At 37.5% G+C, this 121,896-nt stretch overlaps 1 long non-coding RNA gene across 1 annotated transcript; it reads right to left on the reverse strand.

Annotated features, from left to right (window-relative positions):
- Positions 1 to 15,539: 15,539 nt before the first annotated feature.
- On the reverse strand, positions 15,540 to 121,476 carry LOC309870524. Its single transcript, XR_014314643.1, has 3 exons — positions 121,392 to 121,476; positions 95,917 to 96,053; positions 15,540 to 16,131 (listed from the first exon to the last, which is right to left on the reverse strand). It is a non-coding gene; the product is annotated as an uncharacterized lncRNA (long non-coding RNA).
- Between the last annotated feature and the right edge of the window lie 420 nt (positions 121,477 to 121,896).

Here is a 121,896-nt window from a genome sequence, read left to right on the forward strand (position 1 = left end):
AATTCTGAAATGAAACCTAATAATACAAAGAGAAAGCAGCCATCAGTGTGACTAAGCATCCATTCTGTGGGCCTGCTTCATCGGTGGTTGTGTTTCTCAATCAGTTATAGTGTTAAATATCACCCAACAGATTAGAATTGAACGGAACAGTTCCAGTTGACTTAAAATTAGTCATGATAACGGGGAGAAAGGAGCTTCTGGACAGATCCCAAGCTTCATTTATCTGCAGGTTCTGAATTTTTGAACCTAAACTTAATACGAACCAAAAAGGTTTTGAAAAAAGGATAAATATAGTTTTCACCATTTCTTAAATTACCTTATTACTCTTGTACTATAAATACAGAGAAATGACAAAAGCTAGATTGCAGGAGTTGGGAAGAGAAGAAGAGTAGGGGAAGCATATCTGAGTATCTGTGAATTAACCAAAGACATGACTTTTTTCCGTTTAATACTTGTGTCAGCCCATGTAAGCCAGCTTTGTCAATATAACAAACACAGCCACAGTCTCAGTGGCTTAAAACAATGAAAAACTGTTCTCGTGTCCATGTCCTCTCTAAGTTTGCCAAGGTTTCTGCTCTATGTATTCCCCATGATGAAACGTCTAGAACATTGCTCGTAATTAAGGCAGAGAGAAAAGATAAGGCAGCAGATCACACAGGTAACATAGAACACGTTTGCCTGTATTTTACTGGCCAAAGCAGATATATGGCCATGCTTAACTTCAAAAGAGCAGAAGTATGCCATCCAACCATGTACGTGAGAAGTATGCAATCGAGCCTGTCTGTAAGAAGAAAACCAGAAATATTTGGCTGACAGAAATAGTGAATACTGCATTGCTCACAAAAACTTATTTGAGTACTGAAACTAAGCCTCGGGCAGGTTAAATAACTCCTCAATGACACTTGTTAGTGGCAAAGCCAGTTTTGAAATCCAGGCATTTCTGACTCCAGGAGACAAAGAGATGGGAATTGGGAAACGAATAGGATGAATTTTTGATTAACTCAATAATACGAAACCCTTGCTGCTGGAAATTGTCTTGTCTTTGGAAAAGCACCATCAGCATCATCTGGGAATTTATTAGAAATGCACAATATCAGACCCATCCAAGGTGGTGAACCCGAATTTACCTTCTAACAAGGACTCTTGATGATTCAGATGTACGTGAAAGTTTGAGAAGCACTGTCCTAAACTTCATCCTGTCTTTGCACATACATTAGGTTGCACTAGAAATAATGGATGGCTATTAACTGCTCTAAGCCTACATTTACTCATTTAAGAATTATAATACCTTCCCTCAAATTTCCCACCACCATCCCCCACTCATTTCTGGGACTTCTGTGCAAGAATGTAATAAATATACTTGTCGTCCCTCAACTCTAACACATCTCTCTCTCCTTTTCCTGCTGTGATCTCCAGACATACTGTGACGTTTCTTTCCTGCCTCTGGTAACCCTTAGGATAACAGATACATCCTATTATCTGAGCCAGAATTGGGAAGAATGTGCCTCTATGGAAATCGTGCTGAAGCGTGAGAGCGAGGTTCTTGTCTTACAGTGTCAGAGAATGAATCTCTCAGACAAAGGAGAGCGAGTAGCGATAAGAGTTTTATGAAATGAGGATACAGAAAAAGCTCTCAGGAGTGAGAGGGGTCCTGACGGGCTTTCCACTGAGGGCTTTTAAGGCTCATCTTTTATAGAAAGCTAACCAGGAAACTTAAATGTTTTTAATATCTCTATTGGTAGCACCATCGAGTAAGGACTAGTGATAACACCTTCAGTGGCTTACTTCCTTTTTAGGATCTGGTAATTCTTGGTTGGTCACAAGTAGCTGTCATAACAAGACCCCACCTTTGTCACCTAGGACAGGAGGGTCTGAGTTGTTTCCTTATTTCTAGTTTTCTTTCATCTCCACATTTTTGAATTTTTGTGAGCCTGATTGCTTAGGTAGCATCCCATCTACCCCCCACCCCCCAAAACACACATCTAGCCCGGCCTGTCCCTTACTCAATGTCACAACTGACTATCTGGTCCTCTAAGCAGCATTGTTTATGCCCAGAATCAAACATATTGATTCACATACACAGCTCCTGCAGCTTTCCATTGGAACAACACATTTCAAATGTCTCAGGGACAGTCTAGAGACCAAGTGTAGTCAACGGTGATTGGGATGACAGGCATCTCTTTCTTTCATCTCTATTGTTCTTACAGCTTTTTTTTTTTTTTCCTAAAAAAATCAACCCCCAGAGAACTATGTGCTGCATATTTATTTCAGCCAAAAAAAAAAAAAAAAACAACCACCACCACCAACAAAAAACTCTCTTGCATATTACTAATTCATATAAATAATACGTGGGGTAAAGGACACTTCAGCCCAGCAGAAATTATCTTTTATAATTAACATATTATGTCTAGGCTATCAGATAGAAAGTGATCATTTGGAATAAATCTACAGACCCTCGTATTTTGACAAGTGGCATAGCTTCATACTACTTTCTGTTCAAAAAATTACCATAGAGAATATTATCTTCAAGTGTCCTGACATCTTTCTGTTGTGAAAAACAAGACCACAAGTCCAAAACAGAATTGCTTCTACTAAGCTCTATGCAACCAAATGGAGGCTTAACCAACTAGTTTCAGCTGAGAAATGGAATCTTAAACCAGCTGATCAGGAATCTCCTGATCGGTACTAGTTAGGGAAACTGCCTGAGAGATCCCTGCCATCCTCTAAAAAAGAGTCACCGAGTAACCAATCTCCTTTTGCCCAGTATAACTCCCTCGTTTTTCCTCCCTTTGCCTAGAAAATGCTTTCATTTTGTAAAGCCACCTTGACCTTCCTTTCTCTCTGCTAGATTGGATGCTGCTTGTTTTGAACTGATTTTTGCCCAAACCCTTAAAAATGTTAGTGTGCCTCAGTTTATCTTTTAATACCATTACACATAAGAAGAAATTAATTTTTATAAGAAAGTCTACAACTCAAAAAGAAAGAATGAAAAAGAAAAGCACACACAATAAATATATATCAACAGGACAGTGAACTACATGAAATATAAGCCAGCTTGAGTTTTCCGAGACAGGACTATCCTTCATTTTAGAAACAAATCCCTCCTGCCCTAAACTGTGGTTAAGATGTCCTCCTAAATATAACATCTCCCAAAGCAGAGGGCCAAGCATTAGCCCATGGGATAGGAGCAACTTTCAGGTCACATACTTAAAAGGAGCTACTTAGCTCCACTCACTTGTTTCCACTTTCCCAAGCCTAGGAAGTAGCAACCATTGGAGTGGTCGCCTGGATCCAGGGATGGAATTTATCCTCACGATGGAGAAGCAACTCTTCCCAATCTGATTATTTACCATCTTAGAATTTTATGCAAAAGAAACATTAATCTTCCATCATGTTGTCACTGTTATTTGATCTCTCAAAGTACTTGGATTAATATTCCAATATGAGACTTAAGATAATTTTTTTTTTCAAAAAAAAAAAAAAAACTTTCAAGGGGTACCTGGGTGGCTCAGTGGGTTAAAGCCTCTGCCTTCAGCCCCAGTCATGATCCCAGAGTCTTAGGATCCAGCCCTGCAATGGGCTCTCTGCTCGGCAGGGAGCCTGCTTCCTCCTCTCTCTCAGCCTGCCTCTCTGTCTCCTTGTGATCTGTGTCTGTCAAATAAATAAATAAAAACTTAAAATAAAAAATAATTTTCAGGATGCCTGGGTGACTCAGTGGGTTGAGCATCTGCCTTCGGCTTGGGTCATGATCCCGGGGTCCTGGAATCCAACCCCGTATCTGCTCCCTGCTCAGCAGAAAGCCTGCTTCTCCTTCTCCCTCTGCCACTCTGCCTACTTGTGCTCTCAATCGCTCTGTCAAATAAATAAATTTAAAATCTTTAAAAAAATGTTTTTCAACAAAATCCAACCTCTTAGAGAATATCCATGTAACTGAAGGTCTTGCTTTGACTGCTTGAATGAGAACTTTTTAAAAACAGCAGAATTATTACAAAAGAACAGAAGGAAAAGACATCTGTATTTAACTTTAGAAAAGTAAATAATCTCTACTTTTTAAAGCAAATTTGGAAGAGTTTAAAATTTTCATAGGCATAAATTCAAATTTATTTGCCAAATACTTATGCAGGAAGTAAAGAAGCTTTTTCCAAGTCTGTATATTTTATTTATGCTTTTATTTAACTAAATGTACATGTGAGCCTTTAAATCTCCTCTTTCTGGATTTTTCTTATTTCTGTAAGTGAGGTCCTCATTTTCCCCAGCTCTAAGCCATGTTCTAGCCTTCATTTCCCTCTCTTCCTTCCTCTTTATTGGTCTCCTCTTCCTTTGTTTGGAGAGCTTCCCATATGAATTTCTTCTCTTTCACTTTACCGCTCTATCGAAATCCTTATTCACTTCTTCCAGAATTTTAAGTGACCATTACTCCAGATGCTTCCAACCCCTTGTCCTTCCTCTTCTTCTAGTTCAGAATGCACTGGGTCATGTTTTTAAAATCTTCATTGTGTGAATCATCCCCTTCGTCAAATAGCTTAAAGGATAACCATGTCAAACTTCCTAAATGTTCTATTACTAAAATCTTATGTTCTCTTTCTTCCCTAATAGTAGTCATAAGATCCTTCTTTTCAGCTTCATCCAAAGATAGTTACTCTTCATTTCCTGAATACAAAACATGAAGTCACACCTCCATTTGCTCAGTCCATACTCTGCCTAAAAAGCCTCCGTATGCAAAACCTCCCCAAGGCCTCTTCTTCCTCCAAAACTCCTATCCTGACTCTGCTCTTCCCTAAGATTGTCAACTGTCCTAAGGACCTCTCTTCTTCTGAATTCATGAGTTCTTAGGATCTGATTCATCCACCTGGACCTTCTACACTCTCTCATACCTCGCAGGCTAGCAGCAAACAATAATCAGTTACAATAAACATCCAACGTACTGTGCAGGGGGCAGTATGCTTAGTGGTGGGAATTCAAAGAAACAAGAGATATGATACCTGCTGCCTTTCAGAGACTTACAGACAATTTGGAAAGACCTATCACCAAATTTGTTTCTTTGTTTAAAAGAAACAAATCACAAATCAAGATTATAGAGAGCCTTTAGAATTCAGAAGTAAGGTTGTGAACACATTTAAGATTATGGCTTTCACCCCAGCCCTTGAGATTTTATCATTTCATTTGTTATTCTTCTCCCAAAACTCAATTAGTTTTTAAACTATTCCAAAAATTAATATTTAAAGCTCTTTGAAGTCATAAAACATAAAAGGCTGAAACATATATAACCATTATGTTGGGCAAACATCTCTCTCCCACTGTCAATTCAAAAGTACCTTTTTGGAAAAAGAGTATTCTAATGTGCCTTGTGTGAAAAGTGGCATGATTCCATGCCTTCCCATTCATCTTTAGGTAATTAAAAAAAATTACAACATCACTTTGTCATAAAACGTCTCAAATTCATTAATAAAAACATCCAATGCCACATGTAATTAACACTGTGAACCTGAATTCTAAGAACTAAGGTTTCTGAATCTGCTCCACTCAGAACAGAGCGGAAGTAGTAGAATGGGCAACATCTTGCTTACTCTCAGAAGGAGGGCTCACACTCTTTTGGTGTGGTGGTCTCTGTGCTGACTTGCCTACTCTTTGCTATGATCCTCTGAATTCCTTGGAAATCTCACTTATTACACTCTTGTATATGAAGTTCCCTTGACCCACACAAATACACTATATTTTGTGCTTGCTTACTCTCTCTTCAGCTTCTAGAAATCAGTTCTGTACTTCTGGCTTCTCTGCTGGGTCCAGGTCTCCAACTAGGAATGTGGCTTCCTTGCCCATGTTCTACTTCTGGGCATGGGGGAAACCATCTTTTGCTCAGACAAATGAGAGTGCAGGCTAATCTCAGCCTAAGCAGACTGATGGCCCATCTCTTACCCTCTAGATTTCCCAGGCTTGTGTGAGGCACTGGTCAATTTGCCTCAATTCAGGATACCAAGCTCTTCTAGTTAGGGCTGTCAGATTTAACAAATTAAAGTACAAATGTTCTATTAAATTTGAATTTTAGATCTCAACAGATATTTTTGGTATAAGTATATCCCATACAATATATATTTTTTAAATATTTTATTTATTTATTTGTCAGAGAGAGAGACAGTGAGCACAGGCAGACAGAGTGGCAGGCAGAGTCAGAGGGAGAAGCAGGCTCCCCGCGGAGCAAGGGGACCGATGTGGGACTCGATCCCAGGACGCTGGGATCATGACCTGAGCCAAAGGCAGCCGCTTAACCAACTGAGCCACCCAGGCGTCCCTATCCCAAGCAATATTTTAGACCTACTTTTTACTAAAGGGTTATTTATTGTTTATCTGCAATTGCGATTCAATTTTACCTGGGGAATCCTGTATTTTATCTGGATGCTCTCACCTGGTAGCCCTGCTGATGTCATTCTCTTTGACCTAAGGTGACAAGGGGACTCCACCAACTCTCTACTTGGAGAGGAGTCAAAGGAATCTCTCAGTTTCCCTTACACAAAAAAAATTCTCTACCAATCTCTACTCTTTGAAGTATTTTAAATAATCAACTTTAAAGACGATAACCTTTCTTAAAATTTCCTTTGAAAAATTTCATCTTGATTTGGTGGTGGTGCAAAGATAAAAGGAATCTCATGCATTGCTGATAAAAATATTAATTGTTACAACCATGTTTGTTAATAACTGACAAAATCTATTAAAACAAAAATTACATACATACTTTGGTGATCCCTTTCCTAAGAATCATCATATCAATATAAAATGACACTAGCATAAAATATTTTATAACAAGGATATCCTAGCAGTATCAGTTCAAAGGAACTAAAAAGAAAAAAATCAGTAAAAATTTAAGTCACCATCAATAGAGGAATAACTGAATAATTTATGATACAAACCTCACTCTGAAATACTAAAGAGAATAAATTAGACCTATTTCAATTGATTTGGAGAGATTTCCATAAAGTATAGTTAAGTGGGGAAAAGTCTAAATTCATGAAAAAGTACATGTTTCTGAAAAATAATGACTCACTGAAATAGAAATGTCTATAATTTTTCCTATAACAGGATAATGGAGAGAAATATAGAAGAATACATATAATTATGTTTATGGCACAGGCCATGGGGAATAAATATGTAAAGGTTGGGGAGTCTAGTAGAAGATGAGATTTTAGAAAATAGGTGGAACAAAAAGCCTATGAAAAATGTGCTTTCATATACATATGTAGTTAGATACATATATATAAAATGTGCATATATATTGTATATACACAAATAGCATTTAACTTAAAAAACTAAAAATAATAGTTATCATCATTTGTTTGCTAAAAACAAGATCTTTGCCAGTGTAAAAATTCAACTTTCAAAAGCTCTTTTACAAAGTATTGATCCTTTCCATTAAACTAGACCTAGAGCTGGCCTTTATTATTGATTTTAGCATACAACCTTTACCCCTAAGGCTTCAGGTTAAGTTTGTATAAGTAAATTGTTCAATCATTAAAATAGTTTAAATACCACAGATAGTAGCTTTATGAGCATACGGTAACCAAAAAAGTAATTTTACTGTAAGTCTTAAAGGGCAAAGTAGCTGATTTTCAGAGAAACAATAGTGAATGGAGAAAATCAAAACTATCCAACAGGAACTCGCTCAGTTTGCTTTTAAAAAACACAAAACTTACAGACCTATTCAAGCAGGTATAATATCCTTTCCCTCTTTGGATTAGAAGAAATACCACTTTTTTTTTTTAAATACAGCCTTTAATTTGTGCTTTAAGATCTATTCACTTTTCTATTCTGAGGATGCTTATATTATTAATTATTGCTTCTAATTCCTATTTATAAGACCGGTTGCTCTCAACCAGATCCCTCTTTCTAATATAAAATTGCACAGTCATCCTTCGACTCCGTGTTTGCCTCCAGCTTATCACGTACTCTTATAGAAAAATTGTTCATAGTTTCATCTCTACTTCAGCTCATCACTCCTGAATCCACTCCAGACCAGCTTTCTCTCTTTTTTCTATAATGAAAACTCACTGATATTACCACTGACCCTCATGTCACAGAATTCAATGGATAGTTTTCTATTCTCATCCTATCTGATGTTTCCACAGCATTTCTATTGTCTCTGATACTTTCTTTTTCGCTTCTTGGCTGATGTATCACCATTTCTTGGTTTTCTAACTATATTTCTGTTTTCCTTTTAAGCAGATTTACGTCCATTTTTCTAATCCTGACTATTTTAATGTTGCAATTTCTCAAGGCCCAGATATCTTCTCTTGACTTTAAATAATTAGATCCATGTCCTTCATAACCATCTCCGTGCTGATGACCTCCATGTTTCCATCTTTGTTGTTCCAGTTTAGACCCTTCCTTTGGGCCATCCCGTACATCCAGCTGCCTACTCAGCAGTTTTACTTGGATGTCAGAAATATTTCAAACTCTTCATATCTGTGATTGAACACATTATGTTCCTTCAAAATCTCGACACTCTCCTACTCTTACGGTACAGCATCTTATCTTCTGGAAGCATAAACCAGAAGCCTAGGAATCATTCTTATTACCTCCTTTCTCTCATCCCCCCATTCTTAACTGATCATTAAATCCTTTAAATTGATCATCCAAATGTATTTCAAATCTACAATTACCGCCATCTCTTTTTCAATTAACCATTGTCCAAGCTACTCTCTTCTTTTTCATAGACAATATTTGTAATAAATTAGAATAAATAAATTATTATTATTATTATTTAGCCCACTGACTGCTTTTGCTTTATCTATATTAGTTCTCCAAACTAAGCAGTAACTGTCCTAATAAGAAATCTGATCATGTAACTTTCTTCTTAAAACTCTTCAATGACTTTGAATTTTTCTTAGGAAAAATTCTAAGGTCCTTTATATTGCCGGTAAGCCCTGTATGATCTGACTTTTGTCATTGTATTTAGTCTTACCCTTTCCCAGGTAAATATTTTTAAATCTCACAATCTAAGTGAACTTTTTGTAGCTTTTTTTTTTAAAATCTCTTATGGCATTATATTTCCTTTCCAGTACTTATCTCATTTTTTAACTAAATATTTATTCATGAATTAACCTTTCATTTATAGCCTTCATTAGAACAGAGAGAATTTTTATTTTCTCACTCTTGCATTTCTTGCTTGAAGCCCTGAACAAGGCACACAAGAACCACAAAAATTGGTTATTAGATAAATGAAAAGAAATGGACACAGGATAGTGTTTGAGAGAAAAACTTCCAGAATCAGAAAACCCTGCATTTCAAATCTGATTTTTCCCTTACTAGTTGTATGATCCTGGGCAGTTTATTTCTTTCCTAGTTTCTTCATCCTTACTAAAGAGATAATAATTCTTACCTCATATGGTTATTAAAAAAATCAATAGCTAGCATGAAGTAAGTACACTGAGCTTGCATTGAGCTAATTGCTTTTACATGCATTATCTCACATAAAATTAATAGCATAAGGTAGGTGTTAATATTATTCTTGTTTCAGGTGTAAGGAAACAAAAAATTAGAGGAGTAAGTAATTTTCCCAAAGTCATGTAGGCAGTATATGGAAGAGTTATGAGTAAAAGTTAGGTCTATTTGACACCAAAGTCCATGTTTTAGAACTTATTGCTTTAGTCCATTCTTCTCCTCCTACTGATCCAATGTGTGGTTCCACCAAGATTATATACACACTGCTCACCACCATGTCTAGCACATGGTAAATTCTCCAGCAAAAACACATCCTTGGGGGCACCTGGGTGGCTCAGTGGGTTAAGCCGCTGCCTTCGGCTCAGGTCATGATCTCAGAGTCCTGGGATCGAGTCCCGCATCAGGCTCTCTGCTCAGCAGGGAGCCTTCCTGCTTCCTCCTCTCTCTCTCTCTGCCTGCCTCTATGCCTACTTGTGATCTCTCTCTGTCAAATAAATAAATAAAATCTTTAAAAAAAAAACACATCCTTGGTTTTCTCACTGTTATTATTGCTACCACTGCTACTATTATTATTATTAGCACAGATTCTGAGACGTAGGAAGTGAAAACGATAGATTTTCATTACCCTAAAGGACAAATTTATATCATCTTAAGTCTCCAGTCAATTCCATCTGCTACAGAACTGGTGGCTTGCTTCTAAGAAGATAAAACTTTCTTCCCAGTCTTCAAGATCCCTCCAAATTTTTTCATGTCTAAGAAACCTGTCCAATACCTCTAAAAAAAAAGAAATTCACCCTCCTCTGACCTCAGTACAATTTGAACTTGCATCAGTGATAGGATTTCAATCAGGCCATCCAGCATAATTTCTCTTCAGTATTATTCATCTTCTCAGTTTAGAACCACCATGGCCCTCCAACAGCATTAAAATGTTGCTCAACTCCAGCATTTTACTACTCTGTATTCCCTAAGCACGCAATCAAATGCTTTGCACACCATTAGTGAGGAAACAAGTATTTGTTAACTGATTGATTGAAAAGAGACAGAAAACATCATAATTGAAAAACATTCTTTATGTCCTCTTCAGAGACCAAAATGTCAATGTTCAGATGTGAGTAAATCATGAGAGGGACGTTTTAAGTTCAAAGAAAGTTCACTCAGAGCAATAGTTTCTTCAAAGGCTTCATACCAGCTAGGCTAATTTCTCACTAAGCCTACTGATTTCCACAGAGACACTGTCATAGCTTACAGAGATATTTCTGTATTTTTAAATTTATAAAATTTAATAACATGACCCTTCATAAAGATTTAGTGACTGATTTTCCAAGGGCTATTGACATTATTTATAACTGTTCCAATTGTAATTATAGCTGGCACACTAACATAATCAAAAGGGTGATTGTAAACCAGTGAGTTAGGAAAATAAAAATATCATAGAAGTAATACATATCCTTCTTATACACTGAAGAATAATTCTGGCATACTTGACACTTTAATAGATAAGCATTAAGTTTTTCTAATTGCCATTAGAAAATAAGTAAATATACACACACATTGCTATCAATAAGCTTGTTCATTATACCTCTTAACCTACATATATTTCATTCTTTTTGTTCCTATTTGTGCCCACTGACCTTTTTCACTGCAAGAAAATTAACAGCTTAGCAGTATTCCTATGTACATATTTATCCTAAGAGCTGATAAGCTTATTTTTGTACTTTTGAGGTTTACTTAAAATCTTAAAATCAATATCAGGCTCCCAGATTTCCTTACGATAGTGATTTAGGGGTAGAAGCTGGTTGGAAAGAGGAAGGGAAGACAGAAAAGGCCTGGAAATTGTTTTGGAACTGCACTTACATGACAAATATACTGATTTGTTTAGACAAAATGATTTCTTGGATTGTTTTTTGAGGAACTGATGGAAAATATAATTGGGAAAGACTATGCTCCCCTCCTCCAGCCCTCGTATTCCACCTAATGTTTCTGGTGACAAACCAGAAACACGCTGGCTGTAGAATTGACAGAGAACATTCATGTGTTTCAATCTCTCAAATCAGTTAAAAAAATAAAAATAGAAATGTTCACTTTCTACTAAACCTGATTTAACAAACCTTTCTTCTAGATTTTATTTGTCCTTAAAGAATAGGCAAAAACATGTTTATTTTGAACAATGTATATAAAATTTCTGGAGTCCTGAATTTTAGATAAAGAGCTTTCTTGCTTACTTTTTTCCAATATATCAATGTATTCTCCAGTCATCCTGCAAACAAGTACTCGGGAGGGATAAATACCTCTTTTCTGCAAGGATATCTTTTAGAAGGTCAGACAAAACTGGAAGTTTAGAAATTCATGTTTGAGTTTTATTTTTCTCTGTTCTCATGAAAGCAAGGTTTGTCCAGAAATATTTTCAATACATTGCTTAATTAAGAAAACTGTGAGATAAGGAAATTTGTAGAACCTCAAAGAAACTAATACTAATGACATAGTTAAAACACATATTTCAAGAGTACAAAAATGTTATGTAATAGAAAATGTACAATCAGACCCAAGTCATGATGAAGCCATAATGTTTTGAACATATTTGATTGCAGACAACATTGTCACTTTGATTTGTAAATTACGTTGGCAAATACCTTGTTGATCTTTATCAGTTTCCAAATGAAAGAAATAACATCCAAAGAGGCCAAGTTGCTTGTCCAAGATAAACTAGTCAGATATTAACTTATTCATCATTAAAATAAAAACTTCTTAATACATTTCTCATTGCCTAATTCAACAACCATTTTCTCAATTAAACTTGTGATTCTTTAGTGATATTATAGAGAAACATTAAATATTCAAGTTTTAAAAAGAAGTCAATGTTTTACCTATATTAAATACATTTCATTTAATGACTTACACAGAAATTTAAGCTATTACAGGTGTTAGACAACCTACTAGCAATTTCTGAGGTGTGTGTACATTTTCTTAACTTCTGTTTAACTTTTAGAGCACAACCTGTAGGGAAAAATGGGAAACTATCTTAGGCAATAATGTAAAAACTAAATAGAATTTATAAAGAATACTCTCTATATTATAAAAGAACATAGGTTTATAACATCTACTAAAGTGTATTTTCTTCTAACTTCTAACAGAAATTTATCTAGAGGTATTCTATAGCATTTAGAGAATAAGGTGGGGGTAATTTTCAGCTTCCAATAAAAAGATAGATCACAAAGCCCTCTTCCCATCCAAAATAATCTTTATTGATATGAAATATCTGAAAATTCTGGTTAATAAGACACCTACATGGCTTAGTCAGTTACATATCTGACTCTTGATTTCAGCTCAGGTCAAGATCTCAGGGTCTTGAGATCAACCACCACACAGGGCTCCATACTGTGCTTAAAGCCTGCTTAAGAGTCTCTCTTTCCCTTTCACTTCACCCTCCCTCTTAAAAAAGAAAAAAAAAAATAAATATATATATATATATATATGCTTAGAACTAATATCCCTTAAAATACACAACTAAATTTGTGAGAAAGAAAAAAAAAATGTAAGAAAGTGAAGGGAATCTCCAGGGACCAACCACCAAAGAAGCAACAGAAAACTAAGGTGACGAATGTGAAAACAAATTACAGTAAGCCGTTCTGGAATGAAGAAAGGACTTCGTATTTGAGTTGGGGGGAAGCAAAAAATAAAGAAGGAAAGAATGAAAAGAGAGAAGGAAGGAAGGAAAGAAGGGGGAAGGAAGGAGAGAAGGGAGGGAGGGAAGACACAAGAATGAGGCAATGATGGCGGGTGCACAGATCATTTAAAGGGTGACGGCATGGAGAATGGCAAGATGACTCCTTCAGACTGGATAGTCTAGGTCTCTCTCTCTCTCTCTACATGTTGACATTTGCTGAAACATTAACAACACGAAAGGACATAACTACATAAAGACCAGGCTGAAGAACATTTCAGGCAGGAGAAATAGTAACAGTATCATTATCTATGATATTCATTCAGTCATTAAAGAGATCATGGAAGATTAACCCCAAAAATGATCAAAATAAAATTTCAGTTTAAAATAATGTCTCAAACATCAAAATATATTTAGGAGGATGCATTTCTTAGAGAAAGAGGGGCATGCAGAAACAGAAAGATAATTGAGAGAATAGACAAACACTGCTTTAAGTGGGATTATATCAAACTAAAAAGCTCTTCACAGAAAAAAAAATAAAATAAAAACAACCAACAAAGCGAAAAAGTGACCTTCTGAATGGGAGAAAATATTTGCAAACAATATGTCATATAAGAGGCTAACATCCAAAATATACAAGGAACTTATACAAGTCAATAACAACAACAACAAATTCTGATTCAAAAATGAGCATAGAGCTTTGGAGCAAACATTTAGAAACTTATAATAAATATTTTTCTAAAGAAGATATCCAAATGGCTAACAGGTACATGAAAATGTGCTCAACATCACTAATCATAAGGGAAACACAAATTAAAACCACAATGGGATGTCCCCTCTCACCTGTCAGAATGGCTATCTTCAAGTAGACTAGAGATAACAAATATTGGCAATGATGTGGAAAAAAAGGAACCCTGTACACCGTTGGTAGGATTGTAGTGTGCAGAAAACACTATGGAGGTTACTAAAAAAAATTAAAAATAGAACTACCATATGATCCAGCAAATCTCACTTCTGTGTATATAACCAAAGGAAGTATAAAGAGGATCTCAGAGAGATATCTGTACTCTTGTGTTTATCGTGGCATTATTCACATTGTTAAGATATAGAAACAACATAAATGTCCATCATTGGGTGAATGGATAAAGATGTGTGATTTTTTTATACAATGGACTATTATTCAGCCATGAGAAACAAGGAAATCACGCTATTTGCAATAGCATGGATAGACCTTGAGGGCATTATGCTAAGTGAGATAATTCAGACAGAGACGGACAGATACTACTTTAACATCACTTATATGTGACATCTAAAAAAGCTGATTCCTAGAAACAGACAGTAGATGGTAGTTACCAGGCATCATGGCTGGGGGAGGGGAAGAGAATTGAGGATATGGTTTTTAGGGCAGAAACTTACAACTAGTAGATAAATTCTGGAGCTCTAATGCACAGCAGAGAGATTATGGTCAGCCATACTATATTATAAACTTCAAAGTTGCTTAAAGGCTAGACCGTAATTGTTCTTACCACAAAAGAGAAATGATAATTATGTGACTTGGCAGCAGTATAAGCTAATGCTAAGGTGGTAAGCGTGTTTCAGTATATAAAGGTAGCAAATCAGCACGTTCTACCTCTTAAATTACATGGCCTCGATTTCAAAAATCTGGGATGGAATTATAGGTAATGCTTATGTTATTTTTGTTTATTTGTACTTATTAAATTTTGATGATAAACCTATTATTTTGAAATAAGAAACAATTTAACATTAAACAACACCATTATTATTATTGAAAGACTATCATAATCAGTATTCTGTATTACATTTATCCATTCTCCCAGTCAAAGCACCATGGCCTTCATTTCAAAATGACAAACTGCTCTTTGGCCACCTTCTTGATTTGAGGTAAATGGACTAATTTAAAATGTCAGGAATGAGGGAAATGGATATGCTCTAATCTCATCTATCTGTTAGCAGCTATCTGCTATGTGTTCCTGACTCCCATACTAAGCTTTCCAGAAACTGATCTCACTGCAAAATTAGCATCAGTGACTCAGAACAGGATGAGGCTGGAGTTTGCCACCAGCTGGCTCCCGGTCATGTGGTACGCCATTCCTCAAAGCTCGCAAATGACGGTCATTTAGGATTTGCTTCAGATGTCCTAATAGACACTTTTACTTTCAGAATCAAACTAATCTATAATTACTGGGGGGGCGTGGACTCAGGCTGATTTATACTCCAGCACTAGGTAAAGAAATCAGTCTTTATTTCCCTCAGAGGGACTACAGCTGGTGAGCAACCCTTCTTTCTCTCTAGTCCAAGAGACACATTGACCCAGTTGGGTACCCAGCCTGGCCTCTCTCACACCCCGTAATGCACTCACAAATTATGTTTACAGAAGGCTGACAAAATTGCAGAGTCACAGCTACAACAACATGGAGAACTTTATTTTTCTAGATAAAGGAGATTATTTTCTCCTGGTGAAATTACTCAGAACCACAGTTCATTGCTGTTCCGTGGGCTTAACCCATGCTTACAACATGAACAAGTCAGGGAAATAGGAAATCTAACAACCTGCACACTCCTTACAAAAATGTTATTGTTCTCTTCATTATTAACAAAAGTCTGGTTTTGTTCTCTTGAAGCTTTCCTGCATGATCCTATACTCAGTCCTATTTTTATGAATATTACAACATTCCTGTTGCCTTAATAGAGACTCCAGACTGACACCCTTACTTTCCTGAGGATGGCAAAAACAGATCCTCACAGATATATTTCCTCGTCCTGGGTATACATGGAGATTACATTTCCCAACCACCTTTGCATTTAGGTTTGGGTCAAGATGCCAGTGAAACATGAATGGACATTAGGTATAGCTTTTCCTCATTGGGTTCATCAGATCTCCAGGAGTAATCAGCTCCCTCTTTCTCTTCAGGAAACGAAGACAGAATTGGTCCAGATTCACCGTACGATAGATGTTTATATCCCAGTCTCTGCAGAGAAGAAATCTGCCTAGGAGAGACTCCTGATGTACTTCAGACCTAAACAAAATAAGAAATAAAGTTTTATGATTAATGTACAGGCTACTGATATTTGGGGGTAGTTTGGGATACAGTGTATTAGGACAGTTTCGTTAACTGTCCTAATACACTGAGTCTCAGTTTCCTCATCCAAATTCTGGGCATAGTTACACATATTGCAGAGTTCTGAGAAATCCTTAAGACAGTGCATTAGGTATAAAAAAATACCTGGAATGGTGTGTTACCCTCATTCATGACGTCAAGGAGCCTGTTCTTTGGGGACTACTGTACTGTTGGGCCTGGTAAGACTGGCTTCACCCCTGCAGCTCACAGACCCTATAGGTCCTCCATCCTTCACAACAGTCACACTAACCAAGCTATCTATCTATCCTTTGGTCTTTTTGCTCAAGACACTTCACTTTTAGATAACGGCTCCATTAGAAACTATTACTTAGGAGCTGTTAAAATTAGTTTAAAAGGTAAGTTTACCCACAGGGTATTTGCATCTTAATGAATGGTGCTTAATGAATGAATGGCCTTTAAGACAAAAAAGAATGAAGTTCTAACTGTGTAATTAGAAAGAAACCAGTAACCCATGGGTACAAGGGTAATTGTGACAATTATGTTAAGTACTAAATATGCATTTAGTCTCTGAACTAAACACTTTTTAATTTATTATCACAGTTCATTGTCATAGTACGCCTATGAGATAGGCACAATTAAAGCCCATTTTCTAAGTGAAGAGACTGGTGTTGACTGCGGTTAAGTGACATGCCCAAGGTCATGTAAGTGGAGAAAGGAGAGCAAAAGCCCTGATCAGAGAGACGGGCAAAGTCTACACCCTGACTTTCTTTACCATGCCGCTTTCTGAGATTTGGGGTTGGTTACACAGTGAGCATTTGATAAATGTCAATTTTCTTTCTTTCTTTCATTCTTTCTTTCTTTCTTTCTTTTTCTTTCTTTCGAAAGATTTTATTTATTTATTTGACAAAGAGACAAAGATCACAAGTAGGCAGAGAGGCAGGCAGAGAGAGAGAGGGGAAGCAGCAGGCTCCCTGCTGAGCAGAGAGCCTTACCTTAGGCGAGGTTGGGGAGGGGGTCTGGATCCTGGGACTCTGGGATCACAACCTGAGTGGAAGGCAGAGGCTTTAACCCACTGAGCTATCCAGGGGCCCCTTCTTATTCTTTCTTAATACTGTCTTCTAATCATTGGGTATGAAACCCTCAGTTTTGCTTTCTGACATGGACGGTACTTTGCCGGACAAGTTGTATTTAGACCAGGTCCCTTGGAGATACAGAACCTCAAACACTCCTGTATAAGACACATGAACATTATTTTTAACCAGAGGTACATAAAAACATAATACCTGTGAAGTTTTAAAAAATAATTGCCCAGACACTATTGTTGGAAAAAATATAATTAAAAACAAATTCTTCTAACCCAGAAAGACTCTCTACAAACATAGTAGAGAAAGAAAACAAGTTTGTTGTTGAATAAACTGTAAGCCAGAATATAATGGGCATCTCAGGCAATCCTCTAAGGAAATGCAGAGAGAAAAGAAGTATCACCCTTTTATAGAGCTGAGCAGCTACAACTCATTACATGTGGGTTCTCAAAAAAAAAAAAAAAAATAACTAGTCCTCAAAAAAGGGGACTTGACAGCACTCTTTGTCACACATAGTTCATCCTAAATTTACCTGGCAATTGAAGTGACTATCTTTGTTAGTTAATTGGCTTTATGCAAAGGAAAAACGTATTTCTCCTACCTTTATGACAGGAGGTAATTTTATAACTTGGAGCAAGAAGCCCAAGGGAGTTGCATTTCTACCCTCCCATAGAGACCGGGAGATGGGGACATTATCCTCCTTGGTGTTTACATTTCAAAGGGATGGTTCACAAGTCCTTGAGAAAGACAGTCCTGGGTTGTAAAACTGGCAAAAGTCTTACTTAGCTATTTAAAGGATTTACATATATTTCAAAAATAGCGTAAGAATTAATAACAAGTTTTCTAAAGTAAATGCTCTAAGAAAAAAGAGTTGAAGGAAATCTCTTCCCTTATTTGCAACACGGAGAATTCAGCCTCTTTTTTTTTTTTTTTAAGATTTTATTTATTTATTTGACAGAGAGAGATCACAAGTAGGCAGAGAGGCAGGCACAGAGAGAGAGAGAGAGAGCGCGAGAGAGGAAGAAGCAGGCTTCCCATCGAGCAGAGAGCCTGACGTGGGGCTCAATCCCAGGACCCTGGGATCTGACCTGAGCCAAAGGCAGAGGCTTTAACCCACTGAGCCACCCAGGCGCACCAAGCCTCTTATTTTTAACTTGGATTTGTCCCTACACCATTCCCTGTGAAATGGTTGATCTGTTCTGAGTTGGAACCTAGGACCCTACATCCTACTGAAAACAGCATCTGAGATCAGAACTAGGCAAATCCGTCTCTCGCTGTTCCACGATTCCCCAAGACTCCTGTGAACAGACACATGATAATCACTCATTGACTAAAACAGCGCGTGTTCTATAGTAGGAATTGGAGGAACTGAGTCACTGAATAGTTTGAGTGAATAGAATACAAACTCAGAATTTAATACCATCAAATTGAAATCATTCTGAGAACACTGGCACGGGACATCCGAGTTAAGGAGAGACTCTCAAGTACATAATCAAGATTTATCTGATTTTAAGAAATAGAAATCCAACACTAATTATTTGTGGGGTCCAGGAAAGGCTTAAAACAATAAGACTTATTTAAACAAGTAAAACACAACAGCTGCCCGGATTCATACTCTCTTCTCTAGCCTCTGTGTCATCCTTTCTTATTACGGAGGCTTATTTCCCTCCTGAGGGATAGAGGGGCAGAACTCTCACCCATACACAGGAAAAATCAAGACCAAGGCTAAGTTCTGGCTGATTTGACAAGTAAAGATAGAATGAGCCACTTTTTGATTCTTGACACTTACATGGAAAGTGAAAAAAAAGAGTAAGCCAAAGGTGCAGCTCCCCAGGAGTTCTGTATCACAAACCAAAAAGCAGGACCCTAAAACAAAGGGGACCAAATGACCTCAGCATGAGTGGTGGGATACCCCGTCCCCAAGAATCCAATTCTCAATTGGAGTTAAGTGTTTTTTACATTCTGCTGCTGTGTTACTGGGGCCGGGGCAGTGAAGGGAGGCAGAAAGTCCCATGCCTCAGCAGAACCCAGGAGGAGATGAGAAATGTCTCATGACAGCCTTCCAGGAGTAAGAAAAGGAGGAGGGAGATCACCTCATAGCAACTCCTTACAAGCCTCTCATCCTTCCCTACCCTGGGAGGATCATAAGGCATTCCGCCAAGCTCAGGTTAGATGTAGGTCAAGCATTTATTTTCCTGTGTAGTCTGCATGAATATGTAAAGGTCATTAGGGCACCACGGTGCAGCCATCGCCCAGCAATAACCACTAATAACTCTCGTTTTGATAAAAATCTTGCACACACTCTCATTGGAGGGAAACTAATTTAAAGACACATTTTCTTAATCTATGTTTTAAAGAAAAATCCCAGGAAAGGGACTCATTGATCCAATGTAAATTAAATGCCCACATTTAGATTAATCAAGAGCCTTGTACTGTTGGAGATAGTCTCCATAATCTAAACGGAACTAGGGGGGAAAGTGCGTGTGTGTGTGTGTGTGTGTGTGTGTGTGTGTGTGTGTAAAAACCTATTTGGAATCCCCAAGTGCCCACTGAGAGGATATTCTGGTCATCAGCACAGTAGAGGGTAGAAAAATCCTAGACAGCAGGCAATTCAGAAATACAGTATTAAGTTCAACAAATAGGGAATGGTATTTTCTTATTGTCTCAGAGTTTCACTGAGACCCCATAAATGAGAACCACTGGTGATCAATAATTTACCCATCATCTTTCCAGACACATCTTCACAGAACTTGCAAAGAGGTGGTCAAATCCAGTCCTGTGATTCCAACTAATGCTATCTTCAATGTATACAAGAGTTCCTAAAACATTTGCTGAAATGAAATAGACAAAGTAAATCCTTTAAAAAGAATTATTAGTTTTAAAAAGAGATATAGGCTTTCCCTCCCTTCCCTTGTTTCCCCAGATAAGGAGCCAAGAGGTACCCACAAACACCATCACAGAGATAAGATTTGACAATCGGTAAGAAAGGCTGTGATTTCACTTTCTAGCTGGGTGATTATGGACCTTTTGAACCTCATGGGCTCTCCCAGTGCTGAGACAGAGTGTGAGAGAAGAGTCTAACTTGAGTCTCCTGAAGTTTGGGCGCTAAAGAGACTATATTCTGGTTTTCATCCAGAGAGGTATGAGGATGGAAGGCTGGATGAAGAAGGTGCCATGGAAGCAGCCTGCATTTCCACTGCCGGCTGGGCAAGTGTGAGTGTGTCCCAGAGTAGATAGACAGAACCCATTGGAGAGGACTGTGTACTATGGTGAAGAAGCCAGAGGAAGAGGGCAAGAGCGAGAATGTGGTAAGAGGTTGAGGCATCATCTAGAGAACAAAATGAGGACTCTTCCATTAAGAGATTTCCGAAGAAATGGAAAATATCCTGGGACAGAACAAGCTTGATATTCCAAGAACACAGGATGTGAATTGCTAATACCCGGGATCCAGTGATTTGAAACCTTTTTGATCATTACCTATGGTTGAAATACACTTGACACGACAGTTTGGCGTGCGCACACACACACACACACACATACACACTCTTGTGCCCCCCCCCCCCAATTCATAACGGAAAGCCCTAACCCCCAGTGCAGTTGTATGTGGAAGCAGGGGCCTTTGGGAAGTAATTAGAGCTAGATGAGATCCTGACAGTGGGGCTGTTGCTGTCGTTAGTAGCCTTCTAAGAAGAGGAACTGGCTCCGTGGGTGCATGCTTATCTGCGCATGCGTGTGGGTGTGTGTACCCCAAGGAAAGGCACTTTGAGGTGGCTGGCTGCGAAGCAGGAAACATGATCACAGTCATTGACTTTGCAGTCACCTTGATCATGGACCTCCTGGCCTCCAGTCCTGTAAGAAATACATGTCTGTTGTTTAAGCCACCCCATCTATGGTATTCCGTCTTAGCCGTCCCACGGATTAAAAAAGCATTTATAAAGACCTTAAGTATTTGTCAGGTGTTTTCATAGTCATTACGTCACTTAATCTTTAAAACAGATAGACATAAGGTAGTTATAGAGAGGATTTTGATATTTTCATCTTGAGTGTTTCAGTCATCTTCTGACCTTGATGTTAACTAGTAGAGGTATCTGTGGGGAGAACTCAGGAGGAAAGGAAAAAGGACAACACAAATGCCTAGGATTCAGGGCTCAAAGAGGATCTTTTTTAATGCAGCTGTGCAAGGAAGGGTCACTGAGGAAAGAGTCTGAGGAGGAGCTCCTGCATGGGAAGGCAAGGAACTAGAGGGAAAATGTAATTTTGAGAGTATTGCTGGGGGTTATGTGTTTTCATCATGGAGTTCAGAAACTGTAATGGACCTGAGTGCCTGCGATGTTGCTTTTGCTTGCATGAGGAAACTTCACCAGGAAAAATGACAGAGGACTGGAATTTGAATTCAGACTAACTCTCAAGCTCATGCTACCTCACTTATTTCAGTTTGTAGGTACTACTGGGTATCTTCAGAGTTGTGTCTGAAATTTACCTATCAAAGGACAAAGCAGTATTTTCAGATGATTAAATAAAAAAGAGAATTTGGAATAGAGGATTGACTGAGAAGGAGCAGTGCTCTGGATGGGAATAAATAGCGAGGTACATGTCATAAGTCATTCCCACCACCTGTGACAATAACAAGGGAACACTATAGAAAAGCTGTTCACTATCTCATATTAAAAAGCCCAGACAAATAAATAAATAAATAAATAGTTCAGTGATATAAACAGACATGAATACAGATCACTGACAATCCATAAATTGAAATAAGTATTCTAATTTCTGGAAAGAATAGAGGTCTACTTTATACAATTGTGAAGCTTCTAAACTTGGCTACTTAAAACTGTATTACACAAATTCATTTGAATACCCTGAAGAATTCTGGTTAGCTTTTTTGGTAACATTCTCTGCCATGGAAATTATCAGTGAGCTTGATAGTATAAACTATAGTAACAGGCAAACTGTTCTTAATAAGAAGTCGCAGTATTGTAGTGTTTGTTCAGATCTACTTAAGAAATTAGTAAGTGGCCTAGAGCTCTAAAGGTTTTTTCTTAAGAGTCCTTCATCCTCAGGTAATTTTTTTTTTAATTGTTCATGTCACTATGACTAAGAAATAGAGCTCTTAACCACACAGAGATTTTGTACATCTTGTAATTGGTTTCACCTTTTCTCAGAAAAGAAAACCTCAAAGCACTTCCATGTATGTAATCTATACCACCACAATAGAATACTGAAATGAGAAACAGGAGGTGATCTCTTCAAATGTCTCTGGAACAATCTGGGAGTGCTAACGGAAAGAGAAAGAATATGTATGAGTAACATAAAAGCTTCTATACTGAGTTAAAACTCAGTAGACTCACTCTGATGCTGGGAAGGGCTCCTATACCATTTCTGATAAAAGAAAAAGATGTAAGAGAAGTTAGGCTGATGCCTTCAAAACTGTCATTTCACAATCTGTTATAATTTCATCTGTGGCTAAGCTTCACTCTGTAGCAAGATAGCAAGACTAGAAATTTAACATTTGTGGAAATACAAGCTGAGTTAATATTGGCATGTATAGGGATGCCAGGGTGTTTCAGTTCGTTGAGCCTTGGACTTATGATTTCAGTTCAAGTCAAGATCTCTGGGTGGTGAGACCCAGCCCTGAAGATGGCTCTGCACTCAACACAGAGTCTGCGTGTCCCTCTGCTCCTCCTTCCCTACCCTTCCCCACCTTAAATAAATAAATAAATAAATAAATAAATACAATCTTTAAAATGTTGGCATGTAATACTCATTACAAAAACTTAAAACATTAATTAATCTGATAAAATCCCAACAAAGAAGCTGTGATTTTTAGGCCTGTGGGCAGATAAAGAGAAGGAAAATCACTAACATTTTTGTTGCTATACAGCAATCATCCTTTATTTGTCATTTCTTCTTTAATCGGGCTTCTCCCAGCCTTCCATTACAAAGAGAATACATGAAGTTATTTCAACACTGTTTCTCATAAAATAAACTAAGGCAACCAAAGTTTTCTCTGTGACAATAAGAAGACTTCAGATATTTCATATCAAAAGATAAAACAGTATAAGACATTGTTTTATTTTTATGTTATTCTCTCAACTTTTGACTAATTTGATTATGTTTTAGGAAAATAATTACTTGAAGTATCTTGAAAATTTATTAACATTGTGTTTCTTACTGTTTACTCCTTTTCATCATTACATTTTTGTGGGGATGTCTGGGAAACACAAGATACAAAGAAAAAAATATGTATCTTCTGCAAAATAATAACAATAATAAACCAAGCTGAGAAATTCTAGATGTAAAAGAAACTTGAGAGACTGGTCTAATTGCCTCATTTGACAAATGAAGAAACTAAGGTTCAAAGGCTGTCAAAAGCTGGCTTACCTCACTTGTCCAAGATGGTTACAAATTACACATTGATTTCAGTGGGCTGTCAGCTATTTCATATTGCCTTTCTTTAGGGACAGATCCTTTTAAAAGCATTTTTTTTTTCCTTTAGTCATTTAATTTATCTCATGAAGAATAAAGTCTTTGTGGGTTAAATTATAGCAGATAACTATCCTTCCAACTTGATTGAAAATTAAAGTCAGCTATCCAAATCAAGACCAAACACTGTTTTATTAATAGTTGCTTGTCATATCTGACCTTCTAAAACGACAGAAGATTTTTGGTGTTCCAAATAAATATAAAAAATTCATAAAAGTGTTTTTGTACGTAGCTTATTACCTATAAAGGTATAGCCTTTTAAGACATCCTTTAGTATAAAATATGTATAACTGTCTTATAGATTATTAATAGGCTTCCAGAATGTTTAGCACACTAGAAGTGTTAAAAAAACAAATTGGAATTTTGATCCCAAGTTTTGTTTCAAATGTGTTATTTGAGTTGTGGGAGAATTTTCTTAAATCATTCATTTCTAAATGTTGATTTGCAAATATACCCATGCTTACCTCAATAGTACTCTCAAAATAAATCAGCCAAAATTATCTCATACCAAAGGGGAAAAAAATAAATGCCTTTGTAATCACGAGAACAGTCTTAACTTAGTTCAGTGATTCAGGTCAATGATGTTAAATATGTCAGGATTAGTTAGATTATAGTATAATACAAATACAATAACACATCTCTGTACATGAATTCAAGTTTATCTACTGGACATTTTTTTCTGTCAAAAAAAGAAGAATGCAACTATGGCATTCATGGCCTAGATAAAAAGGTGAAGGTATTAGATCAGTCCCTTGGTGACTAGATAAAATATTATTTAGAAAAAAAATTCTAAGAATATAAAAGCAAATATATATCTGGAAGTGGCCAGTCAGAACTTGTTCAAAAACCTTCAAGATGAGTCACAGAAAGAAGTTTTCATAGAATCCTTTTTTGTGTGTGCAGTAATTCCATCCATTTGACAAATATTTAATGAACACATACTTTGTGCCAAGCACTCTTCCTGGTGTTGAGAACACAACAATGAGCAAAATTCCGTTAGAAGGAAACAGAGATGTTGTATGTCAGATGGTGAGAAGTGCTGAGGAGGAAAAAATCAAAGTAAGGAGAAGAGTTTGGGACCTGGAAAAGGTGCTAGTCTAGATATATTTGAGTAAAGGGAACAGCAAGTGCAAAGGCCCTGACAGGGAATGAGCTTGACCCTACTGGCAGAACATCAGGAGGACAGTGTGGCTGGAACAAGGTGAGTGTGAGTAAAAAAGACCATGGCATTGATGAGCTAGGGGCGGATAACTCTGACAGATTATGGAGGGCCTGAAACTACTCTAAACACTCTGGATTTTATTCTGTGTTAGCTGGAAGGCATGGAGGGAGGGGCGGTTAAGGCCAAAAGTGATGTAAATCTGACACATATTTTAAGAGATGGACCAGGCTACTGTGTGGAGAAGAATCTGCAGTCTAGCCAGGAAGGCAGCCTGGTTAGAAAGCTAATACAGTAATCCAAGCAAGCGGGGATGCTGCTGGGTCGCAAGGGGAGCAGTGGTGGGATGTGAGGTAGTGGGAATCCGAGGTATTTGAAAAGAAAATAAACAGGTTTCGCTACTGGTATCAATTTGCTATGTGGAAAACACCATAATGGCCTCCCAAGGTGTGTATGTCTAACCCCAATAACCTGTGAATATATTAAGTTACACGGCAAAGAGAAATTATGGTTGCAGCGAGCTGAGCTGACCTTAATATAGGGAGATTACCTTGGACTATCTGGGTGGGCACAATGTAATCAAAAAAGTTCCTTAGAACTGAAAAAGGAGGATGTGGGGGCACCTGGGCGGTTCAGTGGGTTAAAGCCTCTGCCTGTGGCTCTGGTTGTGATCTCAGGTCCTGGGATGGAGCCCCACATCAGGCTCTCTGCTCAGCGGGGAGCCTGCTTCCCCCCACTCCCCCCACCCCTGCCTGCCTCTCTGCCTACTTATGATCTCTTTCTGTGGAATAAATAAATAAAATCTTAAAAAAAAAAGAAAAAGGAGGATGTGAAGACAGTATGGCTATGACATCTGCCATCCCATTGATCACCAGGATTGAGTCAGCTGATCTGACTGGCTAGACAGGTGTCCTCTTCCTCCCTCACCACTCCATGGGCGTCCCTCCCAAAGCTGAGCTCTTAGTCAAAGCGGTCAATGGTCCCTTGAGAGTGTAGCTGTAGTTTCCTGTTAGAACCTTCAAAACAAGAAAGAAAGGAAGAAAGGAAGAAAGAAAGAAAGAAAAGAAGAGAAGCAAAGGAAGGAGGGAGGGAGGAAGAAATGGAAGAGGAAAACAGAAGAGTAGGTCAGAGGAAGGTGTGAGTACTGAAGCAGGGCACAGAGAGATGCAACTTGGCTAGCTTTCAAGATGGAGGAACTGGGCCAGACGCCAAGGTAAGGGCACTCTCTAGAAGCAGGAAAGGACAAAGAAACAAGATTTTCTTCAAGAGCCTCCAGAAAGAAACACAAGGTCTGCACCTTGATGGATCTACAACCAGTGAGATCCACACCAGACTTCAGACCGACAAGATAACAAATTTGTGTTGTTTAAGCAGTTTGTCATGATATGTTACAACAGCAATAAAAAATTTAACCCAGATTAGTACGGGGTATAACAGAAAGAGAAGAGTAAAGATTCACTAGAGGCTTAATACAATTTGAATTTTATAATGTATTGGCTCAGAGAGTGCTGATTTATCATTTGCATAGCTAAATATGCTTTTGTATCTTTTGACAATCTAAGTATACAAATGAAGTCTTTCTGATTCAAATGTTGGTAAAGATCAGTGACCTGATCACCTTTCCTCCTTTTTTTGTTTTCTGAATACAAACACAAACTTTTATTAAATTTGATAATTTAACGTAAAGCTCTGTGAAGTGGGATCAAAAAGCACTAAAAATATTTTTTAAATGAATGTGCCAGTACTTAAAAACAAGGAATGTCTTTCCAGATTGTCAGCTTGCAAGGTTAAGCCCTGATAGCATTTGGTGTCATATCAACACAGGATCGAATTTCTTTCCTTAGCATTTTGCCTCCTGAGCCTGTTTACAAATCTTGCAAGCAAAGCATACTATGAATTTACAAAATCATCTATTTTTTCCCCTGAAAATAAGCTAGCAAAATATATTGCTCAGTTAACTTTATTTTTTATTTATATCCTCTCTATCGTGTAAAAACCAGTTGAGGCCAGATCACTCACTTTCTTCATTCATTCAACAGATATTTATATTTTTAAATTTGGTTCCCTGGACCTATAAGAAAATCACTTTTGTCTGAGAGATCATAACACTTGCTGTGTTATTGCCTTAGCAATAAGTTCCAAGGCAACCAATCAACCGGGGAAGACAGGTTTTAGCCCAATTCTTGGGACCCAAACGAACAAAGATATGATAGCTGTTGCTCCTCGAGATTTGGGCATATGTCAGAGACATTGAGAGATGAGGTGGGATCAAACTCCTGGAAAAACCAATAAGAATAAGATCAAAGACAGACATGAGGCTCAAGTGAGAGATGCAGTTTTCACTGACGCTTTGATCCTAGGGGCAGGAATTGGTGAAATAGAATGAATCCATCCAAAGTAAGGAAAGCCTCAGTCCTAAGGACTTATAATGGGAACCATGGTGGCGCTAAACTTAGTGACCAGCTGAGCATGGGGGTTTATGTCTCACACCCTTGACCCACTATGTTGTTGGCAGCTGAAGGAACAAGGGAAGATAAGCGTCACAGAAGGTGGATGGCTCTCGGATTTCAGGTGCAGGACAATGACTTCGCCCAAAGCCAACCAGACTGGGTAGAGGGAGTTAAGGAAAGGCAGAGATGGATCTTACTGATTCTGCGGTTGACTCAGAAATTGTGTGCACCTGGGCCTCCATGGAACTGTGTGGGAAAGAGGGAGGGTATAAAAACATAAGAAAAGTCAAAATAGAAAAACGTTGGTTGGGCCCAAGGGGTGGAGCTAGAGGAAGCTTAATTCTAAAAGATAAAAGGAGTAAGAGAGCTCAAGGGGAAAGCATGAATTTCCAAAAACTCCCTATTTTTCCCCTCTGTGAAAAACTGAAACCCTTACCCTCTGTCTCACTCCAGGAGGAGCTTGTTTTATTGGGGGTCTGCCCATAGTCTCTCTTCTCCCTTGTTTGTACTTCCCCTTTCCCGGGCTTAGACCAGGAGTTCACTTTCTAAACTCGCTAAATGAATCTCCTGATATTTTTTACAAAGGAATGTGCAGCCTCACAATGATTTAAAAGATTGTCTCTTTCAGATGTACATCAGGCCTTCCCTTGGGGAGCTCTAACTTTCATTAGAACTGGTCACATCAAAAAGTGGAGCTTATCTAAAATAATTAAGAAATCCAGAATATCTTAAGCAATTCATCTATCTGTAGGTACCGATGCTGCAAACTTCTTGCAATCACTGCCTTTCTCAGCACCCAGTTCAAATAGGTAATGTTGCTGCCTCCCAGGATGGAGGCTTGGATAAGGACACAGGCACTTGCCTGAGACACAGAATTTAAGAGGGTGCCAAATAATTCAGCAAGGAAGATAAATAATACCAAATATTTGTCAAAATCTAAATGAATACCCAAATTATAATGAGCAAAATATCAAATTGGTGAGCAAAATATCATTGATTTAAATAAAAACAGAGTAGGTACTTTAATCCTTTTTTGTTTCTCTGGTAGCAAAGAAAACAGGGAATTTAGTTTATTGAATATTCTATATATAAATGTGAGCATTAACTGTTAAATTTTGCTTCCAATGAAGCTGTCAAATCAGTTGCTAATTAATAAGCCACTGAACGCCTGATCATCTTGATTTCATTTAACTTTCACTTTTACTTATCATTTATCTATATAAAAACATTTTCAATATTCATATGGAATGTTTCATCACCAAGTTTTTTTTTTTAATTTTATTTCTTTATTTGATGGAGAGAGAGAGAGAGAGAGCATTGGTAGGCAGAGCAGCAGGCAGAGAGAGAGGGGGAAGCAGGCTCCCTGCTGAGCAGAGAACCTGATGTGGGGCTTGATCCCAGGACTCTGGGATCATTACCTGCTTTGAAGGCAGAGGCTTTAACCCACTGAGCCACCGAGGTGCCCCTCATCACCAAGTTTCTATATGTATGCTTCTCAAGGTACACTGGATATAAGCACTGTTATGAAATCTTTAAGAATGCTCCAGAAGTAAAAACAGATGTTATTCATCAATGCGAATGATATGTAACTCAGCCGTTAGACATTCACCATTTCCATGTAATCTGTCTGTGTCTACAGGAACTTAAACTTGATCCCAAACCAGCCATAACACCAGCTTTCTGAGGAAAGCCAAACACAAAGCATGTGGCTTACAGAATACTGGAGGGATTGTAGGCTGGGTCGCTGTGCACCCCCATGACCTTTCACACTCATCTCACACTCATCAGCCTTGCCTTGGATGCCCAGCCTTTCCCATGAGCTCTGGGCACCACATCACATCTCTCCCTTGGCTTTTTCTGCTGGGGTAGGAAACACAGCTCCTCTCTTCCTTGTCCTGCCTTCCTCCAAAGGAAAGCCCAGTGCCAGCATGAGTTGCCTTCTGCTCCATAGATGACAGATAAAGTGTCTCTTTAACAAACAGATCACTTTTCTCAGGGATTTTCACGTCTGCTGTTACAAAGATTAAAGTTTCATAATAGTGCTACATATTCCTTAAAAAGTTTACTTCCACCATATTCCTTATAGCGAAATCCTCTCACCCCTAGGAGATATGAATGTACAAAAACTACTTAGGATTCCTAGACCTGCCCCACTTCTCTGTGTTTAGGGAGCCTGCAATTGTGTTCAAAGGAAGTCTTGCTGGCTTCTATATGCACGAAAGGTTTTCCTCTCTCCACCTGGGACTCATTGCCCAACCTCTTTGCCTCTATTACTTCCCCAAGGGGAGCTTCTGTCTTCATTGCTTCTTACCTAGAAAGCACTGTGGGCAATGAGGAAAGAAACCACATCTGCAGCTTGGGTCCTTTGCCCTACTTCCTCTCTTCTCAGGACAAAGGTTCATTCCTATATATACATGCTGCCCATTCCAGCATCTTACTTCAGGAGTTCCGTATTCTAAAAAGCCATCGCTTACTCTTCACCACTGTGTAGTGCTTCTCTTCCACGTACTAGAATTGTTCGTCGCTCCAACCCATCTCTCGGTTTCCAATATTCAGGACCAAACCAGTAGATCAGAGCTCTCTTTACGGATGCACTCCCTCCCAACGGTCCCAGTCTCGTGTCAACCCCCTCTTTCCTACTTAATGGTATTCTAAGAACTCGTTTTTGTTCTCCCTGAATCTATGCTCAACTTCAGCGTGGGGCCCCTGGGAGCTAAGAAGGATTTGCAATGACTCCATTTGTGCTAGTAGTTAGCCCACCAGTTGTACTAACCGGGAGTCCAACTAGATGCCCTTGGTATCTTTGGAGGAACTTCCCGGCCGGAGGTGGATGCGATGTGGCCCCCAGTCCCTGGGAGTCTGCCCTGTGTGATTAGACTCAGCGTCGTCGTGGCCCCATGGGCATCAGCTTTTTCCGTCTGGAGGGTGCCTTCCATTGCAGTCCCATCCAGCCTGTCCATTCCTGCTGTCATCATCATTGTTTCTTCAGGAGTGTTGACGGTCCTCTTTCCTTTCTCTAATGTAATTAGAGAAGTGAGCAGTGAGAAACTAGCACTAGTGAGAACTAGCTGTGAGAAATTGAGGGACTTTGTGGTCTGTCCGGGAGCCTGCAGCCCTCTTCATTGTAAATAGCCGCTTCAACCCCTCGCACTAACCGGACACAAGTTTTGACCCTGTGCTCATCAGCGCAACTTTGCAAAAGTCCCTCAAGCCTTGACATAGGTGTTAAGGTACATTCAAGGATATGCGTCTACAAACTTGACATATACGTCTCCACATCTACCTGTAATACTGAGTAACTTTTTGACTGATGTCAGACATTCTACTACAGAAATGGAGGCATTTGTAGGTTTTGAAAGCATGTGTAATTCTTATGTCAGACTCTACACATTTTCTATTAATCTCGGTTGCATCTATACTTCAGAAGCTTCGCACCCCACCAATATTTCAATGACGTGTTCCAGCCACAATTCAAAAATCGTCTTCTCAAGTTCTTGGCATTGGACTCCCTCACCTCCCCACCTCTACCCAGGTCTCCCAAGCCTGGGCCGCATAAGCTCTCAACCAAGGCCTCAAACATTGGACCTAATGCGGTTTTCAATAGCAGTCCAGTACAGCTAATAAAGTCAGTTGGGTCCCTTAATTAGCTCAAGCATGTGTGTGATACATCCCTTTCTTTCTTCCTTCACACATTCCAGTTTTCTAAAAAATGATGTCAAGGTTGGTTTAAACACAAATGTACAGCTGGATATTTCATCAAGGAGTTTCTTTGATCTATTCTAATAAGCTCACAAAACACTGGGCCTGTGAGTCTCCAAGTGAAACACTCAATATCCAGTCATACCTTGTGCCAAAGGTTTTTCTGCTGCATCCCTCTGCCTTTCTGTTTCTTTACCAAAGAGCAGCCTCTCTCCTAGTACATCAATCTCCACTCCCTGCACCATTAGCTATGAGGAGCAGGCAGTGGGGGCTCTATTAAGAGTGACGTTTTAATCTGATAGGCATCTAGATGCCCTCTGTAGATAAAGCATCTCAGAAAATTCTCTAAGGCCCAGGTGTCAGATACCCCTAAACAATACAGGTTATCTGGTCCTTCCCCAAACCAACTCTGACTTAAAATATAGCTAGTTCTTCAGTTTCCAGAGAATATCCAATCACATCACATATATTGAGGGGATTTTTTTTTAGCTGTACAAGCTTTGTGGGGACACATCATTTATCTTAATTTCATTCCTCAGCTCCATTCAGTAAACCTCTTCTGTAACCTAAATCCCACCCACGTGAGGATGCTGAGCAGGCAGTTTGCAACATATGCCTGGAATTCAGGGAGCTTGTTTAAACTGGAGATAAACATCTGGAGTTTTGAGAGTTTATAGAGTAGAGAAAATGTTGAAGCCTGAGCTCTGGAGCATTCCAAATTTTAGAAGTCAGGGAGGTAAGGAGGAACCGACAAAAGCAACAAGGAAGGAGCAGTCACTAAGAAGAAACCAAAAGCATGTAAAAGCCAAGGAAAGAAAATAATTAAAGGTTACTATGCCAAAATGGTGATAAGCCAAGCAGAGTGAAGAAGGAGAATTAACCTTTGTGTTTGACAATAGGGTTGTATGTTCCTGGTTATCTTGACAAGAACAACTGCAATAGAGAAGGGCAAGGCCTGGTTGAGATAAGTTCAGGAGAAAATGAGAGGAGAAAGGTTGGAAACAGTGAATACAGACAATAAGTTTGAGGAGTTTTGCCAGAAAGAGAAGCAGAGATTGAAGCCACCAGAGTAAGTAGGATTAATATAAATTTTTCATTGAGAAAAAAATAACATTATCATATGCTGATAGGAAGAAAATAAAAAGGTACAGGAAAGAGAACGGGAAGATTTCTAGAAGGATGATCTTCAGAAGGTAAGAGAGCATAGGTGAGTGCACCAATATAAAAGCTGACCTTTACTAGAAGCAGAGATGGCATGCACAGTAATACAAAAAAAAAGGCCTCTAGTTCCATTCATGTCATTGCCAATGGCAAGATTTCATTTTTTGATGACTGCATAATATTCCAATGTGTGTATATACCCCACATCTTCTTTATCCATTCATCTGTCCATGGACATCTGGGCCCTTTCCATAGTTTGTCTGCTGTCTGTTTGTTCATCTTATTTAAAACATAAGAAATCAATTAAAAATAGATTTTTGGCCATCAAGTTCTCAAAGTATCAAGAAAAACCAAAGACACCATGTTCTAACATAAGACTGATGGTTACACATTTTGCCATTATACTTCAGTGAATATTAAAATAAGGTAGAAAAATTGCTATGCTAAATAGGAAGCCAAACATGATAGTGTTAATACTGAAGGACATCTACTCAACCAAGATGTATAGGAAGGGAAAAATAACTCTTGGGAAATTAAAACATATTTTGCTTTTGTATAGTTAAGCAGCACATAGATTATTGGATTACCAATATCAGTTATTCCCTGCAAGTGTGATGAAAAGACTGATCATCCCTACACATGGCCACATGTCCCTTACTACAGATGTCAGACGTGTCAATGGAATATGAACAGGTGAAGTTTATTGCAGAAATTTTAGGAATCCTTGCTAGGTGTGGCATCTTTTCCTTTTGCTCTGTCACAAGGACGATATTTCCCCAACAGGGGCTTATTCTTCAGTCTGGATCTCAGAAGGAAGATGACATGTAGAATAAAGTCCAAGATAACCCACAACAGACACATAAATGAGAAATAAGCCTTTTTTGCCTTAAGCCAGAAAGCTTTGTGGTTGTTTATTACAGCATGACCTCGTGCACACTAATACAAAGCATTCAAACAGTGTGCATACATATGGGATTTAGACAAGAGATTTTCAGTAATTGAAGGAAAATCCACGTAAGGATCAAAAAAAGAGACACATATAGAAGAGCTGGTACTGTGTATGTTATATATGATCATAGATTATTGCACATTGGAGATAAAATTAAATCCATATTAATAATCAAAAATAAAAATTTATTTTCCTCTGCCCCCCAGCTACTCTTAATCCTCTTGATCTTCATGCACAGATTCCTTCTAGACATTTCCAAGTAATACCTTTGGGACATATCAAGGGAGATGCAAGATTAGTCTTGTTGGTTATCTTGCAGCAACTACCACTTCCCTCTTTTCTGGATCAGCTTGCTGCACAGATGTCTTCTATGTCTGCCAACATAAGAAAGATTATTTCCATAGCTAGTGCACACCAGAGGCCCTGGCATTGCCGTCAGTATCTCCTGGAGTTTGTGCTGAGGCTTCTGATGCCAGATAGCTAGGGAGCTGACGTCTGCAAAACAGCATGGTCTACGTCCCTGCTAAAGTGTCGATTGTTAACTAAACTTCTATCACCAATTCTCTTGAGCCCTTATTCTGTCTTGTCCCTCAGAAATTTTAGTAAACAGCTCATTTTCTTGATCACCCTTTTCCCCCACCTTCCCTTCTGTCTTTCTCTCTGTTTCCTTCTTTTGCTTTGATTTGTGATACTGGACCAGATGACTTTTTTCACTAACTTTATTCTCAAAGTGGTCCCTTCTCTCCATTGCCTTTAAACCTAATATCTTCAACTTCACAATAGAGCACATTCTCTCCCGGGTGAGTCCACAGTGCCCGGTATTCCTAGATCCCTGTCCCATCAACCCTCCAGCGGAAGATGCCTGGAAATGCAATCAGTTGGTGTGTGTTGAAGGCCCATTCTATACTGGGCATGATACTAGGTACTGTATATACTAGGTGCTGTATTGTAGATGCAATGATGAACGAGAACAGAGCCTTGGTCCTTCAGAAGCTTAAAATCTGTGGGAAAAACTGAAATATAAATAAGAAAATTGTTGTAAGACTGCCTCTGGCATGCTATAGGAGGCCAATGAGGGTAAATAGACTAGTATCAGTGATCAGGGAAGAATTTCCTGGGGAAAAGCATGTCTAATTTCAAACCCAAGGCATGAGAGGAATTATACCATCAGGTGGCAAGAAGAAAAGGGAGGCAGAGAGAACGATATTTGCAAAGGCTTAGAATTGAAAGAGAGATCAGTCTGGAGAACTGAAAGTCAGACAACACAGATGGCTTCCTGAACAGCATAAGTGTTGTGAGGGCGGGAGGGTCTCACTGCATCCCCCACACTTAGTAGTTACCTGAGACACAGTAACTACTCAGTAAGAATGAATGACCTCAGATTGTGAGAATCAGAAAGACTGATGAGGTATATGCTAGAAAGTCAAGTAGGAGCAAGATCATGATGGTGTTTGTGAGGTAGCTTAAGTATTTTAGATCAGGGAACAATCAATAGCCATGGAAAGATGAGTGTGAAGAAGGATGTGATTGTTTCTGCATTCCACTGCAGTGTTACAATGGTTTAGACTGTTGCCTGAGAATTAAGACAGAGGTTCTACTTAGAAGGTCTCTGCAGTCATCAGCTCAATCTTGTAATAACTAATATTCATTTTATGTTTATTGTGAGCTGAACCCTATTCTTAATATTTTACTTGCATTATTTCATTTAATCTTGTCAAAAACCCAATGAGGTAGATAACATTATTTCACATCTCTTACAGATGTGAAAATCTTTTTCTGAACCACAGAAAAGTTAAGCAACCTGCTCAAGGTCACATGGCTGGGAAAAAGGCAAGAAGCAAAACCAAGATTCGAAACCACTTAGTCTCTTTCTAGATCCTATACTCTTAATCTCTTCCTTATATTCTACATCACAAGAAAGATGATAGTGAGTTATTTGAAAAAGGGTAAAAAAACATTACATTGGAGGAAAGTTTTATGGAAAAAGGGAAGTTAAGGGGGGAAAATTGACAAGATTGGGAATAGGGTTAGATGTGTGCTATGTGGATAAGAAATATAAAATCCTGGATGGCATCCGAGTCTCTACATTGGGCAAATGAGCAAGTACAAAAGAAAGATTTTGAGGGTGGGAATAAAATACTGTAAGACACATTTTACTGTAAATGCTTGTGACATATCAAGTGGAGAGGTTGAACAAGTAGTTGTAACTATTGGTGTGGATGGCCGTGCAGAGTGGAGATTTAAATGTGAGTCTTCACTAGAGAATGATTAAAGCCAGGTAGGGCACACTCATTCAAAGACTGGAGTGAGAGAAGAGGACCAAGAATGGAATCCTGATGTATGTGAAAATTAAAGAGACATCGAAAGGGAATGTCTTATTAATAAAATAATAGTAAAAATAAGAGTCAATCCAGGACAGCGTGATGGCATAGAAGCCAGAGGAATCAAGTGTTTCAAGAATGAGGAAGTGGAGATTTGGAAACAAAGACCTGGTTGCCCCAAACAGAAGTTGCAGGAAGTCACAGAATGGCAGGAACACTTAAATGGCAGGTCTGATGAATTGCCAGAGGCTCAGGGTGGACTAATATGAGACTAAAATATTTGGAGCCACAGCCTTTAGAGATCTGAAAACTTTTGAGGGCTTTTCCTCTGGGAACCCACTAACTTGTCATAGTCAGGATCCTAAAAAGATCCCCTTGAGGCTCTGGCACCAGGAAGGGAAAAGTAGCTATGTAAAGCATCTTGGTTTTTCTCCATCACAAAGATTCACTCTCCAAGGGAAGGACTACTGGCTCAACTTAGGAAGTGGAATCCTCCACGTGTTACCCTTCACTAGCCTTCCTATCTCGGGGTGGAAAAGCACATAGTCAGGAAGGACATGGCTTCACCAAAATAGACTGAAAATGTGACCTCCAGGGAAATAAGTAAGAGGTGGGGAGAGGGGGTTGGGGGGAGGCTAATCACTGGAAGAGGGACAGAAACTCTAGTGAAGAGTATGACCGAGATAGCCTCAACAGTCCCCTCAACTGGACAAAACATTACACAAGCTTCTTCCTGATTCTAGACTTCTAACTTCCTTTTTTTGTTCGTTTGTTTTTTAATTGTTAAATTCTTACCCTGTCCCTTTGAGTTTGCAATTTTTTTTTTTTTTTAAAACCTTTTGCCAGGACTTTCTCAAGGATCTGGGAACCAACTCGTTACAATGTAATGATCGTAGAAGTGTCCCTATCTCAGTTTCTGTGGGAAGTTAGGAGCCTAGTTTTGATGTTCCAAGTTGTATAATCACCTCCTGTCGTGGAGATAGGAGAAAGTTTACTTTTCCCTTGGGTAAAGCCAACTGGAAAGCAGATTGCCTAACAACCACTTGCCCTCTCTCTTTTAAAAGTTCTCCTATTTTTTGCAGGTTGGAACTGAGTATCTAGGGTTGGTCTTTGCTCTCTTTCCTATTCTTGGCAATAGTATCAAAATAAAATCAATTTCTCTCTCTTTTTATAAGATTTTATTTATTTATTTGACAGAGAAAGACACAGTGAGAGAAGGAACACAAACAGGGGGAGTAGGAGAGGGAGAAGCAGGCTTCCCACCTAGCAGGGGGCCCCATGCAGGTCTCCGTCCCAGGACCCTCGTGTCATGACCTGAGCTGAAGGCAGATGCTTAACGACTGAGGCACCCAGGCGTCCCCAATCAATTTCTCTTTTTAAACAAACAAACAAAAGAATGCCAAGCTGCTGACAGTATCAAATACTGAGGAGATGTCAGTTAAAATTCTGAATCTCTCCAGTAGAATTTAACAGCAAGGAGGTGACTTACGACTGTGAAAAGAAGAAAATTTGGGGATTGAACGTTCCTGACAGTGAGAAAATTCAGCCTAGACTGGATGCTCCAAGAAGTTGGGCTTTTAAAAGTGCAGTTTAAAAACAGAGGAATTGGACTTAAATAACGTTTCTGTATCAAGCAGAGGGAATCAACTTTAGGTAACTGAAAAACAAAATGGAAACTTTTAAAAAGACTGAAGTGTCTCAGCCTTATCCAGGACAGAAATGTTGCAAGACCTCTACAGGATGGAGTAGGCAGCCTCCAAACACTTCCCCCTGATCCTTGCCTCCCAGTGTTCATGCCCTTTTTAATCCTATCCCTTTGAGTGTAGGCTAGACCTAGTGACTCATTTCTAATGAATAAAATATGACAAAAGTGACAAAATGTCATTCCCAATATTAGGTTACAAAAATACTGTGACTCCTGTCTTGATCACCCTCTCTCCCTCTCTTTCTCTCCCTCCCAGCTTTTGCTCTGGGGGATATGAGTAGCTCTAAGTTTGAAGTATGGAGGTCAATGACTTGTTTCCTTAGTTTTACAGATCAGTGGATAAAAGGAACTCTATTCAAGGAACTATACTTAAGAAACTATCTGAGGGGGTGCCTGGGTGGCTCACTGGGTTAGGCCCCTGCCTTCGGCTCAGGTCAAGATCTCAGGGTCCTGGGATCAAGCCCCGCATCAGGCTCTCTGCTTAGTGGGGAGCCTGCTTCCCTCCTCTCTCTCTGCCTGCCTCTCTGCCTACTTGTGATCTCTGTCTGTTAAATAAAATCTTAAAAAAAAAAAAAAAAAAAAGAAAGAAAAAAACTATCTGAGGATCCTCATTTGCGACTGAACCTGATTTATATAAGGTGCTTCTGCGCTTTGAGTGTTATAATAAAATGAGACTTTGGGGGACCTTAGGAGAGGTTGAGTATCTTTTGACTATGGTAAGGACATGAATCATTGGGGGCTCAACGGTAGGCTCTAGTGAGTAGCCGCTGAAATAGACTTCATTGATCTTCACTTCCTGGTGTTTATACCCTTGAGTAATCCCCTCTTCACAAATGTGAGCTGAGATATAAATTTCAAGATTAAGTAACAAAGAACTGTGACTTATGCCTGGCTCCCCCCATTTCTCTCTCTCCTTCCAAACCCTAACTCTGGGAAAGCAGCATTGAAGAAAACAAGTGGCCTCATAGCCGGTCCATGTGGCAAGGAATTAGATCCCAGGCCACATCCAGAGAGAGCCGTGGGCCTGTGAATAACCATAGCAGTGACCTGGAAAGTAGATCTTCCAACAGTCAAGTCTTGAGATGACTGTAATCACAGCCCACACCTCGATTGCTATTTTGTGAGAGATCCACAGGCAACAAGGTAAGTCGTGGTTTTGTTTCGGGTTTTTTTTTTTCCCCCAGGTAAGTCTTATTTGGATTCCAAATACATAAAAACTATATGATCGTAAATGTTTATTTTATCAAGTTGCTGTGTTTGAGAGTAATTTATTAGACTCTAATAGGAAATTAATATAAAGAAAACACAACCAGGGAGCATAACTCTATCTAAGCATCTTCTTCATTTCTATTAGCTACTTCTCTGTACTTCTCTGTGTCCGTCATGGTAGAAAACATGGATGCCCTTGGGGTCTAGATTCCTGGGGAATTAACTGGCCATTCTTCAGTCAGTTGTCTTCTCAGATAATATGAAATATGGTCAAAGGGACAGAATGTCACTGTCACCTCCACAGCTGCCATTGCTCATGGATGGGGGAGAGGGGTGGCACCTAAGGTAGGTCCTGAAAATCTGAGCACACACAGCCTGAGCATAGACACTGAAAGAGATTTCATTTTGAGTTTCTTAAAGGCATGTTTTTACAATTGACATGACAAACATCTCCAAATATACATTATGTTGAAATTTCAATATTTCCCCAACCTAACAATTTCTATCATGAATTTTAAGTCATGTTGGATCATTCAACTATGTGGTTTTTTAATTGCTTTTCACACGCCTGAGGAAACTCTTTCTTGAAGTCAGAAATTATTGCCACTTTCAAAAATATTTAATACAAAAGAATACCAATCACTCCTGATCTGTATTTCAGAGCCAAATACTCCTTAGGTGGTTTAGATGGAAATAATAATAGCATTAAGGAGGAAAAATGGCCTTATCCACCCCCACAGATAAGAGATTTGAACTCATCACTTTGAATACTTCAAGATAATACTTAAGAACTATCATGCTTATTAAAATATTTATTTATAATTATTTTAACAACATGTAAGAGCAATGAAAAAGCTGCTAGAAAATTAAATCAAAATGTGATCAGGCTTAAAAGGATAAAAACTGTGCAATAGGCTAATTTTAAAATTAATCCCATTAAAGTATTAAAAAGCACAGGATACTAAATATAACCAAAATAATTAAAAACATAGAAAGATGGGTGGTGGCAGAAAAGGGAAAGATTTGGTTGAGGTATAACTTTGTTGCATCTAAAAAATTTGTGATGTGGTACAGTAAGAACACAGTTGCAGTAAAATTTAAATCTGTGGTTAAAAGAATGAAAATAAAATAAAGGATTTCTGAAAGCACCTGGGTGGTTCAGTGGGTTAAAGCCTCTGCCTTCGGCTCAGGTCATGATCTTAGGGTCCTGGGATCGAGCCCCGCATCAGGCTCTTTGCTCAACTGGGAGGCTGCTTCCCTCTCTCTCTCTGCTTGCCTCTGCCTACTTGTGATCTCTGTCAAATAAATAAAATCTTAACAAAAAAAAAAAAAAAAGAAAGAAAAAGAAAGGAAAAAGCGGTTTAAAAGACCAAGGGGACGATAACAACATTAAAAATGTTAAAAAATGGTTTTTAAACTTTGAAATTTGTTATTCATTCATGTGTTATACATTTATTTACTCATTTATTCGTCAGGTACGTATTCATTAAGACCTATTTTATGCCAGATCTTTTGACAAATTCTGAACAAGACAGATGCTTGACCTCTTGGAGTATCTTGAACATTTTTTTTCTTAAAACAAATATCTATGTTACGAAAATAGGAGAGCCCAAAGTAAAGAAGGAAAATGAAAATCTAGGCGATATATTTTGCAAATGTTGAAACACATCTGGAAGTCAAGAGTACTTTCTTTTTCTATTGCCTCATCATTGATGGCAAGATTTCCAGCACACAGTAGATTAGGGAGTGTGAATGCCATGACTATCATTGAGTTATTTTTAAGAATTAAGTATGCAGGAAGTTCTGCAGCTTATATTTAGGTACCTTGGGGAGGCTCTAGTGTTTGATAACCTAATTGAGCTGAGTCCTGTTTAAAGAGAGCCAACAAAGCACAATATGCAAGTTCACATTCACAAACAGACTTTTAACCCCATCTCACTTAAAATGTTTCCTATTTGTTTTTAGCATGAAAGTGGCCTGACTTTTTTTAACAGAGGTACACGCATGCATGCACACATGCATGCACACGTTCATGTGCACACACACACACAGAGGAAACCAAAAAAGGAATTGAATTGTTAGCTTTTTGTGTGTGATGTTATGCTACTCTGTTTCCTTCCTACGTGGGGTCCAAATCTGAATACTTTCAAAGACCGATAAGAACAGAAAAGGTGTCCATTTTTCTTATATGAGTTAAACAAGCAATGGAGAAGCAAAAATGCAAGCCATAAATAAGACATCCCAGTCACTGACACTAAAACTAAATGTAGGTTATCAGTCTAAAGAGCTTTGTCACTCACTTCTTCCTTCATATATTCCATGATTAGTTATTGGTCACAGTCTATATCAGACATTAGAGGTATGGGAAGGTAGTAATGCCAAGACAAAACCCTTGTCCTCGTAGAATATAGAGTCTCATGGAGGAGACACACTCATGCATGCCTGTGTGTGCCCACACACACAAGCACAGACTAGTCTATGGTTCAATTAGTGCTAACTACTTTGAAAACAAAACAAGGTAAGGGGATAGGTAGTGATGGGGACGTGGTGGTGGCAATTATCACAGAGAGGTTATAATAGAAAGCATCTCTGAGGAAATAGTCTTTGAAGAGAATCCACAAGATGAGAAAAAGACCATACAAAGATTGATATGGAGAAGAGAAGGGAGTTGGGGGAAATTGGAAGGGGAGGTGAACCATGAGAGACTGTGGACTCTGAAAAACAATCTGAGGGGTTTGAAGGGGCTGGGGGGGGGGTGGGAGGTCGGGGTACCAGGTGGTGGGTATTAGAGAGGGCACGGATTGCATGGAGCACTGGGTATGGTGCAAAAATAATGAATACTGTTATGCTGAAAAAAATAAATAAATAAATGTAAAAAAAAAAAAGATTGAGGAAAGAAAATTCTAGAAAGAGAGAGCAGCCAGAGCACAAACTGTAACCAAAAACAGAAACAAACAAACAAACAAACAAAAAAGGCTTGACCTGGTCATAGAATTGCAGGAAAGGTGGAGGTGTATAGGACAGGGATAAAGGAACGTATAACACCATATACACAAATGTAACACAGTTATTACTGTAGATTTTGTAGGCCATTGGGAGAGTTTCAGATTTTAATGTCAGTGAGATGAAAAGCCATTGAGCATGACATGGTCACCTTCATTATCATCTTCTGGCAATGTTTTAAATTCAGCTTTCCTGAAACTGAGCTCATTATTTTCCCCATCCCATCCCCCTGAAAGCTTTTATACCTCCTAATGCCTCTGTGACATTTAAAAATCAAAATCCTGTCCTCATGCACTTATAAAATAGTATGGTTACTGTTGATTCCTTCTTCTTCCTTACCTCCCCCCACCCTATGTGTAAGGAGAGCTAAAATAGACATATGAGTCCCTAGAGTCCAGTCCTTACTCTGTAGCCTACTTGTCGAATGACATTTAGCAGGTCATTCAACCTTTCTGCTTTCTCAGCTGAAGACAGAAGTAATAGATGGTTGTTGTCAGGATTATTATTTACAATGTGCCACTTTCCTCATGAACAATCAATTTACAGATAAAGAAACTGAGAAACAGGTTGGCAAATTCATTTGCCTTAAATTAAACATCTAGTATGGGATGGGTTGGAGGTTGAAGGCAATTTTCTCACTGCAGTGGTGAGGCATTTGATATGTCTGTTATCCTTCAAAATGAAGTTGGGTATGAGAGTACACTTTGAAATAAACATCAAAGTATTATATTCTTATCCATTACTTGATATACTTGATAGCTCTAACTCATTCAGTATTTATTCTAACATTCTAACAAGAGACTTGTTCCAGTTAGGGATGGAGTAGAGGTTGTATGTATATACCGGCATGCATGTAAGTGTTAAGGATAGTGTGTTTTTTGTGCTAAAGTTCACTTGGGTCCTAGCATATCCCTGGCCAGGATACTGGTCCAAATCTTCATTGCCACGAGGAGCATTAAAGTTGGAGTAACCTTAGGAATTAACATTTCACATCTGTTAGTTCCCACTTGTTGGAACCACACTGCACATGCTCACTGTTTGTGCCCATTCCTTTTACTTTTCCACTCTTGTTTTTTCCTCTCCATTCTGGCTTATTTTTTAAATCTCTCCCCTAGTTTTCTTATTCAGTCATTCACAATACTGACTTAGCAGATTCCTCTGCATAATTTTATTTTAAATAATATAAGTCATATTTTATTTGTCTTTTTAAGTTTTTCCTTAGTTCTCTGAAGTCTCATTGTTTCTTACTTTTCCCAAACTTTCATTTCTTCTTTCCTTCAATCCACTGAGAGTGTGAGCCACCTATTATCTTCCTCGACGGTGCCATCTCAAATTATACCCTGTCACTCTTTTTCTCCTTATTCTGTTTTATTTTTTCTTCTTAGCACTTATCTCTGCCAAACTTCCTCTATTATTTATTATCTAATTTTCCTATTCGAATTTAGTAGGATTCTTTGTCTGTGTCTGTTCACTGCTCTCATACCAATCACTGTGGCTTGCCTGTTACACATGAGGTGCCCAATCCATTTTTGTTGAATTGAATGAATTTAAAGTTTTAAAGATTTCCAGAGGTACATGCTCTTCTAATGTGAGCTTTGCATATTTCTTTTGCGAGTTATATGGCTTTCCTTCTTTGTTGTAAGTTTTTAATAGATTCTATGTTGGGGTGAATTTATCTTCATTTACATATCTCTGAATGTGGGGCAAATTTATAAACATCTGCTCCTACTCAAAATAGAGTCAATATGTTCCATTTACTTCCATGGCCTATTCTATCTGAATATCATCTGCCTCTTCCCCTTCAACTCTGAGTTGGAGTCCTGGCTCCTAAGGTTTCACCTGTTCTGTAACTTGAAGGAGGAGCAGAGAAAGCAAAGACAGCTGGCAGCCATAGTTAGGGAATTTTACATCTGCATTTTCCCCTCTGTGTTTCTTAAAATTCTGCCCAAGTGTCCTGCTTTGCCTGTTGAGCTGTGAGCATATGTTATCCAATTAAAGTAACTTATAAATATGATTCCTGTCTTGGGACAAACATCATTTCAGTGATAAGTTCATTTTGAAAGATGTGAATTCTTTTATTTTTTTAAGATTTTATTTTTTATTCATTTGTGAGAGAGAGAGAGAGCGAGAGCATGCACAAGCAAGGGGAACAGGGGAAGGAGAAGCAGTCTCCCCGTTGAGCAGGGAGATAGACATGGGGCTTGATCCAGGATCCTGGGATCATGACCTGATCTCAAGGCAGACACTGAACTAACTGAGCCATCCAGGAGTTCTTGATTCTTTTAATTTAGTATGGATGTGCAGCTTTGCCCTGGCAGTTTGTTGCTATTGGTCTTTAGTCTTAAAAATGACTTTAGGAAGTTCTTTATCATTCTCCTGCTTTGTGCCCTTGTGGTGGGTTGGATGGTGGCCCCAGAATGGTAAGTCCATGAACCTAAGAATGTCAGCTTATTTGGAAGGAAGATGTTTGCATAAGTAACTTAAGTTTAAGAATCTTGAGATGAAATCATCCTTGAGATGCAATTATCCAGATGGAACCTAAATCCAATGACAAATGTCTTGATAAGGGACACACAAAGAGAGGGAAGAAAAAGGTCATGTGAGGAAAGAGGCAAAGATTGGACTTTAGACAACTACAATTGCTGAACACCAGTATCTACAAGAGGCAAGGAAAGATTGTTCTGTAGGGCTCTCAGAGGGAGCAGAACTCTACCAGCTAATACCTTGTTTTCAGATTTCTTGCCTCCAGAAACTGTGACAGACTAACTTTCTGTTGGTCTTAAGCCATCCAATTTGTGGTAATTTGTTGTGGCAGACTTTGATGCTAGTTATCATCCTTCCAGGTAAGGGGGCAATTCTCTCTTTGATTTGAATGAACACTGTCATTATTAGAGAGTGAAAGCAGAAGGAAAACCAATGGAAACTTCTGGTCACATTTCTTTTGAAGTCCTTGCATTGAAATGTCAGCATGACATTAATATGCCCTCAGGAAAGCAGTTTCCAAAGTATTCCCTACTTTCCCTTATCTACCATGCCCTACTACCAGCTCATCCTTCATTCAGTTGCTGAAACAACACAGTGCTCTTTTGAAAAATGTATTCTATATGTTGTCTGTGTAGGCAATCGTGTTTATGGAAAGGTCCATAATATGTCCTGGATTTCACCTTTATTTTGTTGCAAATTATAGTCTATTTAGCAGGAAGCAGAAGGAAAAAAATTCTTTAATTTTGCGGTTAAAGAATTTTCCCATTTTAAAATCTTCACTTGTGTTTAGGAAGGAAAAGAGTTATAAACCTACACTTACATTCATGTCTTTTTTTTACAATACTTTATTTTGCTCTTGCAATCTAAGAAGATAGTTGATATATTGTCAGTCTTGGTCAGCATTTATATGTGTGTGTGTGTGTGTGTGTGTACATGTGTTATTAGACATAAACATAAGTACCATAAACAAATTCTTGATCTTATAAAGTTCCTGTGCAGCTAACATAGCAATTCTAATAGCATATACTTGAACATTAGTGGTTCACTGCTTATTAGACATGCTTATCACCAGAGTTCCTTCCTGCCTCCCATGCATTCATGGTGAGTATCTCAGACTCTTCAACATTCCACAGAACTAATGTTTTGTGGAATGTTGGGGGTGATACCACCGGCTGCATATGCTAGCTACATCACATGACAACCCATTGATTACCTCCAAAATACATATTCCATGGAACTTTAGATTACAATTCCTGTCAGAGGAGAGATATCTAAAAAATGTAACATAACTCCAAGCATGGGATCTTATCAAATATTTCTTTAACCTCTCAAATGCCATAATCCAAAATACATACCAGTAGCATACATCATGAATTCTCTAAAGCAATGCAAATGAATGGAAAGGCTATGGGGAGTGTTTTTCAAAATGCCCACCTGAAACTTGAGATAAAGCCTAGTCTGATCTACTTTAACCTCCTCATCAGTGACCTGGAAAAGGGTGGGAGCCAACAGCACATTAATTAAATCACAGCTGTTGCTTAATTGAAAGGTGTAACACCTGCCAGCTGCGGACAGAGACTTTGAGGTTAAAAACAGGAGTATAGAAAATATACATACCCAGGCTGGAGAACAATTTAAAAACAAGATCCCATGGTTTGAAGATACTTGAGATGGTGTTCATAGTTCAGTAATTCTCAGGTTGAAGATGGGAGTACAGGATATGATAATACTATTATCCATTCTAAGTATCCCGCAATCCAGTGTAGGAAAGAGGCACATAGAAGGACATCACACAGCACACAGAGATGCGAGTAGCTCTTTAAAAGACATGCAAATCTCTATTTAGAATAAATATAGACAGCCACATTTTAAGAAGTAGGAAGAAGAGATAACTGAAAAAAATGACTTGTAAAAATAAAAACATATGTATAACCTCATAATTAAGTCAAATTTGCAAAAACAAACAAACAAACAAACAACAACCTTGCAAGGGTGAGATCACATGAACTTTAAAAATACTCTCAATTTACAGGTGAACAATATGACACCATGAAAGTTTAAGGTAGTAGTTCAGGCTCCTAAAGCAAAAATCTAAGAACCAGAAATGATGTTTGTCTCCTCACTACTCATTTCTGTACTGGATCCCTGCACCATTGCCACATCCAACCTAAATACAGCATCGGGGGTGTGAAAATATTCTTATCCTAATAATGGGAATTCCTGGTAAGGAAACTTTAGTAGTAAGTTAAAATTCCCCAACTGTTTGGAGGAATAAAGGAAGCAGAGAGAGGACCAATGTCAGATGAATTCAGGAACAGTTGGTTGTAGTATCATTTCTTCTCTGTAGAACATTTAGTGATGATTTCTAATCTGACTTGTGAATAGCAGCAAAGAACATCATACTAAGAATCAGAAGAATTTTCTTTAGAATCTTGAACATTTATTTTAGTATTGTGATATTCAGCTTCAAAATTTTAAAATTAAATCCCAATAAAATTAATTAATATTATTGACAATCAATTAATTAATATATTTACATGTTTATATTATACATTATTGTATATTGTGTATTATGCATTAATGTATACATATACATTATACATTATTATATATTATGCATTATTATATTAATATAATTAATTAATATAAAATTAAAATTAATCAAAATGATCGACAATTTTATAATTGTCAATTAAGGTTGATACCTGTATTGACCATTTAATAAGTTAGGTTAGGATCAGATTAAAAAGCTACAGGAAGGATTCTGTAAGAGAGAAAACTCATGTAGATTAAGATATAATTTGCCTGAGTCCTGACTTCATTACATGCTTTAACTTTCTAAGCAGGGTCCATTTAACTAAGGCCATGCCATTGCTGTAGCTTGTTCAAAAAGTCTGTCCAATGAAAGGATGGATAGTCAGGAGAAGTAAATTAAAACAAAGCTAAAGAGAGAGCTCCTCTGAGGAACCTGGGTGGTTCAGTACATTAAAGATCGGACTCTTGGTTTGGCTCAGGTCATGATCTCAGTGTTGTGAGACTGAGCCCTGCATCAGACTCTGCACTGAGCACGGAGCCTGCTTAAGATTCTCTCTTTTCTTCTCCCTCTGCTACTCCACACTCCCTCATGAGAGAGAGAGGGAGATGGCTTCGCTGGAGTGAAAGTTTCCTGCATATAACATCACTCCGAAGATAGTAGGTTGATATTCTGTGTGTATAATCTGTAAGAATACTAAAGATTTCTAACTTCATGGATTAAAACTGTCCCAGAGAAGTCAGCCCAAACTGAAAAGTCTAGGTTCTAGTAAGATGTAGAGAAAATGGCTAAATTTTAGAATCCAAATGATCTGTGTGTGTGTACCCTAGCTTCACTGTTCAAGGGCAGTGTGACTTGGGAAAGTCACCAAGCTCTAGCTGTTTCCCTTATAAAAGGAATGAGAATATTATCAATATCAAAAAGTTGTTGTAAGGATTAGACGAATCCATGCACATTTTCCAATACAGTGCTGCACCTACATCATAATTACTTTTTTACTTTATAAAGCAGCTATGAGAAATTTCCTCCCAGCTATGGAAACACTCTTATGGACTGCATACAGGTCAACTTCGAGAGATTTATTTCAAACCCTAAGATTGAACTGAGCTGTCAACACTAATGAAAATAAAGACAATGGGCATTGAATGTACCTAGTTATAATTCTACAAGTGATACATGATCGTACTGTGAGAAAATCTTGCCCTCACAAAATGACAATATGTTAGATGATTTCATAAGTCCTTTTTCATTTTTAATTTCTCTGGCTGTGACTTTTTTTCTAAGTAAGTCAGTTAAACCTATGTTGAGGTAGCTAGGGAAAAGCCTGTTCAACTACCCTTTGCTGTGCTATTAGTTCCATTAAAACCAACTTATTAAATATGGGCAGGTCAGGTCCAAGGAACAAAAAGAATTAGAAAAAATGTGTCAGATCTTTTGAGCCACGAAATAATCACAGCCAAGATTTTCCCAAAGCTAACCATTCGTTTGCACCCTAGCACTTATGAATCATTATGTTATTGTTTTTCTCTTAATGTCTGCTATGCATCAGTGGTCATAATGGATGGAGATTGATGGAGAATTGAGACTTAGCAGCAACTTAGCAATTAAAATGCTCAACCGGTCTTTGTTCTAGTGTTCCCTGGTGGATATGGCCCTGTTCATTAGTCTGCATGTTGATTATAGCCGGTGTGTGCTATTGATCTGTGTTTCCCAGCCCTATGATTGTAGGAGTATTAAGTTGCCATAGGCATCTATAACAACTCATACCTCTGAATTTAATGTTGCTGACAATTACGCAATGAAAAAATTACAGTCAGCTTTTGTGCTGACTTGAGGATATCTAAGAAAAATTTCAAAACCTATCTACCTCAAATTAGTTTAATAAGATAAATTGAAAGGCTATTTTGCTTCGTATCATTGATGTGGTTCTAAAATTGTCTGGCTACTAAAAACATATTTTCTCATTGACTTACTTTATAAATTTCAGCTAGGGTTTGTTTTTATATTCAATTATTGGTGACTCCATTACATTAGTTCTAAATTTCTCTCTTCTGTTCCCAACCTTTTCCTCTCTGTCAAGTAGTTAATGATGTGTAAACCAGCACTTAGGTGTGCTGAGAGAGCATGTTATTTCAAAGAATGTGATCATGAGTCTTTTTATGAAATAGCTTTTAGAAATGTGGACAATTATCCTGAAATATATATATATATATATATATATATATATATATATATATATATATATATTTATATTAGCTTTCTTAAAGCAGAATATATCAAAATAATTGTGATATAAAATATGAGAATGTTTTAATTGATACCAGATGAAATCTTAGTTTAGATCACAGTGATTGAGAATGATTTTGTAAGACTTTTATTTAGTAAACTTTACTTAACCTTACAGGTATTAAACATGAATATATGAAACACTGCTAAACTCATCAGCAGGACCTATAAATACTTTCACTTAGATGTTTACTTTAATCACTGAGGCATTTTAACAATGTAGTTAATTTCTTGGGGTCCTGTTTTAAGACCAGTACTAACACCTAAAAACTCTTAAGCATTGACCTTGCCTGGGGATTTAACATGGCCTGTAAATATGTAGGTCTGTTAGAAGGAAGAGAGAGAGGAGACAATATTTAATTCATTTGTCAAAATAAGGATAATTGTAGATTGAAGTAAAAATTATGAATCTGCATTAATGTGAATCCTATGCCTATATAAATTAGGATACTGAAATTTAGCTCTTTGCTAGAATTTGGGTATTATTGTCAAGTTTCATTACCTTGTCTGCCTCTACAAAAGTGAAAATAAATGATAGATTAAAATGTTTTTAAAATACTAAAAATGGAAGCCAGAAGAAACAGACTAAATGACCATTCAAGAAGCAGTGGTATCTTTGGACTCTTGCAAGTGAACTACTGTTAACACAACAGCTTATCCTAGTAATTTTAAAAGTCATTCTGACAAAGACCAGGCCCTATAACAAACTGTTTTATTGTGTGTAAGGTCACTTTATAAAGTTTTTAAAGTTTATAAACTTTATAAAGTTTAGGCAGCACAAATCATATTTTATTACTTTAGGCTTAGAAAAGACCTTTTCCCTGGTCTAATTCACCCCATTGAGTCACTTTCTATGTTTCCAAAAGATGTCGTTAGCTTGAATACGCTCTTTATAGAGTTATTTTTTGTTAGGTTTTAAATGACATCATGGTGTATATTAAATTCTAGATGATCATTTTACCCTGGCATTATCTGAAGTCCACAGACTTCTGTTGTACCTCCCAGTGAAGTTCACTAGAGATATGGTAGAAGCCAGGCTTACAGGTTACAGAGCCCCAACTGCTTCCAGGAGGTCTAAATTGAAAGACATCCCAAAGCCTCACTTTTCACCAAAGACAAAAAAAAAAAAAAAAAAAAAAATCACTGACTTGTGTGACACTGCTGGAAACCCTCCTTTCCCATTGTCACACTTGTCATTTTTTTTTTGTTGTTGTTGTTACAAAATTTTCTCATTTGAAGGCTCTTGCTAAAATTGGAATGTATTCCCTTAGGCAGAGAAATAGATGAACTCTCTCCCATCTATTAGCCAAGGAAGAGGAAAGGGAATATGCAAAAGTCAAGACTATTCTCCTTTGACTGGAAGGAAGTAGAGCAAGAGACTGGTAAGATTCAGGGAATTGCAGGATCCAGGTATGAAGAAGTGAGCAAGAGGGAGAATGAAGACCTAAGGAACTCTGAGGTCAAGAGGAACAAGAACTGGAAAACATAAGTTGCTGTCCTACCAGAGCATTTTCATTATTTGTAATTTTTCAGGTCCTTTCAAAGCTGTGCTACCCCTTATTTTCAATTTTTCACTGAGTAATCAAAATGCAGAAACCCTAATTATCACTTGGAGCAATGGAAACTTTATTCCTGATTTTGTTTACTCAGTTTTAGATTACGGTGCTGACACGGGCTTCATCTTTTCACGTTAGTGATAGTGTTAAATCTCAGCTTGTCTACTGCAGAGTTACTTTAATTTGAGAATTTGGGCAAATGCACTAGGATTTAAAACTTAATAAAAGCCTCCTTTTTGCCTACAAACCAATACTGATGTTAATGATGTTTTCAACCCTGATATCAACCAAATAAATGCTTTATTATTTCCTGTCACTCCCCCTCCACCTAGAATTTGACTTAAGTTTTATTTTTCCTGAAAATAAAATTATTGTTTTTACTTACATAAATTTGATTTAAATTTATTATTTTTCTGTGAAATGTTAACTTCCTCTGTTTAATACAAATTTCCTTTTCATTCTTAGGTACCAGTAAGAAGCAGGTAAGTATAAGTCAAAGATATTGTCCAACCATACTGCTTTCTCAAAATAAATCGCTTTGTGTACAATAATTTAATATAAAAACTATAAATTGTAAGAGCATTTCTTATCTGTGAACCAGGGAGTCCATTCCAGCACTCATCTATTTCCGGTTTACCCTCACCCCTAACCCACTCTCTAGAGTACAAGTGAAAGCCAGACTTGCAAGACATTTGTTGAAATTCCCATCAGCTAAAAAGAATCAGAACCTCTGCTAGTCATTTTCCATCCCAAATCCCTATAGTACCTTCCATCATAATGTCCTGGTAATCAGAAGCAAGAGTTACCTACTCCTCAGCCTCTGAAATCCAAAACTCACTGACGTAATTTCCCCTGCCAAAAAGATGTTACAATAACAATTATCCCAGGATCTCCTTGGCAACAGTAATTGTCCCCAGAACCTTTGTTCTTTTCAGTATTCTTCTCGAGGTCCTGACACATTTTGTAGCATCCAAACTGTCCTCTTGGGTGTCCAATCTCTTAGCATAGTATTACATGTAGAATTATCTAATTATCCTGTCTCATCTTTCTGGATACTGTAAAGATCATAGCTTATGAATCCTTAGCAATTTTTGGTGTGTGCTAATTAATAAATATGACTCACACTGTATCTAATGTTAACTTCAGCAGGGAGAAAATATGAACAAAGTTTAATAGGGAATGACAACATGGACCATTATGCCCCACACGTGTTTTCCCCACTTTATATTGTATATCATAAATTCCACAGAGCTCTTTAATTCTTATGAACCTGACTCTGCATGTACAAGTTGTAGCTGTGCAATGTAGCTTTTCTTTTCAGTGATTGATCATGAGCCTTAAAGCAGAATCATGAAATGTATGGGGAAATAGAATCTGAGTTATGTAGCTGCAAGTAAGTACTCAGATAATGCAATTCATACAATATACACAAGAGAACTAATATAGCTAAAAGATACAAATCAGATCTCAGGCATTCTGTATAGGATAAATATATTCATTGAAGACACATTTTTCAAAAAGCATTAGAAAAAGATCTGGTCTCTTAGCAGATGGATCCAGAGAGAAAGAGATAATGTGTGTTGACACATAGAGGAAGGGATCTAGGAAAAGGAAAGATGGAATAGACTTATGATATTATTTACCATGCCATCGGCAAAGAAAAATAAATAGAAATCAGATCTCTGAAGCAGACCAGATAAGACATACAAGGCAAGAATTTGAACACATTGGAGAGGCTTAGCAAAGCATAAGTGGTCAGGAGAGGAGGGCAAGGATACTCTTCACAACAGAAAAGAGAGTGATTAAAATCAAAGAGGCAAAACGTTATAATTGCCAGGATGAAATTTATCCTAATGTTGAACAAATGGTTTTAACTGTAGGACAAAAAGAAGAAATAGTTAACAGGATTCTACAATTATCTGGATGAAAATAGAAGGTAATAACAACCCAAAAGTTGTATTCTGAAGAGATTAAAAAATAGTAAGATTTCAGTAGTGAAAAATATTTGTCAGGAAAATATCATAAGGCCTATAGGTAATAATACTGTGTGTGTGTGTGTGTGTGTGTGTGTGTGTGTGTGTGTGTGTGTATAAGCTTCCTATAACGTTAAATCTTATGTTGAGTGCTCTTATTACTAATAATAAGAAGAGATAGAGGGCTTGAGGAAACTTTTGGACACGATGGGTATTTTTATGTCATGGATTGTGATGGTAGTTACAACAATGTATACTTCTCTCCAAACTCCTTAAGTAGTACACATTAAGTATGTACAGATTATTGTAGGTCAATCCTATCTAAACAAAATAGTTTTTAAAAAAGAGAAAAAATCAATAGTATGCAAAGGTTAAATAAAAGATACTTTATATATGGAATATATACCCTTCAGTTAGATCATTTTCAGCACCAGTGTGAATTTGACAAGGCATATCAATTAGCTATTCTGGCATAACTAACCACTGCAAAATTTAGTGGTTAAAAACAAGAAGTATTCCTGTAGCTCTAAAAGTTTTTGGGTCAGCTGATCAATTCTATTGATCTGATTAAAACCCCATGCGGCTGTCCTCAGCTGATCAATCATTTGACTGGCCCAGCAGGGCATCTGTTGGGATTATTAGTCTATGTTCCATGGGGCCTCTCACCGTCCAGCAGGCGAGGCCAAGTTTACTCATGGGTGTTAACAGTGGTACTAGAGAGAGCTGAAGTGCGCAAGATCTCATGGCCTAGGTATAGAAGATAAACCATAACTTCTGTCACATTCCATTAGCTAAAGCAAGACACAGTCTCTTCTAGATTTAAGAAGAGAGAAAATAAACTCCACCTGTATGTGAGTGGCTGCAAAAATTACATTGGAAGGGCAAAGGATAGAGGATTATGTTTTGTTTTTTTTGTTTGTTTGTTTTTAAAGATTTTATTTATTTATTTGACAGAGAGAAATCACAAGTAGGCAGAGAGGCAGGCAGAGAGAGAGAGAGAGAGAGAGAGAGAGAGAGGAGGAAGCAGGCTCTCTGCTGAGTAGAGAGTCCGATGCGGGACTCAATCCCAGGATCCTGAGATCATGACCTGAGCCGAAGGCAGCGTGGCTTAACCCACTGAGCCACCCAGGTGCCCCAGGACAGAGGATTATGTAAGTGTTAAGTCACGCTGGCCTGAAAGAGTGCTGTTCAGCGGCTGGAACTTAGTTTCTAGTGGATAGCTGAAGAGGGGGCTGAGTGAAGAAGAGATAGCAGGCAAATATGGCTTGATTTTATCCTATAAGAAATATAGTCTAGGGGCACCTGCATGGCTCATAACTCACTACATGGGTAAGCCTCTGCCTTCGGCTCGGGTCATGATCTCAGGATCCTGGGATAAAGCCCCGCATCGGGCTCTCTGCTCCACAGGGAGCCTGCTTCCCTTCCTCTCTCTCTCTGCCTGCCTCTCTGCCTACTTGTGATCTCTCTCTATCAAATAAATAAATAAAATCTAAAAAAAAAAAAAAAGAAAGAAAGAAAGAAAGAAAGAAATATAGTCTACAAGAAGATAGCAGCAGGGACAAGGCTGAGAACTAGAAGTACAGACATATTGATAGGAAGCAGTTAAAATAGTTAAGTGAGAGGGAACCAGGGTGAATCAGTCAGTTTCACACCTGACTGTTGATTTCAGCTCAGGTCATGATCTCAGGGTCATGAGATGGAGCCCCACATCAGGCTCCCCACTGTGTGTGGAACCCGCTTGGGATTCCCGCTGTCTCCCTCTGTCCTTCCCCCTCCCCCCTCTCACATGCACATGCTCTCTCTCCCTCGCACACAAAAAATAAAAATAGTTACATGAGAGAAAAACAGAGTAGCAACTAGATTGAAGAGTTATTCAGAGATAAATGATTGATAGATTGAATGAAGAGGAACGAAAGGATACCAAGGGTTTAAGCATAGACACCTGGGTTGATGGAGCACCATGCACTGAAGACCATTACAGAGTAACTGATTTCTTCTTTTTGTGTGTGAGGGGAGTAAGAGGGTCTGTTGAGAATTAGTAGAGTTTTGGCAATGTTGTTTCCATGCCTCCAATGATGCTGCATTTGAACGACAAAGGAGAAGTAGAAGTCAAACTATAAATTGACGCAAGAGTGGAAATTAAGCAGAGACATCGTGTGCAAATAACTCTTTTATGATGCTTATCTGGAAAGAAATGAAAGTTGTAGGATATAGCCAGAGGAGAATGAAAGACTGAAAAAAAAAAAAAACTGTTTGCTGTTTCAGTGTTTTCTTGCTTTTGTTTTTAAGATGGGAAGGGCTTCAGCCTTTTTATAGTTTTGGGGGAAAAGGAGAAATTAAATATACAGGCAGTGAGAGGGTTGGGGGTAGGATTGGCTTTTGAAAAAGAAGAAAAATGAGTTTTTTTAAAAGTACATTAGATGCTTTTTTTTATATGAAAGATGGGAAGTTGAGAGTTAAATGCCTGATAAGCTCTTCTCTCAACTCAGATGGTTTGGGTAAAATAACAGAAGATTTAAACAAGATATAGAATCGCTCCTTTCGGACATCTGGAGAGAGAGCAGTCTGAGGACACATAGAGACTGTGAAAAAAGGCTAAGGCTACTCCTAAAAGAAGGAAGCTAATTGACAGGAACTACCCTCAACCTTTTCATAGGTGTTACTACACTGAAATCTCCAATCGGCTCTTTCTGAGGCAGGAAATCCCATTTGACACATGGAGAGGTAAAGCCTTCTGAAGGATGCATGACCTGATCATCCTAACACAGAGGCGGAAGGACCAAGAATTTCAATCCAGCTCTATTTGGCTCCAAAGATCTTCCCAAATCATACTTCCCCTAAATTTCAGTTTTCTATGGCTTTCTCCTGGCACTTGCCTACAATTTTTGACTACCCAACTCCCCCACTGAAGAGAAAGAGCTTCTGCTCTTTCTTTTTATCACAAGTACAAGTCAAGGGTTGGTCCTTCTTGAGAAACCATTTATAAAGATAGGAGATTGCTGCAAGGACAGACACTGCTGTCCCGTTCCCCACCCACCAATGGTGGATGCCCACGCAGGCAGCAGATTTGTTGATCTGCTCTATTTAGTATAAGGATGCAGTACAGAACAGTGGTAGAGTGGCATAGACAAAGGGGTATCTACAGAAGGTAGCAGAGCTTGTAGTCAAGAGAGCTTTCATACAAGATGGTCTTGGCAAAAAAACAAAAAAACAAAAAAAAAAAAACAAAAAAAAAAACCAAAACAAAACTGAGCAGGTGATGAAGAGTGCCAGAACAGGTTAACTCAAAGTCCTCTTCCTTAATCTGGTGCCAGTGCAGCAGAGACATGTCATTCAAGGGGTCCCTAGGAATCCACCCCTCATGTCCTCCACTGGACAATAAGCATGGACACACTACAACGGATAGCAGCTAAAAAAGGATTTTAACACCATCTAGAGCTAGTAAAAAAGTGGTGGGGGGGGATTTAAAATGGGTTTTAAATCAAAGCTGTAGCCTGGACTAAATTGAACTGTGCTTTTTAGAACCTAACAGAGCAAAAGAGCTGGAAAATCTACATAAAATATTTAGTAATAGGAATAGGAGGAACAGCAAATTATGGTTAAATAAAGTGATTGTAGAAACAACTGAAACCACTTTTTATTTATACCCCCATGAAAATTAGATTCTTTGATAAATAAGTAACATGGAATCATAAAAACTTTAGTTAATAGGACCCCTGAGACTTAACATTTGACATGGTTTAGAGACAGCTTCAGCATGAAAGTCAAGACTGAGGACTCATACACCTAGAGATGGTACATGGCATGCAAAGGACAAAAATCATGATAAAATTCATAAGGGTTTTTATTTTATTTTATTTATTTATTTGACAGACAGAGATCACAAGCAGGCAAAGAGGCAGGCAGAGAGAGAGGGAGGAAGCAGGCTCCTAACTGAGCAGAGAGTCTGAACAGGGCTCAATCCCAGAACCCTGAGATCATGACCTGAGCCGAAGGCAGAGGCTTAACCCACTCACCCACCCAGGCGCCCCCATCAGGGGTTATTTATTGCATAATTTAAAACATGTTTTTACCATAAGCACCACCTTCACTCAGGGACAGCTCCTGCATCTCGTTGACTTCTCATGTTTTTGTCTTTCACCTCCGTGCCAGGGGCAACTCCAGTTTCTACTTCACTTAAAAATAAATCTTCTCCATTTCATTGATAATATCTGGGTTTCCTCATCAAAAAATATAGCTAGGGGAGGAGTCAAGATGGCGGAGAAGTAGCGGGCCGAGACTACTTCAGCTTGCCAGAGATCAGCTAGATAGCTTATCTAAAGATTGCAAACACCTGCAAATCCATCAGCAGATCGAAGAGAAGAAGAACAGCAATTCTGGAAACAGAAAAACAACCACTTTCTGAAAGGTAGGACCGGCGGAGAAGTGAATCCAAAGCAACGGGAAGATAGACCCTGGGGGGAGGGGCCGGCTCCCGGCAAGCGGCGGAGCAACTGCGCACAAAATCAGGACTTTTAAAAGTCTGTTGCGCTGAGGGACATCGCTCCAGAGGCTACCCGGGGCAAAGCCCACACGGGGTCAGCGTGGCCTCAGGTCCCGCAGGGTCACAGAAGGATCGGGGGTGTCTGAGTGTCGCAGAGCTTGCGGGTATTGGAACGGGAAAGCCGGCTACAGAGACAGAGCCGACAGTAAGCTCGCAGCTCCGGGTGACCTTGAACCAGTCGCAGGCTCGGTGAGCTCGGAGCGCGGCCGGAGGTCAGGCAGACGGGAGTAACTGAGCGCGGTTCTCTGAGCGCGCACTGAGGAGTGCAGCCCTGGGCTCTCGGCTCCTCCGGGCCGGAGACCAGGAGGCCGCCATTTGTATTCCCGTCCTCCGGAACTCTACGGAAAGCGCTCAGGGAACAAAAGCTCCTGAAAGCAAACCCAAGCGGATTACTCACCCCGGCCCCGGGTAAAAGCGGTGCAATTCTGCCTGGGGCAAAGACACTTGAGAATCACTACAACAGGCCCCTCCCCCAGAAAATCAACAAGAAATCCAGCCAAGACCAAGTTTACCTACCAAAGAGTGCAGTTTCAATACCAAGGAGAGCAGCAGAATTCTAGAGGAGGAGACAGCCAAGCACGGAACTCATGGCTTTTTCCCTGTGATTTTTTTTAGTCTTGCGGTTAATTTAAATTTTTTTCTTTTTCTTTTTTTTTTTCTTTTCTTTTGCCTTCGGGTAAAAAAAATTTTTTTTAACTGTTACCTTTTTCTTTTTTAACAATTTTTTACTAGTTTATTTAATACATATATTTTTTCTTTTTTATATTTTTCTTAGGTGTTTTCTTTTTTTTTAATTCTTTTCTTTTTTTTTTTTTCTCTTTTTTCTTTTTTTTTTATTTCTTCCTTTTCGAACCTCTTTTTATCCCCTTTCCCCCCCCCCTCACGATTTTGGATCTCTTCTAATTTGGTTAAAGCATATTTTCCTGGGGTTGTTGCCACCCTTTTAGTATTTTACTTGCCCCTTCATATACTCTTATCTGGACAAAATGACAAGACGGAAAAATTCAACACAAAAAAAAGAACAAGAGGCAGTACCGAAGGCTAGGGACCTAATCAATACAGACATTGGTAATATGTCAGATCTAGAGTTCAGAATGACAATTCTCAAGGTTCTAGCCGGGCTCGAAAAAGGCATGGAAGATATTAGAGAAACCCTCTCGAGAGATATAAAAGCCCTTTCTGGAGAAATAAAAGAACTAAAATCTAACCAAGTTGAAATAAAAAAAGCTATTAATGAGGTGCAATCAAAAATGGAGGCTCTCACTACTAGGATAAATGAGGCAGAAGAAAGAATTAGTGATATAGAAGACCAAATGACAGAGAATAAAGAAGCTGAGCAAAAGAGGGACAAACAGCTACTGGACCACGAGGGGAGAATTCGAGAGATAAGTGACACCATAAGACAAAACAACATTAGAATAATTGGGATTCCAGAAGAAGAAGAAAGAGAGAGGGGAGCAGAAGGTATACTAGAGAGAATTATTGGGGAGAATTTCCCCCATATGGCAAAGGGAACGAGCATCAAAATTCAGGAGGTTCAGAGAACGCCCCTCAAAATCAATAATAATAGGCCCACACCCTGTCACCTAATAGTAAAATTTACAAGTCTCAGTGACAAAGAGAAAATCCTGAAAGCACCCCGGGAAAAGAAGTCTGTAACATATAATGGTAAAAATATTAGATTGGCAGCTGACTTATCCACAGAGACCTGGCAGGCCAGAAAGAGCTGGCATGATATTTTCAGAGCACTAAATGAGAAAAACATGCAGCCCAGAATACTATATCCAGCTAGGCTATCATTGAAAATAGAAGGAGAGATTAAAAGCTTCCAAGACAAACAACAACTGAAAGAATTTGCAAACACCAAACCAGCTCTACAGGAAATCTTGAAAGGGGTCCTCTAAGCAAAGAGAGATCCTACAAGTGGTAGATCAGAAAGGAACAGAGACCATATATAGTAACAGCCACCTTACAGGCAATACAATGGCCCTAAATTCATATCTCTCAATAGTTACCCTGAATGTTAATGGGCTAAATGCCCCTGTCAAAAGACACAGGGTATCAGAATGGATAAAAAAACAAAACCCATCTATATGTTGCCTCCAAGAAACACATTTTAAGCCTGAAGACACCTCCAGATTTAAAGTGAGGGGGAGGAAAAGAATTTACCATGCTAATGGACATCAGAAGAAAGCAGGAGTGGCAATCCTTATATCAGATCAATTAGATTTTAAGCCAAAAACTATAATAAGAGATGAGGAAGGACACTATATCATACTCAAAGGGTCTGTCCAACAAGAAGATTTAACAATTTTAAATATCTATGCCCCCAACGTGGGAGCAGCCAACTATATAAACCAATTAATAACAAAATCAAAGAAACACATCAACAATAATACAATAATAGTAGGGGACTTTAACACTCCCCTCACTGAAATGGACAGATCATCCAAGCAAAAGATCAGCAAGGAAATAAAGGCCTTAAACGACACACTGGACCAGATGGACATCACAGATATATTCAGAACATTGCATCCCAAAGCAACAGAATACACATTCTTTTCTAGTGCACATGGAACATTCTCCAGAATAGATCACATCCTCGGTCCTAAATCAGGACTCAACCGGTATCAAAAGATTGGGATCATTCCCTACATATTTTCAGACCACAATGCTCTAAAGCTAGAACTCAACCACAAAAGGAAGTTTGGAAAGAACCAAAATACATGGAGACTAAACAGCATCCTTCTAAAGAATGAATGGGTCAACCGGGAAATTAAAGAAGAATTGAAAAAAATCATGGAAACAAATGATAATGAAAATACAACGGTTCAAAATCTGTGGGACACAACAAAGGCAGTCCTGAGAGGAAAATATATAGTGGTACAAGCCTTTCTCAAGAAACAAGAAAGGTCTCAGTTACACAATCTAACCCTACACCTAAAGGAGCTGGAAAAAGAACAAGAAAGGAACCCTAAGCCTAGCAGGAGAAGAGAAATCATAAAGATCAGAGCAGAAATCAATGAAATAGAAACCAAAAAACAATAGAACAAATCAACGAAAGTAGGAGCTGGTTCTTTGAAAGAATTAATAAAATTGATAAACCCCTGGTTCGACTTATCAAAAAGAAAAGAGAAAGGACCCAAATAAATAAAATCATGAATGAAAGAGGAGAGATCACAACTAACACCAAAGAAATACAAACTATTATAAGAACATACTATGAGCAACTCTACGGCAATAAATTTGACAATCTGGAAGAAATGGATGCATTCCTAGAAACATATAAACTACCACAACTGAACCAGGAAGAAATAGAAAGCCTGAACAGACCCATAACCAGTAAGGAGATTGAAACAGTCATTAAAAATCTCCAAACAAACAAAAGCCCAGGGCCAGACGGCTTCCCGGGGGAATTCTACCAAACATTTAAAGAAGAACTAATTCCTATTCTCCTAAAACTGTTCCAAAAAATAGAAATGGAAGGAAAACTTCCAAACTCATTTTATGAGGCCAGCATCACCTTGATCCCAAAACCAGACAAGGATCCCACCAAAAAAGAGAGCTATAGACCAATATCCTTGATGAACACAGATGCGAAAATACTCAACAAAATACTAGCCAATAGGATTAAACAGTACATTAAAAAGATTATTCACAACGACCAAGTGGGATTTATTCCAGGGCTGCAAGGTTGGTTCAACATCCGCAAATCAGTCAATGTGATACAACACATCAATAAAAGTAAGAAGAACCATATGATACTCTCAATAGATGCTGAAAAAGCATTTGACAAAGTACAGCATCCCTTCCTGATCAAAACTCTTCAAAGTGTAGGGATAGAGGGCACATACCTCAATATCATCAAAGCCATCTATGAAAAACCCACCGCAAATATCATTCTCAATGGAGAAAAACTGAAAGCTTTTCCGCTAAGGTCAGGAACACGGCAGGGATGTCCATTATCACCACTGCTATTCAACATAGTACTAGAGGTCCTAGCCTCAGCAATCAGACAACAAAAGGAAATTAAAGGCATCCAAATCGGCAAAGAAGAAGTCAAATTATCACTCTTCGCAGATGATATGATACTATATGTGGAAAACCCAAAAGACTCCACTCCAAAACTGCTAGAACTTATACAGGAATTCAGTAAAGTGTCAGGATATAAAATCAATGCACAGAAATCAGTTGCATTTCTCTACACCAACAACAAGACAGAAGAAAGGGAAATTAAGGAGTCAATCCCATTTACAATTGCACCCAAAACCATAAGATACCTAGGAATAAACCTAACCAAAGAGACACAGAATCTATACTCAGAAAACTATAAAGTACTCATGAAAGAAATTGAGGAAGACACAAAGAAATGGAAAAATGTTCCATGCTCCTGGATTGGAAGAATAAATATTGTGAAAATGTCTATGCTACCTAAAGCAATCTACACATTTAATGCAATTCCTATCAAAGTACCATCCATCTTTTTCAAAGAAATGGAACAAATAATGCTAAAATTTATATGGAACCAGAAAAGACCTCGAATAGCCAAAGGGATATTGAAAAAGAAAGCCAACGTTGGTGGCATCACAATTCCGGACCTCAAGCTCTATTACAAAGCTGTCATCATCAAGACAGCATGGTACTGGCACAAAAACAGACCCATAGATCAATGGAACAGAATAGAGAGCCCAGAAATAGACTCTCAACTCTATGGTCAACTAATCTTCGACAAAGCAGGAAAGAATGTCCAATGGAAAAAAGACAGCCTCTTCAATAAATGGTGCTGGGAAAATTGGACAGCCACATGCAGAAAAATGAAATTGGACCATTTCCTTACACCACACACAAAAATAGACTCAAAATGGATGAAAGACCTCAATGTGCGAAAGGAATCCATCAAAATCCTTGAGGAGAACACAGGCAGCAACCTCTTTGACCTCAGCTGCAGCAACATCTTCCTAGGAACAATGCAAAAGGCAAGGGAAGCAAGGGCAAAAATGAACTATTGGGATTTCATCAAGATCAAAAGCTTTTGCACAGCAAAGGAAACAGTTAACAAAATCAAAAGACAACTGACAGAATGGGAGAAGATATTTGCAAACGACATATCAGATAAAAGACTAGTGTCCAGAATCTATAAAGAACGTAGCAAACTCAACACCCAAAGAACAAATAATCCAATCAAGAAATGGGCAGAGGACATGAACAGACATTTCTGCAAAGAAGACATCCAGATGGCCAACAGACACATGAAAAAGTGCTCCATATCACTCGGCATCAGGGAAATACAAATCAAAACCACAATGAGATATCACCTCACACCAGTCAGAATGGATAAAATCAACAAGTCAGGAAATGACAGATGCTGGCGAGGATGCGGAGAAAGGGGAACCCTCCTACACTGTTGGTGGGAACGCAAGCTGGTGCAACCTCTCTGGAAAACAGCATGGAGGTTCCTCAAAATGTTGAAAATAGAACTGCCCTATGACCCAGCAATTGCACTATTGGGTATTTACCCTAAAGATACAAACGTAGTGATCCAAAGGGGCACATGCACCCGAATGTTTATAGCAGCAATGTCCACAATAGCCAAACTATGGAAAGAACCTAGATGTCCATCAACAGATGAATGGATCAAGAAGATGTGGTATATATACACAATGGAATACTATGCAGCCATCAAAAGAAATGAAATCTTGCCATTTGCAACAACATGGATGGAACTAGAGCATATCATGCTTAGTGAAATAAGTCAAGTGGAGAAAGACAACTATCATATGATCTCCCTGATATGAGGAAGTGGTGATGCAACATGGGGGCTTAAGTGGGTACAAGAAGAATAAATGAAAGAAGATGGGATTGGGAGGAAGACAAACCATAAGTGACTCTTAATCTCACAAAACAAACTGAGGGCTGCTGGGGGGAGGGGGTTTGGGAGAAGGGGGTGGGATTATGGACATTGGGGAGGGTATGTGTTTTGGTGAGTGCTGTGAAGTGTGTAAACCTGGTGATTCACAGACCTGTATCCCTGGGGATAAAAATATATGTTTATAAAAAATAAAAAATTATATTAAAAAAAAAAAAGAAATTTGGAAAAAGGAAAAAAAAAAGAGCACTGAAATGGGAATAAAGGAATCTGGGTTCTAGTTCACTACTAGCATTTTCAATATGGGCAAATCACTTAACCTCTCTGGGCCTCAACTTCAAGTATAAAAGTGTTTGACTAGATAATCTCTCTTAGGGCCTATGACTGAAAAGTTTCTTTACTTCAAAACAATCATTTTCACAGCAATAATATTATTTACTAATGGATAACCTGAGTGATGGACTTAGTTTTATAATTCTGATGTTTAAGTTCTGCCTAATTATTCATTCTGCCATCACCATTGAATAGGAACTTGAGCTTATAGGCTGGTTAGAAAAAACAGGGTGTGTTGGGGCCCAGCAAGCCAGTAAAGAGCAGGAACCAAAGTTCAGAGGTGAATATATCCACACATGTCCAATGAACATATCAAGAGACAATGAGAGGAGAAGGGTGATAAGATTATACTGGAGAAAAAAGCCATCTTGTACCTTCTCACTAACTTGTCAGTTACCTCGTGCTTTACGGAACTTGATTTCTACTTTGTTATTTTAATTATTATTTTTTTTAAGGCAGGGTCATTTCCTAGCCTATTATATTATCATAAGTGGAACTTATATATAGATTTTGGAAAAGAAATCAGTATAGAATAGCTGTTAAAAATACAGACTCTATAATCAGAGAAAGACAATTCTCATATGATCTCTCTGATATGAGGAATTTGAGAGGCAGGGCAGGGGTCGTGGGATTAGGGAAGGAAAAAATGAAAAAAAAATGATGGGGACGGGAGGGAAACAAACCATAAGAGACTCTTAATCTCACAAAATATACTAAGGGTTGCTGGGGGGTGGGGAGGTAGCGAGAGGGTGGTTGGGTTATGGACATTGGAGAGGGTATATGCTATGGTGAGTGCTGTGAAGTGTGTAAGCCTGATGATTCACAGACCTGTACCCCTGAGGCAAATAATACATTATATGTCAATAAAAATAATTCTTTTTTTTTTTTTTAATATAGCTAATTATCCTCCATTTGAAATAAACTCCTTACTCTGATTTTTCTTTCCTGGTTAGTAGTCAGTCAAGGTTAAGAGGTTGAAATGGACTGGGAGTCCTTCCATGAACTCAAGAACAACCAGGCTTACAGCCACTGTGTCTCTACTTATGTGATTCTAATTCCTTCCTGTCTGGATTATTTTTTTTTAAATGCAAGTGCTTCATAATCCATTCTCTTTATAATTAAATAAATAAAGCCTAACTGAAAGTCTGAAAATTTTAAGGAGCATCGTTCTGAATGTCAAGTCCTCTATTGTGTTCAGTGATATCTACAGCTAGATATCTGCTCTTTAGAACGATAGAGAATTCCTCAAAGGAAATCCTGATGCCGCAAAAAAGATGCCAGATAATACTGTGGTACCATGGAAACTCATAGATGTATGTTCAAATCTAGACTTTAGCACCTTCATTTCCTCAATTGTAGCAATAATTCTTATTTCAGGAAGATAGAGTGACCAAAAGAATATCAAATTTAAAGTACCTGAAATATAACAGGGGTGCCTGGCTGGCTCATTCGGTGGAGTGTATGACTCTTGATCTCAGGGTTGTGGGTTCAAGCCCCATGTTGGGTGTAGAGATTACTTAAAAATAAAGTCTTAAAATATAAATAAGTAAAGTAGTCGGAATTTAATGAATGTTCACTCTTTCTCTTAGCATTCATATAGGATGACTTGTTACATTTATTCCTATACTATTGTGATATGTTATAAACATACTTACAAATTTGGAGCCCAGTTTTACAAGTGAAATAACTTTGCTCTGTGTTTTCGAACAAAACAAGGATGGAATAGGTCTAGGAAGTCTTTCAAATTTATTTTCGTCATTAAATCTCCCTGAGATGCTTTTCTCTATCTGAGCTTCATGCCTTCACCTACCTTTGGATGCTGAGAGGCTTCCTCTTTTCCAGTCTCCTCCACCTACTACATTTTTGTACTGATGTTTATATATCTATGAAAACAGTTATACCAATCAATCATCTCTCACATCCTTTTGGATTGCAAGCATTTTTCTCCCCTTTATCACTAGTTTGGTGCAGGAGTACATGTTATATACTAACTTTCTGTTAAATAAGTGTTTAAGTAAAAAACAGTAATAGGTGGAAGAATAAATTACCTAAACTTCTTGAGTGCTTCCTGTGTATCTAATCTGTGCTAAGTACTCTGCAGAGATTATCTCATTTAAACAAAGTTCATCAGGTAAGAATAATTATTATCTCCATTTTACCTATCTGAGAACTAAAGCATAGAAAAACTAAGTAACAGAATATTGCCACATGAGTAAGATGAAATGCATGTGAGATTCAAACACAAGAAGTCTGCTCCTTGAGCCTATGCTATTATGGTATTAATGAGTATTTTCTTTCTCTTTCCACACCTTCCCTTCAAATCCTACAAGGGGACTCCCAGAACCATTTATAGAGTTAGGTGGCTTAGCAGAGGCAAAACTTATGTTAAAACATAATACATCATAGAACACATAGAACACATACATTATAGAACAATACATGGACCAAATTAGTTGCTTATTACTACTATAATGATTCACAGAATTAGAGACTTAAAACAATTTAAATTCATTACCTTACATTTATGGAGGTCGTGTATCTGAAATCCATTTCCTGGGCTAAAATCAAGGTGTCAACAGGGCTATATTCTTTCTGGACATTCTAGGGATGAATCCATTTCCTTGCATTTTCCAGCTTCTAGAGGCTACCTTTATTCCTTGGTTTGTGGCCCCTTCCTATACCTTCAAAGCCAGCAATGCAGCATCTCTCCTGTCTGGTATCTGCTTCTTGTTGCTTTGAATAGACTTTTGGTAGATGCTGCAAGTGAGGGCTTAGAAAAAAGAGAGAAATCAATAGAAGGAGCTTCTATTTTCTTAGAGAATAAATATATTACTCTAACAAGAAAGTTGGTATAAACATATATGTTAAAGGCACTGCTGGTGAGTGCTCAGAGGGAAATGAGGAATAGATTATTGCAAGTTGAAGGAAAAGACTTCCTTGCTATACAATAGCAGGAAAATTAGCTGATTTGTGGCTTTCAGTTGTGTGGAATGCAGAGCTGGAAAATAAGGAATTTGGATACTAAGCTGAGATTTCTAGAGTGTTGAAGGTGTGATCTGGTCCTTTTTGTTGCTTATTCCAAAATGCTACATGAAAGAGATGGAATAAAGATGTGTTTTTCTTTTCTCGTAAGAGAAAAAAGAGAAAGAGAGAGAATGAAGATTTGATGATGTGGGAAATTCTCAGCTTATCCAGATTGCAAAGAAGTTAACATTAGGAAATTCACTGTCACAAAGAGATGCTCTGGAGTGAAAACCAAATGTAACTGGACAGCCCTTTGCTAGCACCTCGGAAATAGCAAGAGTTCTGAGTATCAACTCACATAGAAGATTCTCTGAAATCATTAGGCATGTGACTCACTGATCTCCTTAGTCTTCTTAGCAGAAGCTAAAACAGTAGGTATAGTTTTCCAGGAGGATCCTCTTGTCTAATAGAAGGAATTCCTATGACAGATACTTGAGACTTATGAGTTTCTCGAAACGTTATACGAGCAGAAACACTGATCATTGGTACTGAAAGGAACAAAGAGAGGACAAAATGGGAGAAGGCTGCCAAACTTCTAAAAAGCTACAGGCAGGAAACAAGTTTGTAAAACTACTAACTTGTAAACACGTATCACTCTTCATTTAAAGAGTTCATCCAAGAGATGAATGTAGCCCAAATGATGAAGTCATAAGCCACAGAAGATTATGCCCAGTCCTTGTAAAATAATAAAGTCCATCTCCTGGGATTTCAAAATGGCTTGGAGCTAGTAACTATTTTTTTAATTAAAAATTATTATTATTATTAGAGCAGGTTAATTTTACCTGCTCTTAAAGAAGGTACATTTCTTTTCTTTTCTTTTCCTATCCTTACCTTTCCCTTCTTTTCTTTCCTTTTCTTTTCTTTCTCTTCTTTTTCTGAATGGAAATGTCTACAGCTATAATCATATCCTACCCAATCATTGTATTTTGGAAAAGACAACTTGTTTCATAGGTTTAAAGATAGAGAGGAATTGTACCCCAGAATGGGTTACTCCAAGCATCTCATACATACCTGATTTAGATTATGAGATTTGGGACTTCTGAGATGATGAGGCTTAGACGAGATTTTGTACCTGAGCTATTGTTGAATGTGTTGAGATTTTTGAGACCTTGGGATGGGGTGAGCCTATTTTCATGTTGGATGGATTTGAATCCTTGGAGCTCAGAGAGTGAACTCTAGTAGGCTGAATAATGACTTTTAAAGATGTCCCCATTCTAGTTCCTGGGTGTTGTGAAAATGTTACCTTATGTGATAGAAGGGTCTTTGGAGATTTGATTAAGTGAGGATCTTGAGATAGAAGGATTATCCTGGATTATCAGGGTGGGCCCAATGTGATCATAAGAATCTTAAGAGAGATGAAAGAGGATCAGAGGCCAAAGGAGGAGGTATAATAGAAAGAAGAAAAGATGCTACACTTCTGACTTTGAAGTTGGAGGAATGGGGCATGAGCCAAGGAATGCAGGCAGCCCCTAGAAGCTGGAAAAGGCAAGGAAACAGATTCTCCCATAGAGATCCCAGAAAAAATACAGGATTGCCAATGACTTCATTTTAGCCTAGTGAAACTGATTTTGGATTTTGAACCTCTAGAACTATCAGATAATAAATTTATGTTATGTTAAGCCACTAAATTTGTGATAATTTATTACAGTAGCAATTGGAAAATAAAACATGGTTTGTGAATTGTCAGTTTTATTTGTTGTTTAGTAATATAAACATGATTTTTGCCCTGAAAACCGAAATTAAAACAAAGATAAAAATGAACGTCCATCCCACATGAGCAATTGACCACACCTCAGTTAAGCCTCTTCTGCAGTCACGAATCTCTTCTATTTACATGGCACGGCATCAGAAAACAGCAGATATTATGATAAAAATACTGGATGTAAAGTACTTACTCTATCTATTAGTACTTTTTTTTTAAAGATTTTATTTATTTATTCAACAGAGAGAGATCACAAGTAGGCAGAGAGGAAGGCAGAGAGAGAGGAGGAAGCAGGCTCCCCGCTGAGCAGAGAGCCCCATGCAGGACTCGATCCCAGGACCCTGAGATCATGACCTGAGCCGAAGGCAGCGGCTTAACCCACTGAGCCACCCAGGCGCCCGCTATTAGTACTTTTGAATATATACACTCTCATTAATATATGTAGAAAAGAGTGGTTTTTAAAGAATACTTACCAGAAACTTGATAAAATCCTAGAAACTTGATAAAATCACATTTTAGTTCTAGTAGCTTCTTCATAGATTCCTTAAGTATATAATCTGTAGATAAAGGCTTTTATTTTGTCCTTTGCAAGATACATGCATTTTATCTTATTTTAATTTAAATTGTTTTGTATTATATTACTAAGAGCTCTAGTAAAAAACTGAAAAGATATAGTAAATTCAGACAACCATGACTCATTATCAATCTTAGAAAAAAAAATTATTTCAACTTTGCCATTAAATAATATACTACCTTTTTATTGGATACCTCTTACTAAATTCAGTGAGTTCTAGATATTGAATTTTGTTATATGCTTTTTCTTCATCTACCGAAATCATCTTATAATTTAATTTTTTTTATTTTAATCTGTTAATATGATGAATTGTATGACTGTTTTTCATTGAAAAAACAAACTTGCATTCCTGGATAAACTGCATGTGGTCGTGATACATTATTATTTTATATATAGGTAGGATCATATTGCTAATATTTTGTCATCTTTTGTCAAGAGTTTTTGTGTCTATGCCCATGAAAGGTACAGATCTGAAGGCTTTCTTTTAGTAATGTCTGTTTTGGCTTAATGGAATGAGTAGAAAAATGATTACTTATAATCTATTTTCTAGAACACTTTGTGTAGAATTGTTTTCTCCCGTGAATGTTTAATAGAATTCAGTAAAGCAATATGGGCCTGGAGTTTTCTTTATGAGAAGAATTTTTTCTAAAACTTCAAGTTTTTTGGTAGAAGTGGAGATAATTCTTCCTAAATAGTTTAGTATTTTTCCCCTCTAAGGAATTTACCTATTTCATATAATCTGTCAACAATATTGGCATAAAACTCTTAGTAATATCTCTTTATTATCCTTTTTAAAACTATAGATCTGTAGTGCTATCACTTCTTTCATTCCTGATACTGATAATTTTTATAGTGCCTTTTTCTTGATCAGTCTGGCGGCTAGAGTTATATCAATTTTATTCTTTTTAAAAAAACTGGCTTTTTACTTTATTAATATTCTTTATTGTTTTATGTTTTTCCATGTAATTGCTTTCTATTCTTTATCCTTACCTTGACTTTAATTTCCTCCTCTTTTTCATGGTTTGTCAAGCTGGAAACTTATCATTGATTTTCTTTCTCATTTTCTTATATAAAAGGCTATAAGCTCTGTAAGCACTGTCCCTTTCATTGTTATTTGGTCACAAAGCATTTGTTTGTCTTTTAACTTACCTGTAGGGTCATCTGGGTAGCTCAGTCAGTTTGGCAGTTAGACATCTGAATTTTGATTTCTGCTAAGGCCATGATCTCAGGGTAGTGGAGTCAAGCCCTGAGTTGAGCTCTGCACTCAGCATGAACTCTACTTGTCCTTCCTTCCTGCATCCCTCTCCCTGCTCATGCTCGCTCTCTCTTTCTCTCTCCCTCTCTAAAATAAATAAATCTTGGAAAAATAACAAAATTTACCTGTAATTTCTTTTTTGATCTATAGGTGACTAAGGAAGTGTACTAGTGATTTTCTAAATCTTTGCATTTTTTTTCTAGATATCATCCTGTTTTTTCTAGATATCATCTTGTTACAAGATTTCATCTTGTACAATTCTAATGTGGTCAGAGAACATGCTTTACATGATTCTAGTTTTTTTTAAATCTGTTGGAATTTGTTTTGTATTCCAGAATATATTGTATCTCAGTGACTGTCCCTTGTACATTTGAAAGAAATGTTTTCTTCCATTGTTAGGTGGCATGTTTATTAATGTGAGTTATATCAGTACATTTGATAATGTTGTCTGGCTTCTATAACTCCACTGACTTTTTATGTCAATTACTAAAGTTATATCCTTTTGTCACTGTGGACTTTTCCACTTCTCTTTGCATTCCAGTCAGTTATTGTTTCATGCATTTCAAAGATGTTATTAGTTGCACTTACGTTTAGGGTTGTTTTTGTTTTCTTAGTTAATTCAATCAAGATTGAGACAAAAGAAGCAGAAAATGATGAGACAGAAATGGGACTTATTTGGAAGGAGTTCTAAAATAATTTCTAGTTCAATATTCTATAAAATCATCCAAATGGAAATGTATTTTAATTGTCAGGATGCAATTCATTTAACAAATAACCCCCACCTCCGAGTTATGATTGGTGCAAAACAGGGAGCAGAGAGAGTGGCTGTGAAGTTTTTTAAGGTACCTCTCGATGCATTTCCTCCTTAGGCATGCTTCATACAGGAATTCTCCATGCATAAACTGACTTTACTCTTCATAACCATGTGTCTGGCATAGAGGAGATGGCTGGAAACAACACTTGCATAGAGAAAAGCTGTACATAAATTATCTTCTCAAATCTGAGACAGCAGAAAACACTGAAGAAAGGAATTGAGGATTTCTGGGTTAATATTTCCAACCTTTACAAATAACCCTTCTTCTTCTTCTTCTTCTTCTTCTTTTTTTTTTCCCCAGCATATATAGATCCCTCTCTGCCAAACAGTATTTTATTTATTGTTTGAAAAGCTTCAAAGGCAACCTGGCCAAATTTATTCCCAGGGGGTTGCTTCACCATCTGCTCCAGCAGTAAAACTTCATAACACTTGGTAAATATCTGTCCCATGCTATGTCTACACAGCAGCAAAAAGAAGCAAAGATTTCATGATGCTTTAATTATTTTTGGTGACCAAATAAGAGAATTTGACTTGGAATATGTTCTAATTCACACTTGTTAATTCATAATAAACGTAGTAATCAAATAATAACCAAATTTTGACTTTTAATGATGTTATGTGACCAAAATAGACTTGTGCAAGGCCTTGTCCTGAATAAAGTTTATGCAGATAGAATAATCTTATTGTATATCTATTTATCTAACACATATTTATTGAACACTCATTATGTACCAGGCAAAATTCTGGAAACTGTGGTAGAAAATTAAATTAAACTAGATGGGACTTATTTTACATTCTCACGTAAGTATAGTCTATAAGCCGATGAACATATGTCAGCATTATGTGCTAAAGGGTTAAAAATGATGATATACTTTTTGAAAGATGGTCAGGAAAAGTTCCTCTGAGGAGGTGGCATTTCAATAGGGGTATGAGTAACATAAGGGAGTAAGCAAGGCAGTTATCCAAGCAAAAAAAAAATTCATCCTAAGCAAGAAGAATAGGTGGTATAGAATCCTTGAGACAAGAGCCAAGCAAGGAGGCCAGTGTGCCTCATGGAAAGAAAGTAGTAAGAGGCAAGGACTAGGAGGTGAGCTCCAAGGTACATAAAGGTAAATGGGAGGGTCAGACTACTCAGTACCTTTTTCGCTCTATTCCAAGTGTGACAGAAAGTCACTGGAGAATTGGAGCAGAGAAGTTATTTGATCAGGCAGTTATTTGATGTTTTGAAAGGATCCCTTGGGCTGCTGAGTGGAAAAGAAAACAGACTATATGCATGTAGACACAAAAGGGGAAGCAGAGAAACCAGGTAGGGAGACACGGCAAGATTCTATGGGGAAGGGTGGTGGCCTAGGACAGGCTGTAAGTATAATAAATGAGAAGTAGTATGATTTCAGATCTTTTTTGAAGAACTTTTGTTAATGGATCAGATGTGTGATAGAAGGAAATGTCTATGTCTCCAGAGTTTTCCAGTCAGTGCTGGGTGAATGACTGGTTGGGCCAATTCCAGAACTCAGTATATCAAAAGTGACATGCTTACCTAAATAAGATGTTGATCAGGCGGTTTGTGGAATTCTGGAATTCAGGAATAGATGCCAAAGCCATAAAGACAGATTTGGGAGTCACCAGCATATAAATAGTACTTAAAACCATGAGAATGGGCAGAAAAGAGAGATCTGAGGTTGGAGCTTAGGTTTGGTCTATTTGGGGTAGCCTGGACTACTCCATCACAAAGATGAAAGAATGTCAACTGAAGTAGAATGAAAAAGAGCATATAGTCCCCTGGAAGCCTAAGAACAAACGTGTTTCAGGAGAAAGAGGAAGTGATTCGTTCTGTGCATTTGCTTCTTAATGCTTTCTCTCGTTTTATTTCAATCAAAATCAATATGAGTAAGAATGAATAAGCACATTTTATCTGTGGAAGACCTAGAAGATTAAGTTGAAGTAAAAATAGAAAATTCATGAAAAATACAGGGTTACACATCATATTTCCATGCCCTAACACCTGGAATCCACACAGAAACACCCATCTTCTTATTTATCAGGTTATCAGAGCTCATAAAATAATAGCACCTCAGATGAACAGCACACATGAATATATGTATTGGTATTAGTTGCTATGTTTAGTGACAATTACAGAATCATTATCCTTTCTTTTTCCATTTCTAGATTATCAGTGATGTGGGTAATCATCAATATATTTAGAAATGAATCATTCTCACTAAGAAACTAAAATAACTCTATTGGACTCATTTCTAACTGTGCTATTCTTAGCTGATTAAAGGGGGAAAATGTTGAACTTTTAGCTATTACTTAAAATTTTGAATATTGAGATGCCTGGGTGATTCAGTCAGTTAAGCATCTGCCTTCAGCTCGGGTCATGATCCCAGGGTCCTGGAATCAAGTCCCACATTGAGCTCCCCGCTCAGTGGGGAGTCTGCTTCTCCCTCCGCCTGCTGTACCCTCTGTTCGCTCGCTATCTTTTCCTCAATCTCTCTGAGAAATAAATAAGATCTTCTAAGAATTTTTGAGTATTATCTTCTTGCTAAAACTTAGTGTCTTAGTCTACATAGAGCACAGAGGATATTGTATTCCATTTTCTCTGATGTTAAAAGAGCCAAAACTAGTATATTCCCCTGATAAACACACTATCTATCTATCCCCACAGAAGCCAGTCTGCGCAAGTTAATTGCTTGGACCTGACAGTGCAGAGAACAGCATTAATAAATGGGGTGTACTGGGTTGTAGAAAGAACAGATGTGAGTTTTCTGCTCCACTGTACGGTGAATTAATTCTCTATCTCTCCATTTATATACTGCGGTCACCATTGAAGACCTGTGTTTAAAGACTCCATGGTAAAGCACTCTTCATATAGTTTTCACTATTTCAAAAGTCTCCAGTGACACTTAAAATTTCTCCTTTAAGTTATAGTCTTTTGTTACAGTGTTCAGAAGGGGGGACGTTAACTTGAAATGCCGCTAAAATATGATTTTTGTTTCTGGTTGCTCTAAAAAAACTCTTGCTTACAGACCTACTGCCTGGAGAAAGTAGAACTGTGTAATTACCTATAACTTTGTTCTAGTGGAAAATGTCATTGAAATATATTTTGTAATAAATTTTGCCATTTTATTTTGTATCTGACACAAAGGATACACATATATAAGCTCCTAGGAATATAACATTAGCAAAGGGTTTGGAAGATTGATCCATGAAAATAATGCACATATTTAAATAATACAGTAAAATAAAAGTGTTTTCGGGGGGGGTTGTGGGGTTTTTCTTTTCTTTTTTTTTTTTTTTTGATCATAGATTTTATTATTTGAAGCCAAATGTCATGCAAAGCTCTTGTGTATTTATTGTGTTTCTGGGCACACACCAAACTCTTGTGGGTGAAAAGCATTCTGAGAGTTGGGGATATGAGGATATGTTTCCAGCTCCCATTTTATTCTAAACATCATGCCAGGTGAGGTCCAGCTCACTCAATCATTACAATGGTGTAATGATAAGAATCTCTGCTTCTGGAGGGCCACTTCTCTGATTAAGTTTCCTTATTTGTAAATGATAGAGAACCATTGTACATTACTCATAAAGATTAAGGAAATTATGTCTGTAAAAGGACAGCTTGACACAGTCCTTACCTTGAAAACTCTCAGTTATATATAACCTATGACTCAAAAAACTGGTAACAAATGAAGAAACAAATTGCTTCCTATGTAACATGGCCCAGGTTCTGTAGACCACAAGAGGGAAATCTAGAATTTAAACCCAAGACTATCTATCTCCAAATACCTGTAATACCAAATACCTATAATATGTGTATTGACCACTTAATGGTACACGAAGCTAGGAATTTACATGCAATATTTCATTCAACTAAAAAACAAAAACTTGGGGCACCTGGGTGGCTCAGAGGGTGAAGCCTCTGCCTTCAGCTCAGGTCATGGTCTCAGGGTCCTGGAATGGAGCCCCACGTTGGGCTCTCTACTCAACAGGGAGCCTACATCCCCCTCTCTCTCTTCCTGCCTCTCTGCCTACTTGTGATCTCTCTGTGTCAAATAAATAAATAAATCTTTTTAAAATAAATAAATAAATAAATATAATAAAAGATAAAAAGCAAAAACTTGTGGCAATGGTATACTATTTCCATTTTACAGCTGAGGACCCCCAGATCAAATGTACTAAATGATATATCTAAAGCTGCCAAAGTTCATAGAAACAAGAATCAACACCGTATCAATTATAGTACAAACTCACTAGAGGAGGGACCCATGATCAGATTCTGTGACCAGCACATAATGAACACCCATTAAATGATAGTGGAATGAATGGACCTGACTCAAAAGCTGAAGCTTGTTTCTGTCTCATCCCTCTACATGCTCCAAGAAGATCTTTGCTAAAAGTCACGCTTCACTGATAGGTACTGCATATAGGACTTCAAACTGGAACCAGTTGCCAAGCCAAAATAAGTTTTCAAGGTTGCCACCATCCTGCAAGGGTCCAAGATGAATCCTCGTGTCACATTGTTTTATTTGTTAAATAGCTTGTTTTGAGAAAGGGAAAAGCCACCTAAGCAGTGTCAGAAAGACTAATATGTATAGACCCTTCATTTCCTCATCTTGCCGCTGAAAGGAACAGGACATCTCCTGGACATGAAATGGATTCTGATCCAGTAATACCAAGTAGACTAAGTTTGAACTTTCACCAGTTTGTGAAAATTATCTAGAAATGCCAACTGCCAATTACCTGGAGACTTTGAGACCTGATAAATATCGTGGCCCTCTTTATCGGGGGAAGAAAGTACCCAAAGTGTTTAAAACTATGCTGAGACATAGCTGAACATGAGTCATTCTTCTACAATATCAGCTTGGTTAATCATGGAAAATTTGGCTCCAATCCTAATAACTGTTGAACTTCCACATAATATCAGTGGGTTCAGTAAATTTAATGTACTCTACTTTGTTCATTTTATTTTAATAATCAACAAATTTAACACGATGTCAACATTATGTGAATAAAAATGTATATTTAAATATAATTCTACAGTATCATTACATAAGTTTTGGAAATTTTAACAAAAACTCCATTTAGTTTATTTTCCTTGTATATGTCATTAGATTCCACCCCCCCCTAAAAAAAACTTAGAGAGTTATTTTTAATATTTTTATTTTTATTTTATTTTTTTTTTCAAGATTTTATTTATTTATTTGACAGAGAGAAATCACAAGTAGATGGAGAGGCAGGCAGAGAGAGAGAGAGGGAAGCAGGCTCTCTGCTGAGCAGGGAGCCCGATGTGGGACTCGATCCCAGGACTCTGAGATCATGACCTGAGCCGAAGGCAGCGGCTTAACCCACTGAGCCACCCAGGCGCCCCAATATTTTTAAATCCATACCTAACTAAAATGGTCTCTGGAGTCAGATGTAACTATAGTTTAGGAAGAAGATTCTCCACACGGTTATACCCTAATACCTGGCTCTTTTATTATTCAATTCAGACTCTCACTGATCATTCACTAAATAATACTGAGGCAGAAACAAAGTTAAAATAAGACAAAATAAATTAGAACTGTAGAGATAAAATTAGCATTCCCACACTTATAAGTAGTCAGGAAAAGGCCTAATATTCTTAAAACTCAAATTGATTAATTCCAAGACAAGATGGTTGAACTAATGCTTCAGTGAAATGTACATTGGTCAAGATACGGACTTTCTGTTTAAGACATTTAATATAAAAAGGAAGCCAAGAGCAACAAATTCATTGGCAATCTTGAATTAAGGAAACTATGAAACCACATCTGCTGAGAAAGCATTTCATAAGGAAAATCCAGAGGCATTAGGAATGCTAAAGATACATAGTTAAATTTTCAGCATGTGTACTTCTGATAATCATAGTAACGAGGTTTTGCATTTGCATATAATTTTTATTTTACTCTCAATTCTCATTTCAATATGTTTTCATAAAAACTCCATTTTTGTATATGGCAACATCACTGTCACACAAGCATCATCTCTTACTCCCTATCATGAGAAACTTTGGGCCCACGAAGTCAGATACAGCAGGAGGGATGGTCATAGGATAGTGACATGGTGAAGACAGAAGCTGAACTGTGAAACAGACTTGGAGTTAAGAATCAGCTCTACCTCTTGCTGTCTGTGTGTCCTTGAGCAAATGGTTTAATTTCCCTAAGCTGTTTCCTCATCAGTAAAACGGAAATAGTAATTTCTATCTCACAGAGATGTGGTGAGTGTTTAAATGAGATCACAAATATAATGAGTTTTGCAATAGAGCCTCAGGCATAAAGACATTCAGTAATTTTAGCCAGAAATATGATTGTAACTATTATAAACTACCAAGCAGTTATTAGTAGTGGGTTCTCTGCTAACTACTTTACGTGTTCAGAAAGATGCTATAAAACATTTTAATTTCTCTGTGCAATCTCCCTTCAACCTGTGCTTAATATTAACCCAAGACTTTCCTCAATTTGGAGGCAAGAAATGAGACCACTCTTGCTTCAAGCAGGGATTATCAGTGGAAGATGTGGAGAACTAATGACCAGTTACTGCCTTTTAGGGTCTGAAAACTCCCAATCTAGGTAAAAGTTGGTTTAAAAAAAAAAAAAAACACTTCTAATGTTTTCTGGCATTCTCACCACCCCTCACAACTTTGCTTCGGCTTCTGAGATGAGGAGGAAAAAAAAAAAAAAGAATCTTGGAGAATTGGAGGAAGGTGATCAGAAGGACGAATTTCCAGTTAGAAGATAAGGAAGCACGTGGAGGTTAACGTACAACACAGGGACTACAGCCAACACTGCCCTATGATAGGAGGGTTGTGAAGGGAGTAAACCCTAGGAGTTCTCATCACAAGGAGAATTTTTTCCCCTTTTTTATTCTCTTCTTTCTTTTCTCTTAACAGTATCTCTATGGGAAGGTAGATGTTACCTGAGCTTATTATGGTAATCACTTCACAACATAGGTAAAGCAAACCATCATGCGTCTATGGTGACATACAACAATTAAATCACAATTAAACTCGGGGATGGGGGAGAATTATGGAAAATGGTGAAGAAATATAGAGCTTGGCGGCCTGGCTGCTGGTGTACCTTTAAATTTGGAAAAACAAAAGTAGAGGTATCTGAGGCCCACTTTCCAGCTGAGCTCTAAGGGGCCTACAGGTGTGCCCCGGGTCACAGTGAGGTAGCGGCCAGCTAAATGACAAGGACTGCCTGGGTTTCAGTGACAGAGAATATCTGCTGAGAACTCAGTTTCCCTCAGTCTCAGTGAAGTTGAGAAAAATCATCAAATCTTACCTGAAGCTAGAAGAATGACATAAAATTAACTGATCTTTAACTCAATAGAGGTATGCTTTCACGTATAGTATCTTGCACTGTGCGGCAGGAGAACGTTGAAACAAAGGCCGGTGGAAGTAGAAGCCAAACAATTTTGTGTCTCCTTGGATACCAGCACAGGACAGATCAAAACCAAGAAGTGGAGTTCTCTACTTACCAATAACACAGATTTTTTTTTTTTTTTATAAGCCCTGAATCTTAGAATCAACTCCAGGAATAAAGAGTAAGGAGAAACAATTCTATATTTGATTTTTAGCTCAAAATAATTGCAAAATGTCTGGGTTTCCCTAGGATGTAGTGCTTGCATTTCCTGATCCTGGATATAATTGGGGATCAAAATAGAAATTAAGTTCAGTTATGAGAAAATAAAATTACTTTCTCATACACTTGGATTTATAGTCTGTGAAAATATTGTGTGAACTACATATGCAGCTCTCACTGACTGTTCAGATTGGGTTTCATTACCATATAGAAAAGAATATATCATATCAGAGAGCTTATGTTTTTAGTCTCACATACAACCAGACCCTGTGATCACAGTTATGGTAACTGCCACCAGGTATATGGTGGGTCCTAGTTATTTGTCCAGTAGTGATGTGGTCCTCAAACATGAAGGTATAGAAGGGGCTTATTAAAAATGCCCTGTACCTCAGAAATTCCCATTCCCTAGGTCTTTGGTGGAGTGCAGGAATCTGAAGCTTTTTAAAATTTTTTTATTTTTAGAGAAAGAGAGAGAGTGCTCATAAGCAGGGGTGGGGGGCAGAGGGATAGAGAGAAGTCTCTCCACTGAGCAGGGAGTCCGATGCAGGGCTTGATTCCAGGACCCTGAGATCATGACCTGAACTGAAGGCAGATGCTTAACTGACTGAGCTACCCTGGAACTCCAGGAATCTGAAGCTTTTACATGGTGTCTAGTTTGTTTTGATCCTGGTAAAGCCATCTTAGCAACACTGGTCACAGGTAAAAAGGAAAGAGAGAGGCAGACAGAAAGACTAAAGTATATGACCAAGTACTACAATGATTACATGTACACAAAATAATTATTAGGTAGTAGTATTATAGTCACTCTTTAAGGAAAAAGATACTCACATGCAATGTTTAGGAAAATATAGTTAAGTTTAAACAATTGTATTGCCCTCTTAATTTATCTATTGATGTCCAGGCAATTACAACCATAAATCTACCATTGTGAAAGTAATACAAAAGTTATTAGAACAATTGAGGAGTGCAAGCATTACTTCAATATATAAATCCGTTGTAATAGTAATTATTTTGCAAGTAAATCACAAGAGGAAATATGAGTTGACTAAATGAGTATACAGCAACTGTTTTAAAACAAATTTAAGAAACTAACCTGCCGTTTAGTGGACAAAATAAGGCAGTTTACTGGCTGAATAGAGTATGGGCTGCTGCCTCTAGCAGCTCCCAAGAAATGAGTCATTGTGGTATTGGCCAGAAGAAAGGTGATTCAGACATTTAGCAATAAGACACCAGTAAATTATGGCATGACCCAGCCACCCTGTCCCCCTTCTCATGTCTTCTCTAATCTCTCACCTCTTGCAGGAAGAGGGGTTTTTTCAGGCTGAGTGAAGTCACAGAGACTTTTTCAGCATATTAATGGAATAATATTATCCTCTCAGTTGTTCAACATTTGCAGACTAGTGTGTGTGCGTGTGCATGTGCGTGTGCGTGTGCGTGTGTGTGTGTGTGTGTAAAAACTGCCTCCATTTACCCAATACCAGCTTTAGCACTGCAAATCTCGCAAGAAAACGGAGTCTCAGGCAAACCAGAATAGTTGGTCACCTATTTGCAAGAGAAAAGATAACTTATGCTATAAATATTATATTCAGAAGAATATGATGTGTAATATTAGGAATAATATTTGGAATAGTATTTGTGAATTGTCTTTTTTGACTTTCTGAACACAAGACTTTTCATCAATTTACTCATAGCATCCATCTACCTGGGGCATGGCCAATGAGCAGTTCTTTGGGGAGAAGTAAAAAATTGGGGGAGTGCAATAGAAGAGGTTCTTGGTGAAGAAACAGTGTGATGTTTGGCTTCATATATGTAATGCAGGGCTACTGGGACAATAGTTTTGCCATTATCAATATTATGCCTTGAAATGACTTTTTCCAGTGAGTCTCTATATTCTTGAGAGAGGAATCACAAGATTGCTTTGTTCCCATGTAGTTCACTGAAACGGAGACTCAAAGACAGAATTCAGAGTTCACCTCAAGAAATTCAAGAGAATTTCTCTTCTTGCTCTGGGGCATTGGAGAGAGAAGAAGTGGGATAAGAAGAGAGACAAGTATGAGTGTGTCTTATCTCTAGCTACCACTGAAATTGTGCCCCACAGGGTTAATGAGGTTAAAATTAGCAGAAAATTTAAAGCTTGTTTTTCAGAGAACTGTTTTTCCCTAATCAACTATTTTTTTTTTCAGACCCCACTAACAAATATACTACCTGCCTCCATAGAAGCCTGGATTTAAGGTCAACACATGTGTTACAGCCCTATAAACTAGCAAGGTTCTGCATTCCTCAGTCTAGAATGGTCTTAGAAGCCAGCCTATACCAGCTTGAGCTCAGCCATCAAGTCAATGCCTCTGCAGATGAGCTGAGAAGTACCCATCGGTTACCTCTACTTTATTATAATGTTTAAGTCTCCACCCTAGGAAGAGCACAAGCTTCATTAACATAACATAGGACACATGAATCTTTCTAGTATATCTGTGCAACCTTCAGCCCACCTTTACATGTGATGGCAAAGCTTCCTTTTCTAAATATTTACCCTAAATCCTAAATACCAAGAACCTGCTTATCCTTGATCTGAGAGTCACGACTTTGGATATTATTCTTCATGATCTCCTTATTTGCTACAAATAAAAATTACTTTTGTGCGATGACTCCACCTGGTATAGTCTCTATTTTCAACTCATCAAGGAGCCAATTCCTATTAGCCCAGTTACACCACCAAGGAGGAGGGCAGAATATCCCCTCTCTGATTACAGTTCAGGAAGAAGACTATCTCACCAAATGCCTGTAGCCATCTGAGGTGTTGATAGGTCAAGGTAACCGGTGGCACAGAGGGTTCCAGGTTGCAACATTCCCAAACCACACTTGGTTCAATATGTCTCGTGGGTGCATTGAGAGCCAATGGATCCAAAATGTATGGATTATGGATGAGGAACGTGTCCCCTCCCCTGGCCAGAGTCTGGGAGGATCTCCAGGTTAGTATGACACATACTAAATCAGGCAGATGCCCAGTCAGCAATCAGCAGAAATCAAGGTGAAAGAGTGCTACACAGGGCATTATCAGAGTCAAAATAACTATAATAGCAAATACACCAGTTACAGGCCTAAGCATCAGAGGATATTAGGGCTCCAATTACCCAGTTGCAAGCTTAGCCTGGCAGTCAGACAACACTAGATCTAATGAAAAAGGACCGTCTTCTTCCAACTCAAGGCCACGTAAGTCCCACACACCTCCACTCATACACTAGACCTCACCTGAAGGCGAGAAGCAGGGCAAGAGGGAATCTCAGAATCTGAGACACTGAAAAATGCTGTTTGAGAAAGCCTAAACTCTACCATAAGTGTCTATTTGAATAATTAGATATGGCTAAGATCCAAACTAAATTAGACATTTATTCATTTACTTTCTACTCTCCGAAGGTGGGTGTTCAGAAAGAAGTCCAAGTCATTGACTCAAAATATAAACTACTATTCTTTTATTGTTCTTGAATATCCTTGTTGTAGTGTAAGTGAATGACATTTTTAAATGTGTACATGCACTGACCCTTTTTCTTAAACATAGAATAGGCACTCTGGTATGAGAGGCTGTTAAATGTTCACCCAGCTCTCTTTTCCCTTTTCCTGGGGCAAGCAGCTGAACTATACTTATAAGGCAACTTTGTAGGTCATGTCAGTAAATTCTAGCTACACGAGTGAGTGAACTAAGAAATGTCACTGTATGGTCGGCTAATTAAAACCTTCTCTACATAACATCTTTTTCATCTCCTCCCTACTGATTAGACAGAGATCTAATCTGAATCAGGGGATGTAGCCATGGGCTGGTAGCATCCAAGTCCCTGAAGTGAAAGAAAGCGACCCATGAACCACACTGATTGGCTGAAACTGGAACTTCTCCCAACTTTCTGGGAGTTCTGTAAGCAGAAAAGTCACAGCACCTGGTATTTTCTCCCTGATCATGTAAAGTTCTACCCTATATGTACACAAATTAATCCTTAGCCAAAGACCCAAGGGAACCCCTATACAAATTTCTAAAGTTCTTTATAGCTGTGTCTCCCTTCTCTCCAGTAGTCTGATTTACAAAATTTAACTGTCTTTGCCTCCTTGAATTCCTATCTCTGACTCTTCAACTTAATGAGACATGGCGCTGTTTGGATCTCACTTTCCTCCATTGTTGTCTGGAAGCCAACCTTAGGAGATAGCCAGAGGCATAGTGGGATTCACATCATTGGTTTCCATCTCTCAGGGATCACCAGCTTCCTCTGCTTATTGTCTAAGTGAAGGAAAATAGTTGCTTCAAATGTCTTTTCCCCCTGCTTCTTGGTTGTTAACGGTAGGAGGCCAAATACCATCTTCTTTCCTTGGCAGACAGGAGTGTGACTCCTAAAATGTTACATAATTTAAAATGCTTATGTTATCATGGATGTCAAAGGCTATGTGCCCAAAAACAATTTATTAGAATTTTGCTAACCTTTGTATTTATGTAAAGTGCCCTCTTGTTTCCATTTGAAAAACAAATTTTCTACATTGGTGCATAAATACATAGCTGGTCAATTGTTTGGAGTTAATGTCAAATGCAACTTTATACAAATATTTTCATACACCTGTAGCAAAGATGTGTTATATATTTTCGGATTATGTTTAGACCTATAGCATGTCAAAATCCTTTACAAATGTTAGTTTGCATCTTTTGTTGTTCTTCAATTCTAGAAAGAAAAAACAGAAAGAAGAAAGAAAGGAAAAAGGAAGAAAAAGGAAGGAAGAAAGAAAAGCTAACTGAATGGCTATGAAGTTTTCACAGAGAAGCTATTATGACTCTAAAGGCAAAAAAAAAAAAAAAAGACTCTAAATTCATCATCAGAAAGCATTTTCCATTTTATTACATTTATATTTATTGACCACAGGGCCAAGCTCACTGTCTCTTTGGCTGCTACATTCCTTAGCCCAAAGAAAACAACTAAGCAAATACAACACATCTCTAAGTTATAACTGAGAACCAAAATAATTGTATTGAATGATAAGGCTCATGGATTATAATTAGCTAGTTTTTACTGGTAAGGATACTATGATAAGCAGAATTCTAAGATGACCTCCAAGATTCATATCCTGGTGTACATGCCCAGTATAAGACTTTCCCCTTGAGTATGGACAGGGTGTAAATACGGTTGGTTTCACTTCTGTGATTGATTTTCATTATATGCAGTGGTAAAGGAGTTTTGCAAATGTAATTAAGTTACTAATCAGTTTGATTTTTGAGTTAGTCCAATGAAAGATTATTCCAGGTGGGCCTGACCTAATCAGGTGAACCCTTTACAAGAAGGTTTATGTTTTTCCTGAGAAAAGATTCTCTTGTCCTAGAAATAAGCTACTATGTTGTGAGAAGGCCTATAAAGGACTTGGGAAAGGACCACATTACTAGGAACCGTGAGAGTCTTCAGGTTGCTGAGGGTGACAGATGTCACAAGAAAATAGGAACCTCCTTCTATACCCAAAAGGATTAAGCTTTGCCAGTACATACATGAGCTCTGAACAGAATTCAGTCTAACCAAAACTTTGATTAGGCTATAGATTTGCTTTGTGAGACTCTGAGCAGAGGACCCAATTATGTTATGTCTGGATGTCTGACTTACAGTTATTGTGAGATAATAAATGTTATTTCAAACCAAAAAGTTTTGGTATTTTTTAATGCAGCAATTGATAAGTAATACAACTATATTGGTTAGTAAAATATTAAATACTTCTATCAGTCAGTCTGGAAATAATGTCTACTCAAGCTCCTATTAATCCTACCATCACCCTTCAGTCATCCAAGTTATAATTGTTCTTAGATGAATGGACATTCCCACAATTCAGCAACTCCAGGACCCTGTTTCCTCAATGCGGAAGTTTCCCTTCTGATTGGCCAGGGATCAGGCCATACTGATTGTTAAATATTTTTAATGTAACACTTAATACATTATATTTTATTTAATTATACATTATATTTTTAATATATATTACTATATTGTAATATATTGTAAAAGGTACTTCAAAGAGTTGTAGAGAGTGTAGGATATAGAACAAAAGACATCCCTACCTTCATGGAGATTACCTGTGAGCTAGGGAAAAGAGAGGGCAAAAAAGAAAATCAAGTTAACAAATAAGATTTTGACAATGATAGGGGCCTCTGGGTGGCTCAGCCGGTTAAATGTCTGCCTTCTGCTCAGGTTATGATCACAGGGTCCAGGGATTGAGCCCCACATTGGGCTCCCTGCTTGGCGGGAAGCCTGCTTCTCCTCCCCCACTCCCTCTGTTTGTGTTCCTTCTCTCGCTGTCAAATAAATAAATAAAATTTAAAAAAAAAGATTTTTGACAATGATAAATACTATAAAGGAAACTAAAAGGGTCTACATGACAGAAACAGGTTCTTCATGCCCACTTGGCTGACTTAAATTTGTGAACTGGCTTGTTTTGTCATAGCTGTCGTTTTGGCTGCTTTTCTCATTTTATCATGATGATGATGATGATGATTACAATGATGACTATTATGTACTTATATGATTAGAATATGGTATTATTATATAATATGTAACTAAAATGCACAGCATAATAATCTGATAATAATAACATCAAAGTATGCATCTAGTGTATTCTTTGTGCTAGGAATGGTGATGGTTGCTTAACATACATCGTCTTACTCAATCTATCCAATACCTCTGTGACTCAAGTACTCTGTGAAGTACTTATTTAATATATATGACATAGTAAGTGTGATATTCAAAATATTTAACAATCAGTATGACTTAGTTACAGGCCAGAGTAATGAAGAGTGATTGGCAGGGAGATAACTCAAAGGTGGAATTTGAGCTAAGACCCAAAGATAGAAAAGGACCAGCCATGAAATAATCTATAAAAGATGAGGTTAGAAAGGTAAACCTGGTTGGTTTAACACCATTCAAGCCACTGTAAGGAGCAGAGTTTTATTTTTAAGTGAAAGAGGAAGACTTTGAAAGCTTTGGAGCAGAAAAGTTACATAATTTAATTTACTCTGTTCCCTGTGGCTTTGGTCCCTAGCATCTAATAACCAGCCATGGCATACTGCAAGGAGCTACTCCTTGGAAACGACTTTTCCCCTCTTTTCTCTATATACCCTACTAGCGATGTGCCCATATGGTCTCTCAGGTGAATGAAGTTTAGTTAATCTATTGTTACTTGTCTTACTCTTGACACCCTACTTTTTAGAAAAGTTTTAAATCAACCCATATAGCTTACTACATTTTCAAACACATTGATGAAGGGTCTTCTTAGTTTATCATGCTCCTACTTCTGGGGAAGCTGACTAAGCTGTTTTAGTGTAAAAGCAATAGAAGAACATAGGCTGGATTGCTGCAGAGAAACAAAATTAACTGCTGCCCTCATCATTCCTTCCTGTGCTTTCCAATTTAATACAATGTTTCGATGTCACATTTTGGGTGAGTGTCTAAATCGCACAAGATTTTCTGACACGGAATGGTTAGCACGTGCCCCAAAAAGGTTTGTATGTAATGATCAGTTTTAGCTGGGTAGAGTGGATGAAAATTTGGGACTGTGTGCGCTCCTCCTGGTACACTTTTAGCCCGGAGCAGTGCCTTTATGGAAATGTCCAGCTCTGGAAGCTCCTGCTGACATCTGCTTGACAGAAACACCCACTTCCTGCCCAGAGCTCACCAACTTCCTTTCCTGAACTGCACTCACTTGGTGCTGCTACATCTCATTCCACTGCTTCTTTGCTTCTCTTCTCACTTGATGATGATGATGATGATGATGAAGGTCACGATGACGATATAACAATGACCTCCACAAGTATGCATCCACTGTACCAAGCACGGTAATAGTTGCTGAACACATATTATCTCATGGAATTCATTCAACAATTCTGTGGCTTGAATACAATTTTAAGCCCATTTTACCGAGAAGAAAACTGAGGCCTAGAGCCTAGAAGGTCTCACAGCTTGTGGGAAATGAACCCAAGACTTACACTCAGAATGTTCTGACATTACCCACTCATTCCTTTCTGGACCGCGGAGTATCCTTGTGCCTCCAATCTACCCCTGCTTTGACTTAACTACATGCTTATAGCCTCACGTGGGTAATAATGCTTCCAGCTCTACCTCGCCTTAGGAAAATCCTTTCAGGATACTTCCCCTGAGTAACAAAAGCAGATCCCTAGTTTCTTTTTGTGACTTACCCATATTACATCTTACCATGCTTTCTTACTGGAAGCTACTTATAGATAAAAATGGAAACTGTGATATGAAAATATAATGTTTACAAACTGAGTTATTATTAAACTACTTTGTAAAGGCCAAAAAGGTTTTTATAAAAAGCAAGAAGTGTATTGTTTCTTTGATTAATACCCACATTGTTCCCCAAAAAAGGATTTAGGGACATTAGAAATGTAATTTCAACTCAACCTGCTGTTCTTTAATACAGTTTTAAAAATAGTAAGAGAAAATTAATTGAAAATAAATTTATGTTATTAAGTAATACTGCTTGACTTTTTACTTAGTTGCTTGGCTTTTTACTTTTGACTTGAATTATATTTGGATTGTTTAGCCAAAAAAACACTTAATAGTTTTGTAAAAATAAATAAATAAATAAATCTGTTTTTCTCTAACCATAATGCTGGGAATGGTAAAAAAAAATTTTCTTGTCGAATTTTCTGGATTCCTTTAGTAATTTGTATTTGAATATGAAAAAGTCTTCTCCTCTTCTAAACTGTGGTAAAAAGAATATTCACATTCACTCTTCACAGATGTTTTGAATTTCCTTTATGTTATGTACTCCTCATTTAATCTGCTTTTCATAATTGGCCTATTTTGCCTTTTTTTTTTTCTTATCTATTTGTCATAGAATAGCACGGCAAGAGAGTTTATGCTTCTTAACAGCAGGTAGTATGTATTTTGTGGCTAACCTTCTAATGGATGCAGACTTCAATGAACAAGATAGAAATATTTTTAAAAGTACAAGTTTTCAGATATCTTATATCTTCTGGCTGACAACAGTACCCTGACTGTGCAGTTATATTATTCCAAATAGAGAAAATTCCTTAAATGATATTGCAACAACATACCACTAATGGCCCAATGATATTCAAGACTAACTTTTCTTGTTATTGGAGCAGATTATCTCTTCATCTTTATATATGCATACACATAGGTGAGGATAAACCTGACATTCTTGTCCTTCGAAATTCCATTGTGAATTAATAGATGGGAATTTTTTCAGTGATAAACTCCAGATTTACAATAAATTCAAAACATATTAACAAGTAAAAAATTTTTTAAAAAAATTGTAAAGATTTTTTTCTCAGTTTTAATGGCAATAATATATTTTGAATGCATTTTTTAAAAATTTGTTTAAAGATTTCATTTATTTATTTGACAGAGAAAGAGACAGTATAAGCAGGAGGAGCAGCAGTCAGAGAGAGAGGGAGAAGCAGGTTCCCTGCTGGTCAGGAAGCCTGATGTGGGGCTCAATCCCAGAACCCTGAGACCATGACCTAACCTGAAGGCAGACACCTAACCGACTAAGCCACCAAGGCACCCCCTGAATGCCTTTTTGGTAAATCTATTTGAAGTTTTTTCCCTCTGTTCTGTAAACTGAATTTATTTTGGCCCATCATTTTTTTTTTTTTTAAGATTTTATTTATTTGACAGACAGAGATCACAAGTAGGCAGAGAGGCAGGCAGAGAGAGAGAGGAGGAAGCAGGCTCCCTGCAAAGCAGAGAGCCCAATGTGGGGCTCGATCCCAGGACCCTGGGAACATGACCTGAGCTGAAGGCAGAGGCTTTAACCCACTGAGCCACCCAGGTGCCCCTGGCCCATCATTCTATTTTCTAAGGCAAAAGAATTGTTATATGCAAAGAATATGTCCTGCAAATATATGTTCCCTTCTGTTTTCTTTTGGAGATCCAAGCAATCTTTTGGCAACATGATTCTTTTCTGATGCTAGAATTTGACTTCCAATAATACATTTCTAGAGATCTATTAAAAAATGGGAAGGAACAAATCTGAGGTGGTTATTAAAACTTTAAAACTTTCTGAACATTTCTCACACATGTAATCAAAACCATTTATAATCCTACAGAAAATCTTCTGGATTTAGGCATTTAGAATGATGTGATTCAATAAAGATTCATACTAAAATCACTGAAAAAAAAAGGAATAGGCTGAAAACTATAGGAATATGGCTGAAAACATACATTAGAATGATGGCAATGGTTTTTTTTTCTTAATGGAGGGCATTTTGAAAATATTTGTAGAAGTTACAGGACAAGAGGGTTAGTTGGCAGTGAAAGGTATAAACATTTTCTTATTCATATTGATTTATATTGTACTAATCCTGTTATCTACTCATGAAATTCATATAAAATCCAACAAAATGGTCTTTTAGTTTATTCTAAGTGGGCAATTCAACTACAGCTTAGTTTTAGTTAAGTAGACAGAAACGTAAAATTTATGTGATTTTTCTCCAGAATAATATAGTTTCTTGGATATATATATAGTGACTTGGATATGCTTACTTTGTTATTTGTTTGTGTACATATATGAGAAGGTAGGGTTTGTTTTTTAATTAAAGCACATTATATTGGCATTTTCCCATATAATTTTTCAGTTTGCCAAGAAAGCTAATATACAGTATTAAGTAGTCAAGTATCCCATGAATGTGTCTCTTTTTTTTTTTTTGTAAGCATTTTAAGATTTTATTTATTTATTTGACAGAGAAGGACACAGTGAGAGAGGGAACACAAACAGTGGGAGTGGGAGTGTCTCTTAAGATGATTTTGTTGGGGCACCTGGTGGCTCAGTGGGTTAAGCCTCTGCCTTCAGCTCAGGTCATGATCTCAGTGTCCTGGGATCGAGCCCCACATGGGGCTCTCTGCTCAGCGGGGAGCCTGCTTCCCCCCTCTCTCTCTGCCTGCCTCTCTGCCTACTTGTGACCTCTCTCTCTGTAAAATAAATAAATAAAATTTTGAAAAAAAAAAAAGATGATTTTGTTTAAAAAAAAATCTGGGGGCACCTGTGTGGCTCAGTGGGTTAAAGCCTCTACCTTTGGCTCTGATCATGATCCCAGGGTCCTGGGATCGAGCCCCACATTGGACTGTCTGCTCAGCAGGTAGCCTGCTTCCTCCTCTCTCTCTCTCTCTGCCTGCCTCTCTGCCTACTTGTGATCTCTATCTGCCAAATAAATAAATAAAATCTTTTTTAAAAATCTGGTTAAGCAAATTTACAGCTAAAATTATGTTTTCTAAGGAATTTATGTATTTATTTGAGAGAGAGAGAGAGAAAGAGCAGGGGCAGGGGCAGAGGGAAAGGGAGAAATAGACTCCCTGCTGAACAGGGAGCCTGACGATGCAGAGCATGATTCCAGGACCCTGGGGTCATGACCTGAGCCATGGGCAGATGTCTAGCCAACTGAGTCACCTAGGTGTCCCTCAGCTAAGATTAAAGAGATAAATGTGTCTATTTACAATTCTTTTATGACCCATTTTTTCTGCCAGAATCCACATAACAACAGTGCCAAGATGGTTTATATCAGTTTTCCTAGTTTTTATTCAATTTATTCTATTTATTTTTCTTAAGGTCTCTAATGCTATGGTTCATCATAGTTATTCCCAAATTATCTAATTACTTTTCATTTTTACAAGCCAAACTGATAAGGGTATCTTCCCTGTGTTCCATTCTAAATTTGTCAGATATTAATTATTTGTGTTGGTAGCAAAGCTTTCCCTATAGACAGTTGACTACTTCTCAGGGATGATTGGAGTGGCTTCTGGGGACAGAAGGTGATTTTTTTGTGTGTCTTGTTGCCCTGAATTCATGTGTATAAATAAAATCAGACTAAAATCAGGCTAAAAACACATGTGAAAGGTAATACAAATGCCAAGAAATGCAGTGGGTAGATTCAGAGAGCTGGGTGAAAGTTAGTAGTATCTGTGAATGTTCAACATACTTAATGAAAGCATGAACTCCAGACCCAAGCTTTCTAGACTTGAGTTTCAGATCCACCACTTAACAAATTGGGCAATGCCCTTAATATTTCTGAGCCTAACCAGTAAATGAGGCTAATATTAGGTGCCATGGACTGTTGTTGGCACCAGCAATGTAGCAATAACAAAGCATAATTTATGAGTTCATAGAACTCATGTGGGGAAGGGATAATAAATACATAAAGATATAAAGATATAAAGATATAATATATATATATATATATATATATATATATATATAAAGATATAATTAGGCAAGGTGTGATAAAACAGAAGTAATATAAGTGAGATGAGAAGCCACTGGTGTACGTCCTCTCAAGTGATGACATAAATTTATTAGTTTTATAGAAGAGCCATGGCTTATGTGTTACAAAGGACTATAGGAAATAAAGGATAGAAACACAAGGGAGATTAAGGGCGCCTGGGTGGCTCAGTGGTTAAGCCGCTGCCTTCGGCTCAGGTCATGATCTCGGGGTCCTGGGATCGAGTCCCGCATCGGGCTCTCTGCTCAGCGGGGAGCCTGCTTCCTCCTCTCTCTCTCTCTGCCTGCCTCTCTGCCTACTTGTGATTTCTCTCTGTCGAATAAATAAATAAAATCTTTAAAAAAAAAAAAAAAGAAATGAAATAATTATAGCACCAAATAATTCAGTAGTTCAGTGGACATGCTGAGAAATGATCACTATCTAGATATAATTAGAAAGAAGACCTAAATGAATTTACTAACATATTGACTGTGAGATAGGAGAGAAAGAGAAGGTATTTTGCCTTAGCATCTGGAGGGAAGAAATTGCCATCTACTGAAATGATGACAGTTAAAGGGGGAGCATCATTGGTGGGAAGTTAAGGGACATAATATATACTGTCTTTATATAAATGTCTTTCATATGTAACCTTAATATATAATATAATAATTATATTATTTTTAATATAATATATTAAAGATGCCCATTGGTAGGTAGTTTCCTGTAGAAGTCTCAAGTCTATCACAAAGGAATGTAAATTTGGAATCAATAAGTATATGGCTATTATCTGAGGTCATGACACTGAATAACATTCTTTGGATAGTTGTGTTGATAGATAATGGGTCTGAGAACTGAGCTCCAAGGCATTCCAACATCTGAAGTTAGAGAAACTCATAGAAACCACCAAAGATACTGAGAAGAAATGGCTAGTAAATAAGGAGGAGCACTTACAGAACTCTAGAGGATTCGGGAATAATATGTTTCAAATGCTATCAGTAGATGAGTAATGGGGAATAACCACTGAATTTGGTAACAAAGAGATGACTGTTGACCTGTGCAAGAGAAATTTTGGTAAAATGTTGAGGACAAAAGCCCTGTTGGAACAGGTTCCTGAGAAAATGGAAAAGTAGGAATGAGAGACAATAGTTCTTAATCAAGTTTTTCAGGAAATTTTGCTACAAAGGAAAGAAGAAAAAAGGATAATGGCTAGAGAAGGATGTGTGATCAAGTAATTTTTTTTTAATTCAGAGATAGTTATAAATATTAAATGAGATAATACATATAAGGTAAATAGAATAGGACCTGGCATGTATGAACTCAGTAAATATTATTATTATTATTATTATCATTTATTCAGTAAAATTATTTTCCATAATAGCAGCAAAAAGTCAGCTCTGTCCTTTTCCTTCTCAATCTCTGAATAAATAAAAAATTCCATTAAAATAGAAATAGAAATCTTCAGAAGACAATGAAACCATCTTGACTTTTGATGACTAGTCAGCTGAGTTGGGGACAAGGAAATAGAGATAATTCAAAACCATGAGTTATCAGATAAGCCAAACTCTATATTTTTGTTATAGATTACAAACTTTGCTACATTTGACACTGTTAACCGCCTCCTCCTTCATGAAGCTCTCAGCTCTCTTGATTCTATGACAACTTGTGACTGGTTTTTCTGCCTCACTGAGCATTTCTCTAAATTGTCTTCTTCCTCTCTAAATGTATATTTTTTCCAACATTCTGTTTTCACTCTTGGTCCTTTCTCTCTCTCCTTCAATGATCTCAACATCCAGAAAGGCTTCATTCTGACTCTGTTCAATAGGAATACATTTTCTTAACTCTACATTGGTTCTTCCTATTTTTTTCACTGTTATAATTGAAGCCATTATCATGTTATTTGGTGGCTAAAGAAAAAAGAAAAATCCTATCATTTTCAACATCTTTCCTCTTCACTCACCTCTCAAATCCAATTACTTGTCTGGCCCTGTAGTAGTCTTCCTCTTGTCTATTTGTTTAAATGCCCTGGACTGCTGTTGATTCACAAGTTTCTTTATGAAGCCTGATTCTCTCCCAAGAGTTCTAGACTCATGACATCCACTTGGAATGCCTAATCATGACTTTAAATTTGACATACCCAAACTTGCAATTCCCCAAGGTTCCCCGTCACAGTGAAAGGCACCTCTGTTCATTCATTATACTTGTCTAAAACTTCATAGTAATTTTGACTATTATATTTCTCTAACATCCTACCTCTCATTCATCAGGATATCTTTCAAATCTGCCACCAGAATGCACTCCAAATAAATCTCAAGTCTGACCATTTGCCACCATTTCTACTGTCACTATCATTATCTTTCCTCTAGATTACTCAAATACCCTATGGAAAACAGGTGTTAGCTAATACCTTGTTCTCAGCAATACCTGCTGTGATACGCCTGGCAAGAGACTTATATTCAGATTATGATTTGTTTGATTTTCAAATGAAATCACTTTTTTGTTATCGCTGACTCTCTAGATCTCATTTTCCTTCCTTTATCAACTGTAGAATACTTATTGATGTGGAGGTGCCATAAAAGTAAAGGAACCTATAATACTACATGGAGAGTTGCCTCAAACCACAGCATACTTTGTATGTGTCATTATCTAGCCTGAATAATACAATCTCCAAATTGATCTCCTTGATAAGCTCTTGCTTCCACATCCCTATAGACTATTTTTTAACCAAGCTGCCAATTGCTCTTCTAATGCATAAAATACCTTCTCGGTATTCTGTTCCAAAGCTTCTAATGCCTTCCCATTATACTTTGAATAAAATCCAAAGTCATTACCAACACCCTCATGGCCCTGAGTACTTGATTTGGTGCCTGCTTAAAAAGAAGTCTTTCCAAAGCTCTTCCTCTCAGTCATTCTCTACCCCAGCTATACCAGACTTCTTTAACTCTTCGAATAAGACCAGTATGTTCCTGCTGGAGCCAAAACCAAAATGTCACATCTCTTCTTTCTGCCATCTACTATCTGGTCAGTGCATACATTGGCAAAACTTTACCAGAGCTAAGCTGCTGAGGAAGTCTAGAAAATATTTGCAGCCTTCTAGTTTTAGTAGCACAGAGAAGAGAATAAATGAACAACTGTGAAGCTAAGAACCAATAAACAACTATCTAGTGCCCTTGGCATCATATAAATTGCACAATAAATATTTATTGAGAAGGCAAAATGAATATGTCCTCCTCAAAGTTTCTCCTATTAATCAGCACCTGTTCATGAGATGCTGAATAATACAGAGAGGCACAACAAGTAAATGGCAATGGAGGTGGTGTTCTGAGATTTATATAATGAGAAGATACAAATATTCCTGAAAACTCATACGAAGCAAACCATTACAGTGAGACTCTCTTCTTAACAGGAAAAGTTGTTTTACAGAATTTCATTAATATTTGTATTCAAACTCCCTTCCTGGAAAAGTGAGATACGGCGCTGTCCTAAGGCTGGAATCTCAGGAATTAATTCTGGCAGTGATGGTGGGCTGGACATGAGAGTCACAGAGCATAAACTGAGGCAGATCTAAATAATGGCAACCAAGGATAGAGCAGGAATTAAGCCAAGCTGGTATTAAAACTCAAGCATCAATTTCATTAAACTAGGTAGTGAGGCAGAAAACAGGAACCAGGCATCAGGACAAGAACTAGCCACCAAGGGATAGAGAAAAGTCTCAGAAAGAAGGACAGGAGGAAGAGCTTTCAAAAAATTTCTGTGGCTCTGTAGCATAATCCACTGTAGTATTCTGAAGATGGACTGTGTTTCTTACCTCTACATGGGGAAGAGCAGATATACTGTAAAATTAGGAAAACATGAAGCAGATGAAATTTAATTTATTGTTATTTTATTAAGTTCTAGGAACTATGGTAAGCACTTTATATGAATGCATTATCTAATTTTCAGTTCACAAAACCCCCCAACGTTATTCACGGTCTCAATTTTACAACTGAGAATAATGATACCCAGAGAAGTTAAGTTTACTTTTCCCAAGTCACACAATTTAGTAAGGGGTACAGACAAAAACAAATAATGACCTAATTTCACAGCGCATGATCTTTCCCAGTAGCTATATCTCCTGGTAAAAGCTGCTGGCATCAAACATATTAAACATATAGGACACACACATACACACACAGAGGAAAAAAATTTTATCAATAATTTAAAATATACTCACAACTGCCTTTAGAACATATATGCTGAACTGATTTATCTAGCTAATTAAGTTTCTTATATTAATATTACAATGCACTTTTTTGCCCAGCTGCACATTCCAAACAATGAAAAGCAATGAAAGCAAGAGCAGGATGATGTTGGCTTATGGGAATGCACATTTGTGACAATAACCCACAAAACAATATACACATAGATAATTGAGAGAAGACTGCATTTTTCTACTTTTAGTTTATCATAGCAGTATTCATTTTGTGTTAAATGTATATTGATGATAAATCTCCCATTGGAATTTTTTTCATGCTCATAATCACTCTTATGAGCTTAAGGAAAAAAAAAACACACAAAACATAAATTTGAACTTTTGAATTCTATTGTGGAGATACTGCAATTAAGTGCTATCAAACCAAGCTTTGTAATTTTTTTTTAAAGCTGTAGAAAAACACATCAGTTTATATGTTCCACCTTTTTACTCCTTTTCTCAATGTGTAATGGATTAAAAACAATGGGTTATCTCTGAACTAAAAATGCAGGATTTAAATCAGCAACACCTATTTCCAAGCACATTTTTATACCAAAGCCCAAGAAGAAATAAAATCAAAAGGCCAAATTTTACACACAATTTAACGATGAGAATTCAAAAAACAAGTGACTTAAAGAAATAAGATATTTTTCTCTTAGATCTTGACAGGAGGTAACATTTTACCTGAAAATTGTTTTGTTATAAAAAGTTAATGTATATAGCAAAGATTTGCAATTGTTTCTGCTCAATTTTTATCTCCCCTGGTGATTCCCATATCCTTTAATGGAACTACTACCCTTTCCTCTCCAGAGCACTTTCTCACCTCCAGTCAATCCACTAAAATTTGAATTTCTCAACCATGGGGATTGTTCTCCCAGAATTTCTAGATGTTACAAATTTACGGAGTACTTGACAGTTCTTACCTAATTCAACCTCTCTAAAACATTCAATACTATTAACTATTAACTTCCCTTTAAAATTTTCCTCCTTTGAGTTCTGTTTTAACATTCTTCTCTGGTTTTCTTCCCTCCCCTCTGATTGCTTCTTCACAAAATCTCTTGAAGCTTCTCCCTCTTTCTTTGTCAATGCTCGGTGTTGGTGTTCAGTGAGATCTACTTCTCAACTCTCCCCTACAATTCTTTTTTGCGATCTTAACAATACTAAATTGACATTTCAAAAATCATATCTCGGGTCTTGACTTCTCTGGTAAACTCTAGATCTTTTAATCATGTGGCACATTGGATAATTCCACTTGAGCCTCCATACAAGCAAAACAAGAAAGGGATCACATAGCTGAACAATCTGCTGGCTCCCTTGTGTTCTGTATCTTATCCAATGTCATGACTATTCATGTAGTTTTCTTAGTCCAAAATCCACCCTCACTTCCAACACCCACCATGCCCCAAAAAAGAATATATATATCAATTGTACAATTTTAGTATGTGCAAAAGTTTCAATCCCCTCTCTCTTTACCACCTCTCTTACCTTCTTTTACTCAAATTACTTCAGCAGCTTTTCTTTTTTCCTTGATTCTGATCTTGCTTACCACCAATATAGTCGCTGCCCTTTACTTTTGGTAGTTGTCATCCAGTAAGTTGCCATTTTGTTTTGTTGATGGTTTCCTGCATTATGTAAAACTTTTTAGCTTATTGTAATTCCATCTGTTTGTTTTAGCTTTTGTGGCTTGTAATTGCGCTGTATGGTAACAGTTGATAATTGAGCTTAGCATGAGGATCATTTTGTAATGTGTAAACACTGTGAATGACATGATATACACCTGAAACTAGTAGGATATTGAAAACCAATTATACATCAAAAAAGAAAAGGGAAAAAAAAAGTCTTCTCAATGCCAAATTCTCCGTCATTGGATACAAGATCTTTCATAATCTGACTCCAGCTAACCTCTTGTCAGTATCAGCTTCTATCCCAATACCCTAGTATTTTAGTATTATCTTTAGAGTACTTTAATAGTAGAAGAAAATCTATCAAACTATGTACTTTCTCAAGGGCCCTATTGGATTCCTTCTTATCTCGGCACAGGCTGCTCACAAAGAATACTATTTTGGGTATGTCTCCTCATTTGTTTCACTTTCTCTACTTTTATACTCAAGTGGAAAGTTTCCGTGATTCACCCTTCCCAAGACATGCACACACACACACACACACACACACACTACATACATACATACAATTTGGGCCGAGTGCTCTATCTCTAGACCAGGATTTACTAACTTCAGCACTATTGATATTTAAACAAAGATAATTGTTGGGAGGCTGTTTTCTACAGCGTAAGGTGTTTAGTCACATCCTCAGCTCTACACACTCAATTCCAAAAGCAACCTGGCCTCCAGTTTTGACAACCAAATAGTTCTCCAGATACTGGTAAACATCCCATGCTAGGGGACATTGCCTCTTATAGAGAAACACAGCTCCCTGTTCTTACCTTTAACAATGAGCAAAATTACTTGGTCTTCCTTATTTGCACACTTTCCAAAAGAATAATGATAAAAAAAGGATATCTTGGAAATTTATCTTACAAAATCAGAATAAAGACACTAACCAAAACCTAAAAATGATAGTACACAGAACTAAAAATTGTACTTTTGTGATTGGGTGTAAAACCTTAAAATTAATAACAAAGAGAATTTAACAATGAATTAAACAACAGTATACTATTATTAAATCAAATTAATTTCACAATTACAAAAATCCTTCCACAAATATTAAAAGATTAAATTTACAATTAAATCACATTAAAATATGATTATTTCAATAGATTCTCAAAATTCATTAAATTTTTTCATATCTTTACTAGCATAGTGCCTTGTTTTAAACTAACATTTTCCCTACTTCCAGCCAAGAAGAAGTGTTAAATTATTCCAAGACTAAAGTGAAAATGGCAGCATTGAATAAGAACTCTATAAATATTTATTTCTGTTGCTTACCAGACATCGTAGAAGAGAGAATTCATGAAATGGAAAAGAGGTTTGGGAAAAAAAATCGATACATAAGCAAATAAAAAATATGGAAAACTTGGAAAATTGTATGAGAGACACACATAGAAGTGGTGACAAAAATTACAGAAGGAGATGAAAGAGAAAATGGGAAGAATCATTATTTGGTACACTAATCACTACAGGCATCAAGCCAGGTACTCAAAAGTTTTACAAATAACAAATATGATACATTTTAAAAATACAAAATAAAATACTTATGCAAATTTTATTTAAAATTCTAATATTACATAAAATAAATAAAAATGAATATAAAGCAAAAAATATATGAATAACTGACCTAAGAACAAGAGTGAAAGTGATAACAAAAACAACAGAAGGCAGAAAACACTAGAAAGTATTCAGATTGCTAAAAGAAAATGACTGCCAACATTGTATTGTACACATATATGCACACATCACTGGAAGGTGAAGGTGAGATAAAAATATTTTTAAGAACAAACAGTACAAGCGTTCATTCCCATAGACCTACACCAAAGAAATACCAAAGGGAGATCTTTAGGAAAGTTGATAATCTCAGACAGAAGCATAGAAAGGCAGAAAGGTATGAAGAACACTAGAAAAGGTGATTATGAAGATTATCTTAAAAATATTGGCTGTACAAAAGGATAATGATAATAACATGAGAACTAACATATATGCAGAATTAAAATGCATGAAAATAGTAGGATGAGAGAGAAAAATGTAATTAATGATTTCTAAGATCATCACATTATTTAGGAAATAGTCACAGTAATAATTTATATCTTAATAAAGAATTCATGATGTTATGTTCAGGTTAACCACTATAAGAATAGTAAAAGAGTATATGACAATCAAATAAGGGTAGAATGTAGAACATTTAAAAAAACATTTAATCCAGCAAAGCAAGAGAAAATGATATAGACAAGATGGGACAAAGAGCAAACAAATTGTATGTTGATAAATTTGGTTCCAAATATAGCAGTCAAGAGTTTAAGCGAATTTGACTAAAAAATTAGAAGAGATTGTTAGACTTGATTTTTAAAAACATGCAAACTACATGCTTTGTAAGTGATAAAATCAAATCTAAAAATGCATAAAAGTTCAAAGAACAAAGATAAGAAAATTAACAGGATGAAAACATTACGAGAAGGAAATGAGGGTAGTGATATCAGTATCATACAAAATAGACATAAAGACAAAAAGTATTAATGGGATGCCTGGGTGGCTCAGTCAACTGAGGGTCTGATACATGATTTCAATGCAAGTCATGATCTCAGGGTTGTGAGATGGAGCCCTATATAGGTTCCACACAGAGGGAGCCCACTTCAGATTCTCTTCTCCCTCTGACCCTTCCCTCACTTGCCCACTCTCCCTCCCTCTTTCTCTCTGAAATAAATAAATGAGTCTTTAAAAAAAAAAAAAAAGACAAAAAATATTGATAGATAAAAGAGAGGATTTTCATAATATTAACACGCAATTCATCAGGAAGATAGAATAATTTGTTTGCAAGTAATATAGTCTGAAAAATATAGAGCAAAAATGGAAAGTAAAAGAATAATCCATCATTGGACTGGGAAATTTTAATATATCTCTCTCAGAAACTGACAAACTAACCAAATAAAACAAAGCAAAACAAAAATAAAACAACAGGTGAGATATAGATCATTTGAACAGTGCAATTAAGAAATTACCTAAGCATCATATCTGGGTCACTATATCCAGCAATGGAAGAAAACACTTTATTTTCAACTGCACATTTACCAAAATTGACCATAAACTGGACTATATAATACCGTTCAAAGGATTAAAATCATGCAAATTATGTGACCATTATGAAACTGTTAAAATTCAATTTAAAAAACATACCTAGAAGCCAAATATTTAGATATAAAGCAATATACATCTAAATGATCTATGGGTCCAGGAGGACATCACTTGTGAATTTTTAATCATTTTGAAATGAATAATAGTGAAAATACAACATCAAAACTTGGAGAAAATAGGTAAAATCATGCTCAAAAAATACTTTGCCTTAAATTCATATGTGAAAAAGAAGGGCTCAGAACAATAACTTAGGTATTTTTCTCAAAAAGTTAGAGAAAGGATAATAGCAAAAATGAATATAATTGAAGAAATTGCATTTAAAAATATTTAAAAATTTTCACAAAAACTTGTAAAAATCCATTTAAAAATAAAAATAATGAAATCAGGAATTCATAATCATATCATTGCAGATTACACAAATATTAAAAAGATATTATAAAATCACCATACCAAAAATTTGAATATTTAGATAAGACTGACACATTTTTGGTTTAAATTCAATTAGCCAACTTATAGTACGTCATTAGTTTCAGAGGTAGCGTTCAATAAATTATTACTTGCATACAACCCCCAGTGCTCATCACATCACGTGCTCTCCTTTTTAGCCATCACCCAATTATCCCACCCCCCACCCCCTTCCCTCCAGCAACCTTCAGTTTATTTCCCATAGTTAAGAGGCTCTCATGGTTTTTCTCCTTCTCTGATGTTTTCCCTCCCTTACCCTGTGGTCCTCTGTCCTGGTCCTTACACTCCACGTATGAGTGAAACCATATGATAATTGTCTTTCTCTGAGACTTATTTCATTCATCATAATACCTTCCAGTTCCATCCATGTCAATGTAAATTATAAGTATTGAACCTTGCTGATGGCTGAGTAATATTCCATTGTGTGTGTGTGTGTGTGTATGTGTGTGTCACATCTTCTTTATCCATTTATCTGTTGATAGACAACTTGGCTCTTTCACAGTTTGGTTAATGCGACATAACTTCTATGAACATTTGGGTGCAGGTGCCCCTTCCTTTCACTACTCTGTATCTTTGGAGTAAATACCTAGTAGTGCAATTGCTGAATTTTAGGGTAGCTCTGTTTTTAACTTCTTGAGGAACCTCTATACTGTTTTTCAGATTGGCTGAACCAGCTTGCATTCCCACCAACAGTGTAAGAGGATCCACTTTCTCTGCATCCTCACCAACATTTGTTGTTTCCTGTCTTGTTAATTTTAGTCATTCTGACTGGTATGAGAAATATTCTTAAAAGATTTTCTTAAGCTATGCTGGCATGAGTAATGACTATCAGTGGACCTACTAACATGAATTCTTTTTCAGCAAGGGTAATCTACTGCTGAATGTCTGACCAGTCAACCACCGAACTTAACACTAAACTCTCAATATAGTAACATCCTTTAAAGAATGCAACCAGTCACTTGGTGGCTACTTAATTATACTGACAGTAATTCATCTTTTCTGGGATTGATATGTATCACTGCCAATAATGCCTCAGCTAGCTGAATTCTCAAGGGGCTCACAGAGTGTCTGAGTTAGTGTCAGAGGGTCCCTGCATGTCATTACTTAGGACTAAGGACTCACTCTGGGATTAAGGAGGTATAACAAGGGACATTTGGCCATGGAATCGACAGATCAGGGATCTTATAGAATGTTGGAAGGACCTCTCAAAAGTGCACATAGGATGTCAGCTTGGAGAAGACATTTCATGGTATTAGAGCATGGTCATTCAAGTTGCAGTACTGTATACTTCAAATCAATGAGACTTTAAGGTAAGCAGCTAAAAGATACGGGTCTATGAAACAAGTGGTACATAGAATGTCTTCAACTCATCATGAATCCTATTTATCCACTTAGAGAATTTGTGTTTTCTGTCCCTGCAGTGTAGTCTTCAATAGACTAAATATGTTGGTACATGAGTAGGATGTGGAGTGGGGTGGAAACTCCAACCAAGGACACAGTAAATGTTCAGTTGAATTTAAACCTGAAGCTGTTACACAGTCATATTGGGCTCCTCATGCCAGCAGACCAGCAGGCAGATAAAGGTGTGGCTACCTTGGCAGGAGTAATTGACTTTACTCTTCTGTAGACCCTGGGGCCGTAAGGGCCTTGTCAGGATTCAGAGCATTCAGCAAGTTGCTTCCCACTGTTTTCATGTCCACTGATAATTTGAATGAGCTGTTTCAGGGACCAAGGCCTGAGAAGAACAAGGTGACTAGAGGCTCGGACATCTCATACTGAAGGTGTGGGAGATCCACCAAGTAAGTAACCTAGAACAGAAGGATGTCCAAAGATGATGGGAATCTAGACCGAATGCTGGAGGAAGAAAAGGATAGTAGTTTGTTCCATTGAGCCTTGTAAGTCTTCTTTTCTAAAGAAATTTTGACTAACTGTTAACTTGAAGAAGAGATGGCACATAGTGATGTTATCTTAGGGCATGGGTGAATCAGTAGATCCGAGCAGTGGAAGAGGGGGACGTTAGCAGAAGCTATTGACAATACTCTCATAACCCATTCACCCTCCCATCCTCAGGCATGATGGTGTGTCCCTTAGCCCTTCCTCAGGACAGGTCACAAGGCCTTAGCAAATAGCAGGGGGAATCTGAAGGATGCCAGGTGCCTTGTCTCTGAGGCTGGTTTAACCTTCTAGAGTTCAGTGGGACTCAGGCTCAGATGTCCATAAAAGTAACAGGTTCAATAATGTTCCTATTATTGATTTCCTTCCTTTTCCTGTCTCATTTCCTCATTCTCCTGCTGGTATCTCCTAGGATTGTCCCACCAGTAAAGAACTTGCACCCAAATCTGTATCCTTAGGGTCTCATTCTAGGTAAATCCAACTTAAACAAGACACCTTGCTACTGGTGTATAGCTTGCATTCTGTTTTGTCATTATAATCACTCTTAAAGGCTTTGCCTTTAGATTGATTTTAAAAACCAAAGAACACAAAATAGATTCCAATTATTATGACTAGTTATATATTGTTTGCTACACAACAACATGGATCATGTTTTCTTCTCCATATGTCCAGTGATAAGCCTGCTGAGCCACTTGAAAGAAAAAGCTGAAAGTTGAATTAATTCTTTTCTCATATTGCATCAATTTCTTAAAATGCTATGCATTTTTATTTACTTCACATTTTTAGCATTCAGATGCCAGCACCCCCATTGCTAATTCTATCCTTTTAAAATTTTTTATGTATCCAAAGGCTATTATCTCTCTCTCTCTCTAATCTATCATCTGTTTACCTATCTTTCTATCCTCTCTCTAACATATGTATGTATGTGTATATAAATTTTATAAGCATATGATCATGTCATCTGAGAATAAGGTCAATTTTTATTATTTCAATCCTTATTCTTTTTATTTCTTTTTTCTGTCTTCTTGTATTAGCTAGAAGCACTAGTATGATAAATAGAAGTAATGATAGCTTGTAAAGGCAGCCTTCTCTTAGTCTGAATTTCTAGCAAAAAGAGTCAATATTTTACCATATTTGAAATACACTTTTTTGTAGGTGTTCTTTTTCATTTAACGAAGTCCCCTTTTATTCTTAAATTATTAAGTATTTTTATCATTAATGGGTATTCAACTTTATCGGGGTTTTTTTGCATCTATTAAGATTATTTTTTCTTTATTGTGTTAAGGTTGTGCATTACATTCATTTGCTTTTTTAAATTTAAGCAAACCTTATATTCTGAGAAAAATAAAAAATTGGTTTTGGTATAGGATTCTGTTTGTATATAATGACATTTGATTGGTTAATATTGTGTTTAGAATTTTTTTTTTTTTTTTTTTTTTTTACTTTGGAGAAAGACCTTGGCCTATACCATTTCTCTTTTTAATATCTTTGTCAGATTCTTATAACAAGATTATTCTGTCCTTATCAAGCCAGTTGGAAAGTATAAATTCTTCCTTCCCCCCATGTTAACCCTTCCTCTTACTCTTGATAAACATTGTGTGAGGTCTTAACCATCTAACAAGTCTATCCAACATGACTATTCTCTGGGACCAGAGAAATGACTACACTGCTATTGTGTAAAATGGGCATGGACTAGGACATAGGACAAGGACTAGGACATGGAACCTGGCCTCACTATATCCCCCTCCACAAAGTGGCTAGTTGATGTCTGGGTCTTCTGTTCTGAGTGTTAGCTCAGAACCTGTATCTAAGTGCTCTCAAAAGATCTGGGTATTTCTCCTTTCCCCTGTGTATGCTCTTCTATGAAAGGGAGGGAAATGAGAGAAAGGTTGTTGAATGTGCCTTAAAGTATATTCCTTCTTCCATCCTTTCAGTCAATAACCCAGATCCTAAAAACTGTCTCAAAGTCTAAAGTCAAGAATTGTAATTTCCCTCGCAAAGGCTGGGATCAGTCTTCTCACTCGTTCTTGACTTGCTTTGATTATGTAGGTCAGGGTCAGCAAACTTTTTCTGTTAAATGGCCACATAGTAAATATTTTACAGCTTTGCAGGCCATCAGTCTCTGTTGCACCTACTTGACTGCCACAGTGGCACAAAGTGGCCATAAACCATAGGTAAACAAATGGATGTGGCTATGTTCCAGGCAAATGACTGGCTTTGATCCACACCCCAGCATAAGGTCTTTCCTGGCTGCCCATCCATCTCATCCATAAGAGATCTATGGTCTATTAACTAAGGTGGATCCCAAAAGTAGTCCTCTACATACCATTCTGACCTTGATGCCCATCATAATTATATTTACTTTGCTGCTGATGGCTAAGTGCTGGCACCATATATCAAATATGCTATAATTTTATTATCCATAATTTTATTAACCCCAGAAAGATGAATTCATGCAAGTGTTTTGTTTTGTTTTTTAATCAACAGAAACCTGAAGTAGGAATCACCATTACCTTTCTCATCCATGCTGATGACCTTTAATAGTCAACTCCTTACCACTTTCATTAAAAAAGAAGAAAGAAAAAGAAAAAGAAAATGTCATCTAAGTCCTTCATGAAAACATAGTCAGATGGTACTTCTTCTAGACTTGCAAAATAAATTCATTCTAACATGCTCAATTCTCTGAATCTTTTGTCTTGTGCAATACTTTGTTAAGACAGTTCTAGCAAGTTTCCTTTATTTACTATAGGCTATCATTCCAAGCTTCAAAGAGTCACTTCAATAAAATGGTAGGACTATATCAGAACCCTATTTTTATACTGTTAAATCCTGAGTTATGTTAGACTACCTCCATATCATCATGTCCACTACCAAGTCTTATGCTCCACTTTCCTAAACCTGTACCTTTGGTACAACATTCTAAGACTCATTCTGAGGCACTTTCTGGTAGTATAATTTAACCAGATCCTACTGATCTTTTGGTAAATTTTCCCTTTCCTCCTGGTCAGCTATAGTTCAGATGGTCCCAGACTTCTGATGTTTCAACTTATAATGGTGCAAAAGCAATAGAAGAAATAGAAAAGGTACTTCAAATTTTGAATTTTCATCTTTTTTTAAAGATTTTTATTTATTTATTTGACAGACAGAAATCACAAGTAGGCAGAGAGAGAAGGAGGGGAAACAGGCTCCCTGCTGAGCAGAGAGCCCGATGTGAGGCTCGATCCCAGGACCCTGGGATGATGACCTGAGCCAAAGGCAGAGGCTTTAATCCACTGAGCCACCCAGGTGCCCCTTGAATTTTGGTCTTTTCCCAGGTAAGGATATACCATGGGATACTCTCACATGATGCTGGTCATAGGTAATGAGCCACAGCTCCCAGTCTTGACCACATTATCATGTGGGTCAAGAACTATCACACAACCCTTCTGTACCAGTACAACCTTCCTGTTCTTCAATACAGTATTAGATTACATGAGATAGTCAATATATATAAAATAGGCTTAGTATGAGATGATTTTTCCCAATGGTAGGTTAATGTTAATGTTAATATTAAGTAACTTTCTAACTTTTAAGCTTTTGAGATGGTCAGGCTAAGCTATGAAGATCAGCAGGTTAGGTGTATTGAATGTCTTTTCAACTTATGATATTTTCAACTTATGATGGGTTTATGGGGACATAAACATCCTAAGGAAGATCTGTTCTTCTTTTTCTGGAGCCTATCTGAGACAAGCCTATTTACTGGTCGAAAGGCAATGACAGGAGGCAGGGGAAGATCCCGGGGAAGGCAAACATTCAAACAAGGAGAGGCTTTCTCCTCTGGCAGAGGGGGGTGTGGAACTCCTATTAACCTAGAACATCCAGAGAAATATGGAAAACCAAGCTTCTCCAGTCTATGTACTCAAATATTTATCCAGCTCTAAGGGCCCCCCTCCTTCCCTCTCAGGACTTGAGTTTGCTGTAAGAAGACAGGTAATTCAAACTCCTATGTGACACTGCCACTCTGAAACTTAGGTATTGGTCCACTTTTTCTGGAGATCCTTTCCTCTCACCTGCAAGATTTGAGATTCTCTTAATTATCACCATGGAGACCTTCTGGCTTTTGTACAATCCCTTTGTTATATGATTACTGACCTGAGCCTTGTATATTCTTCCTTCAGGATGTCTGTGGAAGCTAGCAATAGCAAACCAGCTCCAGGATTCATATAATAATTCTTTTCCTCATGTCTCACAAGGGCTAGAGCTATAACATAAGCCAGTGTGTCCCCTTCCACCTGTGCCTTATCACAATTTGTCACAGGGAAGAGCTTTAGTAATTGTGATGCTAGGCCTCTGTCTATTACCAAGCTATGAAGCACTTCCCAGGAGTTCGCTTACCCCGGATCATTTTCTTCCTTCCATAAGGTTTATGACCAGGAGTACTGAATGAAACTATGCCTGTTGGGAGGCCTTCCCCTCACTGCTGTCCCACAGAGCTATCTCTGAGAGATAGTAGGGTAGCAACAGTTCTTTTTCCACTCATGCCAATATATCAAGCAAACCATCCCTGACCCAGGCCCAGGTTTTTAACTCCTCTACTAACTAGGCCTAAGGAACACCCCAAGAGGCCGTCATTGTGAGCTTATAGAGAATTGGTGAGAGAGTTCTTACTTCCTTCTGACTGATAAGCTCTCCAATTCCAGAATCTCACATCAAGGGGTCAACTTCTGGTACTATGTTGAGTTTCTCAGTAGCAAACCCTACAGACCCTAAAAAAGGGATCTGAGGATAAGCAGCTTATTTGAGAGTTGTGCCCAAAAAGGACAGGCAGGGGAAATGGAAAGAAGGAAAGGAAGCCAACGAGTGTGTTATCAAGCTGGTTACTCTGATGGGCAACTAAAATGCAATCTCGCTGGAGAACTTTTAGAGATGATGTAAAACATGCCTCTGATTCATCCTTCCCAAAGGGGAGGAAAGCTGAAGTATTTAGCTTTGAACGCCAATCCATCACTGATCAGGGACTGCTCCTGGGGTGGTACTTCCCCCTGGTACTTCCAGAGGCCCCAATATAAATGAAGAAGCCCTGAGATTTAAAGTGGCAGGAACATGCAGTAGGGTGCTGTGGTATGTACGGGCACAGTGAGGGACAAGCAGATATGGGCATGGCATCGATTATATATGCTCTATATGGTATAGCTGAGGGAAGGTGAGCAAATTATGGGCACAGGAAAGATTTTATTTCTTAGAATAAAAAGCTAAGATATTATTGCATAGACACTTTCACATGCCATGGCTTTAAAGAGATAGCTTATTTTCCTCACATGCCTCTAAGTGGTTCTTTTCCATGTAGTCACTCAGAAACCAAAGTTATGACAGACATTATTTCCACTTATGTAATATTAGCAAAATTTTTGTCACGTGATAGCACTTACCAACCAAGCTATCTGGCAATTGTTGTTCATAGCTGTAAAGTCACATTCTAACAAAACTTCTGAAAGTTATGAAAGTAAAGGAGGATAGATTGTAGGTCTGTTTCTCTCTCAAAAGCAAGAGCACTAGGGGGGATTTTGGATACTGATTAAAGTTCATGAGAACAAGAAATAGGTATAAATATAGTATTCAAAGTTGCAAAAATGATCAATATAAGTATCAAATATTAGAAGAAAAAAAGGTAATTACATGTTAGTTCTATTATTAATTTTTTGAGGAAACTCCATACTGCTTTCCACAGTGGCTGCACCAATTTACATTCCCACCAATAGTGCATAAAAATTTCCTTTTCTCCGCATCTTTGCCAGCACTTGTTTTTCTTGGATTTTTTTGTTTGTTTGTTTGTTTTGTTTTTTTGATTCTAGCCATTCTGATGTGTCAGGTGATACTTCATTGTGGTTTTAATTTGTATTTCCCTGATGATTAATGTTGTAATCCATGCTGAACACCTTTTCTTGTCCCAGCTAGCCATCTGTATGTCCTCTTTGGAAAAATTATTTTCAGTTCTTTTGCTCATTTTTCGATCAGATTTTTTTTATGTTACCAAGTTAGATGAGTTTTTAAAATGTATTTTGGGTATTAACCACTTCTCAGATACATGATTTGCAAATATTTTCTCCCATCCATAAGATGTTTTTTCCTTTGTTGATTGTTTTTCTTTTCCTCTTCTTTTTTTTTAATTTATTTTACAGTTTCACTTGGATATATATCCAAAGAAAATGAAAACAAGATATCAAAAATATATCTGTACTCTCATGTTCATAGGAGTATTATTTGTAACAGCCAAACTATGGCAATAATTTGTCTGTCAACTGATGAATGGATAAAGAAGTTGTGGTGTCTACCTACAATGGAATATTATTCAGCCATGAGAAAGAAGGAAATCTTGTCAATTGAAACTACAAGAATGGACCCTGAAGGGATTATGCTAAGTGTGTTGAATCAGACAGAAAAAAAAAAATACTGTGTGAGATAACTTATATGTGGAATCTACAAAAACCAAATCTGTACAGAGAATGGAACAGTAGTTACCAGGAGCTGAAATGAGGAAATGTTGGTCAAAGATTACAAACTTCCTGCTAAAAGATGAATAAATTCTGGGTATCTAACACACAACATTGTGATTATAGTTAATAGTACTGTATTGTATACTTGAAAATTTCAAGAAAGTAGATTTTTTCACCACAAAAAGGGAATGATGATTATGTGATATGATGGAGGTATTAGCTAAAATTATTGTAATAATCATACTTCAATATGCACATATCCCAAATCCAAGTATTTTGTATACTTTAAACTTACATGATGTTATGGGTCAATTATATCTCAATAAAGTCAAAGAGACATAAGGTACATTTTAACTGTGGACAGTTAGAAAAAGAAGGAGAAGGAAGAGAATCAATATAAATCATCCAAATACTCATTTCATGAAAGGGAGTTGATAGTGATTGTTTAAAGGTAATAAAAGAAGTTCACTCATATAATTTAGTGACTTGAAAGTAACCACCAAAGGAATTTAAAGCAAACAAAATGTTTTTTTAAATTGCTGATTTTTAGATATGCATGTGGAAAGAGGAGGATAAATTTTAATTTTTACCATTGCTTTAAATATAATTGAAATACATTTTGAAAATATAAAAAAATGAAGTACATTTTGATTGGTTGATAAAATAATTTCTAAGTATGTTATTGGAGCACCTGAGTATCCCAGTTGGTTAAGCGTCTGAGTCTTGATTTTGGTTCAGGTCATGATCTTAGTGTTGTGGAATCAAGACCCACATGAGGCTCTGTGCCCAGTGGGGAGTCTGCTTGAGGATTCTCTCCCTCCCCCCACACTCATGTGAGCACCTACATGCAAGCTTTCTCTCTCTTTCTCTCCCCCTGAAATAAATATATCTTTAATTTTAATTTATTTAATTTTAATTTAATTTTAATTTTAATTTAATTACCCAGGGATGCCTGGGTGGCTCAGTCAGCTAAGTGTTTGCCTTTGGCTCAGGTCATGGTCCCAGGGTCCTGGGATAGAGTCCTGCATCGAGTTCCTTGCTCAGCAGGGAGCCTGCTTCTCACTCTGTCTGCAGCTCCTCCTGCTTGTGCTCTCCAGCTCTCTCTCTGACAAATGAATAAATAAAATATTTTTTTAAAAAATGTTATTAACTGATAAAAGTGAAATACATAATAGTTTATTGAATGGAATACCATTAGTGTAACTAAGAAAGGATTCACACACACACACACACATACACACACACAAACTAATCAGAATAAACTTCTTTATGCTTATATATATTTTTAGAAAGATACATAAAAGATTTTCATAATGGTTATCATCAGTGAGTGAAATCGCTGATCAGAAGTTTGGATTAGGAAAAGAAATATTTCAACTTTTCAGATTTTTTTTAATGACTTCAATTCACTACTTTTGTTCACATAAATTTTAAAGTTACACTTACAGGGAAAATAAATTCATAAGGCTAGAAAGTCAAACACTCCTAACTACATTTTCTAGCCATGTAACATAAACTGTGAACTATTTTAAATTCCTTAGTGTTCACTGCAGCCGTCTGTCTTCCGTCAGTTGGAATCACTGAGTTATAACACTACAGAGTTGCATTAGTCTGGGCAAAGAAGAGCACTCTTTTTCCTCACGTATCCCATCAGTGCTATTTGAGTGACTTCCATCCACTGAGAACAAGACAGTTCTAACTTAGCATGCATTCATTCGTCCATTTATCAATTCATCCATCTCCTTAAAATTTCAAGTCAGAAGCAGCAACAAAATCATTAGAAGCAGCTGATGAAAACATCATGACGGTGATGGATGGTAGAAAAAGAATTTCTGGAGACAGTGATGTTTCAGCACAGGTATTTGCATTATTTAAAGAGGCTCTGCCAACTCTGGGCAGAGTTGGAAGAGAGTCGTGGTCTTTGTCCAAATTTTTTTATTCTTTTTTAATCACAATACCTTTAGAAATGATAGCCCTGGGGATAAATATTAAAAGGGGGAGGCTTTATTAATAATAATTTCTTCTCTAGAGCACTTTAATGAGTATGATTATTTAAGTGTGGCAGATGTCCTGATGCATCTGCTCACCTGTAGCCACTTTGAACAACCAAAGAGGAATAATGACCACTTTTAGTATGATATGCATTCATCAGTTATGTTTTGAACATAAGGTAAGATTTCCATTCCCACATAATGAAACTTTTTATGATGTGCTTATTTTTACTTTTCAGCTGGCTCAATGCATTATTTTTCTTCAAAAGTGATTAAATGTGCCATATAGTTTATGCACCTAGGTCCCTGTGGCCATTTAGATCATCATTCAGACTACCTTTGCCTGATGCTTCTGATCACATGGATGCATTTCAAGTTGCTCTTTGAGATATTTATTTAAGTCATTTTAGAGCATGGTATTGGCTGAATTCCCACTCTTCCCATAGAGAGACATGATAGGCTTGCTGCTGAGTGGGGTTGTGCCTTCTGTTGGGCTGAGATCAGAGTTTTGAGTTCTACTCTTAGCTATCAGGGTCGTGGAGGCTAAAGGAGAAAACAGGAGAAACAAAACAAAGCAAAACAAAATACCCAAAACCTGCAAACATGCCTGAAACCAAAATGGCAGGAGGTAATTCAGAGGTCCAAAAAATCTGAGGCTATCAGAGATAGATTCCAGAGTAAAGGTATGGAGAAAGAAAAGTCTAGAGCTAGGACATGAGTTCAAGAAAAAGAAAACTGGACAAGAGGCCGGAAGTGTTCTTAGGCAATTGCCTAAAACAGGTGTCGGTCTGCTATCGGTGACGTCTGCCCAGGTAGAATCACTGTGTGTGGTTTGTCAGATGGTGCAGTGCATAAAAATAACTGAGGATGCAAGCGCGGGTGACCCCTTCAGGTCTCATTTATCCAAAGGCTCTCTATAGGCTAGTGAGGCTGAGCTCAGGTTAGGTAGGCAAGCATTCACATAGCTGCCTTATGACTTTTAGACACATTCCGCTCCCTAACCTAGAAGAGTTTGTCCTTCCTCAGTCAAACAGCAAGTGCATAAAAATACACAACAAAAGCATAGATGAACAAGCAAAAATAACAACAACAAAAGAAATGAGGTAAAAGAGGATAAATCAAAGGATGCAGAACAAAGAGTGGATACCAGCCTAAATATGGCTCGGGATTTTCAGTAGCTGCTTTCCCACACAATTAAAAAAAAAAAAAAATCACCAGGTGCGTAATGTTAGAGCAAAACCCCATGCCAATGAAACAATACCATATTTACTCCTCTTTTTTTTTTTTTTTAATGATGGGATTGCATCATTTAACTTATTCTACAAGGTATTTACAAGATCTACAAGAAGAAGTTACAACTTCTTCTTCTTCTAGGTATTGAGTTTCTACTGTATATGTTCCGGGGAATATTATGGAAGATGCTATGGCTTTTGCTTTCATGGAGTTTATAATCCAGTAGGAGAAAAATCAGCAATCCCCCTGAGATGGGCTTTCCAGTCCAGAAGAATGAAAAGAATGGAACAATGGAGACTGGCTGGGAGGAAAGGGTTGTGCTGAGACAGGCTGCCCAGGTTCTTTGCAGTCCTAGGTGATGTTTCGTGGAAGCACATAAAGACAATGTATTCTATACAGTATTAGTGCATGGCTTTTGAATTTATAGACACTTTAATAAAATAACAAATGTCCCATAGACATTAGATAAGGATTCCGATGCTCCAAATTTCAACTGACAAGAAAAAATCTAGTTACAGACACTAGGGAGGGAACATTCTCTTATGAAAATAGAAAAATGGTTATACTGAAGGGTGGGGAGCTATCACACCTGAGCTGAGAGGCAGTTCTACTTCACCCTAACTTTCTAATATTTTGTAGTGAAGAAGCCCTTCTTCTTCCCACTGTCTGTAGAATCTGTGAGACTTGGATTTGAATCTCACCACACTACACTACCAGTTACAGGGCTCTTCTGCAAGTGTCACCATCTGTGAAAAAATGGTAACAAATAATACTTGCCAACAATGAAGGATTAAATGAGAAATGGGAAGAATGTGTAGTTCAAAATGAACTATGCAGTCTTAAAAGTAAAATGAATTATATTCTTGGTGAGAAGTTTTTATTTGATATAATTGAAAGGAAAGATTGGCCATGGCCATCGCCAGTGCAGAGAGAGAAAACTTGAGGTTTCCCATAGTAGCCTGAGACTTCCACCCAGCCACAAGACCAGAGCTCCCCACTTCCCACTTGTCCTATGTGACCAGCAGAAATTAAATAATTACTTTAATATAATGCTTAAGTCTGAGCTGTCATTTTGTAAGACAGAAGGAGAAGTGGAAATGGGACTTGTGGATTAATGTTATATTGCTGTCACAACAAACTGCCAACAATTGAGCTGCTTCAAATAACACCCATTTGTTATCCAAATTTCCTGTGGGGCAGTGGGGCGTTGGTCTCTGCTTAGCTTCATGAGGAGGAAGTCAAGGTGATGGGAAAGAGTTACCCCAAGCTCTTCCAGGTTATTAGATTATTCTCTAGTGGAAATAATAATTATTTGGAAAAAAATAATTATTTGGTTATTTCCCTGTGGTTGTAAATATGAGGTATCTGTTTCCTTGCTGATGAGCCTGGAGCATCTCTCAGTTCCCTCAGACCATGTGCATTTCTCCTTTTGTCATCCTTTCCAACTCCACACCAGCAGTGGGTATCAATTACTTCTTACCTTTGAATGACTCTGACTTTCCTTCTCCTTCTTCAGGATGGAGGAAGTTCTGTGCTCCTAAGGTTCCCATGATTAGATTGAGCCTACCTAGATAATCTAGTTTCTGGTTCTGGTTTCTAGATAATCTGGTTTCACTCTGGGATCTAACGGAAATGGTTCTGCTATGGGAGAAGAGGAGAGATGTGATTAAAACAGACTTTCAAACTGTGATTGACTGGATATAAAGAAGCTGAGTCTGTTTAAGGATTTTTGTCTTTTTAGCATGGTGTTTGCTGTTTGTCTGGTTTTTAAATTGAATTTTAATGTCTCTAGGATCACCATGTGCATACTTCAGAGTTCCATATTCCCTAGCATTCCCCATGGTCTGACTCCACCTCATTCAGGCAATGGTCTTACATCCATTGCCTCTGAGAACATCTGTGCTTGCAAAGTCTACCTTGAAGTGAAGTCCCCAGGAGGGAAAGGATGAGGATTGAAGTGGCGTATATGGGACTCAAGCATGTATTTGGTCAGGGGAAGACAGAGTGTCATAATTCCAGCCATCCCATCCTATGAGGATCTGAAGGGTGCTGGTAGATCATTCTTTGTATGCTGTTTTCCAGAACAACCAACCAAAAGATGGCTCCTATCTTCAGGGCTTCGATCATCAATTCCACAGATACTCTTCTCCTCAAGAAAAGAATTGGGAGCATGTCAAGAAAGACAGAAAGGGGACACCTGGGTGGCTCAGTGGGTTAAAGCCTCTGCCTTCAGCTCAGGTCATGATTTCAGGGTCCTGGGATTGAGCCCCGCAGTGGGTTCTCTGCTCAGCGGGGAGCCTGCTTCCCCCCTCTCTCTCTGCCTGCCTCTCTGCCTTCTTGTGATCTCTGTCTGTCAAATAAATAAAATCTTAAAAAAAAAAAAAAACCTTAAAAAAAAAAAGAAAGAAAGGAAAAAGTCTGCTGAACACAGCTATACTAGTTTATAGCAGAGGCTCAGGAATTGGTGACTAGTCCACTAACCAGTCTCTCTTTTCATAAACTCATTCCTTAACTGTTCAGTAAAATGTCTACAGAGGCAGATCTGTGTGCTTGGCATCGATCTCTTTGACAAATTCATGATGTGAATAATTTCACAAGAAGCAGTACAGTGACCCAACGGTTAAGACCGTGGGTTTTGGGGCACCTTGGTGGCTCAGTGGTTTAAGCTTCTACCTTTGCTCAGGTCATGATCCCAGGGCCCTGGGATCCAGCTCCGCATTGGGTTCTCTGCTCAGCAGGGAGCCTGCTTCCCCCTCTTTCTGCCTGCTGCTCTGCCTACTTCTGATCTCTCTCTGTCAAGATTTAAAAAAAAAAAAAAAAAGAGCATAGGTTTTGGAGCCAAGGTGCTGAGATCCAAGCCTTAGCCCTACCATTTACCAGCTGCTTCCAACTTTCCAACGTGGGGAAGTTATTTAACTCCTCTGTGCTTCTCTTCTTTTCATGAGGTTCGAACAGAAGATTATGTGATATCCAGTAGTTATTCAATAAATATTGAATATTATTATTATTAAAACATCTTAATTGTTTTTATAACTATGATTTTTTTAAAGGCTGAGTAATATATTTGTGAAACATTAAAATTTTGTTCTTGAATTTTGTGTTTAAGACTTCAAAGATGGGGGGCACCTGGGTGGCTCAGTTGATTAAGTATCTGATTTTAGATCAGGTTATGATTTCAGGGTCCTGCAGTTGAGCTCCGCATTGGGCTCCATGCTCAGCCAGGAGTCTGCTGGTCCCTCTGTCCCTTCCCTGGCCCCTGCTCTCTCTCTCTCTTTCTCAAATAAATAAAATCTTAAAAAAAAAATAGATTTAAAAATTGTACTGGCTTCTTGCTAGTACCTCAGTCTTCCTGGAGGATGTCAAAGTAAACTGATCTTTCAGGAACTAATCACATTTGGGGAGGAGGGGACAGCCTAGGACAATAGATCTGAATGCTTGCAGAGAGGTGGGAATGTAACTGACAGAGATAATATAACTTTGTAGCATTTAGACCTTAGCCAGAGGTTGATTTTCCAGGTAGCTAACTAAGCTTATACTTTGGGAAGCTTCACAATACAGTATACCCCCAAAGCTTGGGAGGGGACCAGGAATGTAGGAACCTAGTTTTGTGCCAGCAACTTTGTAATCATTTTCTTTCTCTCTTTTCTTCAGTGTTACTGAGGTGCAACTGAGAAAATTGTGAAATATTTGATATATTTGATATATACGTCCATTAGGAAAGGATTCCCCGCATGGAGTTCACAATCCATCACCTCACCTATTTACCTTTCATGTGTGTGTGAGAGAACATTCGAGTCCTATTCTCTCAGTAGAATTCTTTGTATATAACGCCTTCATAATCATTGCCACATTATCTTCAAGGGCAGGAGCCATTTATTTTATTTATTGTGACTTCTAAACATACCACATTTCTAGCATATTGTATGTTTCAATAAATTTTTCATGTAGGAATGATTAAAGGAATGGAATAAATGAAGAGAGATTAAAAAATTGTTGCATAGAAGTAACTTCTTATGAATAAATCTTGCCCTCCCAAGAACTATTTCAATAACTGTGTCATTGACAAGTGTCATGTCTTTTCTTTCTGGATTAGTCTCTTGAGTACTTATCACAGTACAAAGCACATTGTAAATACTTCTTAATTGATTAAATATTGTCAGCAAGGGCAATCTAAAACACACTCCATTTAACTTCTCTGATAGAAAAGCTGGAGAGTGCCACAGAAAAGAAAAGGGACAAATAAAAACCAACATCTACCCAGAAGATGGAGGATTTACTTCCTTCCTTAATATCTTAAAAAAAAAAAATACTGATTACCCAGTTTAGGGAAGAGTATTTCTGTGATAAGAAAACCATAATTGTTTTCATCTTGTAGCAAAAGCAAGTTGGAGTCCTCAGATCCTTTTATAGATTAATCTAATTTAGTATTTTACTTTGTCATGCCTTGGAAATGCATATTGTCTGCATTTATATGGATTTCAAAGTATGTAGTTCTGGGCTCTTCACACAATAAATGTTGATATAACTTACATATTCTAATTGCAGAAAAATTGTAGTAAAACTTAAAGAATAAAACTATTTTAATCACAATGTAAATTTTAAAAAGACTTGGTGTTCTTTATAGCTTTTCTAATAAGCTCATAATATTGTTTTAAAAACAAAATACTTTCTCTTGTTTTAATATTTAATTATTTGTTTGAGAGAGCGAGAGCAGGGGGCAGGGATAGAGGGAGAGGGAGAGTGAACTAAAGCAGACTCCCTGCTGAGTGGGGAGTCAAAGGCAGCGTTCAACCTGAGGACCCTGAGATGAGACCTGAGCTGAAACCAAGAGTTCCTCATCTCACTGACTGAGCCACCCAGGTGCCCCAGAAAATACTTCTCTTATACATCCATATATTACCAGCAAAAGTGCATGAAAGAAGATCAAGCTGAGAAAAATATGATTGGGGTTTAGAGAGATACATGCCAAATATAATCATTTGAAGTACTTAAGTATGTTTCTATGTAAACATACCCTGAAAGAAATGTATTTTGTCATTTATTTCTCTAAAATCTGGCACTTACTGCAATCTAAGATTACAAGCATAAAATTAGCATTATATTACTGTAAATTAGAATAGCAAGGATATGGGCAGCAGCACATTATGAGACACCATTAGAGAAATACAGGTTTCCACCTTCAGGAAATATTGACAGCGCTCTCTCTCTCTTTTTTATTATTATTATTATTATTTATTTATTTACTTATTTTAATGTTTTATTTTTTATAAACATATATTTTTATCCCCAGGGGTACAGGTCTGCGAATCACCAGGTTTACACACTTCACGGCACTCACCATAGAACATACCCTCCCCAATGTCCATAATCCCACCCCCTTCTCCCAACCCCCCTCCCCCCAGCAACCCTCTCTCTTATATTTAAATGACAATAATCATTATCAATATATATTTTTTAGAATCACAAATATATTAGTTGCAAACTTCCTTTCCTCTAAATGAAACCTGGGGAAATCACCTTGAATTGACATGACATTACATGCTCCCAATCTGTGATAGTAATGACAATTGCAGCTACCCTTTATTGATTGTCCATTCTATGCCAATACTTTTATATACATTATTTTAAAATACACATTATAACCCTCAGAACTAAGTATTATTATCCCACCTTTCTAGCTGATTTAACAGAAGCCAAGAATTTTCATGTTGTCCAAGGATACAGACTTGGCTAGGAAGGTGCAGAGTCAGGAAACAATGTGAGGTTCCAGCCTAGCTTTCATCTACAGGGCCATTTTTACTCTAGGGAGAAGTCTTGAATCCCTGAGACTTCTATCAACTTTGTCATCAGGAAGGTTTCCTTCCTCATAACTTCGCATTTCCTCTATAAATTTATTTCTTCCAATTCTGCCCCCCAGGGAGAACAGCTGGTCAGTGCCCTTCTAATAACAGTAACTGATTCAGGGGGTAATTGAGTAATTTTTTTTTATGAGAGATTTTTAAATCTCTAGAGAACCAAGTATTTACTCACAGAAGGAAAAATACTTATATTGAACTAATCCAAGAAGAATATTCCCTGAGCATCAAGCTTTCCCTATATTTTCAGTGTGCAGGATGGGAAAAAGGAGACAATGTAAGAGAGCCAGAAGTGAAGATATTTTCTTCATTTTTTTTTTCTCTTAACTATGATCTAGAACTTGCTGACTACGGACAGAAAAGTTGATGGAAACTCAAAAAATATTAAGAAAACACCCACGCAAACATTTTTAGTGTTTACATCCCAAACCAAATTGTCAAAAAATTGCTTAAAGTATTATTTTTAAAAATGTTCACTACAATAATATCTGGCTTTAGATAAGGTCCTTCTTCTCAAATTCATCATTCAATAATCACTTTGCAATTATTCTTATTTCATGAATATTTTTGTTGTTTCTTTATGTGAGCTCGCTCACCAGACTCATTCAATGCCTCACTATGGTTTTATTCATTAATCTCTGTCTCTCTTTTGAAAAATAATCTGTGTTTAATGGCCACCTTATGTAATATGCAACAAGGCAGGACTCTCCCATACATTTCAAAAAGGGCAGCACTGAAATGTGTCAACAGACTTACCTTTACCTTTGCATCAAAATCTCATTCATTCAGTTACCAATCTGGGGGATTTTAGAGTCTTATTATATATATATATATATGTATATATATACACATATATATAAATTATATATTTTATTATTAAATTATATTATATATATATTACAATATATATATATATTTTTTTTTCTCCTAGTGACTCCAGGTATTGGAATTCTGAATCATTCTGCTATTTCTCAAGGGATTACTGACATCATGGGAAAGATAAATGCTATTATAAATTAAAACAAAATACAAATTTAAAAATACATTTAAATCACTAAATACATAGAGCAGGACAGTTCTTTTGTTCTCTTGGGGTATTAAAACATGACTGCAGATTTAACATTTACCAGACCTGATAACGAGTTCGAAAGGTAAGGCATTTCTTTTTTCTCGAGAATAAGAATTCTTCTGAGTCCTACCTGAACCAGAGTGGCTGGACTGTATAATTCATAATGAATTATCGCTAAAATAAAAGTAATTGAAAATTAATAGGTTTGTAAGGAGATAAAAAAGAAGGGGGAGGGGGTTGGGGAGAAGGGGGTGGGATTATGGACATTGGGGAGGGTATGTGCTTTGGTGAGTGCTGTGAAGTGTGTAAACCTGGTGATTCACAGACCTGTACCCCTGGGGATAAAAATATATGTTTATAAAAAATAAAAAGTTAAAGCCTAAAAAAAAAAAAAAAAAGATGAATATATTTTCCAAAGCAAAAAAAAAAAAAAAAAAAAAAAAAAGAAATTAATGTCTTTGGTGAATGAATACATGAATAAGTGTTGAAATAATTGGATTGTTTAGTTATTATTCCAATCTGTACTTCCTTCCCTTGTCCTTGCTCTGAAATTTCCAGAATGTGGTAATCCTGAAAGTCCACGAAGGAAAATCCTTACAGAAAGTAATGGCTTTCCCTTATTTCTGTTTCTCAGCTCAGTATATTGTCCTTCTGGGTATCTATTTCACCAATGTATTGAACTCCTACTCTATACCAGATTCTGGGCAAGTCACAAAGACTCAAAGATGAACAAAAATAGTCTTGCCCTCCATGTGTTGACACACTAGTAGGGAGACAAATGGATAAAAGGATTATTTCTATGCAATGCAGGAAATATAATAATTGAGGTCTGATTCAGTGAAATGAAAGCACAGAACAAAGGGAACTAACCACTTGGAATAACAGCCATCACATCACATTTTAAACCGGCCATTTGTCATACATTTCATCCATGTGTGCTAAACTTAGGCCACAAAATTACCAAATTACTCCATAAATACTGCCAGGCAGATGTAAAAACTATAATAACAGTAGTTTTTATTGAGTGCTTACTCTATTCCAGGCATCATTGTGGGGTTTTAATGTATATATGCTCAGTTAATCCTCTCCATTTCCTATGTTAGTTACTATTATTAAGTCATTTCACAGATGACAACACTAAGGCAAGAGAGGTCAAGTTACTTTTTCGTGGCAGAGCTAGAAAGATCAAAAATTCATACTCAGTCTGACTCCAGATACCTAGTTCTCCAAAACTCTACTCCATTCTTTTTTATGAGTGAAAGTGTAACAACTAGGAAAATTTGGTTCCAGTCTCAACTACAACACTATTTCACTTTGGGATCTTAGGCAAGATTCCTAATTTTTCAACTCTCACCTTTTTCATTATAAAATGCAATTAAGTTTTTCCTCTGGTGGCAGCTTTCAGTGTGATTCTAGAGCTCACAACCCCTTCTTTGAGAGGTAGTGTTTATGTTCCTCCTACAACTAAGCTCTGCAATTGGCCAACAGAATTCAATAGAGGTGACAGGATTCCAACAGAAGTGACAGGGTTCCAGTTTCCAGGTCTAGTCCTTATAAACCATTCCCCTTCTACTTATCTCTTTGGATGCTCTCACAGGGAGCCTGCCCTCCATGTGTGAGGGAAAGGCTATGTATAGGAGGTTTAAGGCAATAGCCCAGGTAGGATTGCAGCCCATACCAACTCTGCACATGGAAGACACAGCCAAGTCTGATTGCAACTGCAGGAGACACCCCAGGTGAGAATCACCTGCCCTCAGTTTGCCCCCAGATCCACGAGAGATCATTAAAAGTGATTAGATTGCTTTTGGCTATTGAATTTTAGGGTGATTTCATATGCAGCACAGATAACAGAACCATTCTTTACTTTGTCAATGTTATTGGGACCAGTGTGAGAATCTTTGGTACATTACAAAGTATTATACAAATGTAATGAACTATGACTTAGCCACCTTATAAGCAGGTGACACCACATTGAATAATGAAAATTACAAAAATCACAGTCTTCAATACCAACAAGGGCCGCTTCGTAAATTTGTTTAAATACGGCAGGTATTCTTTGAGTGTGTATGTATACCTGGACAACTACCAGCAAATTCGTTTCCATAAAGATACAAAAATGTAAGAGTAGGAGTATTCCATGCATTCAAAGAATATACTAAAGGCATCTTAAGCCAAACAATAAATAAAAGGAAACATTCTATTTAGCATCCAAATTTCTCAGAAACATTGTTTTATTCCTTATAGTTCATTTTTTAATAGAAGTTGATGCTGATGTCAAGAAAATCTGAGTTTCAACCTTTCTTTTAATATTACCTTGAGTGCATACAAAACATCTATGGGTGAAATGAGGGTAATTATTAGTAAAATGAGGGTAATAATACCCACTATTCAGGTGTCTCAGGAGGATTAAATGACACAAAGTATATTAAAAGCTTAGTACCTAAAATGAGCTCAATAATGGATAATGCTCATTACAAGTGGCCCTTCTAGGCTTGGTCTCTACTGCAAATTTGCAGTAAAATAATTATCCTAGGTATCTGTCATTGTAGTTAAGAAATATGGCTACCAACTTTTCCTGAGTTCAATTCTTAAGAATAATAGGCTGCATTTGTTCTTGAATTACTTCTAATTCTTCTTCATCAGACCACATGTGCATCAGCAAATCCTGTTGATTTTATCTTTTTAAAGATAGAACTAGTTCCCCCTTATTGAGACAAGGAAACTCAAGGGACTCCATGAGATAAAAAGCGAGGTTCCCCCCGCCCTTTGCTTCTTATCTGGCATCTATCGTTGCTAGGATTTGCACTCCCACCCCACTCCACTCCACTCTACATGTGCCTCAGAATGCAAATAGAGCATGTCCTCCTGGTAAGGGACAAGGGTTTAATGATTTCTCTAGAATAGGTAACATCTAAAGAAGGACCAGTTGAGCTTGATCAGATGAAGCTATCACACATATATCCAGACCACCAGCATCTCAACACCAAAACCCCTGGCTTCAGGGAATAAGTGACTTGTGATGGGCCCCTGGATCTTGTCCTTGATCTGACCAATTCCTGAATGCTTGAGAGGACATGTGCACCAGACTACAATTGCCAATAAAAGCCCACAGACCCCAAACAAAGATGAGACCCCCTCCTTTCCTTTCTCAGTCTCCAAGACACTCAGTCCGTACGTACCTGCTCCACCTTCAATAAAGTCTGCTTTCTCCTCCTGCTTGCTCATGTTTGATTTCCACCCTGTATGAAGCGAAGGACTCTTTTGGCTGGTTCTGCAGGCCCCTCTCTGGGTCCTCAGACCCTGTGTGCTGACATCATAATGACTACCACTAGTACCAAGCTGACCAGCGCCATCATCTCTCACATGAATTAATGACCATATCTTTCTGTACATGTTTCCTAGGGCTTCCATAAAAAACAGTGCCACAAACTGAGTCTTTGAAAACAAGAGAAATTCATTCTCTCATTTATATAGGCTTAAAGTCTAAAATCAGTGTTATTAGGGCTGTGCTCTGAATATTTCAGGAGAGGATCTAGAATCTTATCTCTTCCTAGCTTGTATGGTTGCTGGCATTCCTTGAATTAGACAACATAAGTCCAATATCTATCTGTTATCATATGGCCCTCTCCCTATATATGCCCCAATTTCCTTCTTATAAGTACACCAGGCATTGGATTAGACCGT

This window comes from Mustela nivalis, assembly GCF_964662115.1.
Source record: "Mustela nivalis genome assembly, chromosome: 7".
Taxonomy (NCBI): Eukaryota; Metazoa; Chordata; class Mammalia; order Carnivora; family Mustelidae; genus Mustela; species Mustela nivalis.